This window comes from Dipodomys spectabilis, unplaced genomic scaffold (genome assembly GCF_019054845.1).
Source record: "Dipodomys spectabilis isolate Male_0828 unplaced genomic scaffold, ASM1905484v1 ptg000069l, whole genome shotgun sequence".
NCBI classification, from domain to species: Eukaryota; Metazoa; Chordata; class Mammalia; order Rodentia; family Heteromyidae; genus Dipodomys; species Dipodomys spectabilis.
This window is the reverse complement of record NW_024870746.1, coordinates 8,944,641-9,071,824: the sequence shown is the minus strand read 5'-3', so window position 1 is coordinate 9,071,824 and position 127,184 is coordinate 8,944,641. Positions and strand designations below refer to the sequence as shown.

The 127,184-nt window shown below is 44.1% G+C and overlaps 2 protein-coding genes and 1 non-coding gene across 4 annotated transcripts; 2 read left to right on the top strand and 1 right to left on the bottom strand.

The window, feature by feature from the left end:
- Window positions 1-19,710: 19,710 nt before the first annotated feature.
- Window positions 19,711-94,272, top strand: Snx27 (sorting nexin 27). Of its 2 annotated transcripts, none has more exons than XM_042681530.1 (12): window positions 19,711-20,144; window positions 44,800-45,031; window positions 56,074-56,266; window positions 59,428-59,492; window positions 63,239-63,343; window positions 65,416-65,494; window positions 68,867-69,030; window positions 77,700-77,789; window positions 92,005-92,154; window positions 92,715-92,843; window positions 93,243-93,302; window positions 94,147-94,272. In XM_042681530.1, the coding sequence occupies exons 1-12, from the start codon at window positions 19,825-19,827 to the stop codon at window positions 94,192-94,194; spliced, it is 1,635 nt and encodes a 544-aa protein (XP_042537464.1). In that variant the 5' UTR covers window positions 19,711-19,824; the 3' UTR covers window positions 94,195-94,272. The 2 variants fall into 2 exon arrangements, with proteins under 2 accessions (XP_042537464.1, XP_042537465.1); XM_042681531.1 differs by having other exon boundaries at window positions 93,405-94,272.
- On the top strand, window positions 46,486-46,592 carry LOC122109760. The gene has a single exon (XR_006147736.1). It is a non-coding gene; the product is annotated as a U6 spliceosomal RNA (small nuclear RNA).
- A 13,200-nt stretch (window positions 94,273-107,472) lies between the features above and the next one.
- Celf3 (CUGBP Elav-like family member 3) lies at window positions 107,473-122,070 on the bottom strand. The gene is made up of 13 exons (XM_042681535.1): window positions 121,926-122,070; window positions 120,714-120,796; window positions 115,728-115,776; window positions 115,204-115,332; window positions 114,982-115,061; window positions 112,934-113,077; window positions 112,689-112,830; window positions 112,257-112,406; window positions 111,808-111,873; window positions 111,353-111,517; window positions 110,946-111,089; window positions 109,133-109,269; window positions 107,473-107,536 (listed from the first exon to the last, which is right to left on the bottom strand). Exons 1-12 carry the CDS (start codon window positions 122,068-122,070, stop codon window positions 109,142-109,144), a joined length of 1,425 nt encoding a protein of 474 aa, XP_042537469.1. The 3' UTR covers window positions 107,473-107,536; window positions 109,133-109,141.
- Between the last annotated feature and the right edge of the window lie 5,114 nt (window positions 122,071-127,184).

The following is a 127,184-nucleotide window of genomic DNA, read 5'->3' as shown; positions in this document are numbered from 1 at the left end:
GCACCACATAAGAAAAAAGCCGGAAGTAGCGCTGTGGCTCAAGTGGTAGAGTGCTAGCCTTGAGATGAAGAGCTGAGGGACAGCACCCAGGCCCAGAGTTCAGGCCCCACAACCGGACCCAAAAAAAAAAAAGCGTCTCACAGACTTTCATGCCTGGGCTGGCTTTGAACTATGATCCTCGATCTCAGCCTCCTGAGCAGCTAGTATTACAAGTTGAATCACCAGTGGCTGGCTTTATAATTTTTTTCTTTTGTGCCAGTCCTGGAGCTTGAACTCAGGGCCTGGGCACTGTCCTTGAGCTTCTTTTGCTCAAGGTTAGCACTCCACCACTTGAGCCACAGTGCCACTTCTGGTTTTTTTCTATTTATGTGGTACTGAGGAATTGAACCCAGGGCTTCATGTATGCTAGGCAAGCACTCTACCACTAAGCCATATTACCAGCCTTTGTTTATAATCTTAAAATTTTCACCTTTACTGACCATACTACTTGGAAAAGTCATTTAAAGTCTCTAGGGTTTAATTTCTCTGTCTATACATCAAAGACAGTAATCCCCACTTCATAAGAACATTTACTGGGCTGGGAAGGTGGCTCAGTGGTAGAGCGCTTGCCTTGCATGCTCAAGGCCCTGGGTTCGATTCCTCAGCACCACATAAGCAAAAAGAAAAAAGCTGGAAGTGGCACTGTGGCTCAAGTGGTAGAGCACTAGCCTTGAGCTTAAGAGCTGAGGGACAGCGCCCAGGCCCAGAGTTCAGGCCCCACGACCGGACCCCAAAAAAAAAAAAAAAAGAACATTTACTGAGTGCTTACAGTGAGCCAGGCACTGTCATTTTATTCCTACTTGACAGCCCAGGAATTACAACACAGAACAAATGCCTTGTCCAAGATGCAATTGTAGGCCATATACAACAAACTCTAGGTCACAGGAATCTGATCCCAGAGCTCTTGTGTATACCACTATGTTTTAGCAGCAGTTGCTTTAGCAGTAATCCCTCCAAAAGCCTTATACGGAATCTTATGTAGCATGTGTGGTACACAGCAGACAGACACTAACTATGTTCATTATTATTAATACTTCTGAACATTTAATATGTCAGAAGTATAGGTTAGGCTTTGAGGATGTATTGAGAAAAAGTTGGAGGCCTTAATTTCCGGTCGCTTCCAGTCAAGTGACACCAGATGTTTGTATGCTGAGAGGCAAACACAACCATACACTTTCAATGCTAAAAGAAAATATCCAAGCTGGGCGCTGGTGGCTCATGCCTGTAATCCTAGCTACTCAGGAGGCTGAGATCTGAAGATTGTGGCTCAAAGCCAGCATGGGTAGGAAAGTGCATGAGATTCTTATCTCCTATTAACCATCAGAAAACCAAAAGTGGTGCTGTGGCTCAAGTGGTAGAACACTAGCCTCGAGCCAAAGAGCTGAGGGACACCACCCAGGCCCAGAGTTCAAGCCCCCAACAACTACAAATCCAATAGAATCTTGGGACACTGGGGCTTGAAGGTATGGATGGGTGGATGAAGTTTGGACAAGAGTCTAGAGGCACAATAGAGTGCTGTGTCCTAAGGAAAGTGTTCAAAAATGCCAGAGAAAAACATCTGTATCCCTGTCCCTTACCTTCCTGTAGAGTAGAATATGGTGGGCGGGGGGTATTGAATGATGAGAGAAAGTTGGTATTCAGTCAGATCCTTGGGCTCCACTTAGCTCACAAGACTCTTAGGAATTCACAATTTGTTTTTCATTGTTCTGTTTTGCTTTCTGCAATGCTGCAGTTTGAACCCAGGACCTCACATATGCTAGTCAGTCTACCACAGATCTACATCCCTCCAGCCCCCAAGTCTATAATGATTAGACATCATTGCATCTTTCTAAGTTTCATATCTCCTCCTCTATTTTCTCATGAGGATGGGGGCTCCATTCCTGGCTACTTCTCTGTTATGTGTCCTAAGCTGAAAGACCTAAATCTCTCTGATCCTTAAGCATATTTGTCTTTTTATCTCTAAGGGTATGTGGGCAGAGTTGGACTAAAGTCTCTTTTTTTTTTTTTTTGTGGGTCGTGGGGCTTGAACTCTGGGCCTGGGCACTGTCCCTCAGCTCTTCAGCTCAAGGCGAGCGCTCTACCACTTGAGCTACAGCGCCACTTCCGGTTTTCTGGTGGTTTATTGGAGATAGGAGTCTCACGGTCTTTCCTGCCCGGGCTGGTTTTGAACCGCGATCCTCAGATCTCAGCCTCCTGAGTAGCTAGGATTACAGGCGTGAGCCACCAGCGTCCGGCTGGACTAAAGTCTCTTTAAGTTCTTTTTTTTTTTATTTTTTATTTTTTAATTTTTCCCGGTCGTGGGGCCTGAACTCTGGGCCTGGGCGCTGTCCCTCAGCTCTTCAGCTCAAGGCTAGCGCTCTACCACTTGAGCCACAGTGCCACTTCCGGCTTCTTTTTGCATATGTGGTGCTGAGGAATCGAACCCAGGGCCTCATGCATGCAAGGCAAGCGCTCTACCACTGAGCCACCTTCCCAGCCCCATCTTTAAGTTCTAAAATTTTATTGAGTCTTGTGGGGAAAGGCTGCTTTCTGAGCTCATTTAGTCAACCTATGAGCCTGAAAAAAATATATATATGTACACACACACACACACACACACACACACACACACACACACACACACACACACACACACACACGTGTGGAGGTCCTACTGCACGCCCAGACTGCAACCACTAGAGGGCGGCAGGTCCTTGAGCACCTGGACAGGTGGCTGTTATAGGCCCCATAGGAAAACCAGGCAGCTGTTTATTCAGACCTCGTGTGGGTCTCTGGGGTTTCGATTTTTAGCAAAGGACAGCCAGCCAGATTAGGATGTGATGAGGGAGTCGTTTTGCAAATTAGGTCTGAAACCAGAAAGGTAAAGGCCAGCCCTAAAACGAAATTGGATTCTGGGAAGGTAAATATTTTATGGAAAATTGAAAATGTATCCCCTGCCCTAGTTTTGGTTGCCCACAGCTCCTATTATCTGAGGCAGAGGTCTGGGAGCATTTTATAGGCTGGTAAAAGTTTTAAAAGTCTGAAAGATGATTTTGTAAAAACTCATTTTATAAGGTTGTTGTGTTTGATCAGCTTTTCCTAGAGTTATTTGAGAAGCGTCAGTTCATTTTGCTCATGTTTAATAAGCCCTTACTCAGGAAAGAGTTGGTTTTGAAAGTTTTCAGAGTTTCCAGAATGTTCTGCCAAGGTCATATTTTCTTTTTCTTTCTCTTTCTTTCCTTATTTTCTTCCTTTTTTCTCCTTCCTTCCTTGCTTTCTTCCCTACTTCCTTCCTTCCTTCCTTCCTTTTTCTGGAGAGGATAAAACAAACAGAATTAACATGTGTCCACTGGTTAAAGAACAGCAAACACGAACTTCATAAGAAGTGCAACAAGGGTGGTTGGGAGGGATGGATGCTATCCTATCTTATTCTGCTGTGTGAGTTTGGATGGTCCCTTTACTTCTCTGGGTCCCAGTTCCCTCTTCTTCCAAATACCAGGTTCTTCTGAATTCCAGTCAGCAGTAATCACATTTTAGATGATCCCAGCTGCCTGCAGGTTCAGTTGACCTGTTCTATGGTCTTTTCAAATGTATAAGGATTGGATCCTTTGACAGCTTCCATTAGATTATAACCTTGCAGAATACCAGCAGCGCCCTCAGAAGAGACAGAAGAATGTGATTCCCCCCTCCCTTGCCCCCATAGACAGATAAGGCTGCTTACCCAGCAGCTGTAGAGCTCTGGCTGCCATTCATTGTTAGCACACTTCTCCCAGCGCACAGGGGGAGGATGGTTGGGATTACACTGTCATTTGCTTTACTCAGCCTCCTTTCTGGACCTCTGCTATTTTGCTGGTTGCTTTGGAGCTATACAGTGTCCTTGATCATCTCACTGCCTTTCCATATGTGGTTCCTCCTGCCTAGATTTCTTTATCTTGCCTTGGCCTTTTGTGACAGTTTTAGTTATCCTTCTAAACCTGGTGAAGATGCCACCGGTTTGGTGTCAGCCTCCCCTGTCTCCCTGAGAATCCCAAGGCAGCGTTCATCATCCCTTTCAGGACTCCCACAGCGCCTGGGATGAAACATCACACTGTCTAGTATGTGTTTGTTTTCATGTCTGCCTCTCCCCTCAGACCTGAGAATTCCTAAAGGACAAGCGTTAATTATCTCCATGCCTGGTAGATTGTGGGTACTTTATCAGTGCTGGAAGAACAGAATCGAATTCTCTTTTTCTGTCACCAATTAGATGTTTTGGCAGGTGGCTGACCAGGATATCGGAAGAAAAGATAGTCTTTCCTGGAGAGAGCCTTGGGGCACTTGCCTGGCATTGAGATCTAAATGTAAAGAGCTACATGTACATATTTAATATTTATATGGAGGAGGACAGACATTATTCATAATTAATGGCAGATGTGCTAGGTGTCATGGACTCTTAATCCTAGTTCTCAGGAGGTTGAGGTGGGAGGATCACAAATTTGAGGCTGGCTACCTAGTGAAACCCTGTCTCAAAACCAAAACCCTGTCTCAAAACACAATACTTGATGGAAACTGTTTAGAATGTATTTTAGTTATAGAAGACGACATATAAGGAGAAATATTCTGACAATATGACCAAGTTGTAGGACATGAGTTTTAAGATAGTGGTGCTCTGTGTTGACGGGTTTTATAACTATGATATTTTTCAGAAACGTTATCTGGAGTGAGCCTGTTCAGTATGAATATATGGCCTCTGAGTCTAAGCTTATGGAATAGAAGTGGATAGTCCTCTTGGCCAGCTCTGGGCATTGGGTGTAGGTTGGGGCTTCAGTAGGTTCAGATGGAATGACCTGACCCTGCATGAATGGGTATTGGAGTAGATAGATGCTGCCATGGCTCAGCATGGCTTCTCACAGCTGTGAAGTTCATGCATACCAGTTGTCAGTGAATAGACTACAAGAGAGCTACGAAACCTGAAGACTGTGTACTTCTGTCTTGCTCCTAGTCTTCCTCTGCCTCCACTGTCCCAAAAGGTCTTGGTGTGGATATAAGAACAACTAGCTCCCGGGGGCGGGTGGCTCACGCCTGTAATCCTAGCTACTCAGCTGAGGATCGTGGTTCAAAGCCAGCCCAAGCAAGAAAGTTCCTGAAGCCGGGCGCTGGTGGCTCAAGCCTGTAATCCTAGCTACTCAGGAAGCTGAGATATGAAGATCACAGTTCAAAGCCAGCTGGGGCAAGAAAGTCTGTGAAACTCTTATCTCCAGTAAACTACCAGAAAACCGGAAGTGGCGCTGTGGCTCAAGTGGTAGAGCGCTCGCCTTGAGCTGAAGAGCTGAGGGAAAGCGCTGAGGCCCAGAGTTCAAGCCCCACAACCAAAAAAAAAAAAAAGTTCCTGAGACTCTTATCTCCAGTAAACCACTCAGAAAACCAGAAGTGGCGCTGTGGCTTAAGTGGTAGAGCGCTAGCCTTGACCTGAAGAGCTCAGGGACAGCGCCCAGGCCCAGAGTTCAAGCCCCACAACCACCATCACCACCATCGCCACCACCACCAACAACAAAGAACAACTAGCTATGTTGGAAGAAGACTAGAACACATTGAACACAACGGCATAGAGGCTGGGAAGGTGGCTCAGTGGTAGAGCGCTTGCCTTGCATGCCTGAGGCCCTGGGTTCGATTCCTCAGCACCACATAAACAAAAAGATAAAAGCCGGAAGTGATGCTGTGGCTCAAGTGGTAGAACACTAGCCTTGAGCTGAAGAGCTGAGGGACAGCGCCCAGGCCCAGAGTTCAGGCCCTATGACCCTCCCTCCCAAAAAAAAAGAACGGCATAAACAAACAGGAACAGTACCCAGACCCTGAGTTCAAGCCTCAGTACATACATATACACACATAATAATTATGCAATATTTGTCTTTTTATGGATTCTTTCTTTATTCCTCCTTATTGTAGCATTGCCTTACTGATTTTTTTAAATAAGGTTTTTATTGTGAAAATACTGTACAGAGGGGTTACAGTTACGTGAGCAAGGTAATGAGTACATTGCTTATCCAGTATTGTTGCCTCCTCCTTTGTTTTCCCCCTACTATCTCGCCCCTCCCACCTCCTCAACTACACCCCCCCATGCCCCACCCCTGCCTAAATTTGTAAAGATTGTTTTTTCGACATAGCGTCTTGTACATTTCATTATTGCAATGGGTCAATCTGCATCCCTATTTAAACAATTTGTTTTTTCCCTTCCCCTCCCCAAATTATACCAACATCAAATACAATGAAGACGGTGTTTTTTTTTTTTTTTTTTGGATCCGGTCGTGGGGCCTGAACTCTGGGCCTGGGCGCTGTCCCTCAGCTCTTCAGCTCAAGGCTAGCGCTCTACCACTTGAGCCACAGCATCACTTCCGGCTTTTTTTCCTTTTGCTTATGTGGTGCTGAGGAATCGAACCCAGGGCCTCATGCATGCAAGGCAAGCGCTCTACCACTGAACCACCTTCCCAGCACCTACCCCTTCCTTTACGTTCCCACAGTGTTTCCCTCCCATTCCTGCCCACAAATTACATAGGTCATTTTCCACATAGTGTATAATGAATAGCATGATTGTATTTGTTCTCCCTTCTTCCCTCCTTTTTTGTACATCCCCTTTCCCCCCCCAAAAAAAAATTTAAAAAAAAACATCACTTATGACCACCACCAACAGTAACAACAACAAACCCCACATTTCCATTTTCTGGAGTTTGTTTCCATAAATAGTATTTTAAATGTTCTGAGACCTTACACCTTTTGTTCCTCTCCTAAGGGTATCCTTCTTTGGTCTGTGTGTGAATGCTTACAGTCCTGTGCAGGTCATCATGTCCAGTTATATTTTAGATCTCACTTCCACATATGAGAGAAAACATGCGCCATTTGCCTCTCTGAGCTTGGTTTACCACACTTAACATGATCTGTCCTAGGTCCATCCATTTCCCTGCAAATGACATAATCTTATTCTTTGTAATGGATGAGTAAAATTCCATTGTGTATATACACCATATTTGGTTGATCCACTCATCTGCTGTAGGGCATCCATGAGATTCTTTTTTTTTTTTTTTGGGTCCGGTTGTGGGGCCTGAACTCTGGGCCTGGGCGCTGTCCCTCAGCTCTTCAGCTCAAGGCTAGCGCTCTACCACTTGAGCCACAGCGCCACTCCGGCTTTTTTGTTTTTGCTTATGTGGTGCTGAGGAATCGAACCCAGGGCCTCAGGCATGCAAGGCAAGCGCTCTACCACTGAGCCACCTTCCCAGCCCCTCCGTGAGATTCTTATCTTCAATAAACCACCAGAAAACCAGAAGTGGCTCTGTGGCTTGAGTGGTAGAGTGAAGAGCTGAGGGATAGCACCCAGGCTCAGAGTTCAAGCCTCACAATCGACCAAAAAAAAAAATGTTAACTCTCTCTCTCTTTCTCTCTTTCTCTCTCTTTTTTTCTCTCTTTCTTCCTCCTCTCCTCCTCCTCTCTCTCACACATACACACACATTTTGTTTTTGTTTATGTTTTTTGTCCTGGTCCTGGGCTTGAACTCAGGGCCTGAGCACTGTGCCAGAGCTTTTGTGCTCAAAGTTAAGTTAGTGCTCTACCACTTGAGCCATTTCTGGCTTTTTGTTGGTTAATTGGAGATAAGAGTTTCTTGGACTTTCCTGTCCAGGCTGGCTTTGAACCGTAATCCTCAGATCTCAGCCTCCTGAGTAGTTAGGATTATAGGGCTGAGCCTCTAGAACCTAGCTAAGATCTTAAATTCTTTTCTTTTTTTTCTTCTTTTTTTTTTTTGTCAATGGTGGGGCTTGAACTCTGGGCCTGGGCATTGTCCCTCAGCTCTTCAGCTCAAGGCAAGCACTCTACCCCTTGAGCCACAGCACCACTTCTGGTTTTCTGGTAGCTAATTGGAGATAAGAGTCTCATGGACTTTCCTGCCTCGGCTGGCTTTGAACCACGATCCTCAGATCTCAGCCTCCTGAGTAGCTAGGATTATAGGCATGAGCCACCAGTGCCTGGCAAAATCTTAATTCTTGAAATATCTCCATATATAGATAAGCAGGCATCATCGTGTGTAGTTTAGAGTGGGAGAAATCAGTTGGAGAGAAATGCATTGGGTACAACTGGCTGCTTGTCCAAATCCAGCTTGTCTGTGCCTCTTTGCCTCTTATACTTCTTTGGATAGAGGCCCAGTCTTGTTCTGGCGTTCACTGGCAAGCTGTACACACACAGGTCTACTCCTAACCCCAGGAACAAGTCATGATAAGTCTAAGTTAATCATGATCATTTTTGGTTCTGTTATCAATGGTTTAGTGTATTAACATATGACATATTTTTAGCCCATGAGACATGGGGGAAAGTTAATGCAAGGCTGCTACTGTGTGCATTCTTGTACAACAGACACAAAAGGAAACTTCCTATTTTCTTTTTTTTTTGGTCAGTTATAGGGCTTTAACTCAGGACCTGGGCCTGTTCCTGAGCTTTTCTGCCCAAGACTAGCACTCTACCACTGTGATCTACAGCACCATTTAGTTTTCTGGTGGTTAATTTGAGATAGGAGTCTCATAGCCTTTCCTGCCCAGGCTTGCTTGCAGATCTCAGCCTCCTGAATAGCTAGGATTACAGGCCTGAGCCACCAGAGCCTGGCAAACTTCCTATTTTCTACTTTTCTACTTCCCAGTGGCTATGTGTATTGGAAAATGCTAGGTATAGCAATCATTTTGCCACCATAAGAAGAGTTAATTCAATAATTCAGATGCTATGATGAAGGTGGTAAAGGTGAGAGATGGAAGGAATCTGGATCTTTGTATACATAGCTGCTCAGTCAACTGACTCTGGGGACAACCCCCCCCCCCCCACACACACACATAGTCACCTCTATAGTCTTGCTACTTATGTAAAATAATAAACTTTCTTCTTATTAAAACCACTTTTGAATTTTTATCTTTATGTCCATAAAATCCTAAATGATGTTTTGTTTTTTTGTTTTGTTTTTGCCTCAGGAGTAGCACTTGCGCACGCACACACACACATACACACACACACACACACATCTCATACCATATTCCACTGAATGATGTTAACAAAGTAGACACCTTGTCAATATTCTTGTTATAAAGTCTCCTGACTTATTATATTTTGTTGACTCTTGGAGACAGAAAAGGACCCCTGGAAAGTTGAGTTTGAATTTAAAAAAAAATTTTAAAAAGGGGGGCTGGGAAGGTGGCTCAGTGGTAGAGTGCTTGCCTTGCATGCCTGAGGCCCTGGGTTCGATTCCTCAGCACCACATAAGCAAAAAGAAAAAGAAGCCGGAAAAAAAAAAAAAAAAAGAAAAAGAAGCCGGAAGTGGCGCTATGGCTCAAGTGGTAGAGTGCTAGCCTTGAGCACCCAGGCCCAGAATTCAGGCCCCATAACCAGATCCAAAAAAATAAAAATAAAAAATAAAGGGGGGCTGGCAATGTGGCTCAGTGGTAGAGTGCTTGCCTAGCACGCATGAAGCCCTGGGTTTGTTCCCTCAGTACCACATACACAGAAAAAGCTGAAGTAGTGCTGTGGCCCAAGTGGTAGAGTGCTAGCCTTGAGCAAAAGAAGCTCAGGGATAGTGTCCGGACTCTGAATTTGAGCCCTAGGACTGGCAATAAATAAATAAATAAACAAATAAACAAACTAACTAAAATAAACATTCAAAAAGGGAGGGCTCTTTGCTGCCAGATCACCGCCATCATTGGTGGTGTGCAGGCTCCAGGCTCCAGGGAAGGGCCTGTCCCACCCAGCTGTGCGCTACCTAGCTGAAGTTCTGTAGACATGAAGAAGCAGATTTACAAACTCACCAAGAAGGGCCTGACTCCCCCTCACAAATCAGTGTGATCCTGAGTGACTCACACAGTGTTGCACAGTACATTTGTGACAGGCAAAAAAAGAGAAAAATCTATGTTAATGAGATCCACAGGATGATATTTGGCTGTACAATCTACTTTATTAGTATCCAATTCCTTTTTTTTTTTTTGTTCATTGTGGGGCTTGAACTCTGGGCTTGGGCGCTGTCCTCGCACTCTTCAGCTCAAGGCGATTGCCCTACCGCTTGAGCCACAGCGCCACTTCCGGTTTTCTGGTGGTTAATTGGAGATAAGAGTCTCACAGACTTTCCTGCCCTGGCTGGCTTTGAACTGCGATCCTCAGATCTCAGCCTCCTGAGTAGCTAGGATTACAGGTGTGAGCCACCGGTGCCCGGCTAGTATCTAATTCTTTTAACAAACTAATGTATAGGTTAAAGAGAATTTCTGTAATCTGTAGAATTATGAGAATTTTGAATCCACTTTGTTACTCACAGAAATATTATTTTAGCCTATCTAAAGCCTGAACACTGAAGCAATAGAATCATTTCAATTTTTTAAAAAGTGGGAGAGAAGCCAGGAGCTGGTGGCTTACGCCTGCAATCCTAGCTACTCACAAGGCTGAGATCTCAAGTGGTAGCATTCTAGCCTCCAGCAAATAAAAGCTCAGGAACAGCACCTAGGCCATGAGTTCAAGCCCCAGTATTAGCACAAAACAAGAAGGAGAGGGAAGATAATGGAAAAAAATGGAGGACATAACTAATAATGACAATTGCCTAGGGAGTTAAAGCAAAGAAGATAGTGAAAATGACATTTTAGGGCTGGGAGTAGGAAGGATCATGGCTCTAGGCTGGTCCCAGTAAAAGTGAGACTGTTCCTGAAAAACAACCTAAAGAAAAGGGCCAGGAGCATGACTCAAGTGCTAGAGTGCGTGCACATCAAGCATGAGATATGGTGTGGAAATAAGGCAAGCCAGGGTGGTTATAAAAGCCATAGAACTTTTCTCTCCAACAGGAAACCCAGACAATCTCTTTTTTTTTTTTGGGGGGGGGGTCTGGTCGTGGGGCCTGAACTCTGGGCCTAGGCGCTGTCCCTCAGCTCTTCAGCTCAAGACTAGCGCTCTACCACTTGAGCCACAGCGCCACTTCCGACTTTTTTCTTTTTGTTTATGTGGTACTGAGGAATCGAACCCAGGGCCTCATGCATGCAAGGCAAGTGCTCTACCACTGAGCCACCTTCCCAGCCCAACCCAGACAATCTCAAAGAGGTAGTATGTGGCAAAGTAGAAGACAAATATGTGGTTTGAGGATAACCAGTTAAATGACTTTGAAACACTACAAGAACAGGAAATAGAACAGAATTCAATAGAATAGAATTAAACAGAATATTGACAGAAAACTAACATAGTTGCAAAATAAGCTGATATAAATAAATGCTTCTGTGCTAGGTACCAGTGGTTCATACCTGTAATCCTAACTTCTCAGGAAGCAGAGATCCAGAGGATCATGGTTCAAAGCTAGCCAGGTCAGAAAAGTCTACTCTGTCTCTCAAATAACCAAGAAAAAGCAGGGTTAGAGGCATGGCTCAAGAGGTAGAGCACTAATAGATCAAGCAAGCCCAGTAAATATGAGGCTCTGAGTTCAAACCCAGTCCTTGGGTATGGTTGAAATCCAGTAGGATGATTAAGTTTTGATGCTAACCTGAGTGAAAACTTAGTGAACCTCCATCTCAATATACAAGCCAGGCATGTTGAGTCACAGTTGTAATCTCAGCTACAAGGGAAGCATAGGCCTGCTTGGGGAAATAGACTTTATCTGAAATAATGATCTGAAGCCAGATGCTGGTGGCTCACGTCTGTAATCCTAGCTACACAGTAGACTGAGATCTGAGCATAGCAGTTCAAAGCCAGCCAGAGCAGGAAAGTCTGTGAGACTCCTATCTCCAATTAACCACCAGAAAACTGGAAGTGACACTGTGGCTCAAGTGGTAGAGTATTTGCCTTGAGCTGAATTGCTCAGGGACAGTGCCCAAGCCCAGGGTTCAAGCTCTATAACCCACAAAAAAAATGACTTGAGAAAACCAAAAATGGTCTAAGGTAGAATGCTTCTTTAGCAAGCATGAAACACCGTTCAAACTCCTATACTGAAAACAAAACAAAATACCCCCAACAAAAAAAAACCAAAAACAAAACTCAGCCCCCTCCCCTCAAAAAAAAAAGCTTAAACAAAACACGAAAAACTATGCAATCATGATCTCACAGTTGGTGTCTGGCTCAGGTTTCACAAGGTACAAAGTGTGGGCCTTAATTCTTTGTGAAGCTCAGAATCCTCTTCCAAGCTCACCTGGTTGTTAGCAGAATTTCTTAAGGGTGTATAGAGTTGAGGACACCAACTTCTTGCTGTCCCTGGGAGCCATTCTTAGCTCCCTGAGGTCCCTGTGGTTTTGTTGCCATGTGGCTATCTCCATAGACAGTTCTTAGTATGGCAATTTCCTCAAGGCCAGCATGAGAATCTCACAGCTGAGTCTGTAACATAATGAAGTGATTGACACACCATCTCCTTTGCCACAGTTTATTGCCTACAAACAAGTCACAGGTTTCACTCACCTTTAAGGAGAAGGGATTACACAAGAGCCTGACTCATTGGCAGTCACCTGAATCAGTATTTGCTGGAGTAATTTAGACTAGAGAGATAGCTAGTAACTTGGAATCTTCAGGAGGCCTTATGAAGGGACTGCAGCGAGGGCTTGAAAGCTGGGTAGAATTCAGACAGCAAAGAGGGACAGAGAAGAGGCAGGTCTGGCAGTGGTAGTGCATGCCTGTAATCCTAGCTACTCAAGGGGATGAGATCTGAGAACCTCCATTCAAAGCCAGACTTTTCTTTCAAATGAACTACCAAAAAGCTAGAAATGGGGCTGTGGTTCCAAGTGGTAGAGCTCTATTCTTGAGCACAGAAGCTCAGGGATAGTGCCTAGGCCCTGAGTTCAAGCCCTGGGACTGGAACACACACACACACACACACACACACACACACACACACACACACACACACACACACACACACACACACACACACACACACAGTAGAACATAAAGGACCACAGGATCCAAAGTGCACAGGTGGGATTTCCACTTTTTTGTGTAGGGATTTCCTGTTCGACAAGGTAATGGAACCTGCTGATGTGCAGAACTCAAAAGCCAGGAGGAGCTTCCTTATTTAATCGCAAGGAAGCTAGATACTGGAGAGGGTCCTTGTCTTAGTGTGTGCCAGCACTTGGGCTCAAAGTTCAGTTTTGCTATTAACTAGCTTTGAGATTGAGGCCTGCTGGTTATCTGCGCCTGGTTTCAGCTGGATACTTGTATTTACGTTGTTGGTCAAACAAGCTTTAGGGTGGGGAAGTACTTTGGATGATCCAGATTCTATTTCCAAAGGCAGTTTTGTTGACTTCCAAGATCCCCTACTTTAGCCACCCCCTCCCCCCAGGTCTCTGACTCCTCTGGGAATCTTCTAAATAGGGGTGGTGGGAAATTCCTTGGCACACCCCTCATCTCTATATATTCTACCTCTGTTGCAGCTCTGATCTGCCACCAACCAGAATCAACAGCTCCCACATTTGTGTTCTAGCCCAGGCCCTTTTCCTAAACACCAGATTTATCTGTCCAACCAATTACTGAACCAACCATTCCTCTTGAAACTCCCACAAGCTTATGGAATCAACTAAATGTACTGCTTTCCCTTGCAAACCTCCTTTGACATAACTCATCTTGGGGAATACATGATTCTTACATCATTCCATCTTCTCTGCTTCTTCACCCCTGAGGTCCCAGTGGCCTCAAGTTCTTTCTTTTCCTGTGTGTCCCCTTCCTTGTATTCCCACTGCTATTGCCCTAGTTGGAATCTCATTAATTCTTACCCAATCACTGCAGTCAATTCTCAACCCATCTTTCTATCTCAATTCCTTCTCTATATACATTCTACAGAGTGAATTTTCTAAAGCACACATTTGATAACACTGCTACTCTGCTAAAGAGTGTTCAAAGGACCCCTACCTTATTAGGAAGGAAATGGAAGTGTCTGGGCCTGATGCTCAGTAACTGAAGCCCTCTTAGATCTGGCTGTTCCCTGTGTGTTTCCTGGCCTGTCATACTACACTATGTTCTTTCAGATCTCTGTGTGTTTAGAATATGCTGTTCCCTTCGTTGGAAATGTCCTTCCGTCACCATTCTCCTCTGTCTTGCTAACTCTGCTCATCTATAACCATGTGGTTTAGCTTCCCCATATTCTGAAACATCTTCCTAACGCTTCACCCTTCAGATGCTAGGGGTCTTGTGGTGGTTTCCTAGCAGCTTGTATGGGTCTCTGCCACAGCGCATTATGCAGAACTGTAATCATTGTTTTTGTTCTATTTCCTGCTAAACTGTGAGAGGTTTTTTTCTTTCTTTTTTGTCTGTCGTGGGGCTTGAACTCTGGGCCTAGGTATTGCCCCTGAGGTCTTCAGCTCAAAGCTAGTGCTCTACCACTTTGAGCCACAGCACCACTTCTTTTTTTTTTTTTAAATGCTGGTCCTGGCTTGAATTCAGGGTCTGGGTGCTGTCCCTAAGCTTCTCTTTGCTCAAGGCTAGCTAGTGCTCTATCTCTTGAGCCACAGCTCCACTTTTGACTTTTTTTTTTTTTTTTTTGTAGTTTATTGGAGATAAAAGTTGCACAGATTTTTCCTGCCCAGGCTAGCTTTGAACTGTGATCCTCAATTCTCAACCTCCTAGGATTACAGGTGTGATCTACCAGCAAGCGGCCTATGAGTTCCTTTTTTTATTCTGATGTCTATACTAGCGCTTGAACTCAGGACCTCACTCTCTTGCTTAACTTTTTTATTTTTTGCTGGAGACTGGAGCTCTTTTTGTTGGTTAATTGGAGAATGTCTCAGATTTGCTTGCCTGGACTTGGCTTCAAACCATGATGCACACATCTCAGCCTCCTGAGTAGCTAGGATGACAGGCACGAGCCACTGGTGCCTGGCTAGTCTGAGAGTTCTTTATGACATTTTGAGTCTGATCCTTCCTGAATATTTTAGTTACTTTTTTAATAGGTAATATACTCATCTACCTAAAAATTCAGAAGTTAGAGAATAAAGTCTTGTCTCTGCTCAACCTCCCTGCAGCCAATGGGGGGAAAAAACCTTTTTTCTTTTTCTTTTTTTTTTCTAAGACAAGGTCTTAGGCTGCCCTCCAACTCACTGCATAGCCCAAGTATGCCCTGAATACTCCATCTTCCTGTCTCTGCTTCCTGGTCCTGGGATTGTAGACATGCTTCTTGTAGTATTTCCAACAATACAAATATATACAGTACCTCTTTTGTGTGTGTGTGTGTGTGTGTGTGTGTGTATGTGTGTGTGTGTATGTGTGTGTGTGCTGGTGCTGGGGCTTGAACTCAGGGCCCATGCATTATCCCTTAGCTTTTGTGCTTAAGGCTAGTGCTTTACCACCTTGAGCTGCAGCACCATTTCTGGCTTTTTTTTCTTTTTGGTAGTTAATTGGTGATAAAAGACTAGTCCACTTTCTTGCCAGGGCTAGTTTTGAACTGTGATCTTCAGATCCCAGCTTCCTGAGTAGCTAGAATTTCAGGTGTGAGCCTGTAATGCTGGGCTACAGGTCCTCTTTTATACACAAATGGTATTGTGTTCTGTAATCTGTGTGGAACCCTTTTCTCATTTAACTGTGTATTCTCCATGAGATCATTTCATTGCAGTGTAGAAAGAGTTCTTGTCTAGAGTGATTCCATTATGGATGTGCCCATAACTTAACCAAGGACTATTAGGTTGTTTCCATCTTTTGTGAATAGCAACAATACTATAATGATTGAACTTCACACACAAAAAAGTCATTTCATAAAAAACATCATTGCAAGTTTAGCACTGAACTCCTGGAAGTGAACTCCTGGACCCAGAGCCATGTGCATTTATAACCTTGATCTTGTACTATTGTTCACATTGAATCTGCGGGTATTATCTAAGGTAACACTGCATCTCTAGCCACTATTACAGAGCATAGAACAGAGCAGGCATTCAATTTATTTTTATTAAATAAGCAAATGAAAAAATGATCTCTTATAGCAAATGCTCCCTTTCTCTAACCCCTTGCTTTAGTATAAATGTGTCTTACCCATCTAGGATTCAATTCAAACTAAATGATGGTATTGAAAACAAACACCAATATTATTTTGAAGCAAAATAACTTTTTTGGGTGTGGTATTAGGAATTGTACTCCAGGTCTGTGCATTTGTTAGACAAGCACTCTAACACTTGAGCCATGTCCCCAACATTTAAAATTATTATTTATTTTGTCTGTTGTGAGGTTTGAACTCTGGGCCTGGTTGCTATCCCTGAACTCTTTTTTTTTTTTTTTTTTTTGTCGGTCGTGGGGCTTGAACTCTGGGCCTGGGCGCTGTCCCTCAGCTCTTCAGCTCAAGGCGAGCGCTCTACCACTTGAGCTACAGCGCCACTTCCGGTTTTCTGGTGGTTTATTGGAGATAGGAGTCTCACGGTCTCTCCTGCCCGGGCTGGCTTTGAACCGCGATCCTCAGATCTCAGCCTCCTGAGTAGCTAGGATTACAGGCGTGAGCCACCAGCGCCCGGCTCCCTGAACTCTTTAGCTCAAGGAACACTCTACCACTTGAGACACAGCACCACTTCTGAGGTTCTGGTGGTTAACTGGAGATAAGAGCCTCATGGACTTTCTTGCCCAGGCTGGCTTTGAACTGCTGTCCTCAGATCTCAGGCTCCTGAGTAGCTAGGATTACAGGCGTGAGCCACTGGTGCCCAGCTTTCAAGTAAAATTATTTCTTTGTGTATGTGTGTATGTGAGCATTAGGGATTGAACTCAGGGCTTGGACTCTGTCCCTTTGTTTTTTTCACTCAAAGTTAACACTCTACCACTTGAGCCATATCTCTATTTTCCTCTCTTTGCTGGTTATTGGAAATAAGAATATCATGGACTTTCCTATCCTGGCTGGCTCCTGAGTACTAGGATTATAGGCGTGAGCCACTGGCACCCAACTCCCACTCTATATTTTGTTTTAATGTTATGGTGTAATGACTTTGTATCCTTACCCCACCTTTTGTGACATCTCTTAATCCTTTTGATCTGCACCACCAGCAATTCCCGGAAAATTTTAACATAGCTCCTGAATTCTTTCAGTTCCATTTCTGGATTCATTACTTTTTAGTTGTGTAATTTCTCTGTTCATTTTTATTCATCTGTAAAAGTGGGGACATAATAGTGTTTAATGATTTACTGAGATGGAGGCTTAAGTGTTTAAAGTGTTATTTGGCACATAGTAATGTTGAGAAAGGAAGCCCTTCAAGCTTCTCCTAATTTTCCTGTATATACTAATGGTGTGTATATGTCTGTGTGTATTGTGTAGAGTGGAGCTTGAACTCAGGGCCTTGTACTCTTGCTTAGCTTCTATTTATTTATTTATTTTTGCCCATTGTGAGGCCTGAATTCTGGGCCTGGGCGCTGTCCCTCAGCTCTTCAGCTCAAGGCTAGCGCTCTACCACTTGAGCCACAGTGCCACTTCCGGCTTTTTCTGCTGAGGAATCTCGAACCCAAGGCTTCATGCATGCAAGGCAAGCATTCTACCACTGAGCCACCTTCCCAGCTCCACTGCTTAGCTTTTTGACAAGGCTGGGGCGGTGCCATTTAAGCCACACCTCCACTCTTGGCTTTTTGCTAGCTAATTGGAGAGAAGAGTCTCTCAGATTTATTGTCAAGGACTGGCTTCAAACTGGAATCCACAGATTTCATCCACTCAAGTAGCAAGGATTACATATGTGAGCCACAAATAGATTTTGAGAAGAAAGCTAAATAAGCTCTTGGGATCTTAGCCTTTCAAGACAGTGCTCTGACTTCTCATTTCTTAAGGTTGTGGGGTTGTTTTTGTAACAAGCAACCTTGAGAGATGGAGTAATGTCTTCTCAGGACAAAGAACAGGTTTACTTACCACTTTGAGGTAGCATTTTCTGAATTCATTGCCCTTCTCTGTGATGCAAATCCATGAAACACCCAAGATTTATTTGAGCCTTTGTGTTTTATTCCAGGAGGTACTTGGGGTGGAGGGAGGTAAGAGGAACTGGTACAAACATGCAGAAGTTCCTTGTTTCCTGTGTCCTGAGTAATAGTCCTTTGTCTCAGACCCAAGAATTTTGTGACTAGAGGCCATAACAGACTAACTTTTAGACTTAAAAGTTGGGGAAAATCAAATGTCAGACTGGAGTAGTAAATGCTTAAGTTAGCTCTTCTCTTCCCTCCCTCCCCCCTTCCCTCCTCTTCTCCCCTCTCTCCCTCCCTCTCCCCCTCCCTCCTCCCCCTCTCCCTCCTTCACCCCCTCCCTCCCCCTCCCTTCCCCTCCCCCTCCCCTCTCTCTGTTTCTCTGTCTCTCTCTCTCTCTGTCGGTCTCTCTTTATCTCTTGTCCCTGGGCTTTAACTCTGGGCCTGGGCGTTATCTATGAGCTTTTTAGCTCAAGGCAAGCTCACTAGCTACCATTTGAGCCACAGTGCCACTTCCAGCTTTCTGGTGGTTTATTGGAAACAAGAGTCTCATGGACTTACCTGCCCAGGCTGGCTTTGAACCGTGAGCCTCAGATCTCATCCTCCTGAGTAGCTAGGATTACAGGAGTGAGACACAGGCACCAGACATCTGTTTTCTTTTATTTCTCACTCTTCACAATGTTCATGTCTGTCTTGGTAGGGAGCCAATAACATAAGTTGCTGCCATTTGCAAATAATTCTATTAAGTTATTAGGGGAAAATAAAATGAATTTGAAATAAATGTAACTTCAAAATTACTGCTCAATTGAAATTACTTGATCACTCTAATATCCACTTTTAAATTAGATACTGTAGTTTCCTCTCTACATAAACTTTTTTGTATAGTTTGAGCAATAGTTTTTATGTAGCCTCAATACATGAAAAGAATATTGCGCAAAAAATGGCTAAGCCTTAGTTCCTGTTACTTAATTGCTGTTGACTTTGAGTGCTCTAAGGCTCTGTTTCCTAATATGTGAAATAGGAAACTGATTTTTCGATCCTGTTTTCTTACTAGGTTGTTGGACTATCAGATAAAATGAAATTTACTCAGCCCTTTAAGCAAATTTAATATCGTGTTGAACCACAGATATCAGCTAATCCTAGTATTTTTATTTTGTGTGTGTCTGTGTTTATGTGTGTTGAACTCAGGGCCTGGGCGCTGTCCCTGAGCAATTTTGTGCTTAAGGCTAGTGCTTGACTAAGCCACACCTCTACTTCTGGCTCCTGGGTGTTTTAACTGGAGATGAGTCTCTAGGGCTTTCCTGCCGAGGCTGGCTTTGAACCACGATCCTCAGATCTCAACAGATCTCAACCTCCTCAGTGGCTAAGATTACCGGAGTGAGCCACGGGCGCCCAGCTAATCCTAATATTTTAAATCCTTCCCTCCCTCCCTCTCCCCTCTCCCCCTTTCTTTCCTTCTTTGCTGGGGATTGAATCCAAGGCTTAGCAGGAATGCTTAACAAGCACACCACCGCTGTTACACCCCTAGCTAGCCAACGTAATTGTTTTTAGAGGTTATTAATTGAAAGGAAAAAGGAAGAAACTCATGCTTCAGCTTTAGAACCTATAGTAAGACACAGTGCTGAGTTAGATATCATCCAACTGATGAACCTCCTGAGAGTGATAAACTACAATTTCCAGCAGGCTTTGCGCACGACGCAGGCTTCGGCTCTCTCCGGCCACACAGCTCGGAACTACATTTCCCAGAAGGCCTCGCAAGGGAGGCACAACCGTTCGCTTCCCCCGCCCCCCTCGCTCCTCTTTCGCCGGCCGGCTGCACCGGGGCCGACTTTCCGCGGCCGGCGGGGCGGGCGCGCGCGTCGGGGGGTCGCGCGGTTGCCGTGAAGGGCGAGCGCGCGCCGGGAGGAGTGGAGGCGTGGGGGGGGGGGGCGGGGGTACAGCTTGCTTGCTCGCAAGATGGCGGACGAGGACGGGGAAGGGATTCACCCCTCAGCCCCTCACCGAAACGGCGGCGGCGGCGGCGGCGGCGGCGGCGGCGGGTCTGGGCTCCACTGCGCCGGTAACGGCGGCGGGGGAGGCGGCGGCCCCCGGGTCGTGCGCATCGTCAAGTCCGAATCCGGCTATGGCTTCAACGTGCGGGGCCAAGTGAGCGAGGGCGGGCAACTGCGGAGCATCAACGGGGAGCTGTACGCGCCGCTGCAGCATGTGAGCGCCGTGCTGCCCGGAGGGGCGGCCGACCGGGCCGGGGTGCGCAAAGGGGACCGCATCCTGGAGGTGTGAGTATCGCGGCGGCCGCCGCCCCGCCCTGCCTGTCACCCCAGCCCTCGCGCGGGCCCCGGCAACCCCCGCCCCCTTTAGGCCTGACGGCCCCGCCGCCGCCTCTTGGTCCTGGCGCCCCCCCCCCCCCCAGTTCTGTTGTTGTTTTGTAACCCCTGCTCCCTTGCAGCATTAAGATGATCTCGCGCGCCCCCCCCCCCCCCCCCCCCGCCGCCTTGATTTCTCCTTTTGACACGCGGGTTTCTGCCGCTCACTACCCCCCCCCCCCCCCCGTTTTCCTCCCTAGGAACGGCATCTCCTTTCCGGACCCCAGCCAGCGCTGGGTCCTCCCCAAGTTCGCTTGAGCATCAGTTTCCTGTTCTCCGCCACTCCCCTCAGTCCCGGTGGACTGTCCCTTCTGTCCTCTAGACCAAAGCAGGACCCTGTGGCGTGCTCGCACTTTTCTTCCGGAAACAGCGACCCTATCCGCTCTGCTCCTTCTTCTTTCCCGTACGGGTTAAACGCTCCTTCGCATGTTCAACATCCACTTCTTGTCCTTCCGTTTCTTTTTGTTTTCATACCCTCAAGAGTATGCCATCTTTGCTGACCCTTGCCGACCTCTTGCGGGGCAGGCTTTGATGCTGTAGTTTCCTCTGTAATTTCGATATTAACACCCTGATTTTGAACCTGGTGTCCCAATCAACGTATGTCTCTCAGGGCATCCCTCTTCTGGCCCGTATCGTCACTCCTGAGCCATACTGACACTTTTATTTTGCATCAGGTTTGTGGTAGAGCCCTTCTAGCTCCTACTTATCCCCAAACTACATTCTCCTTTTAGCTCTTGGACATCTGCATTTTTTTTTTTTTTAAAGCAGCATGCCCAACTCCATTATTTCTCCTATTCCATGTTACTTTATCTCCCTCCCCCCCACCTCTAGTTTGCTTTCCCTTCCCTCTTTAAGGCTCCTGCTGCAACCCACCTACCCCCCACTGCTGCAGTGTTGGCCCCTATCATATTACTCAGCTTTACTTCTCCATCACATCCCTTAACACTCCTAAGATGCTGCCTTGTCTTGCAGTTTCTATGCGGACTTCCTCCACTACCCTTAATCTATATTTGTAATTTTGTACTTTGCATTACAATTCCTATAGTGGTTGTAGGTGGTATAGCTCTCATTGTTTCCATTCTCCTGCAGTTTTGTATTTCTCTTATATTACTGCATCTGTATTGTGTATGCTTTCTTTCAACACCTCTTTCTCCATGATGGTATTTGCCCATATGAAGTTTTAATATATATATATATTTTTAAACATGTTATTATAATTGTAGTTTCCACAACTGTCAGTCTATGTCGTGTAAAACACCTGAGTTTGTAAAGAGGACGGTATCTTGAAAATCTGGCCTTATAGAAGAGTCCATCACTTCTTGTTCATCTTGTGCCCTCTGTCCTTCTTCACAGTCTTACTCTGCTATCTAATCGTTGTTTTCTCGTCTCTCACTTCAAGAAACTCAACAAAGCATATGTTTGGAGCTCTTATACTTTGTTTCTGTCCTTTCTGTAAGCAGATTATTCTTTCAATTCTCACTAATGTATTATGTGCTGTTTTCTGGTATTCTTTGGCAGTACATTCTTTTGTCTTTTTTTGTAGGTGGGGTGGGGGATAGAGCTTACAGATACAGAATGCAATAATGACCTTTTGATTTCTTGTACATGGGCATACTGATTACTTTCTTTCTAGATTAATGCAAAATCTGTGTCTGGTGTTTTCTGATAATAGCTTTTTTAGTTGTCATACCAGCGGGTAAGGACCTTGGAAGTTAACTTTGGATACAGATGTTCATTTTTAGCCTTAAAGTGAAAATATAACATTATAAATCTATTATAAAGTTTTAGATCACTCTATTACAAAACTAAAATAATTTTGTAGGAGATTAAAGCTAATGTGATCTACCATTTGTATATGCAAAAATATAGTTGGTGGTTTTGCCTTTATTGTGGTTTCTTTTTTTTTTTTTTTTTGTCGGTCATGGGGCTTAAACTCGGGGTCTGGACGCTGTCCCTCAGCTCTTCAGCTCAAGGTTAGTGCTTTACCACTTGAGCCACAGTGCCCACTTTCGGCTCCTTCTGTCTATGTGGTACTGAGGAATCGAACCCAGGCCTTCATGCATGCAAGACAAGTGCTATACCATTGAGCCACCTTTGCAACCCTCTTTTGTGGTTTCTAAAGCAGAACTTCGCAGTAAACTAGATACTATAAAGGAGACCTCAGTGACTCTGTAAGGACAGCTAGAAGGACTTGTCTCAGACCTAAGATTTATGCTGGGTAGCTAGGAAGATTTTTCTTTCTGGAGAAACAACATTGCTTTTTGGCATATCTTTAATGGTGAGAAGAGAACTTTATTTTAGAGGGTAGGAAAAACAAAAGACTTTGCCTAGATGATCTCCTTGGAAGGTTGTGATGATCAACAATTTTGGTTTTGTAGCCTTTCACCCATGAGCATTTTAATATCAAAAGGCTATGAAACTTCTGTAGTACTGTAATGGCATTAGTGATAGTTGTATCCCAAAGTTGAACTAGTTGGTAAAATTTCAACCTCAGCTATACAGTTCTTTCTCTTTCCTCAAACCTTTCTTAGGGTTTCAAGTACCAGGAGGAAATCATCTACCAGATAGACATGATTCTTTTTGTGCCAGCAATTTGATTTGATTGATGCTGATTTTCTGAGAGCATTTTTAGACATTTAAAAAAATCTCTTTAATTTTTTTTTTTGGGCCGGTCGTGGGGCCTGAACTTTGGGCCTGGGCACTGTCCCTCAGCTCTTCAGCTCAAGGCTAGTGCTCTACCACTTGAGCCACAGTGCCACTTCCGGCTTTTTTCTTTTTGCTTATGTGGTGCTGAGGAATCGAACCCAGGGCCTCAGGCATGCAAGGCAGGCGCTCTACCACTGAGCCACCTTCCCAGCCCAAAATCTCTTTAATTTTTGAAAGCTTTTATCATTCACTCAAGTTCTTTTTTTTTTTTTTTTTTTTTTTGTGTTTGCCGGTCCTGGGGCCTGAACTCTGGGCCTGGGCACTGTCCCTCAGCTCTTCAGTTCAAGGGGAGCACTTTACCACTTGAGCCACAGTACCATTTCCGGCTTTTTCTGCTTATGTGGTGCTCAGGAATCGAACTCAGGGCCTCATGCATGCAAGGCAAGCACTCTACCACCAAGCCACCTTCCCAGCCCTCACTCAAGTTCTTTAAATTAGTTTGTTGTCCCAGGAAAACGTTCTATGTCTACGAAGTGCCCAGTAGGTTCCAAGTTAGGGCTAGGTAGTTTATTTTTTGCTTGGGCTGGGCACTGTTCCTGAAGCTCCTTGTGCTCAAGGCTTGTGTTCTACCACTTGCGCCACAGCACCACCTCTGGCTTTCCCCGCCTATTTTAAACTTTATCTATGTGGACAAATTGTTTTATTCCAGTTTTCTTTTATTGTCATGATTTGGACAGCTGATAGAAACATGAAAGAACAGAGTAATTTTGAGACTTAAGAGGATCAGACAAGTTTAGACAGAAGTAAAGCCTTGAATTTCTTTGTATTTCTTTCAGAGTTTGCTTACCCAAGGCTCTAGTCCTTATTGACTCTTACGATTTTTAAATTACACCCTACCTAGTATGGCTCAGTTTGTCCTTTCCCCTTTCAAAACGGACTACATTGTAACGAGTTTAGGAGAGTCCTGTTGCAAAATTTGGTATTCCACTATGAAGAAGCCCTTTGGGCTCTGAACATTGAGCAGATAGAAATTTTTGTTGACTAACATTATCATAGTCTCCACCTTATTTTTCCCAGTGTAACATACACTGTCTTCCCTTAGATGTCTAAGTACCTGTAGGCTATTGTGTGAAGGAAACTTTCAACAAATAGAATTAAAATAAATGTCTTTGCCCTAATTATATATTATGTGAAAGAACTGACTTCAGGTTAGTTTTTTTTTTTTTTAAAGTTGTTCCAAGAGCTTTTGTTCCACAAGCTATTGATGAATTTTTTTTTTTTTTTGTCGGACATGGGGCTTGAACTCTGGGCTTGGGCACTGTGCTTGTGCTCTTCTGCTCAAGGCGAGCGCTCTACCACTTGAGCTACAGCGCCACTTCCAGTCTTCTGGTGGTTTATTGGAGATAAGAGTCTCATGGACTTTGCTGCTTGGGCTGGCTTTGAACCGTGATCCTCAGATCTCAGACTCCTGAGTAGCTAGAATTACAGGCGTGAGCCACTGGTGCCTGGTTTATTGATGAATTTTTTTCTCTTTTCAACTCTTTTCCCTCTCTTCCCTCCTTCCCCTCCCTCTCTCTTTTCTTTCTTTCTCTCTTTCTCTTTTCCCTCTCTTCCCTCTTCCCCTCTCTCTCTCTTTTCTTTCTTCTTTCTCTCTTCCCCTCCCTCCCTCCTTTTCCTTCATTTCAATTCCCTTCCCTTCCCTTCCCTTCAATTCCCTTCCTTCCCTCCCTCCTTTCCTCCCTTCCTTCCTTCCTTTCTTCTTTCCTTCCTTCCCTCCCTCCCTCCCCCTTTTGCTTTTCTGCTGGTCCTGGGACTTGAACTCAGGGACTGTGTTCTGCCTGTCCCTTAGTTTTTGTTTTTTTTGTTTTTGTTTTCTCTCAAAGCTAGAGCTCTACCACTTGAACCACAACTCTAATTCCAGCTTTTTGGTAGTTAATTGAAGATAAGAATCACATGAGCTTTCCTACATTGGCTGACTTTGAACCGAAGTCCTTACAGCTCAGCCTCCCAGGTACCTAGAATTCCAGTCACTGGTACTTGCTATTGAATTCTTTTTTTTTTCTTTTTTTCTTTTTTTGCCAGTTGTGGGGCCTAAACTCTGGGCCTGAGAGCTGTCCCTCAGCTCTTCAGCTCAAGGCTAGTGCTCTACCACTTGAGCCACAGCACCACTTCTGGCTTTTTCTGCTTATGTGGTGCTGAGGAATTGAACCCAATGCCTCATGCATGCAAGGCAAGCAAAGAGATCCCTTTAAGAGGATTTTAGTATGGAGTTATGGATAAAGGGGGTGTCTATATGCCTATATTTTTGAGGCATTCTGTTTTTTCCTCTTTCTTTTTCCTTTTTTTCATTTCTTTGGTATTTAGGTAATGTCTAAGCCTACACCCCTTCAAGCTGCTTTGCATTTAAAATCATGATGTGGTTCTGTTAGTGAGAAAGGCTTTCTTCCTTGATAGCTGTCAGATAATACACCTATTAACTTTCCCTTGTTAAAGTTAAGCTATAAATAAGTTAGGCTACATACATCAATTTGTTTATTGAAAGTCAATTTTTTACTTCATTTTGTGTGAAAGTTTGAAAATTATTGAATAAGAAGAGGTTGGTGTTATAAAAAGTATTTTTACAAATTGTGTGTAGTTCCCTTCTTAACTTCTTTCTTTATTGTAACTGAATTCTGTTTGGCTCAGGTAAATTTTGGTAATAGTGTTTGGAATGGTTTCTGATCAAAGGGAATTTTATGGCAGTGGTTCTCAAACTTTAGTGTGTGTGTGAGAATCACTTGGATATACTTGCCAAAAGTATAGATTCTCAGGCCCACCTTTTTAAGGTTTGTGATTCAGTAGGACTTGGATGAGACATAGAAATGTTCAGTTTTTTTTTTTAACCTCTTTGCCGGATGTAGGGAATGCAACCACACATCAAACCACATGATCTGAACAACAGAAAAGAGCCTGTATTCTTAGTTTATCATTGTACTTATAGTGAGAGTCTTTAGGAATATAGTAACAAATAGTGATTTGTGAAACTCCTAAATTCCAGATTAGGTGGAAAGTCAGTGTTCTGTTTGATTATGTATACTTTATTGGATCTGGCTAAGCTCTTGCAATAAAGGTGTATAGTTAAGAGGTAGGACAAGTAATGATCATTATAGCACTTTAAATGTGTATGATGTGTTATAATTTGCAGTGTGTATACATTTGTACTTAACCCTATCAGATAGAGAGATTATAAACTCTGTAGGGCAGGGAATATATCTAATACAATATGCTGTGGTGTCCCTAACTAAATGTCTGCTGGCATATAGAAGGAAATTTTTAGTGCATTCTTGCTGAATGAATAAAAATACCCCAATTTTATAAGAGAAGAAACTGAGTGTTACATTAGTGAATGACAACCAGGATTATATCCAGGTCTTCAGTTACTAAATCTTGTATTTTTCTTTTTTTTTTTGGGGGGGGGGGGGTCCGGTCATGGGGCCTGAACTCTGGGCCTGGGCGCTGTCCCACAGCTCTTCAGCTCAAGGCTAGCGCTCTACCACTTGAGCTACAGCGCCACTTCTGGCTTTTTTCTTTGTGCTTATGTGGTGCTGAGGAATCGAACCCAGGGCCTCAGGCACGCAAGGCAAACACTCTACCACTGAGCCACCTTCCCAGCCTAAATCTTGTATTTTTCATCTTTGATTTTCCAAATATTTCTTACTATTAATAGTCAATTATTTCTGACTGTGACTAGTTACATAAAGTTACTAAAATTTTGCTGGGTACCAGTGTCTCATGCCTGTAATCCTAGCTACTTAGGAAGTTGAAATCTGAATATCCTGGTTTGAAGATAGCCCAGGCAGAAAAGTCAGTGAGACTCTAATTAATCACCTAACCGCTGGAAGTAGAGCAGTGTGTCTAGAGCACTGTGTAGAGCACTAGTGTTGAGTGAAAAAGTTAAGGGACAGTTCCCAGGCCTTGTTCAAGCCTTAGTACAGGCACAAAGTCAGATAAAATGAAATAGTTAAAAAATTTCAATTGGGGCTGTAGCTTAGTGGTACTTACATAGTGTATGCAAGGTCTTGGATTTAATACTCAGCCCTGAAAAAATAAAGCTAAAAATTCAGTTATAGATGTAGATAGCAGTTGAACTTGGGTTCTGCCATTGTGAAATGAAACTATTCTATATTTTTATTTACCCCTTCCTTATCTCCTGTTGTTAAACTGGATGAGAGACTGGGTCTAAGCAAACCTTCTTTACCCTTACTATAAAAGTCCTTCTCCTTCCCCTCCTCTTCCACCCTCCCACCTCACCCCCAGTCATGAGGCTTAAACTCAGGGACTTGGCACTGTCTCTGAGCTTTTTCTGCTCCAGGCTAGCGCTCTATCACTTTGAGCCACAGCGCTACTTCCAGTTTTCTGGTGGCTAATTGGTCTCATGGACTTTCTTGCTGGGCTGCCTTTGAACTGCAATCCTCAAATCTCAGCCTCCTGAGTAGCTAGAATTACAGGCATAAGTCACAGTTGCCCAGGTATTGTATATCTTTACTCAGCTGGTTATCCATGAAGGGAGTGTGACAATCATAACTTCAAAAAACATTTACTTTCATAAGTAGTTTTGGTTGTAAATAGATAACATTAAATTTACAAATAATAGGGGCTAGGAAGGTGGCTCAGTGGTAGAGTGCTTGCCTTGCATGAATGAGGCCCTGGGTTTGATTCCTCAGTACCACATAAGCAGAAAAAGCCAGAAGTGGCACTGTGGCTCAAGTGGTAGAGTGCTAGCTTTGAGCTGAAGAGCTGAGGAACAGTACCTAGGCCCAGAGTTCAAGCCCCATGACCGGCCCCCCCCCAAAAAAAAAATTGCAAATAATATTACCTTTCCCTTAAAAATCACTTTTACAGACCAGGGAATGATTTTTTGTTAGTCGTGTAAAGATTTAGCTGCTGCTTGTAAGTTATTATTATTTTTCTTTTTTGGGTCTGGTCGTGGGGCCTGAACTCTGGGCCTGGGTACTGTCCCTCAGCTCTTCAGCTCAAGGCTAGCGCTCTACCACTTGAGCCACAGTGCCACTTCTAGCTTTTTTCTTTTTGCTTATGTGGTGCTGAGGAATCGAACTCAGGGCCTCAGGCATGCAAGGCAAGCGCTCTACCACTGAGCCACCTTCCCAACCCCTGCTTGTAAGTTTTTTTTTTTTTTTGGTCGGTCGTGGGGCTTGAACTCTGGGCCTGGGTGCTGTCCCTCAGCTCTTCAGCTCTTCAGCTAGCACTCTATCACTTGAGCTACAGCGCCACTTCCGGTTTTCTGGTGGTTTATTGGAGATAGGAGTCTCACTGTCTTTCCTGCCGGGGCTGGCTTTGAACCATGATCTCAGATCTCAGCCTCCTGAGTAGCTAGGATTACAGGCGTGAGCCACCAGCGCCCGGCTCCTGCTTGTAAGTTATGAAGAACCGTTGTCTCTCTAGCCCCCGCTGACCAGTTTGTTTCTATGACAGTTACTATGCTGTCAAGGACAGTTATTGTTATTTATTTTTTATTTTATTTTATTTTTTTGTCAGTCGTGGGGCTTGAAATCTGGGCCTGAACGCTATCCCTCAGCTCTTCAGCTCAAGGTTAGCATTCTACCACTTGAGCTACAGCTCCACTTCTGGTTTTCTGGTGGTTTATTGGACATAACAGTTTCATGGACTTTCCTGCCTGGGCTGGCTTTGATCCACGATCCTCAGATCTCGGCCTCCTGAGTAGCTAGGATTACAGGCATGAGCCACCAGTGCCCAGCTAAGGACAGTTATTTTTAAAGATAAGTCTCAATGGGACTTTTCTCAATGGTAGATAAGCAGAGAGACTTAATTGACAAGCAAACACTGTAATTTATGATCACAGCAAAGTGCTTTGGGAGCAGGATCTGTGGTAAGTTATTCATTAGAGACAGGATACTGTGGTGACTTAGGTTAGAGCCAGTTAGGTTCATTCTGTTCAGCTGTCAACTCTGTAAGATGTCTTCCATGCTTCACTCAGGCAGTCCTGTAGGAACCTGTATGTGTGGTACAATCCAACCCATAATTAGAATCTTTAGACAGTTAAATATTTATTAAAAAGTTGCAGCCACGTATAGTACCAGAGGCCTGTGATCCTAGCATTTGTGAGGCTGTAGAAAGAGGATCTTATGTTAGGCAATGTGGACCCTGTCTCAAAAAAAGGAACTCACACTGTATATGTTATTACCAAATATATATATACACACAAAACAAATCAACAAAAACATCTGAGACAAGTTTTGTCAAAACTTTATTGGTGGGGCTGGGAAGGTGGCTCAGTGGTAGAGTCCTTGCCTTGCATGCAAGAGGCTATGGATTCCATTCCTCAGCACCACATATGCAGAAAAAGGCGGAAGTGTTGCTGTGGCTCAAGTGGTAGAGTGCCAGTCTTGAGCTGAAGAGCTGAGGGACAGCGCCCAGGCCCAGAGTTCAGGCCCCACGACCGACAAAAAAAACCAAAAAACTTGTAGCACAATGCAGTGGTATTTTTTAAATTATCTTTTTTAGTATTTAGAGTTCTGTTTTTTTAGTGCTAATGGCATCCCCAACCTATTGGGTTGTTTCCCATTGTCTTAACATTGATTTAAACATCACTTTTCCTTATGTTGACTCAGTATTATCTTGTGTTTAGTCTGGTTCCATATTTAAGTACTCCCTACCCTTAAGCTTATGTGGCAGTGGAGAAAGTGTAAGTAACAACTGATCCAAATGAAGTAATGAGGATGAAAAATACAATGTGTGGTGTGTTGTGGTCCTTGCCTGTCTAAGAAAGCAGGGGTTTGAGTCCCGTTTGGCAAAGTTAGCCAGACCCAGTCTCAAAAACAAAAATATGGCTGGGAATGTGGCTTAGTGGTAGAGCGCTTGCCTAGCATGCATGAAACCCTGGGTTCGATTCCTGAATACCATACAAACAGAAAAAACTGGAAGTGGCACTGTGGTTCAAGTGGTAGAGTGCTAGCCTTGAGCAAAAGAAGCTCAGGGACAGTGCTCAGGCTCCAAGATAGCAAAATAAAAAAAAAAAAAAAAAGCTGAAGGGGGCTGGAGGATGTGGCACAAGTGACAGAACACTTGCTTAGCTTTTATGAAGCTCTGGGTTCAATCTTCAACTGCCAACATAAAACAAAGCAGAAAAACACAATGAGATTTAGAGGAAAGAAGGAGGATGCTTAAGATTTCTATTTGTGAAGGTGATAGCTCATGGAAGGCTTTTACACTGTGATTGAAAGACAAGTATAATTTCAGTAACGGAGGAGGAAGAGTGTCACAGATTGAAGAAACTATGAGCAGAGGGAAGAAAAATGTGAAAAATTCTTAGGATAGTAAAGGGCCTAAAGTTGCTGTTTGCAGACAATTGTGATAGAAGCTGGAAAGGAAGGAAAGTTGAGATGAGATTAAAAAAAAAAACTTCCAGTACAATGCTAAACTGTTAGGCTTTTATTGTTTATGAGCTCAGAATATAGTCTGTGTGTTAATAATACCCACGACTTCATGTGAATTTAGTGTTATTGTTGTTTACCAACAAAGGCTCAACAACTTTTCCCAGGCCAAAGAGGAGAATTGCTGTTAGAATAAAAAGCACTTATTCTCTTGAACTGTCTTGTACTATATAAAGAAAGTAACTGAGAACAACTAAGCTTTAATACTCAAAGCTTAGAACAGCTGATGAGATGCTGGCTGCCTTTAATTTGTGTCTGCATTTTATTTCACAATCTAATGGGGCTTCTGAAATACCCAATTCTTGTTTTCTTACAGATTAAAGGATTCTACTTACTGTGTTTACAGTTGATATGATTTTCATCCTTTTATGCTTCAGGCCCACTTGTGCTCTGCCCTGTGATAACTTGTTTTGGCTATCCTTTTCTTGAAGACAGTAACTTCAGGTCCTCCGATTTAAGATGTTACCTTTAATTTAAATTTTTTTGTTTTGTCACATGTCAAGAGTTGAGGGGACTGAAGATAGAATTTGGGTTGTACTAAAATTTATACCTGACAGGCCAGGTGTTGGTGGTTCATGCCTGGTAATCCTAGCTGATACTTAGGAGGCTAAGATTTGAGGGTCTCAGTTTAAAGCCATCCTGGGCAGAAAAGTCTGTGAGACTCATCTCCAATTAACCATTAAAAAGCCAGATGTGGAAGTATGGCTTAGGTGGTAGAGTGCCAGCCTAATAGAAAAAGCCAAGTGGGTTCCTGAGTTAAAGTTCAGGACCAGCACAAATAAAATAAATTTACCTGACTTTTTTTTTGTGTGTGTGGTTTCGGTAATGTACTTCAACTTTAAATTTTGTGATATGACATTACCTAAAAATTAATTAACTTGTCCTCTGCCAAGTAAATAAGCTTCTCATTATAGTGGAGACAATATAATCATCTGTTGGTATTTGAGTTGCTAAGTGAGGAGTTGATTTGAGTCCCCTTGAATATACTTCCATCAATGAACTTTCCATGTTATAAAAGCCAATTTTTGGGGGGGCATAGGGGTGGGAGTTTTAACCTAGTCTGGCCGTAAACTCTAATCCTCCTACCTCTGCCTCCCAAGAGCTGAGATTATAAGCTTGTATACCACCATGCCTGATGGAGAAAGCATCTTTTTAAAACCTTTTTATAGGGGGTAGTGGTTGTGCTGAGTATTGAGCCCAAGTCCTTGTACAGGCTAAGCACTCTATCACTGAATCATACCCCAGCCCTGTCTTAAAACTTAAAATTTTTTTTTTTTCTTTTTTGCCAGTTGTGGAGCCTGAACTCTGGGCCTGGGCACTGTCCCTCAGCTCTTCAGCTCAAGGCTAGCGCTCTACCACTTGAGCCACAGCACCACTTCTGGCTTTTTCTTCTTATGTGGTGCTGAGGAATTGAACCCAGGCCTTATGCATGCAAGGCAAGCACTCTACCACTGAGCCACCTTCCCAGCTCCCTTTTTAATTTTTTTTTTTTTTTTTTTTTGTGCTGATTCTGGCACACAAAAGAAGTTTGAGATAGAACTGAAACTCAAGGGCTTGTGCTCTTCCTTGGCTTTTTCTGCTGAAGGCTGTTTTTTTTTTTGGTTGGTCGTGGGGCTCGAACTCTGGACCTGGGCACTGTCCCTCAGTTATTCAGCTCAAGGTGAGTGAGTGCTCGCTCTACCACTTGAGCCACAATGTCACTTCCAGTTTTCTGGTGGTTAATTGGAGATAAAGAGTCTCACGGACTTTCCTGCCTGGCTTTGAACCGCAATCCTCACATCTCAGCCTACAATGCGTAAGCCACTGGCACCTGTCTTTGAAGGGTGGAATTCCATCATTTGATCCGCACCTTTACTTCTGGCTTTTTGGCCTGTTTACTAGAAATAAGAGTGTCTCAGATTTGCCTGCTTGGGCTGGCTTTGAACAGTTGTCCTCAGATTTTACGTAGCCTTCTCAGTAGCGAGGATTATAGGCATAAGACAGTGGTGTCTGGCCAAACTAGGTTCTTGTGTAAAGATCTCAGAGCAAGATTAGAATGACAAATCTATATATTCTATGGACTTGATACGTAATAATTAGCTTACTTCCTTTGGAAAAGTACAGAGCCATCTGTAGACAGCTGCTTATGTACATACTTTCCCAGCTGCTTTCAAGAAGCTGGTTATTCTTACAGACTATTCAATGAAATTAGAAAGTTGTCCCTTCCCCTAAAAACTGCAGTATTTTTATATCTGTTTAGTATGCTTAAAAATAAAGAGATGTATTAAGTAAATATTTAGAGATACTGGAAAATATGATTTCTAAAAGTTTTAGAAACATCTACTTTTATTGATCAATTTAATTTTCATTTGTGAAATTTGCTGCTGTGAGGGTACATAGTTTTTACCCAGTGTTATAATCACCTTGATCTGGCAGGTTTAAAAATGTTTGGATGTTTTCCTAAGATAGGTAACCTGCATCTATCTTGAAAACAGCCCAGAATTTTGTTTTTTACTTAGTGTTTTAAATCCAAGGGAATGTGACACTGAATTTTCCTTTTTGAGTTATGTGCTTTTTAAATTTCAGATCTCCCTTTCTAGTTACCTTTTTGTTGTTGTTGGTCATGGGGCTTGACTTCTGGGCCTGGGTGCTGTCCCTCAGCTCGAGGCTAGCTCTACCACTTGAGAGCACCACTTTCTTCTTCTCCTTCTCCTTCTCCTTCTTCTCCTTCTTCTCCTTCTCCTTCCACTTCCCCTCCTCCTCTTCCTCCTCCCCCTCCTCCTCTTCCCCCTCCTCCCCCTCCCCCTCCCCCTCCCCCTTCCCCTTTTCCTCCTCCTCCGGGCCTGGGCACTGTCTGTGAACTTCTTTTGCTGAAGACTAGAGCTCTGCTAACTTAAGCCACAGTGCCACTTCTGGCCTTTTCTGTGTATGTGGTACTGAGGAATAGAATCCAGCACTTCATGCATGCTAGGCAAGTATTCTACCACTAAACCACATTCCCAGACCTAGATAGTTTTTAATTTTGACTGTGATTTTAGAAGTAATGATAGATTTACACATCCAGGTAAGGTACTCCTTGGGCATAAACTGAGCACTTAGGAAGTGGTTGGGATTCAGAGTGCAATCTAGGTTTCAGGAGAAAAAAAAACAAATCTATGAGGAATCATGCTTTTAATTATATAATCACATTCAGAAATTGAAATAGAACCTTAAAAAGTTCCTTTGGTAGTTTCTTAGACTTGCATACAAGGTTGTTGATAAAGCAGATAGTATTTATTTATTTATTGGTTGGTTGGTTTTGGGCTTGAACTCTGGGCCTGGGTGCTGTCCCTGAGCTCTTCAGCTCAAGGTGGGTGCTGCTCCTGAGCTCTACAGCTCAAGGTGAGGGCTCTACCACTTGAGCCACAGCACCACTTCCGGATTTCTGGTGGTTAATTGGAGATCAGTGTCTCATGGACTTTTCTGCCCGGCCTGGCTTTGAATCACGATCCTCGGATCTCAGCCTCTTTAGTATTTAAGATTACCAGCATGGTTGGGAAGGTGGCTCAGTGGTAGAGTGCTTGCCTTATATGCTTGAGGTCCTGGATTCCTTTCCTCAGTACTACACAAGCAGAAAAAGTCAGAAGTGGTGCTATGGCTCAAGTGGTAGAGTGCTAGCTTTGAGCTGAAGAGCTGAGGGACAGCACCCAGGCCAGGCCCCACAACTGCCAAAAAAAAAACCCCCAAAACTACACGCACACACAAAATTACAGGCATGAGCCACCAGCGCTGGCTTTTTGTTTTTATTAGTATACTTAGTTGTACAAGGTGGGCGATCCATTGTAACATTTCCATGAATATCTGCACTATATCAGCCACTCCTCTTCTGCTTTCCCTATCACACTCATTACTTCAGTTTTTATTCTTTTTTATTTTATTTATTTATTTTTTTTGCTGGTCCTGGGGCTTGAACTCAGAGCCTAGGCTCTGTCTCTGAGCTCCTGTTTTTTGCTCAAGGCTAGAATTCTACCACTTGAGCCACAGCTTCATTTCTTTCTTTTCTGTCTTTTTTTTTTTTTTAGTGATTAATTGAAGATTAGGGTCTCACTGACTTTCCTTCCTGGAATGGTTTTGAACCATGATTCTAGAGCTCAGCCTCCCAAGTAGCTAGGATTATAGGTGTGAACCACAAGATCTCTCTTTAGTTTTTATTCTTTTAACTTTCACTGTGATTGCTTTACCAAATTAAAAATATTAGGGGTTGTTACTTAAATTGGCCCTGTGTACATAATGATTTAAGTGTAAGAGATGTCAGATTCTGAGTTGTTATTGGGAAATGATTTAGGACTAGTTGTATTAAGAGACTAGCTGAGGGGCTGGGAATGTGGCTTAGGGGTAGAGTGCTTGCCTAGCATGCATGAAACCCTAGGTTCTATTCCTCAGTACCACATAAACAGAAAAAGCCAGAAGTGGTGCTGTGGCTCAGGTGGTAGAGTGCTAGCCTTGAGCACAGAGAGGTTCAAGGACAGTGCCCAGGACCTAAGTTCAAGCTCCAGGACCAGCAAAAAAGAGACTAGCTGAGTGCTTGGTCTTTAGAAATGATGTACATGTCATTGTCACTTTTTAAAATTTGTTCTCTTTTTAAATTTTTTTTCTTTTAAAAATAATTTATTTTGCTGAGTGCCACTGGCTTACGCCTATAATCCTAGCTACTCAGGAGGCTGAGATCTGAGGATCGTGGTTCAAAATCAGCCCATGCAGGAAAGTCCCTGAGACTCTTAACTCCAATAAATCCCTCAGAAAACCGGAAGTGGCACTGTGACTCAAGTGGTAGAGCACACCTTGCGCTGAAGAGCTGAGGGATAGTGCCCAGGCCCAGAGTTTAAGCTCCACAACTCACTATATATACATATATACATACACACATATATATATATATATATATGTATTTCACTTGTACATTTTATATTTAAATTACATTAGCATGCATTAGTAATATGGTGGGTTTTCTTCTATACTTTCATTTATGCAGTTTACTTTGAACATGTTCATCCATCCATAATACTTTTGAATAGAACCATAGTATTGCTATATGCTGATCAGATTTGTAAATACAAAAATTAAAAAAAATCTTAACTGAGGGCTGAGAAGGTGGCTTAGTGGTAGAGTGCTTGCCTAGCATGCATGAAGCCCTGGCTTCAATTCCTCAGTACCACATAACAGAAAAAGCCAGAAGTAGTGCTGTGGCTCAAGTGGTAGAGTGCTAGCCTTGAGCAAAAGAGCTCAGGTACAGTGCCCAGGCCCCCAGTTCAAGCCCCAGGACTGGCAAAAAAAAAATCCTATTGAAAAAAAAAATATCAGTGTTACTTCTAACTTTTAGAGTTTTTGTGTTGGAACTTTGTTTAAGCCTTTTGGGTAGTTCAATAGCCTCTTCCAATTAAAAAAAGGGAGAGAGAATGTGTGTGTGTGTGTGTGTGTGTGTGTGTGTGTGTGTGTGTGTGTGTGTGTGTGTGTGTGTGTGTGTGTATGTGTATACATGCATGCATATGCTTGCATGCTGAGGCTTGAACTCAGGGCTTGGGTACTGTCCCTGAGCTCTTTTTGTTCAAGGTTAGCGCTCTACCACTTTGAGCCTCAGTGCTACTTCTGGTTTTCTGATGGTTAATTGGTGATAGAAGTCTCACAAAGAGGGCTGGGAAGGTGGCTCAGTGGTAGAGCGCTTGCCCTGTATGCCTGAGGCCCTGGGTTCGATTCCCCAGCACCACATAAGCAAAAAAAAAAAAAGCCAGAAGTGGTGCTGTGGCTCAAGTGGTAAAGTGCTAGCCTTGAACTGAAGAGCTGAGGGACAGCACCCAGGCCCAGAGTTCAGGCCCTCGACCGGACCCCCCCCCCAAAAAAAAAAAAAAAGTCTCACAAAGAGTACTGGGAATGTGGTTTAGGGGTAGAATGCTTGCCTAACATGCTTGAAGCCCTGGGTTCGATTCCTCAGAACCACATAAACAGAAAAAACCAGAAGTGACACTGTGGCTCAAGTTGGCAGAGCTCTAGCCTTGAGTCAAAGAAGTTCAGGGACAGTGCCCAGGCCCTGAGTTCAAGCTCCAGGACTGGTCAAAAAAAAAAAAAAAAAGTCTCACAGACTTTGCTTATCAGGCTGACTTCAAACCTTGATCCTCAGATCTTAGCCTCCTGAATAGCTAGGATTACAGGCAAGAGCCACTCACACCCGGCAGAGATTATTATTTTTTTGGGTCCGGTCGTGGGACCTGAACTCTGGACCTGGGCGCTGTCCTTCAGCTCTTAAGCTCAAGGCTAGCGCTCTACCACTTGCGCCACAGCGCCACTTCCGGCTTTTTTCTTTTTGCTTATGTGGTGCTAAGGAATCGAACCCAGGGCCTCATGCATGCAAGTCAAGCACTCTACCACTGAGTCACCTTCCCAGCCCCAGAGATTATATTTTTTTAAACCTGGGATTAAATTTAAAGCCTCATGCTCACCAGGTTAGCACTCTTGTCATTTGAGCCATACCTCCAGGCCTTTTTTTTGTTGTTGTTGTTGGTCATGGGGCTTGAACTCTGGGTCTGGGCTGTCCCTGCACTCTTCAGCTCAAGGTGAGTGCTCTACCTCTTGAGCCACTTCCGGTTTTCTAGTGGTTTATTGGAGAGCAGAGTCTCACGGATTTTTCTGCCCGGGCTGGCTTTGAACCATATCCTCGATCTCAGCTTCCTGAGCAGCTAGGATTACAGGCATGAGCCACCAGTGCCCATCTAGCTCCAGCCCTTTTTTGCATTGGTTAGAGGTAGAATCTCACTTTATGTCCTAGCCTTCCTGGGCTGACTCTCCTCCTTCTTTGTGTTGCTAGGGATGACAAGTGTGCACAATTGCAGATCACCCACATTGCTTACTCTGTCACTGGGTTGACAACCAGCCACTAGTTGAGATGGAGTCTCTTTAATGTCTTTTTTTTTTTTTTTTTTTTTTTTGGTCGGTCGTGGGGCTTGAACTCTGGGCTTGGGTACTGCCCCTCAGCTCTTCAGCTCAAGGCGAGCACTCTACCACTTGAGGTACAGCGCCACTTCCGGTTTTCTGGTGGTTTTTTGGAGATAGGAGTTTCACAGTCTCTCCTGCCAGGGCTGGCTTTGAACCGCGATCCTCAGATCGCAGCCTCCTGAGTAGCTAGGGTTACAGGTGTGAGCCACCAGCGCCCGGCTCTTTAATGTCTTCTTGCATAGTCTGGTTTTGAATCACTCCTTGTCCCAAGTAGACAACAGTCTTAAGTCACTACACCCAGCAATTTAGTACTGAGATTTTATTTACACGCAGTCACATAGATTAAGTGTAGTTTGTTCCTCTCTCCCTTCCTCTATTTTTTACTCTCTTTCTCTCTCTTTTTTTTTTTTGGGTCGGTTGTAGGGCTTAAACTCTAGGCCTGGGCGCTGTCCTTCAGCTCTTCAGCTGAAGGACACTTGAGCCACAGCACCACTTCTGGCCTTTTCTGCTTATGTGGTGCTGAGGAATTGAACCCAGGGATGCATGCATACAAAGCAAGCACTGTACCATGGAGCTGCCATTCCAGCCCCTCTCTCTTCCTTGTTTTTGCAGTGCCAGGGAACTATGGCCTTGACCATGTTAAGCAAAGTACTTTATTATTGAGCTACATTGTTGGCCCTAGAGCTTGAGTTTTGATCAAAAGAATTCACCCATTTAACCACCCCAAGTAAGATGTAGCATACTTTCCTCACTTAAGAAGCTTAGCCTGGTGCTGGTGGCTCGTGCCTGTAATCCTAGCTACTCAGGAGGCTGAGATCTGAGGATCATGTTTCACAGCCATCCCGGGCAGGAAAGTCTGTGATACTCTTATCTCCAATAAATCACTAGGAATCTGGAAGTGGAGCTGTGGCTCAAGTGGTAGAGTGCTCACCTTGAGCTGAGAGCTGAGGGACAGCATCTAAGCCCAGAGTTCAAGCTCCACGACCGACACACACACACACACACACACACACACGCACACACGCACGCACGCACGCACGCGCGCGCGCGCGTGCGCTTCGCCAGGCACTGGTGGCTCATGCCTGTATTCCTCGCTACTTAAGAGGCTGAGATCAGAGGACCAGCCTGGGCAACAAAATCCGTGAGATTCTTACTTCCAGTAAACTACTAGAAAACTGGAAGTGGTTCAAGTGGTTGAGCACTTGCCTTGAGCTGAATAGCCTCAGGGACAGCATCAAGGCCCGGGTTCAACCCTAACGACCAACCAACAACAACAACAAAAAAAGCTTCCTTCTGTTCTTTTGCATTTAATACCCATTCCCTCCCCTTCAGACAACCACAATATCTACTGTAGTTTTCTCTATTTTGAACTTCAAATACGTGGGATCAAATCATTGTGACTCCTTTTTTCCCCCCTGTGTCTTAGAGATTTATTTGTGTTGTGTATAAAGTAGTTGGTTCCTTTTAAGTACTATAATCTCTTCCATTTCTCATGAATAAACCACAATTTGTCTTTCCTTTTTTTTTTTTTTTTTTGATAGAAATGGCTCTGTTTTAGTTTTGGAGTATTATAAATAAAGCTATAGTGAACAATTCAACTCTAGTTGTTTATGTGGAAAGATTTTCATTTCTCTTGGGCAAATACCCAGGAGTAGGATTGCTGGATCATAGTGTATGTGCCATAATGAATTGATATTTTTGAGATGTTCTCATCAGCAGTATATGAGAATACCACATCTTTGGCAAAATTGGTATTGTAAAGGTTTTAAATTTTAGCATTCTTTTTGTTGTTGTTGTTGTTGGTAGTGGGGCCTGAACTCTGGGCCTCGGTGCTATCCCTCAGCTCTTCAGCTCAAGGCTAGTGCACTACCACTTGAGCCAGAGCGCCACTTCCGGCTTTTTCTGCTTATGTGGTGCTGAGGAATCGAACCCAGTGCCTCATGCATGTAAGGCAAGCGCTCTACCACTGAGCCACCTTCCCAGCCCCAAATTTTAGCCATTCTTACAGGCACAAAGCCAAGTGTTTTTAATTTATAAAATTGAAAAGTATGCTTATCACTTGCAGTTATGGAATTTTTTATCTGTTTTTAATAGGCTGCTTTTGAAGGACTAATTACCATTTAATTACTTTCTTACATGTCACATGGGGTCAAAATAGTATTCTGCTTACTATGTAGAAGGACACCTTTTTCTGGTATAGTTAGTGATTGGCTTTTGCCTTATGCTATCCATACCTTATTTTCCTTATATTCAGCTTTCTTCACAGGCAGTATACAAATTATATTTAGAGCTTATTCTCCTGCTTCTGGGAGTGTTTGTATTAGCTTTATAATTTTCTCAACTGCTTAATTCTCATTGAAGAGGAGTGTTATTTGAAGCCACTCCCATTAGCTATCTAAAAAATCCTCTCATTTGAGCCAAATGTTGGTTTTATATAAAAATGAACATTATATTAAAATTATCAAGTGTATCTTTACAGTGATGAAAACAAAATAATTTGAGTACATATAGATAGCAAGGAATCAAATTCTGATTTTATTTTGGGTTTGTTAGGGTTTGGGACAGTCTTCCTGCTCTACCAACAATTTGTTGTGAAAACATTTCAGACATAGGAAAGCTGGAAAAATTATACAGTGAGTTCCTATACGCTTATCACCTTGATTCTAAAACTGACAGGACTGAGAATGTGGCTTAGTGGTAGAGTGCTTGCTTAACATGCTTGAAGCCCTAGCTTCTTGATTCCTCAGTACCATATAAACAAAAAAACCAGAAGTGGCGCTGTGGCTCAAGTGATAGAATGCTAGCCTTGAACAAAAGAAGCTCAGGGGCAGTGCTCAGGCCCTGAGTCCAAGCCCTAGGACTGGCAAAAAGTAAAAATAAGGTAAAATTAGCATTTAGTTGTATTTGCTTAATATATGCTGTTAAATTGTTTTTGATAGTGTGTTTAAGCTATTACCTTTTCTTAGTAGAAGAGACATAAACAGGTAGATCCTGTTGGATAGTATGTAGGACTTAATGGTCATCCTATTGTTCTCATTACCTTTAGTTGAGAGCTCAACCCTTCATTTTCAAATGAACTCCAAGTAGATTATGTTGCAAAGACAGAAAAAGAAGATAAAGGAAAGAGATGTTTGTTTTACTTTTTTTTAAACTTTCATCATCATGAAGTCCAAAATTCTCCCAAGCCTTTTTGCCCAATTGAAGCAAATACTATAGCACAAACAACTTCATTGGCTGGCTACCATGTTTTAGAACTTTATCTTAGTCTCACAAGAATTTTTTTTTTTTTTTTGGTTGGTCGTTGGGCTTGAACTCTGGCCTGGGTGCTGTCCCTCAGCTCTTCAGCTAAGGCTAGTGCTCTGCCACTTGAGCCACAGTGCCACTTCCGGTTTTCTGATGGTTTATTGGAGATAAGAGTGTCAGGGACTTTACTGCCCGGGCTGACTTTGAACCACAATGCTCAGATCTCAGCCTCCTGAGTAGCTAGGATTACAGGCGTGAACCACCGGCTCACAATAACTCTTGTTAGCTATAAGCATTATTATCTACATTTTATGTGAATTAAGAATTTAAGGTAGTAATTTCCCTGCTGTTATGTTAAATGGAACAATTGATATTCATATTCAAAGATATCTTTGAATTACATACTTTGAATTACAAGACTGGTGAAAGTTCTCCCTTTCTATTTTACATTTTCTAAGGTCTTCAGAATTACACAAGTTTTGGAACCACACCTAGTTGGAGCTGGTTTAGTAGCATTTGTGTGGAAAAAAGTGTATCATAGAAACATTTTGTGACTAACACATTTATGACTGATAACCTCTTAATTCTTGAGGAGGGAAGGCCTTTTTCAACTCAGACGTTCTGAGGTTTTTACTGACCTCTTTTCATTCTCTGAAAAATGAAAGAATGACTGTCTTTGTATTAAGTTGTGGAATGTATAGCATGCTTTCTGTAGTTAAGTCACATAGTATTTAGGATACAGCACTGGAGGTTCTTTCCTGTCTTTTTTTTTTCTTTTTCTTTTTCTGGTATTGCAGTTTGTAGTCAAACGCCTTGTGCTTTCTTGCTAGGCTGGTGTTCTGCCACAGAGCCAGGCCTGCAGCCTGGCTTTTTGCTGATTATTTTGGAGACAGACTTGCAGATTCTTCTGCCAGAGCTGGTTTTGAACCATTATACTCTAGACCTCTGTCTCTTGAGTAACTAGGATTATCAGAGTGAGCTATGAGCACTTGGCTTTTTATTTTTCTTTTTTTGTTGGTACCAGGAATTGAACTTAGTAGGGCCTTACACTTGCTTGGCTAGCATTCTACCACTTGATCCCTATGTCTAGCTTAGCTTTTTGCTGATGTTTTGGAAATGGAATCATGTGGACTTTTCTACTCAGCTTGACTTTGAGTTATGATCTTCAAGATCTGAGCCCCATGATTACAGGCATGAGCTACTGGCAACCACCCAAAATCCTCTATTTTGTTAAAAAAATTAATATGGATATTTATGAGTAAGATAGATTTCTATTCTCTGGTTGTATTAACCTTAACCTTTTCAATTTATTTCTTTGCAAACCAATTATTTTTTTGCCTTTAAGGCCAAAGAATTAGATGATAACATCTGCCAGCCCATAATTTCAGGTTTCTGTTTTTTTTAAAACCAAACTTGTTTTTAAAATTTTTTTTTGTCAGTTGTGGGGCTTGAACTCTGGCCTGGGCTCTGTCTCTGAGCCTGTTTGTGCTCAAGGCTAGCACTCTTGTCATTTGAGCCACCGCACCACTTCCAGTTTTTTGAGTGGTTTATTAGAGATGAGTCTCATGGGGGCTTTTTTTTTTTTTTTTGGTCAGTTGTGGGGCTTGAACTCTGGACCTGGGCACTGTCACTGAGCTCTTCAGCTCAAGGCTACTGTTCTACCACTTGAGCCACAGCACCACTTCCAGTTTTCTGGTAGTTTATTGGAGAGAAGAGTCTCAGGGACTTTCCTTCCCAGGCTGGCTTTGAATGGTGATCCTCAGCTCAGCCTCCTGAATAGTTAGGATTACAGGTCTGAGCCACTGGCATGCCCAGCATATACCAAATTTCTTTATACATAGTGTTTCTTTGTTTTTTTTTTTTTTTTCCTCCTGTGGCTTTGCATATTTTAGGTAAGTACTACCATGAGCAACATCTCCAGTCCCCGCAGTATATAATTCTTTTTTATATCTATGGATTTGTGGGTTCAGACATTGTTCACCACAGGTAATGTGTTTTATTACATTAATTGTCATAACAACTGTTAGGGAGAGTTATTGTTCCTATTTTGCAGATGTGGAAAGCAAGACTTAGAAAGATTGAAAAACTCAAGATGACTCACAGGCAGAGTCAGGATTTGAACTCATGAAGATTTTCTTCCCATTGTGTCATCTTACTAGCTAATCAGAATTTATCATTTTCTTTTGGTCCTTTAATATGACCTGTTCAAATTTTCATCAGTAAAGGAGTTCATTTTCTTCTATGTTACTGGATTTTTTTTTTTGTAAAACTGCTTTTTAGGTTATAAATTTGACTTTTAAGTTATAAAATGTCAAGAGTACTGAATTTACTGACTAGATTGCTAAACCGGTAATAAGGAGGGAGGCTAGTGAGTGAATGCCTGCCTGCTCAATTTGTGTAAGTGGATGCTTCAGATACCACACTTTGACAGAGATAATTCTAGCGACTAAAAAGTATGTGGAAGTCTTACGACTAAACTTAGCATTCATTTTCAAGGAGGAAAAAATCCTTAATGGTTTGGAACAGAACTGAAAAGACCTCTAAAGGGTAGATAAGCTTTAAATATTAAATAAATTAGAGGCCAGGTGTGTATTTCCTATCTTTCTTGGGATAACCATGGTAGGGAACCTCCAGTTGCCAGTGGTTTATGCTGAGACAGCAGACTGGCTCAGCATTCTGAGGGGGTAGTTCAGTTTGCTGAGTGAGGTTTATAAGACTCAGCATCTTTGTCTGCAAAATTATTGTTCTACCAAACCTTGTACTTTTCCTTATTTTAGCCTTTATACACAGGAACAGGAATGAGTAGGTTGGCTTACTGTGTAACCTTAGATGTATGTTTTTTAGTTTGAACAGATTACACTGGGCTTTAAGTGAGATAACACAGAATAGGTTAAAAAAAAAAAAAAGCAGAATCCTGAGAGATTAATTGATTTGGGAAAACAAAGGAAGTTGGGTCAGATAATGGAACTTTAGAAAGAAGATTTTTTTTTTTTTTTTTTTTGTCCATCGTGGAGCTTGAACTCTGGGCCTGGGTGCTGTCCCTCAGCTCTTCAGTTCAAGGCAAACACTCAACTGCTTGAGCCACAGTGCCACTTCTGGTTTTCTAGTTGTTTATTGGAGATAATAGTCTCACAGACTTTCCTGCCCGGGCTGGCTTTGAACCGAGATCCTCAGATCTCAGCCTCCTGAGTAGCTAGGATTACAGGCGAAAGAAGATATTCCTTTTTTTTTTTTTGGGGTCCGGTCGTGGGGCCTGAACTCTGGGCCTGGGCGCTGTCCCTCAGCTCTTCAGCTCAAGGCTAGCACTCTACCTCTTGAGCCACAGCGCCACTTCCGGCTTTTTTCTTTTTGCTTATGTGGTGCTGAGGAATCGAACCCAGGGCCTGATGCATGCAAGGCAAGCGCTCTACCACTGAGCCACCTTCCCAGCCCAAGAAGATATTCTTAAAGGCCAAGTGATATAAGAAACTAATATGTATGAAGATGAATAATATTTAACCCCAATGCAATAAAACTTGATATAAAAGAAAATTAATTGCCAGGCGCCAGTGGCTCATGCCTGTAATCCTGGCTACTCAGGAGGCTGAGATCTGAAGATTGCAGTTCAAAGCCAGCCCAGGAGGGAAAGTCCCTGAGACTCTTCTCTCCAATAAACCACCAGAAAACCAGAAGTGGTGCTGTGGTTCAGGTAGTAGAGCACTTGCCTTGAGCTGAAGAGCTAAGGGACAGTGCCCATGCCTAGAGTTCAAGCTCTACAACTGACACCTCCCCCCCCTCCAAAAAAAAAAAGTCTCATAGTGTTTCCTGCCCTGACTGGTTTTTAACCACGATCCTCAGATCTGAGCCTCCTGAATAGTAGGATCATAGATGTGAGCTGCTGGCACAAATTTTTTAGTTTAGTTTAGTTTAAATGGACAGACTACAGTTTAAAAGTCACTCTGATTATATTGTACATATGCTTAGCTTAAGAGGCTTTGTTTCCTCCCTAGTATCCACCCTCTTTCCCTTGTATTTTTCTGAAGCTGTGTGTGTGTGAGCTATTAGAATAGAGGAAGGGTAGGTCTTCTTACTTGTTTCCTTCTCTCTCCTTGCCATTAGTTCACAATTTGCACCTTAGAATTTTGTAAAGGTAGAAAAGAATTTTTGGAAGCAAGTGAACTTTTTGATCTTAAGATTCCTCACACTATCTGGCACTGGAGTGGGAACAGGAGAAGAGGGTAGAAATACAAAGTGTTTGGACCCTTCTGGTTTATGGGATTGTCTTTTTCCCTTTTTCCCCTTAGGAACGGCGTGAATGTTGAGGGGGCGACACACAAGCAGGTGGTGGACCTGATCCGTGCAGGCGAGAAGGAATTGATCTTGACAGTGTTGTCTGTACCTCCTCATGAGGCGGATAACCTAGATCCCAGTGACGACTCCTTGGGACAATCATTTTATGATTACACAGAAAAGCAAGCAGTGCCCATTTCGGTCCCCACATACAAACATGTGGAGCAGAATGGTGAGAAGTTTGTGGTGAGTGTCAGCCCCACTTGATCCTCAAACATCTAGCTTTCATTTCCCTGTCTTATATTAGAAGAATATAGAGTTAAAAGACTGCAATCCAGGTCAGTTTTTTCACCAGGAAAATGGGTTCATGCATAGATTAGAGACATCCTGATTCATTTCAGGGGATAAACTACAGTATTAAAGAGTTATATTTCTGCTTAAGTACAATTTTATTTTAATTCCTGACAGTTTCAAGTTTGCATTTTGGTCTATTATAAACGCATGGGAGTTTCTTTAATGCTTGCTTGCTTATTCTTTTATTGGTTGTCATATCTCTTTGCTAACAGTAATCTCTTGTTTGTTGACTTTGTGGAGCAATAGAGCAAGATTAATTTAAAAAGTTGGTGTTCACCCTCTGTTGGATAATGCAGAGGTTTGTTTTTTTGAGCCTATGCCTTCTTATACTCCTCATTACATCTTTTTCATTTCTTTGGAGATGCATGTGTGCATGATTAGTTCAGATTTTCCTCAAGATTCCAATGATACTAAGTCCAATTCCCATTAGATATTTTACACATTTTTATTTTGTTGCTACTGTAGACATGTAGGAAAGCCCATCATGAATTTTGTATGTGTGCCAGCCCCGTTCCTGAATGCTGCTGTTTGTTCCTCAAAACATCATTGCCACTGATAACCTCAATCTACTTATTTTCCTGTTGGTTGCTATATGCTTTTTTGTCTTTGATCACTTTGGGTATGATATAATGAAAAATATTCATTATTCCTTGTAGAAAATGAAAAGTGAGTTCTGTTAAGATACTGGGTAACAGGTAGCAGGTGTTTAAAATGGATCTGCAGGACTGGGAATATAGATAGCTCATTGGTGACTTTTCCTAACATGTGCAAGACCATGAGTTCAGTCCTTAGCATCACTTAACGGAAACAAAAACTAATCTGGTGATTAAAGTTGCAGCCTCTGATACTGGGATTTGTCCCCTAGGACTAAGCCACAAAACATTTATGGAATTGTTTTCTGAGGAGATAAGAAAAGCAAGGAAGCTAGGAGAGTTGCAGAGGGCTCAAATAGTTGTCATTGTAAGGTAACTGGAGATGATGGCACATAGGTTTTATATTAGTATGGTCCTTGTGTTCATAGAGCTATATAGGAAATTTAGAGCTTTGTGCTTCTCAAGTACTAACTTTGAAACAAAAGGCAGGTAAAAAGTTGAAATTAAGGTCATATCCTAAAAGTAGAGCAGATTGGGTGTTGGGACCTTTGGGGACCTTGAGAATTTCTGTAGACTTGAGAAAAGAAATGAAACTACTAATTGTTCTTTTTTTAAAACAGCCTTATTAAGTATAACTTATCTATGTTAATATTCACTTAAATGGCTGGTTTTATTTTGGTAAATGTTCATAGTGTTTCATCTACAATAAACTATCTGCTTGATTCATCTACCCATTAAAAAAAAATGAGGGGCGTGCTCGCTTTGGCAGCACATATACTAAAATTGGAACGATACAGAGAAGATTAGCATGGCCCCTGTGCAAGGAAGACACGCAGATTCGTGAAGCGTTCCATATTTTTTTAGAGTTGATCATTGTTTGTGATTGCATGTTTCCTTCAATTGTGTTCTCCCTGGCATTCAGAGAGTAAGGGAGAGGAGAAAGAGTGGGGAGGGACACTCCCACCAGTAGCCTCAACCTGTGCTTTTGTGCATTATTCTGAGAATAAATTTGTTTCAAACATTAAAAAAAAAAATGAGGGGCTGGGAATGTGGCTTAGTGGTAGAGTGCTTGCCTTGCACGCACGAAGCCCCGGGTTTGATTCCCTAGTACCACATAAACAGAAAAATCCAGAAGTGGTGCTCTGGCTCCAGTAGTAGAGTGCTAGCCTTGAGTAAAAGAAGCGCAGGGACAGTACCTAGGCCCTGAGTTCAAGCCCCATGACTGGCCCCCCAAAAAAAGAATTGTCAGGCCAGTAGAGTGGCTCAAGTGGAACAAAGTCTGCCTAGCAAGCATGAGGCCCTGAGCTCAAACCCAAACTGTAAAACAGAGAAAAGAAAAGGAAACATTGTTAATAGTTGTAAGGGTTTGTTATATATTTTGGGTAGATATATTATCAAATAGATGTTTTATAAATAAAGAGCTGTCCCTCAGCTCTTCAGCTCAAGGCTAGTTAGTGCTCTACCACTTGAGGTATAGTGCCACTTCCAGCCTTTTCTGCTTATATGGTGCTGAGGAATCGAACCCAGGGCCTCATGCATGCAAGGCAAGCACTCTACCACTGAGCCAACCACCCAGCCCCGAAATTAGACATTTTGATTAAGTCAACTTTATCAACTTTTTTCTTTTTCTTTTCTTTTCTTTTCTTTCTTTCTTTCTTTTTTTTTTTTTTTTTTTGGTGCTCATACTGAAGCTTAAATTCAGAGCCTTATGGTCTTGCTTTGTTTTTATTTTTGTTTTCTTTGGCCAGTTCTGGGGCTTGAACTCAGGGCCTGGGCACTATTCTTGAGCTCCGTTTGCTTAAGCCTAGCACTCTACCACTTGACTTGAGCCTTAGCACCACTTTCGTCTTTTTCTGTTTATGTGGTACTGAGGAATAGAGAACCCAGGATTTCATGCATGCTAGGCAAGCACTCTACCACTAACCTACATTCCCAGCTGCTTTTTTTTTTCCTTCCTTCTTCTTTATTTTTGTGCTGGTCCTGAGGCTTGAACTCAGGACCTGGTTACTGTTCCTAAGCTTCTTTTGCTCTACCTCTTGAGCCACAGCTCCACTTCTAGCTGTTTGGTGTTTATTTGGAGATAAGATTCTCATAGACTTTCTTGTTTGGGTTGGCTTTAAAGCTCGATCCTTAGATCACAGCCTCCTGAGTAGCTAAGATTGCAAGTCTGAGCCAGGAGAAACCCGCTGCTTTGCTTTTTTGTTCAAGGCTGACACTCTAACATTTGAGCCATGCCTCCACTTTTTTTTTTATTGTGAAAATACCATACAGGTGGGTTACAATTACATGGGCAAGGTAAATGCCTCCACTTTTATTTTTGTTTTTTTGCTGGTTAATCGACAATAGTCTCAGTGATATTTCCACCCAGGCTGCTTTGAACCAGGATCTTCAGATCTCAGCCTCTTAAATAGCTTGGATTACAGATGTGAGCCACGGGCTTCCAGCTTCTTTGTGATTTTTTGATACTTTTGACTATAATCTGCCTTGAAGAAGAAAACTGTTTTGGTTAAAACAACTAGACTTGATACCTGTGTCTTTCCCAGTATTGGAAAATTTTCAACTGTCTTTCATTAACTTAGTTTACTATGAATTTTTACTTCTTTTCTTGAATACCCATAAATGTGAATGTTGACTTGCTTAAAGTTTCCCATAATTCTTGCAGGCTTTTGTTTGTTATATTTGCTTATTGGAAAGATTTGATTATTAGAGAAGAACAGTCTTCAAGTTCAGGAATTGTTTCTTCTGCTTGCTCTAGTCTGCTGTTGAAGTTATTTTGAAGTTATTAATTGTATTTATTTCTTGAAATTCTGTTTTTTAGCAGGACTGAGGGTGTGTGTGTGTGTGTGTGTGTGTGTGTGTGTGTGTGTGTGTGTGTGTGTGTGTGTGTGTGTCTATGAGGGGTTCTTGGGGCTTGAACTCAGGACTTGAGTGCTGTCCCTGAGCTTGAGCCATAGGTCCACTTCAGGCTTTTTGCTAGTTAATTGGAGATAAGAGCCTCATGGACTTTCCTGTCTGGTCTGGCTTTGAATTCAGATCCTTAAGATATCAGCCTCTTGAATTGCTAGGATTATAGATGTGATTTACTGGTGCCTGACTGAGATGGACTCTTAATACAGTTTTGTTTTTGTTTTTTTTTGGTCCATCATGGGGCCTGAACTCTGGGCCTGGGCGCTGTCCCTCAGCTCCTCAGCTCAAGGCTAGCGCTCTACTACTTGTGCCATAGCACCACTTCTGACTTTTTCTGCTTATGTTGTGCTGAGAAATTGAACTCAGGGCCTCATGAATGCAAGGCAAGCCTCTACCATTGAGCCACCTTCCCAGCCCCTTAATACAGTTTTGACTTACATATTTTTAAAAAGTTTATTATTAGGTCACGTTATGAGTACAGTGCATTTGTGTTTGTGTGTGTGTGTGTGTGTGTGTGTGTGTGAGTATGTGAGTGTGAGTGTTTGTGTTTGTATGTCTGTTTAAGCTTAAACTCAGGGCCCAGGCACTGTCCCTGAGCTCTTTTTGCTCAAGGCTAGTGCTCTACCATTTTGAGCCACAGCACCACTTCCATTTTTCTGGTGGTTAGTTGGAGATAAGAGCCACATGGACTTTCCTGTCTGGGCTAGCTTTGACCTTGGTCCTCAGAGCTCAGTTTCCTTAGTGGCTAAAATTATAGGAAGGAGCCACCAGCACCCAGCTTATAATGCATTTTGAGCAGTGTTACCCCTTCTATTGTTTTCTCCCTTCCATTACTATACTCAAGTTATGAAGGTCAATTTTACATAATGTATCTTGAGTATAATGGCCTAATTTGCTTACCCTTCCTCCGTTTGTATGTCCCCCATCACTTCACCCCCAAACATGCTTCTACTTCCTGGTATTCATGATTTGCATCTTCTTAATTCAATTTATTTGTCTATTAATTTGACTATTTGTTCTTCTCTGTACAACTTTTTTGAGATTATTATATATTCTGGATTTTTATTTATTTTTTATTTATTTATTTTTGGTCAAGGGGCTTGAACTCTGGGCCTGAGTGCTGTCCCTCAGCTCTTCAGTTCAGGGCTCTATCACTTTACCAACTTGAGCCAGAATTACAGCTAGAATTACAGGCATGAACCACTGGCACCCAGCAAGGATATTAATCTTTTATCTGTTGAATAGCTAGTGAAAATTTTCTCCCATTCTGTGGATTGTCTGATTGATTGATTTATGCATGCCAGTCTTGGGGCTTAAACTCAGGGCCTGAGCACTGTTTCTGAGCTTTTTTATTTTTTGTTCAAGGCTAGCATTCTACCATTTGAGCCACATTGCTACTTCCAGCTTTTTCTGTTTATGTAGTACTGAGGAATCAAACCTAGGGCTTCATGCATGCTAGATAAGCACTCTTCCACTAAGTCACATTCCCAGCTCTAGTATGGCAAATCTTGTTAGAGATCACATAAACAAAGCTTCTTTGAGGTCCTCTATTGATTTACGCACATTAAATCAGCCTTTCATCTCTGGGATAAAACTGACTTGATTGTAGTGTATTTTTTTAAATTAGTTGTTAAATTCTGTTACCCAGTATTTTATTAAGTAGCTTTGCCTCTGTGTTCACCAAAGAGATTGGTCTATAGTTCTTGTTTATTGTTGGGTCCCTACTTTTTTTGAGATGTGTATAATATTGGCTTCACAGATATGTTTGGTAGTAATCTTTCCATATCTTTTTTCTTTTTTTTGTTTTTGTTTTGGTTGTGAGGAGTTTGAATTTAGGGCCTGGGAGTTGTCCCTGAGATTTTTTTGCTCAAAGCTAGTGCTCTACCACTTTGAATCATAGCTCCATCCTGGTTTTCTTGTGGTTAATCGGAGGAGATTATAATCTCACAGACTTTGCTGCCCAGGCTGCCCGATGAGCCTGGATCCTTCCATCTAAAGCTTCCTGAGAAGCTAGGATTACAGATGTGAGCCACCAGTGCCCAGCCTTACGTTTCTATTTCATGGAAAAGTTTGAGGAGTACTGGTGTTAGTTCGTCTTTAAAGGTCTTATAGAATTCAACTGTGAATTCACCCACACATGGACTTTTCCTTATTGGGAGACTTAATTTCTTCCTTAATCTCATTGCTTCTTATGAGTCTGTTTAAGTGGTTTATATCTTCTTGATTCAGTTTAGACAGTTCATATATCTATGTGAATTTATCAATGTCTACTAGACTTTCCATCTTATTTGAGTATAGGTTTTGAAAGTAGTCCATAATCTTTTCGATTTCTTTTTTTTTTTTTTTTTTCTTGTCGGTCGTGAGCCTTGAACTCGGCCTGAGCGCTGTCCCTCAGCTCTTTAGCTCACGGCTAGTGCTCTACCACTTGAGCTACAGCGCCACTTCCAGTTTTCTGGTGGTTTATTGGAGATAAGAGTTTCAAGGAGTTTCCTGCCTCAGATGGCTTTGAACAGCGATCCTCAGATCTCAGCCTCCTGAGTAGCTAGGATTTATAGATGTGAGCCACTAGCTCCTGGCTTTCTTTTGGATTTCTTGAATGTTTGTTGCGCTATTTCCATTTTCATCTTTTATTTGATCAATTCGAGTCTCTTTTTTTTTTTTGTCAAGTTAGTTAGGGTTTTGCCAATTTTATTAATTTTTTCGAAGAATCAGCTATTTGTTTTGTTGATTCTATTTATAGGTTTTTAGGTCTCTTAATTCATTGATTTCTGCCCTAATGTTTACTATCTCTGATCTATCATTTCTTTCATTATATTATTTACATTCCTCTTGCTATTGTTAACCTGTTATTTAGAGTGGTGGCTGGGGCTCTGGAAAGGGGTCTGAGGGTTCTCAATGTTCCTGACTTCTCTCCATAGCAAGTTTTCAGATACTTTAGTATGTTTACACAATAGAAAAGTTCTCTCTGCATACTCTTACTTTTGCCATTTGAAAGTTCCCTGGAGTTTTACTTAGACAAGATTCATTGTAAGCCGGGCGCTAGTGGCTCACGCTTGTAATCCTAGCTACTCAGGAGGCTGAGACCTGAGGATCGCGGTTCAAAGCCAGCCTGGGCAGGAGAGACCGTGAGACTCCTATCTCCAATAAACCACCAGAAAACTGGAAGTGGTGCTGTAGCTCAAGTGGTAGAGTGCTCGCCTTGAGCTGAAGAGCTGAGGGACAGTGCTCAGGCCCAGAGTTCAAGCCCCACGGCCGACAAAAAAAAAAAAAAAAGATTCATTGTAGAGGTAGACATCTGCTCTCTTTTTTTAAAATATAATTTTGTTTTTATTATTAAGGTGTTTACAGCGGGGTTACTATTTCATAAGTCAGGTAAAAAATACAATTCTTTTTTGACAATATCACCTGTTCTTCCACTTTGCCTCAGTTTACTCCCCTTGCTTTAGTGTTATGTGGAGATTTTATCTTTCTTAGTTCTGTCATTTCTTCTTACATAGTTACATTGTCTGCCTTATATTTATTAACTTTTTCAACCAGCTAAGGACTTATTCTTTTTAAGTCAGCCACATAAGGATTTATTCGCTTGCCTTGTACCTATTGTTAATTTTTTTTTTCCTAGTCCTGGGGCTTACACTCTGGGCCTGGGCACTGTCACTGAGCTTTTTGCTCAAGGCTAGTGCTCTACCACTTGAGCCACAGCGGCACTTCCAGCTTTCTCTGTGTATGTGGTACTGAGGAATCAAACCCAGGGCTTCATGAATGCATGGCAGGCACTCTACCACTGAGCCACATTCCAGCCCCTATTGCTAATCTTGTAAAAGACTTTCCGTTGCCTTCCCAGATATCTTGTAATCATTGTAGGATCTTAGGCCTAATATGGCTCCTTTCACTTCCCAAGAGTAGAGTAGGTAATGCTTGTAGGTATGCCTTTTGGATGAGAGAATTTGCTGCCCATCTCTCAACAGACTGTCATTTCCTTATAGTAAAAGGGAATAGACGGGGGACTGGATGAACACTGTGTCTGTCCCATGGCCATTACTAATCACTTCTTTATGCCTGGGCTATCAGATGAACTTCGCATCCTGAGCATGTGAGGTGTTTCCTCAAAGGAGGTCTTCAAATATTGAGGGATACCAAGAGGTTACTGTAGTTGTTTCCTTTTTTTATGTCTAATTTTCTATTATTTATAATAGGTTAATTATAGACTACTAGGAAATTTCCAAATTGACTTATCCTGTAAAATCAGAATGATGTTATTTAGGGATAATTCAATTAAAACTTGATTTTAAATATCATTAACTTTAAAAGAAATACCAGTGCAACCCAATGTTATAGAAGAATAATTCAAGGTGTATTAAAGACTTAAATGACAAACTGAAAGATTAAAAACTCTTGGTAGAAACTATTGGTGAATATTTTTTAAAATTATGTATAGAAAAAAAGATTCTTTTTTTTAATAAGTTTTTTTATTGTGATAATACCGTACAGAGGGGTTACAATTACATGAGCAAGGTAATGAGTACATTTCTTATCAAGCATTGTTGCCTTCTCCTTTGTTTCCCCTGAAAAAAAGATTCTTTAGACACAAAAAAATGTTATTCATAAAAAAATGGTAAATTAGACATGTGCCTTTTAGCTACTTGGGAGGTTGAGGCAAGTGGATAACTTGAACTCAGGAGTTCAGGACCAGTCTGGATAATGTAGCAAGACTCCATCTAAAAAGGTCAAACTAAGCCAGACACCAGTAGCTCAAATCTATGACTCCTCAGAAAGCTGTTATATGTTCAGAGTCAGTCTTGGCAGACAAATCCATGAGACTCTTATCTCCAGTAAGCCAGCAAAAAAACAAAAATGAACTGGTACCAGTAGCTCATACCTGTAATCCTAGCTACCCAGGAGGCTAAGATCTAAGGACCATGGTTTGAAGGCAGCCAGGCAGGAAAATCCATGAGACTCTTATCTACAATAAATCACTAAAAACCTGGAAGTAGTGCTGTTGCCCAGGTGGTAGAGTGCTAGCCTTGAGCAAAAAAGCTCAAGAACAGTACCCAAGCCCTGAGTTCAAGCCCTAGAACTAGCATTTGTACACATACACAAAAATCCAAAAATGGAGGTCAGACTCAGGTACTACAGTGACAACCATGAGGCAAAGAAGCTGAATGAGAGCTTTAGGCAGAGTATAAGCCCCAGTGCGGGCACATACATAAAAAAAAAGTCAAAATAACAATTAAAAAAACTATTTACAAAGACCTCTACAAATCCATAGGTAAAAGCACAAAAATTCAACATAACAGTAAGTAAAACACATGAATTTGTATTTTATTTATTTATTTATTTGGGTCCGGTCGTGGGGCCTGAATTATGGGCCTGGGAGCTGTCCCTCAGCTCTTCAGCTCAAGGCTAGCGCTCTACTACTTGAACCACAGCGCCACTTCCAGCTTTTTTCTTTTTGCTTATGTGGTGCTGAGGAATCGAACCCAGAGCCTCATGCATGCAAGGCAAGCACTCTACCACTGAGCCACCTTCCCAGCCCCATGAATTTGTATTTTACAAAATGGCACATAATGATCAGTAAATATAAAAGGAAAATCTGGATCTTATTTTATTTTATTTTTTTTGGATCCGGTCGTGGGGCCTGAACTCTGGGCCTAGGCACTGTCCTTCAGCTCTTCAGCTCAAGGCTAGCGCTCTACCACTTGAGTCACAGCGCCACTTCCGGGTTTTTTTTCTTTTTGCTTATGTGGTGCTGAGGAATCGAACTCAGGACCTCAGGCATGCAAGGCAAGCGCTCTATCACTGAGCCAACTTCCCAGCCCGAAAATCTGGATCTTAAGTGAATTGGGAAATCTAAGTTACGACCACTTACAAATCTTTTCATACTCAATCCCTTGGCAGAAATTAAAAGGATCTTCTTATATGTCACTGAAATGAATATAAATTCATGCAACTACTCCTGCTTATAATTTGCCATTATTTCCTGAGGTTGAACTATTATTTATTTATTTATTTATTGTCAGTCGTGGGGCTTAAATTTGGGGCCTGGGCATTGTTCCTGAGCTCTTCAGCTCAAGGCTAGCGCTCTACCACTTGAGCCACAGTGCCATTTCCATGGACATTCTTGCCTGGGCTGGCTTTGACCACCATCCTCAGATCTCAGTCTCCTAACAGGCATGAGCCACCAGTGCCCAGGTTCCTGACGTTAAATTTGCACACATCTTTTACTCCTGCAGTCCCATTTATGACAGTATTTTTCCCCTGTATAACAGGAAGCATGTACACAAATGTTTATAGCAGCATTGCTCACATTACTAGCTAAAACATAGAAACAACCTAAATGCCATCAGAGAGAGAGCAAATTAAAAACAAACACTATGATACACACATACCCCAAAATGCTACATACAACAATTAATGTAATATTGTGGAGGAGATTGAGTAATATAGTATTACATGAAAAATGTAATTCCCAAGAAGTCTCATTCAGCATGGTGTGTACACTATTTTTATAGAATCAAAGTACCCATTAAAATTAAAGTAAGAGGATTACATATATATGTAGAAAACCAAAAACCATAAAAAGAAAACCAACGGGGCCAGGTATGGTGACACATACCTGCAATTCCAGTACTTGAGAGACTGATATAGAAGGAAGGAAAATTCCAGGCAAGCCTGGGCAACATAAGAAACCACCTGTCCTCCCACACCCCAAAACAAACAAACAAAAAAACAGCTAAATGCTTTGGGCATGCCTGTAGTCTTAGCTTCTCAGAGACTGAGGCAGGAAGATTATTTGAGCCTAGGAATTCAAAGGTACATATGGGCAACATAGTTAAGACCCTGTCTCAAAGGAAAAAAAGAAAAGAGAATGATGAACGTGATTGGTATGATAACTTTTGAGGGTCAGGGAAACAGGACGGTTGGCTGGAAGAAGTAGAGACAACATGGTTTACCTTAAATTATTATCAAGGCCTTAGCTTTTATTTTGGATAGTGTTTACTTGCTAACAAAAATACTACTGTTCTTAGTTATTTTTAGGCCTTTTCTGTGAAATTAACTATAGAGCTAGTGTGATCTATCACACATATCAGTCATGTTATCTTTTTTCTTGCTTGTTCATTTACTTATATGTTGCCACACCAGCTTTGAAAGACTTTGAGTTTTCTGAAAATAAAATTTAGCTGAAAAACTGATAATTTCCTCTGAAGCAAGAGGTATTAGAAATAATTTTGTTAGCATTATGTGATAATACTTCCCTTGAAGGGAGTAGTCCTCTTATACAACTTTGGCATGTTTATTTTAAAGTGACCTTTTGAGCATAGTCTGTTTATTGCATGGGAATAATACTTAACCAGTATCCTTCTGAGCATGTCTTTAGGTGATTCTGTGATTTATTTTGTAGCAAGTAAACTTTTCTTTGTTTATCTCTTTTACCAGGTATACAATGTTTACATGGCAGGAAGGCAGTTGTGTTCTAAGCGGTACCGGGAATTTGCCATCCTACACCAGAACCTAAAGAGAGAGTTTGCCAACTTTACATTTCCTCGACTTCCGGGAAAGTGGCCATTCTCATTATCAGAACAGCAACTGGATGCCCGGCGTCGGGGGTTGGAAGAATATCTAGAAAAAGGCAAATCATTCTATTAAACTCTACTATCCTCAGTAGACATATATTCTATGTATATATTGCGAACTGTGTAGCTATGTCTCTTGAAACTCAGTAGTGAGAGTAACATAAAATTTCTGACTATAAGAGTGATCTGAGCCGAGCACTAGTGGCTCACACCTGTAATCCTAGCTACTCAGGAGGCTGAGATTTGAGGATCCTGGTTCAAAGCCATTCCAGGCAGGAAAGTCTGTAAGACTCTTATTTCCAATTAACCACCAAAAAGCCAAGTAGTAGAGCTGTTGCCCAAGTGTTAGAGTGCTAGCCTTGAGCAAAAAAGCTCAGGGACAGCATCTAGGCCCTGAGCTCAAGCACCAGGACCAGCACAAAAAGTGATTTGAGCTTTGAGGCAAGACTGAAATGTCTGCTACACTGATTAACAGCCTGCTTTATTGGCTCCCAAAAAACTTAGCAACAGAAAAATAAAATAGTTTTTGATGCATTTGACCTTTATTTATAGAATTATATTACATATGCAAATGAAATGGAATTCCGTGCTCATTTGGGAACTAAATGAGCAGTATTTAAGGCATTTTTATCAAAATGATGTTGGTTCACTCAACATCCTACATGAAAACTCTTTATATATTTTGTTTTGTTTTGTTTTGTTTTTGCCAGTCCTAGGCCTTGAGCTCAGGGCTTGGACTGTCCCTGAGCCTCTCTGTGGTCAAGGCTAGTACTCTACAACATCAGCCACAATGCCATTCTGGCTTTTTTTCTGCTTATGTGGTACTCAGGAATCGAATCCAGGGCTTCATGCATGCTAGGCAAGCACTCTGCCTCTAAGCCCACATTCCCAGCCCTCTTTATAGATACTCAAGGTAGATTTGCTAAACTCTCGATAGTCTAAACTCCCCTTCTTCTAAGCAGGCTATAGTTAGAAGGCTGCTGAAGCATTTGTTTTTCTAGAATGGCAGAGAAATGACACAAATGTCCTGAGTAAGATATTTTGTTGCTTAGAGAAGAGACCTTTCCTTGCTTTTTTTTTTTTTTTGCTGGTCCTGGGGCTTGAACTCAGGGCCTGGGCACTGTCCCTGAACTTTTTTTTTTCCTTTTTTTTTTTTTGTTGGTTGTGGGGCCTAAATGCTGGGCCTGGGCGCTGGCCTTCAGCTCTTCAGCTGTAGACTAGCACTCTACCACTTGAACCTCAGCCCCACTTTCGGCTTTTTCTGCTTATGTGATGTTGAGGGATCGAACTGCGGACCTCATGCATACAAGGCTCTACCACTGAGCCACCTTCCCAGCCCCTTTTTTTTTCTTTTGCTCAAGGCTAGCACTCTACCAGTTGAGCCACAGCACCACTTCTGGCTTTTTTCTGTTTATATGGTACCAAGGAATTCAATCCAGGGCTTCATGCATGCTAGGCAAGCACTCTACCACTAGCCACATTCCCAGCCTACTCCTTGCTATATTTTAAAATACAGGAATTATCATTGTATGTGATATTTAATAATCTATGTCTTTATGTGCTTATGTAAAAACGAACTGACCTAGTTTAATTAAAATTAATTGGTAGGAAGTCTTACCCCCCTGAAGAAAAATCATTTCCCCCATAGAAGGTAGTAGAACTTCCTTGTCTTCTTTCAGTTTTTCCTGACATGAATTGGTCTTCAAACACAGCCCTCAAAAAGTGAGAAAGAGTACAGTTTAAAAAAAAAAAATCAAAAGTAAGCCAGGAGCTGGTGGCTAATGACTATAATCCTAGCTACTCACGAGGCTGAGATCTGAGAATTGTAATTTGAAATCATCCTGGGCAGGAAAGTCTTATTGCCAATTAACTACTACAAAACTGGAAGTAGAGCTGTGACTCAAAGTGATAGAGTGCTAGCTTTGAGCAAAAAAGCTCAGGGTCAGCACCCAGGCCCTGAGTTCAAACTCCATGATTGACCAAAAAAAAATCGATATAGTATAATTATCATCATGATTTACTATCCTCAAGTGTTCAGAAATTTAACTCTTAGACTTTAGACAGTCAGCTACTTACCTCCCTGCTTTTTAGCCTTTCTATCCCTCCTTCCTTTCTTCCTTCTTTTCTTCCCTCCTTTCCTCCCTCCTTTTCCCCTAACTCTGTTTCTTCTTTTTTCTTTCAATACTAGGATTTAGCCTCACGCTTCCTAGGCACATTCTCCATTACTTGAGCTACATTCCCAGCCCGGTAGTTACTTTTAGAATAGGATGTCATGTTTGTTCTCAGGCTGGCCTGACCATGATCCTCCTATTACATTTCTTGTGTATCCAGGATGACAGGTGCATGCCACCACACTGGCATTAGCTTGGTTTATTCCTAACTGATCTTTTCCTTCCATTACCTTTTTTACCACAATCACTTTTGTTGTTGTTGTTTTGTTTTGTTTTTAGCATATCCATAGATCACATCAGACTGTAAGGTTAGGTTTACATTAGCCAATTTTATTATTTTTAGCAAACTGTATCTTTGTGTTTTCTTGTTTTTCTGTGTTCTAGACCACATTTAGATAAATGTTCATCATGCCTTTAAAAATCCCATATGTTGCCAGGTACTGGTGGCTCACATCTGTAATCCTAGCTACTCAAGAGGTGAAGATCTAAGGATCCTGGTTTGAAACCAGCCCGGGCAGGAAAGCCTGCATTATCTCCAATTAACTACCAAAAAGCCAGAAGTGGAGTGGTGAATCAAGTGGTTGAACACTAGTTCTGAGCAAAAAAACTCAGGGACAGCATCTAGGCCCTGAGTACTTGCCCCAGGACGAGCATCCCCCCACCCCCCCTACCCTCCCCTACCCCCCAAAAAAAGAAAAATCTTTTTTTGGGGCCCGGTTGTGGGGCTTGAACTCTGGGCCTGGGCGCTGTCCCTCAGCTCTTCAGCTCAAGGCTAGCGCTCTACCACTTGAGCTACAGCGCCACTTCTGGTTTTTTCTTTTTGTTTATGTGGTGCTGAGGAATCAAACCCAGGGCCTCATGCATGCAAGGCAAGCGCTCTATCACTGAGCCACCTTCCTAGCCCCAAAAAGAAAAATCTTACGTGCCAAGAATGCATGCTACTTTTATCTTTGCCTGCTATTGATGATTTGAATTTAAACCTTTACATGTTCTTGACTTTATATTCTTGGTTTTAAGACTTTAGATCTTTTATTTGTTTTCCACAGTGTGTTCAATACGAGTCATTGGTGAGAGTGATATCATGCAGGAATTCCTGTCAGAATCAGATGAGGTAGGTGAAAACTCTTCAACTACTATTTTTATCATAGTTCCATATGGGAAAAAAATAAATCAAAGGTATTGATTATGAGTTGAATTGCAGTAAACTCCAAAGGACTCTAATTTTTCTGCTCCTAGTGCCAGGTCTACCTTTTCTTTGAATCCTTCTCTGATGACTCAGATCATTGATTTCTCATTCTACCAAGAACTTTTGTTTTTAGTATCAGCATATTACTGTCTCATTCTCTACCTGTCATCAGTTTGTCACTTTATATTTAGCTTACAAGACTATGAGTTACCTATAATAAGAACTAAGCCTTGATCATTTTTGTATTCCCAGTGCCTTACCTCAGTGTCAATCATATAAATAATAAATAGTAATTGAATAGATTGCCTGGGTAATGCCAACATTTTATTTGTTAATTATTTCATATGCATATGTATTATTTTCCTGGCTAGAGTTTAAGTGTCTTGCAGACAGGGGTTATGGTAAAGTACAGTAGCTTGCTTCCCTACTCCTCCTACCCCCTTATCCATAGTTATAGTTTTCACAGTCTTGGTTAACTGCACTTAACTATGGTCTTAAAATATTAAATATAAAATTAAAGAAAACAAACAATTCATGAGTTTCAAATTATATGGCATTCTGAGTAGCTGTCCCACTCAGAACCTGAATCATCTTTTGTCTAACATATCTACTCTGTATAACTGTACTGCCTGTTAGTCACTTAGTAGCCAGACCAGTTACTGGATTGACTATGCTGGTATCACAGTGCTCATATTCAAAGAACTACCTGTTTACTTAAATTCATTTTTGCTTGTACTGAGGTTTGAATTCAATGTCTTGCACTCACCTGCTTTGCTTGGCTGCCACTTTCCCATTTGAGCTATACCACAAGCCCTGCATTTTGCTGGTCATTTTGGAGATGGAGCCTTGTAGACATCTACTCAAGCTGGCTTCTAATCAGTCTTTTGGATATCAGCCACCTGAGTAGCAGGGATTACAGATATGAGCCACTGGCACCTAGCTTCAATCACTATTCTTTTTATTTTACTTTTTTTTTTAAGTTTTGGAGGATTTATTTATTTATTTATGTATTTTGTTGGTCGTGGGGCCTGAACTCTGGGCCTGGGTGCTGTCCTTCAGCTCTTCAGCTCACAGTGAACGTTCTACCACTTGAGCCACAGCTCTACTTCCAGCTTTTTCTGCTTATGTGTTGCCGAGGAATCAACCTAGGGCCTCATGCATACTAGGCAAGCACTCTATCACTGAGCCACCTTCCCAGCCATAGTTTTGGAGTTTTAAAAACTACTATGATTGTTGTTACATACTAGTTATAAAGAAAACAGTTTCATTAGCCAGACGCCGGTGACTCATGCCTGTAATTTTAGCTACTCAGGAGGCTGAGATCTGAGGATCGCGGTTCAAAGCCAGCCTGGGCAGGAAAGTCCATGAGACTCTTATCTCCAATAAACCACTAGTAAATTGGAAGTGGCACTGTGGCTCAAGTGGTAGAGTGCTCGCCTTGAGCTGAAGAGTGCAGAGACAGTGTCTAGGCCCAGAGTTCAAGCTCCACCGACAAAGAAAAAAAAAGAAAACAGTTTCATTGTTACATCTCTACTCTTGTTTATATTGTATTTCAATCAATTTCACTTCCTTTGTCACTCATTCTTCCTCTTCCTCCCCCATAATGGCACCCTCACCTAGGTGGTGGTGGCTCACACCTGTAGTCCTAGCTACTCAGGAGGCTGAGAACTGAGGATGGCGATTCGAAGCCAGCCCGGGCAGGAAAGTCTGTGACACTCTTACCTCCAATTAATCAGAGAAAAAGCTGCAAGTGGAGCTGTGGCTCAAATGGTAGAGTACTAGCCTTGAGCATAAAGAGGCTCAGGGATAGCACTAAGTTCAAACCCTAGGACCAGCAAAAAAAATAATAGATAAATAAAAAATAGCACCCTCAACAAGTTTCTTTGTTTTGTTTTCATAGTTGCAAAAGAATCTATTTTAGCAATATTTAACAATATTTGGCCTCCTTTATCTTCCCCACCAGCCAACCCCCTCCTCCAAGTAACTCTTAATAATAACTCTAGATAATAGGAATAGCTATGCTAGCAACTCATATACCAATAGCTATGCTAGCAACTCATATACCAAAGAGGAGCCATAGAGTGTTTCCTTTAAGTTTAAAAGGTAAAAAAGTCAGGGGGAGGGGGTGGTGGAGAAAAAAAAAAAATTAAAAAATTTTTTTAAAAAAGGTAAAAGTCTTTACCAATAAGAAAAATCATATGCTGAGGTTGCTAAGACTTATGGTAAGATTTAATCTTGAATCTGAAAATTGTGAATAATAATAATAAAAGAATAATAATGCTAGTTTTACTATAGCACCTTAAAGTATAAAATTATAGCGTTTGCTACAAACGGCTCACACCTATAATCCTAGCTAAGATCTATCTCAAAAATAAATATGACCCTATCTCAAAAATAACCAGTGCAGGGGCTGGGAAGTTGGCTCAGTGGTAGAGCACTTGCCTTGCATGCTTGAGGCCCTGGGTTCGATTCCTCAGCACCACATAAGAAAAAAGCCGGAAGTGGCGCTGTGGCTCAAGTGGTAGAGTGCTAGCCTTGAGCTGAAGAGCTGAGGGACAGCGCCCAGGCCCAGAGTTCAGGCCCCACGACCGGACCCCAAAAAAAAAAAAATAACCAGTGCAGAAAAGGGCTGGAGGTGTGACTTAGTGGTAGACTGACTGCCTAGCAAGTATGAAGCCCTGGTTTTAAACCCCAGTACTGCCAAAAGAGGCAGGTCAGTGTTACAGCTATAGTGAATGTTAAGTACTTGGGGAAGGTGGGAGCCACATGCAATTACAGGGTTTAGTACTAGCCACACCTTCAGGCATCCACTGATTACCTTAGTAGGTAAATAGGAACTACTGTATTGCTTAGGATGCTTAGACAATGAATAGTAATTTTTCAGGTAGTAAATGAAAATGAAAATGGACTTATTCCTAGATAGTTGGTTCTTTCAGATAAAAATTAAAAGGTGAAAAAAATCCATTACAAAAATATGATAAGTTCCTTTTTGTTTTCTTTCTTTGTGGGGTTGTCATCGTCATCGTCGTCATTTCCCCCCGCCCCCCCATTCTGGACGTCAAATCTCATGGTAGACAGTCATTTTACCATTGAGCCATACTCCCAGCCCTAGTACTTAATTTGAATCAAAGAGATTAAGAGTTGTTTATTCTTTGCTGGAAGAAAATTGGCATTAGACTAGCTGACACCCCCTGAGTCTCATCCATTTTTCCTTTTAGAGATTTTTTTTCTGATTATTTCAGGAATAAGAAAGTAAGGATACCATTTGAAGCAATTTATATATCTAACCATTAAACCAGAGACCATTTGTAGGCATTGCTGCTTTCAGCTGTTTTCATTCTAATTTGTCAGTTCTGAATGGAGTGACAGAAGTGAACCAAAAATCTTATCTGGGTTTGACTTAGACCGTTCCATAGTTTTCTGTTTTGAAATGGGAGCATGTTGACTTCAATATGTTTCTTTTTTCCCCTGTTCATTTTAAAGGTTAACTTCTGCTGCAGCCTAAAGTCAACTTTATGTCTTATAAATATATTGACTTTTAAGATTTCATTTCCCCTGTATTCATTGGAACTCATTTCTTCTCTATCACATAGTAGATGTTGTTCAGCTAGCATGTTATCTGGAGAGTGAAGATTTACTGGATCACAAATTCTTTGTGTTTTTCCCCTTAGAACTACAATGGTGTGTCTGATGTAGAGCTGAGGGTAGCATTACCAGATGGAACAACAGTTACAGTCCGAGTTAAAAAGAACAGTACTACAGACCAGGTGTATCAGGTAAATTAAACTTGAATAATTTGGCTTGATATTATACGATGTGAAGCTAAGAAAGATACATTAAATGAGTTAGCACATATAATGTCCTTTTGTAGTACCTAGCATACAAGAAGTTTCTTAAATTGCTATTAATATGAAAGTACTTTACCCTCCTCAAACAATGAGTAATACATATTCCAAGGTGTAGTGGTTATAATTAACTTTTCCTTTTTTATTATAAACTTTATGATACACATAAAAACAGAATAATAGTATAATGATTTCCACATTTTGTGTGTGTGTGTGTGTGTGTGTGTGTGTGTGTGTGTGTGTATTAAACCAAGGCCTCACATATGCTAGTCAGGCCATTTACTACTGAGCCATATCCTTAGCTCTAATATTTAATAATTATAGCTGGGTGCCAGTGGTTCATGCCTATAATCCGAGCTACTCAGGAGGCTGAGATCTTAAGATTGCAGTTCAAAGCCAGTCTGTGCAGGAATCTGTGAGAATCTTTTTTTTTTTTTTTTTTGGTCAGTCATGGAGCCTGAACTCTGGGCCTGGGCACTGTCTGTCCCTCAGCTCTTCGGTTCAAGGCTAGCGATTTACCACCTGAACCACAATGCCACTTCTGGCTTTTTCAGCTTATGTGGTGCTGAGGAATCGAACCTAGGGCCTCATGCATGTAAGGCAAGCACTCTACCACTGAGCCATCTTCCCAGCCCTCTGTGAGACTCTGATCTCCAACTTACCACAAAAAGCCAGAAGTGGCTCTGTGGCTCAAGTGGTAGAGTGCTACCTTGAGGAAAAGCTTAGGGACAACACCCCAGTGCTGAGTTCAAGCCCCAGTACCAGGACAACAAATAAATGAATTAAATATATAAATAAATAAAACCAGGCCTGAAATAATCTCAGCTTCTTGGGAATTGAAAGCAGGAGAACAGTGAATTTGAGGCCAGCCTGGGCAAAGGTAGCAGAGAGATCCTCTCTCAAAAAGGGGACTTGGGTTGAAGAAATGGCTCAAGTGGTAGAGGGCCTAACTAGCAAATGTGAAGACCCAAGTTCAAATTCCAGTTCTGCCAAAAAAGAAAAAAATCCTGAGGGCATACCGCAGGGTTAGAACACCTACTTAGTGTAATTTCCTAGTATACTCAGGGCCCTGGGTTCAATCCCCAGTACCCAAAGAATAAGTAAATAAATCACAATAAGTGAGTAAGTAACTAACTACTTAAATAAAAACAAAGAATCCAAGTATAATCCTTAGGTCTTAATGACCTATGTTAAATATAGGCAGAATATGTGAAACGATATTTAACAATTTTTTGTTGTTGTTGTTTTTGCCAGTCCTGGGGCTTGAACTCTGGGCCTGGTCTCTGTTCCTGAGCTTCTTTTGCTCAAGGCTAGCACACTACCACTTGAGCCATAGGGCCACTTCCAGCTTTTTCTGAATAGTTTTTTTTTTTTTTTTGGTCGGTCATGGGGCTTGAACTCTGGGCTTGGGCACTGTCCCTCAGCTCTTCAGCTCAAGGCGAGCGCTCTACCACTTGAGCTACAGCGCCACTTCCGGTTTTCTGGTGGTTTATTGGAGATAGGAGTCTCACGGTCTCTCCTGCCCGGGCTGGCTTTGAACCGCGATCCTCAGATCTCAGCCTCCTGAGTAGCTAGGATTACAGGCGTGAGCCACCAGCGCCCGGCATGAATAGTTTATTGTAGATAAAAGTCTCACAGACTTTCCTGCCTAGACTGGCTTTGAACCCTGATCTTCAGAACTCAGCCTCCTGAGTAGCTAGGATTACAGGTGTGAGCCACCAGCACCTGGCTGTTTTCTTCTTAACATCTGTGCTAGCAAGCACTTTTCTTGCAAGTGGTGTCAAAGACCTTTATATAAAAAACTTTATGTAAAACATAGCTTTTTGGGTCATGTACAGAGGGTTTCCCCCCTACTTAAGTATGCATGTGTGCACGTACACTTATGAAGCCAAAATGTCAAACTGTCTGTCTTTACCCTCACCTCTACATGCATATACTTGCCTTTTCCCACAGTGATGTCTGATTTACTTGTCCTGAATCATTCTATGCTGTTTAAACTTTAGGCTATTGCAGCAAAGGTTGGCATGGACAGCACAACAGTGAATTACTTTGCCTTATTTGAAGTGATCAATCATTCCTTTGGTAAGTTCTAGTAGCTATTAAGTTTTGTTTTGAGGCCCTTTTATTCTAATACTGTTGGGTAGAAACTATTTTTTCCAAAGAAGTGCTTGAAGACAAGGTAAGATCCCACTCTTTGGGACTGTCTCTAACAAGCAGAGCAGGCAGATCCTGGGAAACCTGGTCATAAGGATGCCTGATCACTCTAGGTTCTTTTTCTTTTGTCAGTCTATATAGGTTATACCCAGTTCAGGATCACATAGTTTCTTGGTTTTTGTTTTTTTGGGGGGTCCAGTCGTGGGGCCTGAACTCTGGGCCTGGGCACTGTCCTTCAGTTCTTGCTCAAGGCTAGGACTCTACCACTTGAGCCACAGCGCCACTTCTGGCTTTTTCTTTTTGCTATGTGGTGATGAGGAATCGAACCTGGGGCCTCATGCATGTAAGGCAAGCACTCTACCACTGAGCCACCTTCCCAGCCCCAGGATCACATAATTTCTTGAGATTTTTTTTTTTGTTTTTTGGCCAGTCCTGGGCCTGAACTCTAGGCCTGAATGTTGTCCCTTAGCTCTTCAGCTCAAGGCTAGTGCTTTACCACTTAAGCCACATCACCACTTCTGGCTTTTTCTGCTAATGTGTTGCAGAGGAATCGAACCCATGGCCTCATGCATGCAAGGCAAGCACTCTACAACTGAACCATTTTCCCAGCCCCTTGAGTTGGTTTTTTCTTGGGTCCGGTTGTGGGGCCTGAACTCTGGGCCTGGGCACTGTCCCTCAGCTCTTCAGCTCAAGGCTAGTACGCTACCACTTGAGCCACAGCACCACTTGCGGCTTTTTTTTTTCTGCTTATGTGGTGCTGAGGAATCGAACCCAGGGCCTCTGGCATGCAAGGCAAGCACTCTACCACTGAGCCACCTTCCCAGCCCTTGAGTTGGTTTTTTAAATAAGAGATTCAAAATTCATATATTACAATGAAACAGCTTTAAAGGGAATGTTCTATTTAGCCACATGCAGTCAAGGTAGGGTACTTAATGCTTTTTGTAAAGCTTTTTTAGAATACCTTTTTTTGTTTTCAGAAGTTAGAAATATATTTAAAAGCTTTTCTTTTAATGTTCATATTTAAGTTGCTGTGTAAATAGGTTTCTTTTTTTTTTTTCTTTCTTTCTTTTTTTTTTTTTGCCAGTCCTGGGGCTTGAACTCAGGGCCTGGGCACTGTCCCTGAGCTTTTTTAGCTCCAGGCTAGCACTCTACCACTTAAGCCACAGTGCCACTTCTGGCTTTTTTCTGTTTATGTGGTACTGAGGAATTGAACCCAGGGCTTCATGCATGCTAGGCAAGTACTCTACCACTAAGCCACATTCCCAGCTCCTGTGAATAGATTTCTTCTCCCTGAAACACTTTATTACAAGGTAACAGGAAGTTTCTTTTTTATTTTATAGAAGCTGGGAGTGATATCATAGTCACATTGGTTGTATTGAAACCACACAAGGGAGGTTTCAGTGCAACCAAGGGCTTGCTCTGAATGATAGAGATTTCCAGTAGTTTATGGGTCTCTTCCATATCATATATGCACAGGGCCAGCACAAGACATAGCAGATAATATTGGCTGGTGGTTAGATTTTCCTCATCTCAGAATGAGGAAAGCTTGGGAGGTTTCAGTAGCTTTGCCTTTTCGAGGACAAGGTAGAATAACTTTCAATTCCCCTGAAGCAACTAACTATTATTTTTCTTCCTAACGCAACAGCCTAATAGGCAGGTATAAATTGTTCTGCAAAAGATTAGTAAGGTACTAGGATACTCAGATTCTAATCTTATCCATTTCTAACCATTAATTTCATTTTCTATAAAATGAGAAATATTAAATCTGTCTCTTTCAGTGTTACAAAACCATGTAAAAAGCATTAGGAGGAAAACTCAGTAAAGGTAATATTGAAATTAAAAGTGGTTAGTGAAGTGTGATGATGGCTGCCTATAATCACTAGAATTTAACTTGGGAGAACATGAATTCAAAACCAACTTGAACTACATAGTAAGACCCTGTCTCAAAAAGAAAAAAATGTAATTCCAGTTACTTGGGAGGCCAAGATAGGAAGATTGTTATTCCAGGCCAGCTAGCTGAGGCAAAGAGTTAGTGATACCCCGTCTCACAGAATAATTTGGAATCAAGTGCCAGTGGCTCATATCTATAATATTAGGTCCTTGGGGGTCTGAGGTCTGGAGAGTCATAGTCAAAGCTAGCCTAAATAAAAACATTCACAAGGGCTGGGAAGGTGGCTGAGTGGTAGAGCGCTTGCCTTGCATGCCTGAGGCCCTGGGTTTGATTCCTCAGTACCACATAAGCAAAAAGAAAAAAGCCGGAAGTGGTGCTGTGGCTCAAGTGGTAGAGTGCTAGCCTTGAGCTGAAGAGCTGAGGGACAGTGCCCAGGCCCAGAGTTCAGGCCCCACAAGCGGACCCCAAAAAAAAAAAAACAACAAAAAACAAAAAACCATTCACAAGATCCTTTCTCAGCCAGTAGCTGAGTGTAGTAACCCATGCCTTTCATCCTAGCTACCCGAGAGACTGAGATTTGAAGGATAGTGGTTCTAGGCCAACTTGAGCATCAAAGTCCTCCACACTGCCTCTCAGTGGAAGAAGCTGGGTACTGTGACATGTGCCTGTCATCCCAATTATAGCAGGATCACAGGTCCAAGTATGTGTCCAGACTGGAAGTGAGATCCTATCTCAAAAGTAACCAGTGCAAAAAAAAATGAGACTGGATGCTTGGCTCAGAGGTAGAGCACCTGCCTAGCAACTGTGAGGCCATGAATTCAGACCCAACTACTGCCAAAAGAAAAAGAAGAAATTAAACATGAGGTTGTTTTATTTTTCTGTATGATGTTAGGAAGAAGTAACCTAAGAATATATGTTAACTGTGATGCCTTATGTTTTCTGGAGTAGGTAGAAAAAGCCTTTGAGCTCTTCATAATAAAAACTGTTTATTGAAAAGAGCCTCAAGAAAGACTCTAAATGCCCAATAGGTAGATAAGGGGAGATTTGCTTTGAAGTTATTTAGTGTCTATTAGCTATAATTAACTGGATCATGGGTCAAGATTATTCTCTTTTTTTTTTGCATTTGTGGTCTTTACAACCTTTATGTTAACTTAAGGACCTACCACTCAATTGATAGATTTTACTTTCTACTCACTTTGAGGCTTGACTGACCATAGTCATAGTTAGAAGGGATAAATTTGGCTATACACATGGTTATTTTGTGCTCCTATATAACCACTCCCTGAAGAATTTGAGCTGATGCTCTAGATATGCTAACCTACTGTTCTTGATCTGCCTTGCATAGCTTATATAAGAGAAACTTCTTATATGCCTTTTCACTCCAGTGTTCTCTATTCTGTCTTCTTTAGTACGTAAGCTGGCACCTAATGAATTTCCTCATAAACTCTACGTCCAGAATTATACATCTGCTGTGCCAGGCACCTGCCTGACAATTCGAAAGTGGCTTTTTACAACAGAAGAAGAAATCCTCTTAAATGACAATGACCTTGCTGTTACCTATTTCTTTCATCAGGTGAGTAAATTGCTAAACCTAAAAGACCTGGTTTCTTTTTCTGTTTGTATACCGTTGGTAATTTACCAATTTTGTGTGGATCCTTTAGTCTGAGTTACATTTGTAAAGTGTTGTATCCCATTTTACATAAGATATATAAATGGTAGCGATATCCTGGAGTTTCAAACACTATTTTAATTTTTAAAATATTTTTATTATTATAAAGGTGATGTACAGAGGTATACTTTAATTTTTAACAAAAAAGCATTATATTTTATGAATATTACAGATGTTGTGTGTCCGCTAAAAACAAGGTGTCTGGGTTTTGTTCTTGTTGGGGGGGGGGGGTGTTTTTAGGCTCTTTAAAAAATTGTTATAAAGGTGATGTAAAGAGTGGTTACAGTTACATAAGTCAGGTAATGAGTACATTTCTTTGGACAATGGTTACCCTCTTCCTCACTCTCCCAGTTTTTCTCTCCCATGCCACTCACAAATTGTTCATTTTCAACATATTGTCTAGTGAGTACCACTGCAGTGTGTTTTTCCTCTGTTCTCAAGCCATAATCAAGACTTCTGTGACCTCATAAGGTATGGGATTTCTCCCCACCAGCAAGCAAGCAATTTTAAGTGGATACAAGCTGGTCATTGTCTTAATTTAGTTCTGACACTATTTTCTTTTTTTTTTTTTTGGTCCAGTCCTGGGCCTGAACTCTGGTCCTGGGCGCTGTCCCTCTGCTCTTCAGCTCAAGGCTAGCCCTCTGCCACTTGAGCCACAGTGCTATTTCTGGCTTTTTTTTTTCTGCTTATGTGGTGCTGAGGAATCGAACCCAGAGCCTCATGCATGCAAGGCAAGTGCTCTCCACTGAGCCACCTTCCCAGCCCCAGTTTTGACACTATTTGAAACTTGTGACCTGGCTACAAGTTGAAGTTGCCATTTTTCCTTCTGGTTTGAATAATTTTCTAGAGCAGCTCAGAGAACTCAAAGGACTACTTTACTTAACACTTACTACTTTACTATTAAGGATATTTTAGAGGATACAAATCATCAAGAAGTAGCAGAGATACTGGAAAGACTTGAGGCACAGGACCTTCCATCCCCTTGGAGCTGACTGTACCACATTCTTACAGATGAGTTTCTATTTGCCTTCTTGCAAACTTTCATTCACATATTTAGCAGTCTTTAGTCCAGGAACTTCCAGAACCTTATCCTTTTGTATTTTGTATTTATTTTATAGACTTTATTGCATGAGTATGACTGAAGTATAAACAACCATGTTGAAGTATGATTGGGTGTGGAAGAAATAACTGTATTGCAAAGCTCATAGAACTCATAAATGTTTTTTGTTTTTTTGGGGGGGTCCGGTCGTGGGGCCTGAACTCTGGTCCTGGGCACTGTCCCTCAGCTCTTCAGCTCAAGGCGAGCACTCTACCACTTGAGCCACAATGCCACTTCCGGCTTTTTTCTTTTTGCTTATGTGGTGCTGAGGAATTGAACCCAGGGCCTCATTGCATGCAAGGCTTGCTCTACCATTGAGTCAACTTCCCAGCCCCAGAACTCATAAATGTTATAGACTGTGATAGACAATTTGCTCCAGGAAAGTTAGAATGTGTTTGTGACTTTAACTGAGCATCACTATCCCACAAAACTGTGAAATTTGGGAAATGATGTAACCACTTAATCACAATAAAAAATGTGAAAAAAATGAAAAAAAATAAAAACATTACTAGGTTAAAAAAAAAAAGAAATATGGGCTGGGAAGGTAGCTCAGTTGTAGAGTGCTTGCCTTGCATGCATGAGGCCCTGGGTTCAATTCCTCAGTACCATATAAGAAAAAAGAAGAAAGCCGGAAGTGGCGCTGTGGTTCAAGTGGTAGAGCACTAGCCTTGAGCTGAAGAGCTGAGGGACAGTGCCCAGGCCCAGAGTTCAGGCCCTACAACCGGACCCAAAAAAAAAAAAAAGAAATATGATTGGGCAAAAAAAGGTATGATGTGATGGTAGCCAGCAAGGACTGTTCAGTTTCTTCTTGGCCTCTCTCTGCAGTACTTGTTCCTGGTAGGCATAAGGCAGTATTCTTTTTAAAATGGGAGCTTTATTATCAGAATTTTATCGTGGCCAGTTCCAGGACAATAAGGCAGGAGATTAGAGTATATTTTTAGTTTCTGTAACATACTTTGTATTTACTTCCCATGTCTCTCTTATATTTGGTTATAGTGTTCCTATTTAATTGTTCAGATTTCCACAATATCTTTTTAATTTCCCAGTATCAAAGGTAGGACACTAGTTCTCCTCTTCCCCCATTCCTACCACATACCCATATTCTTTTCATTTCTCCTCCCTTTGATAGAGTCAGATTATATTTGTTCAGTCATTCAGTGCTTACATGACTATGACACTAAATAAATTTACAGCTGAGATAATAAATACTGTCTTTTTCATTCTTTTATATCATTTTGATTTTCCTCTAATAGGTTTACCCCTTTTTCATTTAGCTTAGTCTGTTTAGTATTTACAGTTTTTCGGCTCTATACTCTTTCTAGTTGTTTCAGTCTACTCTAAGTACGTTCAAATCCATCTGATATTTCAGCAGATTCCATTTTCAGAAGAAATCTCTTTGGAGCCTTTTGTCCAATCTCAGTCTAAACTGGTGGCCTGCACTTAGGTATACAGCTTTGTCCTTGGGTTGCTTTGCACCATCACCAACAGGGATATCCTGTTTCTAGTGTTCGGATATGTGTCCTTTTTCTTTTTTTCCTTTACTCCCTTAGTTTGGGAGAATATATCCTCAGAGTCTTTCAAGAAAAGAAGGTATATAGAAGATTACCGTAAATGTCTGAAGATGTCTTCACACTTGATGTTAGGGTTAGGTACAGAATTCTAGCTTAAACTTATTTTCCTTCTTTCTTTCTCTTTTTTCTGTGTCAGTCCTGCAGCTTGAATTCAGAGCTTGGGCATTGTCTGCACTTTACCACTTGAGCAATAGCTCCACTTCTGGCTTTTTTTGTTGGTTAATTGGAGGTGAGAGGATTACAGGTGTGAACCACCAGTGCCTGGCTCTTCCTTCTAAAATTTTAAAGTATTATTTTCTGGTTTTCAGTATTGCTGTTAGGAAGTCTGAAGCCATTCTTATTTTTGTCATTTATGTGATCTCTTTTCTTTCCTTAAGTTTATAAGATTGATAGTCTTTATTGATCTCAAATTTTACAGTCATGTGCCTTGCTAAGGATTTATTTTTACTTACTATGTTGGCCCTTCTGTGGAAAATTTGTGCCTTTTCTGATACGTCAGATTTTGTTGTTGGTGGTGGTGGTCATGGGACTTGAACTCAGGTTCTGAGTGCTGTCCTTGAACTTTTTCACTCAAGCCTAGTGGGCCACAGTGCCACCTCTGGTTTTCTGGTAGTTAATTGGAGATTATAGACTTTCCTGCCCAGGCTGGCTCCAAACCATGATCCTCAAATCTCAGCCTCCTGCGTAGCTAGAGTTACAGGTATGAGCCACTAGATCCCAGCCTGTCTGAATTTTAAAGTTATTAAATTGATAACTTCTAATCTTTTATTTTCTTTTCTCTTTTCGAACTATTTTGATATCAGATTTCTTTGTATATGCTGTCATTTTCTCATCTTCTCCCATTTTAATTTTCTTTGCCTTCTTGCTCTACTTTCTAGAAGACTAGATTTCTAGATTTAGCTTCTGGCCCTTAATTATTGAGTTTTTTATGTAAACTTTTTAGTTTCTAAAGGCTTTCTTTTGTTGTCAGAATATCCTTTTTATATGCAATATTTGATTCTTGTTTTGTGGCTATAATATTTTTAACTTCTGGAGAATATTAAAAAATAGCATTTTTTAAAAATTAGGGGTGGTGGTACATGCCTGTAAATTTGAACACTCCGAAGGCAGCAGCTGGATGAGTTTGATGTCAGAGCAAGACATTTCTCAAAAAACAGCAACAAATCTTAACATTTTGTCTTAGCATACATTAGTTATACAAGAGAGAATAGTTGGAGGATGTTCGTTATGTTTCTATAGCATGGGTACAATGGACCCCATCAACCTTGACCCTTTATCACTCTCCATTATTCCTTCTTTACCATTTTTTAGAATATTTTCAAAACAGTCCATTGAGCGGGGGGAGAGAGGAGTTGGGGAAGTGGGGAGGGAAGGGATGATGGTAGGGGAAAAACAAAGGAGGGGGCAACAATGCTGGAAAGGAAATGTACTCATTACCTTACTCATGTAACTGTAACCTCTCTGTACAGTATCTTTACAATAAAAAAAAAATAGTTCATTGTACTGGTTTGTGTGTGTGTGTGTGTGTGTGTGTGTGTGTGTGTGTGTGTGTGTGTGTGTGTGTGTGTGTTTGTGTGTGTGTGGTAATAGTTTTTTTTTTTTTCTTCCCAGTCCTGGGTCTTGAACTCAGGTCTTAAGCACTGTCCATGAGCTTCTTTTGCTCAAGGCTAACACTCTACCACTTGAACTATAGTACCACATCCAGCTTTTTTTGTGTATGTGATACTGAGGAATTGAACCCAGGGCTTCATGCATGCTAGGCAAGCACTCTACCACTAAGCCACATTCCCAGCCCTCAGACTCAGTTTTGAACAAGCCAGGTAAGGAAGCTGTATGCTGATGGCTCAGGCCTGTAATCCTAGCTACTCAGGAGGCTGAGATCTGAGGATCATGGTTCAAAGCCAGCCTGGGCAGGAAAATCCATGAAACTCATCTCCAGTAAACCATCAGAAAACCAGAAGTGGTGCTGTAACTCAAGTGGTAGAGCGCTCACCTTGAGCTGAAGAGCTGAGGGACAGCGCTTAGGCCCAGAGTTCAAGCCCCATGACTGACAAAAAAAAAAACAAAAAAACAAAAAGCAAAAAAACAAAGAAAGAATTTGAAATAGGGAACAAAATGTTATGTATAAAGAAGTTCACTGCAGCAATGCTGCACTGTGGCTCAAGTGGTAGAGCATTCACCTTGAGCAAAAGAAGCTCAGGGACAACATTCAGGCCCAGTTCAAGGCCCATGACTGGCAAAAGAGAGGGGGGAGGGTTGGGAGGGGGTTATAGAAGGATAATAAATAATTGCTTAAAGTTTTTTTTTGTTTTTTGTTTTTTGTTGGTTGTGGGGCCTGAACTCTGGCCTGGACACTGTCCCTCAGCTCTTCAGCTGTAGACTAGCACTCTACCACTTGAGCCTCAGCCCCACTTCTGGCTTTTTTTGCTTATGTGGTGCTGAGGACTCGAACCGAAGGCTTCATGCGTGCAAGGCAAGCACTCTACCTACCACTGAGCCACCTTCCCAGCCCCTTGCTTAAAGTTTTTAAAAATAGCTACTTCAGTATGAAGTTTTGGGGTAAGGAGACTGCTATTTTTATTAAGGAGTTTTGGGCAATAGTTTTATTTTCAGCAATGTGCATCTTTTATTTCTTTTTTGCTGCCAGTCCTAGGGCTGAACTCTGGGCTTTGGCACTGTACTTGAGCTTTTTTTCACTCAAGGCTGGCATTCTACCACTTGAGCCACAGCTCTACTTTTGGCTTTTTGGTGATTAATTGAAGATAAGAGTCCCAGGGACTTTTCTGCCTGGGCTGGCTTCAAACCATGATCCTCAGCTCTTAGCCTCCTGAGTAGCTAGGATTACAGGTATGAGCCACCAGTGCCCAGTCATGCATCTTTAATTGAATAAATTTTAGATGTTTATTTTTCTGTTTAGTGATAGTTAAGCAATATAATCGTGATTTGAAATGAAAGAGACAAGCATTTTTCTGCCTGCTGTACAAGAACTCTTAGGGTTTCCCAAGCAGGTAATCAACTCTTGACTAACCACTACCTTGGGGAAATGTTCATGAAATGTTTAAGTGGTATGAGACAGACACTATTTTAGGTTCTAAGGATTTAAACAAAAAGAAATATAGTATTTTTACTTACATATATTTTTATTTGATGTAGTTCAAATGGTAGAGTGCCACCTTTGGTCAAAAAACCAAGTTAGTTAAATATCACTTTAAGTGATATTATCTTCAAGGGATCAGTTTCAGGACACGCCCCCTTAACTCCCTTCCTCATAGATAAATCAAATCTGAGATACTGTATTCAAATCCTTTTATAACTAGGTCATATTATTTTCATATAAACTATTCATTTCTTCCTTTAAGTCATCTGTAAATGACTCATTTGTCACAATGTAAGTATTATATAGTTATATTTATATATTATACATATAAGGTATAACACATGTTATATGTTATATTATATGTATAATATATAAATATATATTATATTGTATTTAGAGAATAATGATCAAAAAAGTCTAATTATGTTCAGTATAGATAAGCCACTGGTGCCCAGCATATGCCAGCTTTTTGTTGTTATTGTTGGTTGTGGGGCTTGAACTCAGGGCCTGGGCACTGCCCCTGAGCTCTTTTGCTCAAGGCTAGCACTCTACCGACCCTGAGCTCAAGGCTAGTACTCTACCAATTTGAGCCACAGCTCCAGTTCTAGTTTTTTTTGTTGTTGTTTGTTTTGTTTTGCTTTGACTAGCACCAAACCCATAATCCTCAGATGTCAGCCTCCTGAGCAGCTACCATTACAGGTGTGAGCCACTAGTGCCCAGCTCCAGCTTTTTAATAATTGGTTTAAATGTGCTCTAGAGCAGCACAGACTTTTGGTAATAGGTAGCTAAGTGTTCAAGTACATCAGGACATTGCATAACAGTTCTTACTGAGCATACTTTCTGCACATATAATCCTTCGTGCCTAAGCGAACCCATTGGTATGGCCAGGTACAGAGCAAGGTATCATCTTTCCATTTGACAGTCTCTAACAAGACAATAATTTCTCTGTGGTTCTTAGAAGAATTGAACAGCTAAATTATATCAATAACCATGATACTAGTAATAGCAAACAATTTAAAAGACACTAACATCTAAGATAAGTATTGTTCCTGTTTCATAGTAATGTTTAAGTGACTGATTTCTCTAAGTCCACATTGGTAAGGGATAGAGCTAGAAATTGAACTAATGTCTTAACTTCAATCTTGAATTGTTGGGCATCCAACTATATTTCTCTTTTAAAAAAAGCCAAGCACCAATGGCTCACACCTGTAATCCTAGCTATATAGGAAACTATGACCTGGAGTATTAAGATTTGAAGCCAGCCTGGGCAAAAAGTCTGTGAGATCTATCTCCAAAATAACAAGGCTAGCTGGGCACCAGTGGTGCACACCTATAATCCTAGCTACTCAGGAGGTTGAGATCTGAGGATTGCAGTTCAAAGCCAGCCCAGGCAAGAAAGTCTGTGAGACTCTTGCCTCCCCAATAAAAGCCACCAGAAGACTGGAAGTGGCTCTGTAGCTCAAGTGGTAGAGCGCTCGCCTTGATCTGAAGAGCTCAGGAACAGATTCCAGGCCCAGAGTTCAAGTCCCATGACTGACAAAAACAACAAGAACAACAAAATAAGGCTGGAGACGTAGTTTAAGTGGTACGATACCAGCTAAGCAGGTGTAAAGCCAAGTTCAAACCCTAGTAATAATCCCCCAACCGGAACAAAAGAAAGACTCCAAGCATTCTCAAGGCTAAAGTAGAAGGATCATGAGTTCATGTCCAGTGTGGGCTATTTAGGAATTTCAAGCCAGCCTGAATGAGATACTGTCTTTCCAAAATTATTAGTATTAGTGTGTGTGTGTGTGTGTGTGTGTGTGTGAGAGAGAGAGAGAGAGAGAGAGAGTGTGCATGCGTGTGCATGCACCTGTGCTTACTGGTCCTGGGAATTGAACTCAGGGCCTAGGCACTGTCTCTGAGCTTCTGTGCTCAAGGCTAGCATTCTACCTCTTGAGCTACAACTTTACTTCCACCTTTTTGGTGGTTAATTGGAGATAAGAGTCTATGAACTTTCCTGACAGGGCTGCCTTCAAACCATGATCTTCAGATCTCAGCCTCTTGAGTAACTAGGATTACAGGTGTGAGATGTTGGTGCCTGGCAATACTGCCTTTAAAAAAAAAAAAAGACTGGGAAATGATTTTTACATCCTTGATCTCCTCGTCTTAATTTATTTAGCATCATTTTTTTATTACTTCTCTTAGGTCCCTGCTTAAGTCAAAATTCCTGTGCCTGTTTTTAGAATCCTTTAATATAATCTGTTATTAGCCTGTGTATCCAGCATTATCTTCCGTTCCTCTCACATTAATCCTTTATTTGCATGACTTGTCCTGTTTCCTGATTGTATTTAAGTTTAAATCCATTCTTGTTTCTTGACTTCAGTGTGTAGTTTTTCTCATTTAACCTATCTTTTGGAGGCATGCCCAAGGCTTCCATTATAACTATAGTTAGCAATAAGTACTCATGTTCTGATTTCATATGTCACATATTAACGGTACATATTTGCTACTTATTGCCTTTAATACACTATTATATACTGTCTTCAGTGCTTACTAATTGTTTTCACATGTTTACATTTATCAGAATTCAAGTCTCTTGACAAGAGAAACCAGATGCACGCATACTTAAAATAATCCGTAAATACATAGCAGATACTAGTGAATCTAATAAATATGCTTGTGTGGCAGAGTTCATTGTGATGATACTGGTAGTCCCTTGGATACAAGTTCTTCTGAAAATGTGTTCATTTTTCATTTTTCTCAAGATAAATACATGATAATAATGTTTACATTCCCTTCTTCCCTGCCTTTGTTTTGGTAATAGGCAGTTGATGATGTAAAGAAAGGTTACATCAAAGCAGAAGAAAAGTCTTACCAATTGCAGAAGCTATATGAACAAAGAAAAATGGTCATGGTAAGTTTATATCCTTAATACTTTCTTTTAATATCCTTTTTTGCCTTAAACTTGTTCTAATCATTTTTTTTCCTGATTATTTCTGAAAAGTATTACTGCCAGGTCAGTGGCTTAAATGTGTGTGTGTGTGTATATGTGTGCGTGCGTGTGTGCGTGTGTGTGCATGCGCATGTACACGCCAGCACTGCGTGGGGTCAGAACTCCAGGACTCATGCTTTTGTTCAGCTTTTTCACTTATGGTTGTCACTCTACCTCTTGAGCTACAGCTCTACTTCTGGATTTTGCTAGTTAAATTAGAAGTCAGAATCTCTTAAGATTTATTCTGCATGGGCAGACTACAAACTTCAATTCTCAGGACTCAACCTCCTGAGTAGGTAGGATTATAGGCATGAGCCACAGTCATCCAGCTTTTAAGTAACTTTTAAAAAAGAGACATAGACTTCCGGACCAAGATGGCGACGGGGCAGTAGGGAAAAGCAGAAACGCCACAGCTCTCTCCAACCAAAAAGAGAGTTCGAGTTCCAACGCTTAATCTCCCCAAGAGACCGACAACAACAAAAAGACGAACACTCAGAGAAAAATCAGAGGTGGAAAATAACAAAAAAAGAAAGAGAGGAAAAGAAGAAATTCAGAACAGAGAAGAGCGAAGACCCCTCCCCCAACCTTTACTGGCCGCGCGGCAGTGCGCCAAGCCGCCGGCCAGCCGGCCCGGCGGGGGCTGCCGGAGCCACAGAGACACAGGGGGCTGCATGCAGATCACTAGGTACCGGATTGCAGAACAGCGGATCGCCAGGAACAGAGAAACCTACCAGCCGGGAGTCTCCACGAGGATCCCACCCCCACCCCTCACTCTCCACCGGAGCGGAGAGGCTCCATACCGCCAAAGCCGCCCGGCACCAGCAGCGCGACGAAGGGACCTGCCCGCAGACCACCCGCCCAATCGCGATCGCAACGACCAGGCAGGGGCCACCCAACCCAGCCCGCAACCACCCCAACTGAACTCGGATTGCAACAACAACTGACGACCTACTGGGTGAGTACCCCACAGGGGACAGTGAATCCATCAAGGGAGACCAGAGCTGGAGGGAATCCCCAGACCCTGACCTAGACTCCCTACCCCAACACCTGGACCACAGGACCCACTAAAACTGGGAACTGTTCGAGAGCTCCACCAGCCAGTGGAGCACACTCTGCTGGCCAGGCCAGAGCAAGAGCGCCCCTGGAAGGGAGCTTAAATGCCCAAGCCAGGAACAGCGCCCCTGGGTCAAGACTACCAACAGTAGAAGAAATTTGAACTGTGTCCTCCAGGCTGCATAACCTAGGTGGTATACACATTAGCACAGGCCTAACGAGCGCGCTCCAGGCTGGGGCCGGAACCAGGCCCGGGGACCGGCGCCTGAACAAAGCAAAAAGGGTCAGAAGTGGGGCTGTGGCTCAAATGGTAGGGTGCCAGCCTTGAGCTGAAGAGCTGAGGGACAGCACCCAAACCTAGAGTTCAAGCCCACAACCAGCCCAAAACAAACAAACAAAAACAAATCAGGAGCCCATAGCAGACTCCAGTATTTGGGAGAGTGCATCCAGAGCATCTGATCTTCCCAAGAGCACCCGCAGGAGCAAACACAAGCAGTCTAGGCTGCTCAACCCTTCCAAAGGCGGGAATTGCCAGCAATCTACAGCAGAGAGCTGAGAATCCTAAGTAAGTCAGAATAGCAGCTGGAAATAGGCTCCCAACAAAATCCAGATCAGGCACAGACTCTCTCTACCAATACAGAATCAGCAACCAAACAAAGACAGACACACCAAAACAAGATTGAAGAGCAGTCTCCTGAACCCCCATGCGAAAATCACAGAGAAAAATCACAAGGTTTACCACTACCCAGGACAGCAAGCTCACCTCAAAAGCCAGCAGCCACGCAGGGGAGAGCCCCAGTGGGAGCAAAGCAGGAATGGAAGACAAAAGCTACATCCAAGGGTTGCTGGAGGCAATGACTCAAGAAATAAAGCGAGAAATGGATCAGAAATTGAAAGAGCACAAGGATGAACTATCAAAAGATATACAGGATGTCAAACAAAAGTTGGATGCAAAAATAGAAGCTGAACAAACCTCAGTAAGAAGTGAGATAAACGCCAAATTAGAGGTAATGCATAATGATCTCACCTCATTGAGAGGTGAGATCAGTACTCTGAGAACCAACATTGAATCCATAAAGGGATCCATTTCCACCATGCAAACCACAATAGAAGCCACGGTCAACAGAGTGAATGAAATGGAAGGTAGAGTGTCAGATACAGAAGACAGAATACACCAACTGGACCAAAAAGTGACAGATATGGAAAAATCACTCAAATTAAACCAAAGGGAAATTCAAGAGCAAGCAGATAATGCTAAAAAATTTAACCTTCGCATAATCGGAGTGGACGAAGGTGAGGAATTCCAGAGCAAGGGAATGCAACACCTATTTAACAAGATAGTCAATGAAAATTTTCCCCACCTCAAAAACGACCATCTTAACTACATCACAAAAGCTTATCGAACACCCAACAAGCAAGATCCCAGGAGAAACACTTCTAGACACATTATAGTAAAAATGATGGATCTGAATAATAAGGAAACAATCCTGCATGCAGCAAAAATGAAGAAGGAGCTATACTACAACGGGAAAAAAATTAGAATCACTGCAGATCTCTCCACACAAACAATGAATGCAAGAAAAGCCTGGGAAAGCACCATACGAGCCCTGAGAGCCAATAACTGCCAACCCAGACTGATATACCCGGCAAAGCTAGCATTCACATTCGATGGAGAACTGAAAACTTTTAATAGCAAAGAAAAACTAAATGAATACATAAACATTAAGCCGGCATTACAAAGAATTCTAAGAGGGGGGACACAACCTGAAGAAAGCAACCAGGAACTGGGACCTGCCCCAAACAGGCATTACTCAAAGTCTAACTGAGCAAGCACAGGAGGAAAGGAAAGAAGAAAAACTTAGGAAAACGGAATGGCAGGGACAACAGTGCATCTCTCTATACTTTCTCTTAATATAAATGGGCTGAATTCGCCAATTAAAAGAAAACGAACTGAGGACTGGATCAGAAAACAAGACCCATCCATCTGTTGCCTTCAGGAGACCCACCTCTCAGCCAAACATACAAACAAACTCAGAGTGAAGGGGTGGAAAAGGATCTACCAATCAAATTCCCCCAATAAGAAAGCAGGTGTAGCTATCCTGATATCTGACAAAATAAACTTTTCATTAAAATCAGTACAGAAAGACAAGGACGGACACTACATATTAATAAAGGGAACAATCCAAGAGGAGGATATAACCATCATCAACTTATATGCCCCAAATATCGGTGCACCCAGATCAAACCTAACAAACCAATTACTAAATGGGCAAGGGAACTAAAGAGGGACTTCTCAAATGAAGAAATAAAAATGGCAAAGAAACACATGAGGAAATGTTCATCATCCCTGGTGGTGAAGGAAATGCAAATAAAGACAACCCTGAGATACCACCTTACCCCAGTCAGAATGTCCCACATCCACAAATCAGCCAACGACAAATGCTGGAGGGGATGTGGAGAAAGAGGAACCCTATTACACTGCTGGTGGGAATGTACACTTATACAACCACTTTGGAAAGCAGTCTGGAGGGTCCTTAGAAAGCTAAAGATTGACCTCCCTTACGACCCAGTCATACCACTTCTAGGCATCTACCCTGAACAACAGGAACCAATATAGAAGGACACGTGTACCTCCATGTTTATTGCAGCACTGTTCGCAATAGCTAGGATATGGAAACAACCTAGATGCCCCACCACAGATGAATGGATCCAAAAATTGTGGTATCTATACACAATGGAATATTATGCAGCCATTAGAAATGACAAAATAATGGCATTTGCAGGGAAATGGATGGAGCTAGAAGGAATCATGTTGAGCGAGGTAAGCCAAGAACGAAGAGACAAACGGTACATGGTCTCCCTGATAAGTGGATGCTAAATCCAAAAGGTTAGGTGATACGACAAAACTAACAGGACTTAAGAAACAAAGAACTCCCGCTCATCTGGTTGAACCACTACTAAATATCCCCATGCTGCTGATCACAAACATGGTATATAACATGTGAACACTGTTATATATTACAGACTGTGGTAGACAATTTGCTCCAGGGAAGTTAGAATGAACTTGTGACTTTGAAATTATGTAATCATTTAATCACAATCAAAAAAAAAAGAACCTCGGGGAAGGGAGGGAGGGAGGGGATGGTAGGGGGAAAACAATGGAGGGGGTAACAATGTTCAAGAGGAAGTGTACTCATTACCTCACTCATGTAACTGTAACCCTCTGTATAGTAGCTTTACAATAAAAAAAAAAAAAAATACTAGAGAAAAAAAAAAAAAAAAACTCATGGAACCCAAAGAGTCTAAAGTTCCATTAATAATAATGGTCTCTTAGTTTTGGCAGATGTGCCACAGTAATTTAACATATTAGCATTAGAGGTAATTGAAGCTGAGTGAGAAATATATGAACACTGTTTTATTTTTGTAACTTTTCTGTCATTCTAAACTTATTCCAAATTAAAATATTTATTAAGAAAAAAAAAAAAAAAAGACATAGATTTTGATCCACTTCACTGTGTTCCTTCATTTGTTACACAAAAAACTTGGATTGGGGCTGGGAAGGTGGCTCAGTGGTAGAGCGCTTGCCTTGCATGCATGAGGCCCTGGGTTCGATTCCTCAGCACCACATAAGCAAAAAGAAAAAAGCCGGAAGTGACGTTGTGGCTCAAGTGGTAGAGCGCTAGCCTTGAGCTGAAGAGCTGAGGGACAGCGCCCAGGCCCAGAGTTCAGGTCCCATGACCGGACCCAAAAACAAAACAAAACAAAAAAACTTGGATTATAACACAGGTGTAATTTTTTTTTTTTTTTTTGGGTCCAGCAGTGGAGCCTGAACTCTGGGCCTGGGCTCTGTCCCTCAGCTCTTCAGCTCAAAACTAGCGCTCTACCACTTGAGCCACAACGTCACTTCCGGCTTTTTTCTTTTTTGCTTATGTGATGCTGAGGAATCGAACCCAGGGCCTCAGGCATGCAAGGCAAGCACTCTACCACTGAGCCATCTTCCCAGCCCCAACACAGGTGTAATTTTATTATTAATAATAATTAAATAATATTTTTCACAAAAACTTAAATATATACAAAACATTAACAGTATAGCAAAGATAAGATTATATAAGAACTTGTAAATTTTTTTTTGTTGTTTTTGGTCGTGGGGCTTGAACTCTGGGCCTGGGTACTGTCCCTGAGCCCTTCAGCTCAAGACTAGCGCTCTACCACTTGAGCCACAACGCCATTTCCAGTTTTCTGGTGGTTAATTGGCAATAAGAGTCTCGTGGACTTTGCTGCCTGGGCTGGCTTTGAACTGCAATCCTCAGATCTCAGACTCCTGAGTAGCTAGGGTTACATGTATGAGCCACCGGTGTCCAGCAATAAATTTGTTTGGAGCGAGACCTATATACCTGTCAGCTCTGGAACTTGTTATGTAGCCCAGGTTGACCTCAAATTCACATTCCTCTTGCTTTATTTTTCCCAAGTGCTGGGATTACAGGCATGAACTACTAAGCCCAGCTTTAGTTTGTTTTTGTTTTTGTCTGTTGAGGGGCTTGAACTCCGGGTCTGGGCTCTGTCTCTGAGCTTTTCTTGCTCAAGGCTAGCACTCTACCACTTTGAGCCACAGTGCTACTTCCAGTTTTCTGGTGGTTAATTGGAGAACACAGTCTCATAGGAACTTTCCTATCCTGACTGTCTTCAAACAGCAATCCTCAGATCTCAGCCTCCTGAGTGGCTAGGATTACAGGCATTAGCCACTGGTGCCCAGTTCAGCTATAGGTTTTTAACATTACAAATCACTTAGCTATAGGTTTTTTACATTACAAATCACTTTAGTTGTAATTTAGCAATGACAAAATTATTTGTTTTACAGTTTCCATTTCTACATTTGCTTAGACTTGTGTGCTCAGTAGTGCTTTTGTTTCCTATGATGTCCTTGAGCCATGGTATTCAATGTAGTCACTAGCCTCTTATGGCTATTCAAATCTAAATTTAGTCACTTAAATAAATTTTAAATTTAATCTCTTTAGTTACAGTGGCCACATTTCAAGTGCTAAGTAGCTATATGTGGCTAGTAGCTGCCATATTGCACTGTGAAGGCAGAGAACATTTCAACATCACAGAAATTTCTGTTGGGTAGGGCTATGTAGGGTATTCCTTAAATCCTTTAAAATTAGCTTTTAGAGCCAGGCAGCTTGATACATGTAACCCTAGCTACTCTTATCTCTCCAGTGGAACTGTAGTTCAAGTGGTAAAGTGCTGGCTTTGGGCAAAAAAGCTTAGGGACAGTGTCTAGACCTGAATTCAAGCCCTGGGACTTGCACAAACAAATAAATATAAATAAATAAAATTAGCTTTTATTTGTATCTGCCATAAAAATAGGATAGAAATTGTTAAAAATAAAATTAGGAAAGAACACAACAAAAATTTTCACTCATAGCATTTAAAAATTTCTTACTTGGAGCCGGGCACGAGTAACTCATGCCTGTAATCCTAGCTACTAAGGAGGCTGAGATCTGAGGATCATGGTTCAAAGCCAGCCCAGGCAGGAAATTTCGTGAGACTCTTATCTCCAATAAACCACCAGAAAACTGGAAGTGGTGCTGTGGCTCAAGTGGTAGAGTACTTACCTTGAGCTGAAGAGCTGAGGGACCGCGCCCAGGCCTAGAGTCTCAGGCCTAGAGGCTGAGATCCTCAGATCTCAGCCTCCTTTGTAGCCAGGATTACTGGTGTGAGCCACTAGCACCTGGCTTTACTATAGTTTATAATACCTACTGTCATCAAAAACATTTTTTAGAGGCTGGGAAGGTGGCTCAGTGGTAGAGCGCTTGCCTTGCATGCCTGAGGCCCTGGATTCGATTCCTCAGCACCACATAAGCAAAAAGAAAAAAGCCAGAAGTGACACTGTGGCTCAAGTGATAGAGCGCTAGCCTTGAGCTGAAGAGCTGAGGGACAGCGCCCAGGCCCAGAGTTCAGGCCCCACAACCAGACCCCCCCCCCCAAAAAAAAAAAAAAAACAAAAAAAAACATTTTTTACACTTATTCACAAAGTCAAATTTAATCTCAAATTTGGATATAATATATAAGTGTTTTTCTTTCCTGCCTTTCTCCTCTCTTCTCTCTTTTCCTGTCTCTACTCCTATACAAGCAGTAGACATATTTTTTTTTTTTGTCAGTCGTGGGGCTTGAACTCTGGGCCTGGGTGCTGTCCCTCAGCTCTTCAGCTCAAGGCGAGCGCTCTACCACTTGAGCTACAGCGCCACTTCCGGTTTTCTGGTGGTTTATTGGAGATAGGAGTCTCACGATCTCTCCTTCCCGGGCTGGCTTTGAACCATGATCCTCAGATCTCAGCCTCCTGAATAGCTAGGATTACAGGCGTGAGCCACCAGCGCCCGGCAAGCAGTAGACATATTTAAGTTGTACTTTGCTTATGTTGACATGGCCTGCCTGATTCTGCTATTGCTAAACTGATGTTTTCTATATTAGTATTTGTAATTTGTAATGATTTTACACAAAGCAGTAGATAATGTAAATTAGTGTTTCCCAAAGTGTGATTCCCCAGTCTACTTCATGGAATTCATTTATGAAGCCCCTTAAAATTCAGATTTCTGAATCTCATTTCACATTTACTAAGCCAGAGTAAATGGGCTAGGACCTAGAGAGCATTGTTTTTAAAGCATGTACTGGTAATTCCGAAATTTTATTTGCTTCTGAATCAGTACTAGGGCTTGGGGAGAGTTCAGTTAAGCCCTTGCTTCAGTTTTAGACCTGATTTGACCCTTGCCAGGTTGGTTGTAAGAACACACTGTTCTTCAGAATGGATCTTGACCCATTCACCTGAAGTGTTCTGCTCTGTTAGATACTGAGTCTGTTAATAGCTGCCTTGCTTCCATATTTACCTGTCTTGCTGAATATTGAAAATTTGTAAAATGTCCCCTATAATATACCTTCCCTTTTCTGTAGCCTAAAAGGGCCCAAATGTAAGTGGCATATGTGAATCAAGGACAGTATTTTTTTTTTGTTTGTTTTTTTGCCAGTCCTGGGCTTGAACTCAGGGCCTGGGCACTGTCCCTAACCTTCTTTTTGCTCAAGGCTAGCACTCTACCACTTGAGTCACAATGCCACTTCTGGCTATTTCTGTTTATGTGGTACTGAGAAATCAAAGAGCCCAGGGCTCCATGCATGCTAGGCAAGTACTCTACCACTAAGCCACCTTCCCAGCCCTGATTTTGTGTTTTAAATAAACATATAAAATAAATATTTTTGAAAGCAAAAAATCACCTTTTCCTAATGTTGGGTTTCGTAATATTTCAAATGCTTCTCTTTAGGCTTGATACAAACCCAGGATTGCATTGTGGGGATTATCCATTTAAAACAGAAACATTACCCAACCTGAGATCTCTAAAAACCTTAAATCTCCCAGTAAGATTTTACTTCTGGCATCTTACCAAGGTTACAAGTGACCTTAGTTTTCACTCAGGTTATTTTTAGAACTTATGCCAATAAAAACTCCTCTTCAGGTCTTTTTTCTTTCAAGGACAACATTGTTGAATTCAAAGGGCAGGTCGACGAGCATGTGTTCTGTTCTGGAACTGTTCTAGGCCCTTTATAGACATTCTCCTTACCTCCAGATATTACCTCCACTTTACAGAGAACTGAAGTCTGAGAGATAGATAAGATTCTTACCTGGGGTTGTGTAGCTGGTCTGAAGTAGAAGTAAGATTTGAAACAGGATTTGAACCCCTATCTGTGATGTCCTATAATGAGTGAGAGAGGGCTGAAGTGGTTTCCAGATGGTCCAGGGGAAGCCCTCAGGTTAAGCAACTTTCTTAAAGTCATACATCTTAAGATACGCACAGTTACACATCTCTTTCAATTTCTAATTCTTGCCTTTGTCTGTGTGGTTCTCTCTAAAAAAGAATAAAAAAGAAAAAAAAAATAGAGCCAGCACAGGTGGCTCATGCCTATAATCCTAGCTACTCAGGAGGATTGAGGTTCAAAGCCAGCCTAGGCAGGAAAGTCTATGAGATTCTGATCTCCAGTTAACTACCAAAAAAGCCAGAAGTGGAGCTGTGCTTAAAATAATAAAGCACTAGCCTTGAGCAAAAGAAGCTCAGGAACTGAGTGCAAGGCTCAGGGACAACAGCAAACAAAAAAATATCTTGTTCCAGTGGCTCATGACTGCAATCCTAGCTACTCTATTCAGAAGGCTGAGATCTGAGGATCATGGTTCAAAGCCAGCCCAGGCAGGAAAGTCCATGACACTCTTATCTCCAATTAACTTTCAAAAAGCCAGAAGTGGAGCTGTGGCTCAAGTGGTAGAATACTAGTCTTGAGGATCAGCACACACACACAAAAAGAATATGGCTGAAAATTTTGTTGATACAGTATTTGTGCTTCTCAAAGAGAACAACTCTTACTAAAATGTGAGAGTTCATAGTTGTTTTTTTTTAATGAAAGTTTTTTTTTTTTGGTCACAGAACATAAGCAGAATTAATCTTAAGTGTCTATGACACCCATTGGTATTAGTAGAGGTTTTAAGTATTTAAGTATTGAGCAGAATTGCTTTTTATAGAGCATAACAACATTTCTGAGGTCTGTATTATTAGGTCTATATTAGAAGGATGCCATGGATTGGATGCTAGAGGCCTGGTTGTACAGTCACTCTTTTTTGTTTGTTTGTTTTGTTCGGTCCTGGGGCTTGAACTCAGGGACAAGGTGCTATCCCTGAGCTCTTTTGCTCAAGGCTAGTGCTCTACCATTTTGAGCCACAGTGCCACTTCCAGTTTTCTGGTGGTTAATTGGAGAGATGAGTCTCCTGGACTTTCCTACCCAGGCTGGCTTTGAACTGTAATCCTCTGATCTCAGCCTCTTGAGTAGCTAGGATTACAGGTGTGAGCTACCAGCTCCAGATTTCCAGTTACTCTTTTCAAAAATATATTTTACTATAAAATCAAACACATAAATTGAAATCATATCACAGAAAACGCTCATGCACTCATTGCCCAGCTTTGGTGGTCTTTACCTTTCTGCCTATCACTCAGTATGTTTTTCCCCCTGGGTATTTCTTTCTGTTTGTTTGGTTAAAATGCTAGGGATTAATTTCAAGCCTTCATACTTAATTCGAAAATGATCTAGCACTGAACTACTCTCCTTTGGAATTTTGAGGGATTTTTGGCTTTTCTGAAAATTGAACTCAGGGCTTTGCACTTGTTTGGCTTGCTTGCTCAGATGGCACTCTACCACTTGAGCCACATCTCTATTCTGGCTTTTGCTGCTTATTTTAGAGATGGAGTCTTAGAGAATTTTCTACCTGTCTTGGCTTTGAGCCATGATCCCTCAGCTTCCTGAGTAGCTAAGAGTACAGGAATTAGCCTCCAGTGCCCAGCTATTCCCCTGAAGATTTTAATAACAATTTAGAGATATGTTATTTCATAGAGGTTTTTATGGGGTGTGGGAAGACACTACTGAGGATGAAAGTCAGGACCCTAGGGTTTACTAGGTAAGCACCTGCCACTTGAGGCACACTCCCAGTCTTGACAAGGCATTTTTGTTGTTGTTGTTGTTCCCTAGACATTAAGAATTTATTATAGTAGGCACTGGTGGCTTATGCCTATAATCCTAACTAGTCAAAGAGGCTGAGGTCTGAGGATTGCGATTCAAAGTCAGCCCAGGCAGGAAGTACATGAGACTCTTATCTCCAGTAAACCACCAGAAAACTGGAATGGTGCTGTAGTTCAAGTGGTAGAGCACTTGCCTGGAGCTGAGGGACAGCTCCCAGGCCCAGCATTTAAGCCCAACAATTGACAAAAAAAAAATTAAAAAGTAGATTTATTTAACCTATTTGTAAATAAATCCACGTATTTAATATTATATAGTACTATTATTAAGTAAACCCATTTATTCTATTACTTAATAATTATAGATCATAAGTACAATTTACTTAATGGATTTTATTGTGTGTGTATGCTGGACCTGGGCTTGAACTCTGGGCCTGGGTGCTGTCCTGAGCTTTTTTGTCAAGGCTAGAACTTTACCACTTAAGCCATAGCTCCACTTCTGGTTCTTTTGGGTACTTAATTGGAAATAAGAGTCTTACAGGAGCTGGGAAGGTGGTTTAGTGGTAGAGCACTTGCCTTGCATGCCTGACGCCCTGGGTTCAATTCCTCAGCACCACATAAGCAAAAAGAAAAAAGCCGGAAGTGGCGCTGTGGTAGAGTGCTAGCCTTGAGCTGAACGGCTGAGGGACAGCGCCCAGGCCCAGAGTTTAGGCCCCATGACCAGACTCCCCCCCCCCCCCCCCCCCCCCAAAAAAAAAAGAGTCTTACAGATTTTCCTGCACTGGCTGGCTTTGAACCATTGTTCTCAAATATCAAATTCGATGCTAAATACTAATATTACATGCTCACAAATAACATTATGGCTGTTATTATTTCCTACATTATAGAAGAGGAAACCAAGGTTCCTGGGAGTGAGTTAAAGTCATTTACCCAAGGTTGCACAGTTAGGAAGCAATGGAGCCATGAATGAAGGGTAGGATAGCCTGGACGCATCCACTGTTCTCTTGACTAAACATTGCTGCTTATTATAACTCTAGAAGAGATCTTGCCTATTCCATAACATATAACTCCTGTCATATTTACCAAAGTGTAGCAGTCAAGGATTTGAGTTGTTTTGTATGTTCTGATGCTGGGGCTTGATCTCAGGGCCTGCGCACTATCCTTGAACTTTTTTGCTCAAGGATAGCACTATATCATTTCAGCTACTGGTGGTTAATTGTAGATAGGAGTCTCATGGACTTTCCTACATTGGACTTGCTTGGAACTGTGATCTTCAGATTTCAGCCTTCTGAGTAGCTAGGATTTCAGGTATAAGCCACCAGTACCTGCCTCAAGGATTTGTTTTGTTCATATTGCTATAGCAGGCTTCAGTAGGGCCAATGTTTGTCACTGATATAGAAAGGACAGTAAAAAGCAGTTGGAGGAGGTTAGATAGGTGTGATGGTGCTTGCATATAGTTTCAGCACTTGAAAGGCTGAGGCAGAAGGATCCAAGTTTGAGAGCAGCCTGGGTTGCATAGTGAGTTTGAGGCTAGCCTAGTAAGACCTTGTCTCAAAAATAAGCAAAACAGAATTAAAAGTATGTAAGTAGGATGATAGAAGGAAAAATTAGAGAAAAAATTTTAAGTTGTTGACCCTGGCCCTATATTCTCTCTATCCTTTCATAATGTTTCTTCTTCAAAGTTGTTATTGTTTTACCAAAGTAGAAAGTAGGAAAGGGGGAGGGAGGCTGGGAAGGTGGCTCAGTGGTAGAGCGCTTGCCTTGCATGCATGAGGCCCTGGGTTCGATTCCTCAGCACCACATAAGCAAAAAGAAAAAAGCCGGAAGTGGCGCTGTGGCTCAAGTGGTAGAGCGCTAGCCTTGAGCTGAAGAGCTGAAGGACAGTGCCCAGGCCCAGAGTTCAGGCCCCACAAACGGACCCAAAAAAAAGAAAGAAAGAAAGTAGGAAAGGGATTTTTCCCTGGATCCTGAAGTCCCTAGTGGTCTTAAGTGCCATTTATGAAGAGCCATAAATTACCCCGTGTCCTTTTTGTGTCTGTGTCCTGATTCTTCTGGTAAGGCAGTCCCTGAAAGGAAGCCTGACTGACCCTGAATCTTCGTTTCCCCTTTATCTTACTTTCCTGCTTCTCTCTATCCTCCTTCCACTTACCTTCTTTTATTCTCTCCCTCTCAACTCAAAATAGTGAGTTGAGCTGGAATCGGTGGTTCATGCCTGTAATCGTAGCTATTCAGGAGGCTGAGATCTGGCAACTTGAGATGTGTCTCCAACCTGGGCAGAAAAGTTGGCAGACTCCATCTCTAAAATAACTAGCAAAAAGCAAGATTGGAAGTAGCTCAAATAGAGTGTCAGCCCAGCAAGCAAGCTGGGCAAGCATGAGGCCCAGAGTTCAAACCCTAGTGCTTGAAAAAAAGGATTGAGGACAAGACTAATTAGCATTATGAGGTCTCCTTTCTAGCCCTGCTAGTCTGATCTTGATTACAGTATCTACTTTTTTTCTTTTGGCCAGTCGTGGGGCCTGAACTCTGGGCCTGGGCACTGTCCCTCAGCTCTTCAGCTCAAGGCTAGCACTCTACCACTTGAGCCACAACGCCACTTCCCGCTTTTTCTGCTTACGTGGTGCTGAGGAATCGAACCCAGGGCCTCATGCATGTGAGTCTACCACTGAGCCACTTTCCCAGCCCTTCTTTTTCTTTTAATTTTTTTTTTTTTGGTCATGGGGCTTGAACTCTGGACCTGGGCGCTGTCCCTGGGCTCTTCAGCTCAAAGTGAGTACTCTACCTCTTGAGCCACAGTGCCACTTCCGGTTTTCTAGTGGTTTATTGGAGATCAGAGTCTCACAAACTTTTCTATCCAGGCTGGCTTTGAACCATGATCCTCAGATCTCAGCCTCCTGAGTAGCTTGGATTACAGGCGTCAGCCACTGGCGCCCAGCTCTTTCTATATTTTTGATAGTACTGGAGTGTGAACTCAGAGCCTCACACTTGGTAAACATATGTACTACCACTCAAGTTACCCTTTTCATTGGTTGTTTTCAAGAGCTCACTTTATGCCCTGACCATCTTGGACTTTGGTCCTCCTGTATTTGTGTTTCTTCAGACTATTGGGATGTTAGGCACACACTACTGTGTCTGCCCATTATGCTTCCCTTGTGGCTTGAGATATGCACAACTAACCCAGTCATTGGTCAAGAAGGAGACTTGTGAAGTTCTTTGGCCTAGGCTGGCCTCAAACTGCAATCCTATGATCATCTGCCAAGTAGCTAGGGTTATAAGCCTGAGCCACCATGCTTGTCTCTCCTTTTCATTCCTATATCCCCTTTAAGTTGAGAAAGGAAGGAGATAAGTATGGGGCAGAAGCTGGAAGTGAAATAAAGGATTTTCATAGAATCCTTACCCAATTTAGGGACAACTGTGAGATCAGAAACCATGTCTTCAGGCTGTTGCTTTAAACACTCTGTTCTTTCTCTTATGCTGTACCAGTAGCTCTTTACTGTGTTTCAACTTTATGGTAACACTGTTTTCCCTTCCTTTTTGTCTAGTACCTCAACATGCTAAGGACTTGTGAGGGCTACAATGAAATTATTTTCCCCCACTGTGCCTGTGATTCCAGGAGGAAGGGGCATGTTATCACAGCCATCAGCATCACGCACTTTAAACTGCATGCCTGCACTGAAGAAGGACAGCTAGAGGTGAGCATCAGCGTGGTCCTGAGCGAGGAGCATTACAGATGAACACTTTGATACTCGATACTTACTGTATTTTAGTTTCTATTTTTGGGCAAACGATATCACAGTTGTGTTCTGATTAAGGTAAATAAATAGGCACTGAACCTATACTAAACCAAATTCACTGCTACTTTTGCTGGCTTTCATTCTTTTGCCAGTCTTTGAAGTGCTGTAGACATCTCCAGTCATTTTTTTTTTTTTAATCCCTGGATCTGAATCCCCTTTCCTCAGCTTCTCAGACTCAACTGTAGAACTTACTGTGTTGGGGTCTGGGAAGGTGGCTCGGTGGTAGAGCGCTTGCCTTGCATGCCTGAGGCCCTGGGTTCGATTCCTCAGCACCACATAAGCAAAAAAGAAAAAAGTCGAAAGTGGCACTGTGGCTCAAGTGATAGAGCGCTAGCCTTGAGCTGAAGAGCTGAAGGACAGCGCCCAGGCCCAGAGTTCAGGCCCCACGACTGGACTACCCCCCCACCCCCAAAAAAAAAAAAAAAAAAGAACTTACTGTGTTGTTCTTGATTGTCTAGAACCAGGTAATAGCATTTGAATGGGATGAGATGCAGCGATGGGACACAGATGAAGAAGGAATGGCCTTCTGTTTTGAATATGCACGGGGAGAGAAGAAACCTCGATGGGTTAAAATCTTCACACCGTATGTGAGTGGGACATGGCAAAGCACAGGGGAGAACTCTGGGCTTCAGATTCCTTTGAGTAAATGCATCAGTTGGGTGGGGAGAGAGAGGAGAGGGAGAGAAAGAGAGGAGAGAGAAGGGGAAAATGGTTCTCAAGATCAGAACCTCTTTGAATCTTATAGCCCCAAGGTATTTTTCCTTGAGGCCGCTCTAGGATTGGCAGTTTCACAGCCCACTTGACTCATTACTGCCACTAGAAGGAGCTAAAGAGCAGTAAATGGCCAGACCTGGGATTTGTCAGGGTTTTCTCTAGATTGGATGTATTTGGAAAACAGGGTAGCAGAGCAGTAGTACAAGGTATGTCCCTAGGGTGCTCTGTCTTGTGAAGTCTTGTGACTGTTGTTACTCTTTTATTTTCCCCAGTTCAATTATATGCATGAATGCTTTGAGAGAGTGTTCTGCGAGCTCAAATGGAGAAAAGAGGTAAAAGAATTCTTTAATTAACTTTTATCTGTTTGTTTGTTTAAAATTTGTAGGCCCATGGCCAAATACCTGGGACCCTTACCTCCATTTCTGTCTTTCTAGGAATATTAGTTAGAGACTGATTATCCAATGTGGGCCAGAACATTCTTCCAGCGAGGCTGGCCTCTGGATGGTGAATGGGCTATGCAAAAAAGCCCTGCTTCTTCTCTTGTCTAGAGGGTGGACATTGGCATCAGGCTCTCCCATCTCTCATGACTTCATGGACCCTCTTCTGCCTGTCTTTTGGTTTTATTTTGTTTTGTTTAGTGAAATCACCTTCCATGTTGTTCCTGACCCAGAAAGGCAGCTGTTTTCAGTGTTAGCCATCTGACTGGATGAGTCATGATAGAGTCTTTATAGCCTAACAAAAGAACATATATGTGGGGAAAAGTTTTTGTAACTGCTGTCAGTGCTGGAGCAGAATTTAGAAGATTCTAAATACTTAACTATTTGTTCTCAAAGAAAATCAGAGGATCAAGAGGTAAAGTCAGGAACATGATATAGTACAATATTGGGCTTTGGGAATCGCATCTAGCTTTTTTCCTAGCTTTCTTTTCTCTGTAATTTTGGGTAACTCAGCTTTCTTAAATCTGAGCTTTCCCTTCCATAGAAAAGGAAGACTGAGCCTGGTAATTAACATTCAAGGTTCTTCTAATTCTAGAGAGAAAGTTAGTTGTATCAAGGAAACAAACCAATGAGATTGAGTCATACAGTTATATACTGTTTTAGTTTCTGTTTGAGGGTTGTCTCCAGATTGGAGGAGATGATGGCTTCCCAATAACTCTTCTCCTTTTTTTCCTTTCAGAACATTTTCCAGATGTCGAGGTCACAGCAGAGGGATGTGGCCACCTAGCCTTCCCTTTTCCCCTTCCCTTGCCTTCATCCTCTTATCCCTTTTGTCTCCCATGTCAGAGTAACCATTAACACAAAAGATGAGAAAAAGAAAAAAGTCATTATATACAAAAAGCCCTAAACTAAATATTAATAACTCCCTCTGAATTTCATGTCTTGAATTGAGCTGGCAGAGAACACAGATTGGTCAGTACCAGAAGTCCACTGAGATAAGATAGAAATAAGCCCAACCAACTCGCCAAAGGTATCTTTGTTCTTTCACCTGGGCCTCATACCAACAGACGCTCCTTGTACTATATTTTTAAAACTGGAACTATGAACTTCATCCATTTGCACTGTTCAGACATATATATGTATGTATGTAAAGAAATTATAATATACACAAAATTAGCTGCACGTATATACATATATATATTTCTTTTTAAATTTCATATTGATGGCAGTACCTTTTTTAGCTTGTGTTTTTACACACCTTTCACTAGAATTCATGACCTCTCGCTCTCTTTGTTTCAAAACAAACTTTAAAAAGGAAAAAAAAAAATACAGAGAAAATACCTCTCCTCGTGAAGGACTCGAAAAGTTTACAACCTTGCTTGGGTTCTTTCCCCTCCTTTTTTGTATTGAGTATAGTTTCTGGCTCATGGGTTGCCATAGAGTCTGAGGAGCAGGGTGTGTAGTTGCTTTATCTTCTAAGAGGGTGCTGGGGAGGAGAAAGGGGTGTGTTTCTCACAGGCAGGAAGGCTGCAGATCTGCTGGGAGAATCTAAAGGCTTGATGTGATCTCTTGCTTTCAAAGCAGTTTTCCTGGTCTATCTCTCTCCAACTCATGGTTTTCCAGTCCATCTCCCATCTCCTTCCTCCTTCTCTAGGGCCTTTTGTGTGTTTTTTTTCCAACTGTCCCCAGAGCAGAGTTGAGGATGGGCTCAGGAGGCTGATGCTGCAGGAACATAAAATTACTACTTTATGGTAATTTCCCTTCTCCCCACTTCTGTAGCAGGCATGGTACTACAGACCAAGGGTAAATATATCTCAGGCACAAAGGTTGGATGAATGGAAGGAAAAGAAGGAAAGATACCTGCAAATATAGGGTTTTTACCTACTCCACTCCTGACCAATTGCATTCTCTTGTGATTTCTTTAAATAGCTGTGGTGGGGAGGGAACTGACAGTATCTTCAAGGCCTCAGGGCGAACTTGGAATGTGTCTGTAGTCTGTGCCAGCTAAACGATAACCCTATTCAAGCCAGCCAGCAGAAAGTCTGGGAAGAAGTGGGATATGGTTGATTTTATTTGGCTCTCTTTTTACTTAAAAACAATCTGAAGGAAATCCTTTTAGTCCCTAAGAGCTATATCCTAGGTTCAGAGGCCAGGGCTGATACATAGGACAATAGTCTCAGACCCTGAGGTTTGTAGGTCTTGCCTAAGGAGCACTAAGTCAGGCTCAGATGCAGTTGAAACAGGTCTTTGAACACTGCCCAAACACCTGAGTAAGTCACCTCCGTGAGGTGGCGTTGTCTGCTTTAGCTAGCCGAAGTCAGCTCCTCTAAGCAGTGTTGAGGTAGCTTAAAGTTTCTCTTTTGTAACTTGGTTTTGCAGATCATAATAAGACCACTTTTCTGTCTCTCTTATTCCTTATGCTGGATTCCACTTGCCCTAGGGAGGCATGGAATCATATAGATACCCTGTCCTCTCTTCAGATCCAGGTGACAGACCCATAGAGTGCAGAACATAAGAATGCTGTTTGTTTAAAGTTGCAGGGGGTAGTCTCTGATTTGAAGGCTTTAATATAGGATTGACTCTTCCTTTTGGCTTGAAGTGAATTTAATAATGAGCCAAATAACCCTAAAAAGAAATTTATTTCCTGCTCCAAGATGCTAAAGAGGCTTTTGGCACCAGCTTTGTTCAAACTATAAAAATAGCAATGTGCCCCTACTCCCTCATAATGAGAAAGGAAAGAGCAAATTGAAGAGTGAAAACCCAAAGTCTCTAGTAACCCAAGTGCTGACCTCCAGAGATGAAACATGGATTTGGAGGCCCCTGAGAATGGGTAGATGGTGCTCTGCTCCCTTTTTGATTTAGCACTCACTTGGTGCTTTGGAGATTGGATAAGGGACCCCTTAAGTAGGTAACTGGCCTGTTGACAAAATATGTTTAGGATCAGCCTCTACTTGAAGCCGTCCTACTAACAAGAGTACCCAGCAGTAGCAAGGTGGTGGAAAGGAGGGAGACCCCGAAAGATAGCACGTTCTCTTTTGCTCACATCAGCCCTTCAGTAGTGGAGCAGAGGTCACTGTGGCTGTGAGGTCCATAGGGCCAAGCCCTTCTTTGCATGAAGCAGTGTTAGGTGACTTCTTAACCCCCTTCCTCTGCACTTCCTTTTTCTAATTCCTACTATGTTTCCTAGTCCTGGCTTCTGCCCAGGGAGGCATCTACCCAGTCTTTTTTACAATTTGTCTCCGAGAAAGGAGGGGCTTCCCTTCCCCTAGCTTCACCCCAGCAGGATCTTCCTGGCCTCCCATTATTGTTCTCTTTACACTGGGTTTCTGTTCTGTAGAGCAAAAGCTCAAAAAAGCTCAGCTTTTTTATGGAACAGGAAAAAATGTATGCCCTGAGAAACATGCCTCTGTAGAAAGGTTCCCTTGGGCCATGCTTTGAGCTCCTGCTCATTATATTTTATTCTAGTCTCCATTTTTTTCTACCCTCCCCTTGCCCTAGGCTTAAGCTCAGCACAGGTACCCACATGTGCGTGCTCAGGGTAGTTCCTAGGCCTGGATAGAGCTCTCAGGGAGGAATTAGATAAATATTCCAACATCCTCATGCCTGGACTGTTTTGTTTCATCTTTTAGTTACCCAGGCCAGTAGCTTAGATTATCCCCTCCTGTAACTCCAAACACCATGCTTGGAGCGGCCAAATAGGGCACTGACAGGAGGTAATGCCTTTCTCACTTATCTCAGAATTTGCCAACTTACGGGCCTAGTTTCTAAGAGACAGTTTCTTTTGAAGGACCGGTATGCTAGTTGACCCGATCTCCAGAGCTGGCGGACCACTGGACCCTCCCCTTCTCTTCATCATGCTATCTGGCAGGACTCAGTTAGCAGTAGACCTCAGTACACTGCTGTTCCTTCACCAGCTTCATTAGTCACATTAGCTTCCTTCTGGAGGAGGGAGGAAGAAAGGGAAAATACAGGTAGTGGGAGTGCTTCTTTAGCCGCCCCCCCATCTTCCTGTTCCATCTAAGCTAAACTTCTGAGCACATCAGACCAGGCTCTTTCATAGCAGGATAGCAGCTCCCTTCTTACCCATAACTGAGGGTAGATGGGAAGTGGAGGGCTCTGGGGAGGTCAGAATTGAAGAGGGGAGTAACATGGGGTAGGGCCCTTGGCCAACTGCAAAACTTGGATAACAATTTTATTTCATGCCCTCTTTTAAGCCAGTGAGCTGGGCCATGCACACTTTTAATTTATTTGAGAGAAACTCTAATTGTATTTTCACTGCAGTATCTTGTATTTTTTATTTGTGATTTAAGAAATGTGAAGAGAAAATACACAGACACATAATGGCTAACAGTGTTCCTTTCATTCCTTGTTCTAGAGCTAACCACTCTAAAATTGTTTGGTAATGTCACTTAGTGTAATTAATTGTAACATATTCTTTTAAATAAATTGATTTATTGATGAAACAATTCTTTGGTTTCCTAGACTACAAATCCTTTGGGTTGTGTGGGAAGAAGTGGAGAGACCTTTGAGATTTCAGCTAGTGTGGTTAATCTGAAAATGAGAAGGAACATGTAGCCAGTTTCCCCAAGTAAAACGTGAGCAGTCTTTAGAGAGCAGGAGATTGAGAGGGATGGGAGAACAAGAAGCCATGGAGGTCGTCCCTGGTTTGCAGTGCTGTGTTTAGTGGCTCCTTTGAAAGTTCCTTCTCCTTCAGCTCTTAGAGTTGATTAAGCTTGCCCCTCCTGTCAGCCAGCATGCACAAAATCCTGTTAGGATTCACAGCATGAATTCTGGACTCCTTTCCCAGCCAAGTACAGAAAGCCTGGCAGAGCCCTTGGGTCACATGTTAGCACTATCCTGCTACCTCACTGGCATGTACATGTTAGTTTCTGAAGTAACTTAGGCAACCTTATCTCTTGGGAATCTGATCTGAAAAGTCCAAGTTACCCTAGTGAATTCCTGGACAAGACCGGGCAGATTCTGGTTTTAACCCCTCTCTGCCCATATCCCTGGAAGTAAGGGTAAGCCTGCTGCCTTTGCCTTTACAGAAGAAATCCAGGTGCTAGACCTACTTACCTACACGTGTAAGAGTACCTGCTCCTTTGTGCATGAGGCTGAAGGCTAAACCTGCTTAGAAAACCTCAGCATTTATAGTGGCTTGGACATATTTACTGTTTTTATAATTCTTTGTACTTTATTATTTCTTTTTTTTTGGTGGGGGGGTCCAGTCGTGGGGCCTGAACCCTGGGCTTGGGTACTGTCTCTCAGCTCTTCAGCTCAAGGCTAGCGCTCTACCACTTGAGCCACAGCGCCATTTCTGGCTTTTTTTTTTTCTTTTTGCTTATGTGGTGCTGAGGAATCGAACCCAGGGCCTCAGGCATGCAAGGCAAGCGCTCTACCACTGAGCCACCTTCCCAGCCCCTACTTTATTATTTCTATAGCCCCTGACCAAAAGCCTTAGCTGATGACCATATAGCAAGGACCAGGGGAGAAATAGGAAGGATCTCATTCACCTAGCATCAGCATTGAACATTTGGAATCTGATATTACTGTGCCAACGAGATTTTTTTTCCTTAACCAAGGAAGGAAAAAAATCTACAAAAAAGTAAACAATGGATTTATAGAATTAAAATTACCAGAGGTTGTAGCCAGCAACCTATGTACTGGAAGATGAGCAGTGTGATAGGTACTGTTACAGATGCCAAAGCAAAGGAAAACATTCTGCCCACGGCCTCACAGGACAGTGAGATATTTACAAGTGATTATGATCCAGAGCAGTAGAAGGTGTGTTTTTTTTTAATAAGTTTTTTTATCGTGAAAATACTGTACAGAGAGGTTAACAATTACATGAGCAAGGTAATGAGTACATTTCTTATCAAGCATTGTTGCCTCCTCCTTTGGTTTTCCCCTACCATCCCTTCCCTCCCACCTAGGTTTTGGTTTTTATTTCTTTTTCTTTTTTTTCCTTTTTTCCTTTTTTTGTTGGTCTTGAGGCTTTAACTCTTGGCTTGGGTGCTGTCCCTCAGCTCTTCAGCTCAAGGCGAGCACTCTGCCACTTGAGCCACAGTACCACTTCCGGTTTTCTGGTGGTTTATTGGAGATAAGAGTCTCATGGACTTTCCTCTCCGGGCTGTCTTTGAACTGCGATCCTCAGATCTCAGCCTCTTAAGTAGCTACAATGTGTGAGCCACTGGTGTCCAGCTCAGTGGAAGGTTTTGACACCATATTTATTAGGGGGTGTTGGGGGAAGGAAAAGAGACCCTTAGATAAGGGCATGAGGAAAATTGGAGGCCAGTGCCTCATACCTATATACCTGGACACTCTCAGGAGGCTGAAATCTGAAGGTCATGGTTTGAAATCAACCCAATCAGAAAAAGTCTGAATGTCTCTCTCTTTTTTTTTTTTTTTTTGGTCGGTCATAGGACTTGAACTGTGGGCCTGAACTCTACCCCTCAGCTCTTCAGCTCAAGGCTAGTGCTCTACCACTTGAGCCACTGTGCCACTTACAGTTTTCTGAGTGATTTATTGGAGATAAGAGTCTCACGGAGTGTCCTGCCTGGGCTGGCTTTGAACCATGATCCTCAGACCTCAGCCTCCTGAGGTCCTAACCCTAGTTAGGATTACAGGTGTGAGACATTGGCACCCAGCTAAGTGTGAATCTCTTCAATTAATCAGCAAAATGCCTGACTGTAGCATGGCTCAAGTAGTAGAGTTCCAGCCATGAGCAAAACAGCCAAGCAACAGTGCAAGGCCCGGGGCTGGGAAGGTAGCTCAGTGGTAGAGCACTTGCCTTGCATGCATGAGGCCCTGGGTTTGATTCCTCAGCACCACATAAGCAAAAAGAAAAAAGCTGAAGTGGCGCTGTGGCTCAAGTGGTAGAGCGCTAGCCCTGAGCTGAAGAGCTGAGGGACAGTGCCCAGGCCCAGAGTTCAGGCCCCACGACTGGACCCAAAAAACAACAACAAAAAAAAGTGCAAGGCCCTAAGTTTAAACCCTAGTACACATACACATACACAATCTCACACACAGTTATTGTGCCATTCTGTGCCAGTCACTATAGTACAAGAGAGTGAAATGTGTATAGAAAGGTCCAATGTTATCCAAATAACAGTAATCCTATTCAAATGGAACCCAGGGCAGTTAGGAAAGAAAGTGGGAAGTAAGGCTTTGAAGAGCTTTGATGCCAATAGGTGCCCTACATTAGAAGGTTGGGTTTTTTTGTTTTAAGAAAATTGGTGTTTCAGGAGTCAATTAGGAGACCAGTTATGATTATTCAGTCAGTAAATGGAAACAGCAAACACTGAAAAGAGAAATATATGTGAGAAAATTTATGGGAAAAAGTTGTTTTTTGTTTTTTGTTTTTTGGTCCGATCGTGGGGCCTGAACCCTGGGCCTTGGTGCTGTCCCTCAGCTCTTCAGCTCAAGGCTAGTGCTCTACCACTTGAGCCACAGCACCACTTCCGGCTTTTTTTTTTTTTTTCTGCTTATGTGGTGCTGAGGAATTGAACCCAGGGCCTCATGCATGCAAGGCAAGCACTCTACCATTGAGCCACCTTCCCAGCCCGGGAAAAAGTTTTTGTGATTTTTTTTTTTAACATGTAGCGCAGGCAGGCCCTTAAACATATGTAATCTCAGCTACCCCTGCTTCCCAAGTGCTAGGATGCTATGCATGTGGCTCCATGCAGAGCTGTTTCATGATTTAGTGAATTTGTGTGAGATGGTTAAAGTCTTCTAAGGTTTGATGTCTTGAGTGGAGAATAGAAATGTTTAAAAGCTGCGACTTCAGAAGGGTAGCAGTTAGCTTTGGATTAGTATAATTTAGGCAGGGATGGGAAGTCCATTATTGATTATTGGTTTTAATTATTTCCTAAGCAGCTGTGAATATTCTGGTAATGGTTGAGGATGATGCAGATACAGAAATGAACAAAGCAGATGAACATCACTGAGTATCAGTGAGTTAGCTCTCAAATAGAACTGCAGTTTCCTTGGAGACTAGGTTGCGAGAGAGCAAGAGAAATGTGAACACAGATGAGGATACTACAGGTTTCTTGGGGCAGTGGGGAGAGGAGATGTCATTATTTACTTTAGAGGTGGACCTAGTTGGTGATTTGCAGTTGGATTGACTTAGAGATGTTGGAAAAGCCAGGTCTCATGGCACATACCTTTAATCCACCCCTAGAGAGGCTGAGGCAGAGGACTTTCAGTTGTCTAAATTCCCCCACCCCAACAAAAATTAAACCTATGTGGCAGAAAGGATATAGTCTAAATTTATGATGAAAATTTAAGAGTCAGAAGAAAACCTAAGTTAGGAACACATAACTAGGAATTTTTTTTGGGGGGGGGGTCAGTCATGGGACTTGAACTCTGGGCCTGAGTGCTGTCCCTCAACTCTTCAGCTCAGGGCTAGTACTCTACCACTTGAGCCACAGTGCCACTTCCGGTTTTCTGATGGTTTATTGGAGATAAGAGTTTCATGGCTTGCAGGATGCCGGTGGTTTATGCCTGTAATCCTAGCTACTCAAGAGGCTAAAATCTGAGGATCATGATTCAAAGCCAGCCTGGGCAGGAAAGTCCTTGAGACTCTTATCTCCAATAAACCACTAGAAAACCCAAGTGGCTCAAGTGGTAGAGTGCTAGCCTTGAGCTGAAGAGCTGAGGGACAGAGCTCAGACCCAGAGTTCAAGCCCCACAACCAACAACAACAACAAAAAATAAAGTTTCACGGCTTTTCCTGCCCGGGCTGGCTTTGAACTAGGATCCTCAGATCTCAACCTCCTGAGTAGCTAGGATTACAGGCAAGAGCCACCAGCACCTGGCTGTTTTTGTTTTTGTTTTTGTTTGGGTCTTAAGCTCATGAGCTAAGCACTGTCCCTTTCTTTTTTTTCTTTTTTTTTTGTCGATCGTGGGGCTTGAACTCTGGGCCTGGGTGCTATCCCTGGGCTCTTCAGCTCAAGGCAAGCATTACCACTTGAGCCACAGCGCCACTTTCGGTTTTCAAGTGGTTTATTGGAGATAAGTGTTTCACGGACTTTCCTGCCTGGGCTGACTTTGAACCATGATCCTCAGTTCTCAGTTCCTGAGTAGCTAGGATTACAGGCATGAGCTACTGGCACCCGGCTTAGCACTGCCCCTTTGGAGAGAGCACTGAGTCACAGATATACTTCTGGCTTTTGGATGGTTAATTGGAGATAAAGAGTCTCACAGACTTTCCTGCCTGGGCTGGCTTGGAACAGGATCCTTAACTCTTAACCTGCTGAGTAGCAAGGATTACAAGTGTAAACCACTAGTGTCCGGCTGACATTCATTTTTTCATCGCCAGTGAGAGGATGTAGCCCATTGGAGGGAAACCCTGCATCTGGGGAGCAAGCAGCAGCTGGCTCTTCCGTAAAGCAGACCTGAGGAGAAGCCTGGGACTAGGATTGTGTAAGAACCTGGAGGCTAATTTAGGCCTGGACCAGCCAGCCTAGCTTCCAGGACTCCATGCCACGTGTGTCTCTGTGATTGTGTGCTGTGTCCTGTCTCTTGGCTCATCTCCAGTCATCATGGAGTCCCAATTCAGCTCTCCATTGGAGCTGAATTGGCTTGTTGGTATTGTTCTTGTTATTTCTTTCCTCTTTAGCATGTTTCCTAGCAGGGTTATGTGTATTTGCGTGCTACAGGCCTTTGTAACAACTGGCGGCCTGCAGCCTGTTAACTGTATATTAAAGACTCCAATATTCTATATTTAAAAAAAAAAAAAAAAGAACCTGGAGGCTAGAGCTGGGCTAAAGTTCTCAGATAGGGAGAAGAAAATGAGGTGTGGCCACAAGCAGCCAGCATTCCAGGTATCTGGTTTTGGTTCTACAGTTGAAAGTTGCTCCCAGTTTCTGCTGTTAATGTGCCAGCTCCATTTTTTTCTGCCTCAAGAAGCTATTTTCCTTCCGTTTATGCTGCCATTAACATTTGAACATAGGTTATTATAGAAAGACAGTAAAGGTAGTCATTGATGTTTGTGGGAAGGGCGGCCATACTTTGGTGTTGTCTGAGATCCAGAAAGATACCAGAAAGGAAGAATAGTATCAGTCCTGATACTCCTTACTTCCACATCCTGAGAGAGAACAGCAACGCTGCACAGTGAGTCCCTCTGGGAGATGCTCTTGGTGTAAACCTCTCCTTTTATCTTTCTTTTCTCACCCACAAGTGTTACGAAGCTGAGATGGAGCAAGGGAAAATTCACAGATACTAAATTCCAACTCCTGTTGGTCTTATACTTCTTCCCATCTCTGCGCGCACGCACACACACACACACGTATGTGCGCATGTGCAGATTTCAGATGCTGTGTACTTGCTAAGAATCCTGACTGGATTTGCATATATCCAAATAAGTTCCCTACCCAAGAATATTTTTTCCCTGAAACCATACCCATAGATACATCTCCATAGTACTTCATATTTTACATAATTTTCATTTTTTAAATCTTTTTGTTGTTGTTGTGGGGCTTGAACTCTGGACCTGGGCACTGTCCCTCAACTTTTCAGCTCAAGGCGAGCACTCTGTCATTTGAGGCACAGTGCCACTTCCATTTTTCATTTTTTAAGACAGTACTGGGGCTTGAGTTTAGGGCTTCAAATTTTCTGGGTAGGTGTTCTACCACTTGAGCCATGTCCCCAGCCTTGTTCATTTTTGCTTATGTTTATTTTTCTTTTTTTTGTTGGTCATGGGGCTTGAACTCTGGGCTTGGGCGCTGTCTTTGTGCTCTTCAGCTCAAGGCAAGCGCTCTACCACTTGAGCCACAGCACCACTTCCGTTTTCTAGTGGTTTATTGGAGATAAGAGTCTCACGAACTTTCTTGCCTGGGCTGGTTTTGAACTGCGATCCTCAGAGCTCAGCCTCCTGAGTAGCTAGGATTACAGGGGTGAGCCACCAGCACCTAGCTTTATGTTTATTTTTCAGGTAACACCTCATGTTTTTTTTTGGGGGGGGTCCGGTCGTGGGGCCTGAACTCTGGGCCTGGGCGCTGTCCCTCAGCTCTTCAGCTCAAGGCTAGCGCTCTACCACTTGAGCCACAGCACCACTTCTGGCTTTTTTTTCTTCTTTCTTATGTGGTACTGAGGAATTGAACCCAGGGCCTCAGGCATGAAAGGCAAGCGCTCTACCACTGAGCCACCTTCCCATGTTTTTGCCCTGGGCTAGCTCAGACAATGATTCTCTTCAAAGATAGTTAAGATTACAGGCATGTGCTATAATGACCAGCCCTTATTATTTTCATTCTATTACTATTCCGTGTTTTGACACAGGGTCTTACTATGTAGCCCAAATTAGCCTCAAACTTGGGGTCCTTTGCCTCCTGAGTACATAGTGTTATAGGTATGTACTACTAAACTCAATTTCCCTTTTTTATTTTGTTGGTCATGGGGCTTGAACTCAGGGCCTGGGTACTGTCTCAGCTCTTTTGCTCAAGGCTAGAGCTCTACTACTTTGAGCCATAGCTCTAGTTTTTGAGTGGTTAATTGGAGATAAGAGTCTCACGGTGAGAGGGTGGGGGGGGGGGGGGGGGGAGGGACTTTTCTGCCTGAGCTGGCTTCAAACTACAATCCTCAGATCTCAGCCTGTTGAGTAGGATTTACAGAGGTGAGAACTACTACTTTGAGATAGACATTAAGGGGCTGGGAAGGTGGCTCAGTGGTAGAGTGCTTGCCTTACATCCCTGAGGTCCTGGGTTCGATTCCTCAGCACCACATAAGCAGAAAAAGCCGGAAATGGCACTGTGGCTCAAGTGGTAGAGCACTAGCCTTGAGCTGAAGAGCTGAGGGACAGCACCCAGGCCCAGAGTTCAGGCCTCACAACCAGACTCCCCCCAAAAAAATAACCACTAGAAAACCTCAAGTGGCATTGTAGCTCAAGCAGTAGAGCGCTCACCTTGAGCTGAAGAGCTGAGGGACAGCGCCCAGGCCCAGAGTTCAGGCCCCATGGCCAGCAAAAAAAAAAAAAAGAGAGAGAGAGACATTGAGACAGAAGAAGGGGGCAGATAGGGAGTAGGGATTTTACTCATTGTAGTGCTTGCTTTTTGTTGTTGTTGTTCATTGTGGGCCTGAACTCTGGGCCTGGGTGCTGCCCCTGAGCTCTTCAGCTCAGGGATAGTGCTCTACCATTTGAGCCACAGCACCACTTCTGGCTTTTTCTGATGATGTGGTGCTGAGGAATCAAACCTAGGGCCTCATGCATGCAAGACAAGCGCTCTACCATTGGGCCACCTTCCCAACTCCTGTGCTTGCTTTTTTTTTTTTTTTTCTTTTTTTAAACGGGATGGAACTCAGAACCTTGCATGTACTTGGCAAGTGCTCTACCACTGAGCTGCATCCCTAGCCTGTGGTGGTACTTTCAATGAACAAGTGTAGCCAGAGGCAGATCACAGCTGGAAGGGGGCAAGTTTGTAAGAAGGGCTAAGGTAGCACATAGCTGACCACAAGCAAGTGACCCAGGTGCTATGGGCCTGTTGATCCTCCTAGGCTCAGGCCATGTACCATTCACAAAGTATCCCCTAGGAACTGGAGAAACCTTAGGGCTTATATAGTTAACCCTATAGCAGACTGGGCTGCTGCTGTAGCCTACTTGATACTACTGAAGATCTTTGCCTCAGGTCAGAAAACGGGTGAGGAGATTACCATTCTGGATTTTAGAGTAGGACCAATTGGGTTCCATCTCCATATTCTTCCCTTTCCTGCTTAGGGAATCTGTATTAACTTTCAAAGCTTCCTCTTCCCCGTCTAAATGAAGAACTGCATATGGAACTCCTGACCCACATACAGAACAGTGGTCAGTGAACATACATGACATTTGCAGTTCTCCCCACTGGTCTCGGTGCAAGGGCCCAGCCTTCTGAGGCCTGCTCACCCATTCCCGTGCCCTTCCAGAATTCAGCCCCAAAGACAATTGGAAAAAAGGATCATGAAGCCCTGAGTGAGACTGAGACACTGCTCAAAAGTAAGGGCTGGGCTTTCCCTGGGCCTTTCTCTCCCAAACCTCAACCTCTTCCCTCCCTTCCTCCCTCCCCATAACCAGTGTGAACAATCCCCTTACCCTCAGCCTTCCAAGACTCTTATTGAATGCTTTTAAATGTTTTTCTTTATTTAGACAGAAAAGACCAACTCTTTAAAAGTAAAATGCAATAAATAAATAAGTGAAGCATAGAGAACTGTCCGAAATTGACTCCCCAGTTTCCCCTTACCACTCCCCCCCTCCCCCCATCTTCTTTTCCCTAAAACCTCTTCCTAAAGAAAATGATCAGGTAATAAACCCCCTTGAGCCCTCCCCACACCCCTCCTCCCGAATACCCAGTTACCCACCAAAAGCAAAGGGGAAATAAAGAGAGTGAGAAAAACTCCAAGGGCAACATTGTCTAAACTCCCAGAAAGGGAGACGGCAGCGTCTGGCCCAGCGGGGCAGGGCAGACGGGCTAGATAACGCACGGGTGGTAGTGGTATTTACACGGAGGGGGCCAGCAGAGACTGTAAACATTTTTAGGGGTTCAGGGGGAGGTCTTTTCCTCATGAGAGGAGGAGGGTCTCTGTGGCTGACTGGCAGAGAGGCAGCCCTCAGGGCTCCCCCCACACCCTCCTTGGAGGGGCCCTTGGGGGAGGCAGTGAGTTTTAGGGCTTAGAGCCCGGGATTCAAGGGTATCCTACCTCTAACGGAGGGTGGAGGGGCGTGTGAGAGCTGGCTTCTGAGAAGCCCCTACTGTGGGGAAGGGGGGGGGCAGGGGAGGGGGGAGGCCCCGCTACCTTCCTGGGCCTGCCCGGCTGGAACAGGCCCACTCGTGGGGAGGCAAGTACGAACGAAATGGGTACAGAAGACCCATCACAGGAGCCCTAGCAGAAGGCAGATACCCTGGAACCCTCGAGCCTATTCCTTGCTCCCTCAACAAGGCCAGAAGGGCACCTGAAGGAAAAAGGCCCTTGGAGCCAGGGAAGCAAAGCCGCGGCCCTTCCGAGAGGCAGGGTGGTGGGAGGGGCTGAGTTCTGTGCCCCCAGGGCCAAGAAGCAGCTTTTGTCGTAGAGCCCAATCAAGGCCCAGGGCAGATGTGCAGAGGGGCTGGAGCCAGTGGGGGGGAAGAGGGTGTGAGGTGCCCCTTCCTCGGGTGTCTCCAGACCTGCGAAGGAAGGAAACACTGGTGAAGCATGGAGAAGGCTGCTGGTGCTGGTGACAGGCGCTAAGCAGGAAAGGGAAGGGGGTGGCTGAGGTAGGAGATGGCATCTAAAATGGGGCTGCCTTAAGAAGGCAGATCCTCAGAGAGGCCTCAGTCCAAGCAGAACAATCTGCCCCCACCCGCAACCCCCAGCCATGAGTGCAAAAGGAGGGGTACAGGAGAGGGGGAGGGAGGGGATTCACGATACAGAAACCAAAGGCTAGTAGGAAGGAAATAGTCAAAAAGCCCACGAGAAAAATAGACTGGAAGATAGAGAGAGGGAGACCTAGAGGGTAAGAGAGGCAAAGAAATGAGACCACAAACAGGCAGGCAGAGGTAACTAGGAGAAGAAAGGAGAAGGGGGTGCACGAAGGAGACAGACACCTGGACAGAGAGTGGGAGCATCCGCAGAGAAGGCCAGGGTGACCCAGGATGGGCTTAGGGATGGAGTCTCATGGGGTGAGACCGCCCCCAGCCCCTAGGTAGTGCTCTCATTCCTTTTTGGAAAGGAACAAAGAAAGCAAAAGAGAAATGCACAGTACACAGACCACAGTCACCAACCACTGTTGACCCAAGCACATCCCGCGAGCTGCCCCCGGCCCTGACCCTGGGCTGGGGGGCGCTTCCCTCCGCGGCCCCTCCCCAAATAACAAACAATTGGCTCCAAAGACAACACGCTCGTTCCATGCAACTTACAAGGGCCCGGAGCAGGGGTCCGGGGATGGGGGCTTCAGCCGACAATGGACACGGGCCCTGGGCTGGGGGGGGCCCCCAGGGTCGGGGGGGAGTTAAGCAGCCAGGATTGGGGGGGAAAGGGGAGAAACAGAAAATATGGGTATTGTTCATGGGTTGTGTTTTTTTTTCAGGGGTTTGGTCCAAAGGAGATTAAACCACATAAAAGTAGCCAAGGCTCACACATCTGTGGCTCTGGCACTGGGGTGAAGAGGCCAGTGATAATGAAATTCACAGGCAGTACACTGTTCCAACCTCCACTTAAGCCAAAATAGCTCCCAAGAGGCCTGCAGATTGCCTCCCTATCTGTCCTGTGCTCACTCCTTTTCAAGGGGAAGGAGGCTCTGCTGTGTAAGAAAATCATCTAGAGTCTACGTCAACCAGGATCTGGTATCAGTACTTCTCTGGAGAGCAGAGATTCTAGGAGCCAGTGATTTTAAGACCCTCCTTTACTGCACTCTGAACCAGCCCTCTTCCCCAAATCCTACTCTTCATTCCATCCAACCCAAAGGAAAACCAGAAAGAAGATACACACAGACACACGGACACTGACCAGACAAACGAGACCAGATACTGTGGAAAATCTGCGAGTGGACACAGATAGATAGAGACTTGGCTCTTTCTGGGGTCACAGGGCTGTGTGTGTGTGTGTGTGTGTGTGTGTGTGTGTGTGTGTGTGTGTGTGTGTGAACAATAGCTGAGGAACCCTCCCAGGATCCCTGCCTTAGGCCCAGAGCCAGGAGTGGGGGTGTAGGGATGAGCAGCCCCGAAGGTGGCACAGTATGCAGGGGCTGAAGAGGAAGGACACAAGACAGGAACAGCACCCACCTGGGGCCCTTAGTAGGGCCGGTTGGCATCCTTAGGCCGCTTTAGCTGGACTTTGAGGCGCTTCATGCCAATCTGGAACCCATTCATGGCCTGGATGGCAGCCTGGGCACTGGCAGGATTGTCGAAACTCACAAAGCCTGTGATGAGAGGGTCATAAGGCCTGGCCCTTTGCTCTCCTGGCTTAGGGCCAGGGCCTGTTGGGTTTCCCAATACCACCCTACTTCATCCAGGTATCTCTAAATGCCTAGAAAATTGCCTGCTAGGGCTGGGAGGTTGGCTCAGTGGTAGAGTGCTTGCCTTGCATGCATGAGGCCCTGGGTTCGATTCCTCAGCACCACATAAACAGAAAAGGCTGGAAGTGGCTCAAGAGGTAGAACACTAGCCTTGAGCTGAAGAAGCTGAGGGACAGTGCCCAGGCCCAGAGTTCAGGCCCCACAACCGACAAAAAAAAAAAAAGAAAAAAAAGAAAATTGTCTGCTATGGCTGGGAAGGTGGCTCAGTGGTAGAGCGCTTGCCTTGCATGCATGAGGCCCTGGGTTCGATTCCTCAGCACCACATAAGCAGGGAAAAAAAAGCCGGAAGTGGCACTTGTGGCTCAAGTGGTAGAGTGCTAGCCTTGAGCTGAATTGCTGAGGGACAGCGCCCAGGCCCGGAGTTCAGGTCCCACGACCAGACCCCCCCCCCCCCCAAAAAAAAACCCAAAAAACAAAAAAAAATGGCCTGCTATATGGTAGGCATTCAGAAATTCTTCACTAGTGGGTTTAATGAGTGAATCCAGTCTAGCCATTTGTACAAACTGGGGCATTCGTTCCAGCCTTCTTTGCAGGGTGACCCCTTGCTCAGCCTGGATAGTTTTCTGAACCCATGCTTTGCAAATTGCTACTTTCTGCCTCTGAATGGCTTTGAAGCAGGGCACTGAGGGATTTTAAAGATGTGATACCAACTAAAGCTTCCCTTTTGAAAATCACACATTCCCAGACTACTTCATGAAAAACACAAATTGGGCTAGGGTTTTTGTCTTTTCTGGTTTGGCTGTTTGGGGTTTTTTGGTGCTGGAGGTAGAACCCAAGGGCATTACGTATGCTCCATTCCTCCAGTTCCAAGGCTGTATTGGATTTGTTTGTTTGATTTTTGCCAGTACTGGGTCTTGAGCTGAGGGCCTTAGGCTGTTGCTTGGCTCTTTTTGGCTTACAGCTGGCACTCTACCACTTGAGCTATTTTCCCAAGTCTGTCTTACTGGTTAATTGAAGATAAGAGTCTTGTGGACTTTTCTGCCCAGGTTGACTTGGAATCATGATACTCAGTTTCCAGCCTCCTAAGTAGCTAGGATTACAAGTGTGAACCACCCATGCCTGGCTCCAAAACAAGCTCTTCAGGAGAAAGATGAAGCTGTAGAGCTGCATGTTGTGGCTCACACCTATAATCCTAGCTACTCTGGAGACAGGAAGGATTGGGATTTGAAGCTGTAGGGAAAGAAAAGTATATGATACTCCATTTCCAATTAATTAGCAAAAAAAGCTGGGCAGGAACATGGTTCAAGTGTTAGAATACCAGCCATGAGTGAGCAAGCCAAGTGATTCAAACCCTTAACTGGCAAAAATAAAAAAAGTGAAGCTGCAGGAAGAGAGAGCTATAACTGTGGTATGCCTAAATGTCAAAGATCTTTCATAGCCTTGGGTACTCAGGACTTCAGATACTAGGTCTACGGTAACCCTAAATGCCTTCGCATGTATCAGACCTTGCCCTAATGTGTACACACAGATGTACACACAAAAATGTCCATACTTTGTCTTTTAGATCATCATGTTCTTACCAAAACATTTGCTTTGATTGGTGGCTCGGTCAACAAAGACTTTGGCTGAGATGACATGGCCAAAGGGGACAAACATCTGGAGGATCTCTGAGTCTGTGAACTCCTGGGGTAGGTGGTATATAAAGATGTTGCAGCCATCAGGGCCTGGGTGCCAGTAGAGACAGAAGGAAGAGCTCAGTGACCAGGAAATGCAGGATTCATGCAGCAAGTCCTGGGAAAAAACAGAGCTGGGGAGGACCCTCCAATCTTAGCCCAAAAATGTTGGCTAAAGCTCCCTGGTGCTTTTATCCCCACAAATGAGGCAAGAGCTGGACTTAGCACAGGACAGTGGAGAGTTCCTGGGCTTACGACAAGGGCATTTATCTCTGAAGCTTCACAGCTATGAGGGCCTTGCCCCAGGCTGGCACCTTCTCGCTGCTGCTGCTGCTGCTGCTGCTGCTGCTGCTGTTGCTGCTGCTGTTGCTGCTGCTGCTGCTGCTGCTGCTGAGGTGGGGGTGGAGGCTGCTGGGCAACCAAGGCTGGAGGCTGCGGGAACGCAGGCGCAACCAGGCTGTAGGCCGCAGGGTAGGCTGCTAGGGTGGGAGAAGAAAAGAGTTCATGGCGTCCTCTGACTCCTTGCAGACGACGACCTGCTCTCCCTTCTCCTAGCCCAGGCCAGCGGAATGCACAGGGCTGAGAAGTCATGGGGGGGGGGGGGGGGAAAGGATCCCCTGCTTCAGGTGTGCTGCCCCAAAGTGCCACCCTCACAGGTATAGATGGTCTGGAAAGCCTGAAGTGGGGGAGGGGGGCCCAAGGCAGTTGGCAGTGAGCTGAGAAGCCCACATGCAGTTTTTGAGCTGAGGCCTGGGCTACGACACCTTACCTGTGTAGTGCTGCATCCCCGCGTAGGCCTGTTGTAGGGGGTCCACGGGGGCTGCGGGACTCTGGGCTGGGGAAAGCATCATGGACCATGAGTGCGCTTGAGACAGCAGGAGCCCCGCCAGCACCTCTGTGAGCAGAGGCCAAGTGGTGGGGAAAGGGGCCTGGTCTGGACATGGGGTGTGAGATGAGGAGGGGAAATGCACATGGCAAGGTGGGGGGGGGGGGGCTAGCACAAGTCAGTCTATGACTGACTCCACCACCCCAGACATGTTGCTTCACCTCCCTAAGCCTCAGCCTCCCTGGTAGGGTCATCTCTACCGGAACAGACAGAGCAGAAGAAAGCATTGTGAACCCCGAGGCTGGAGATGGATATGGGTATCAAGGCTGCCAACCACAGGAGTAATGGCTTGGATGGTTGCTAGGAGAGTGTGGACAGGCAGAGAGCCGCACCTGGGTAGGGGTGAACCCCATTGGGATACAGAGCATCAGGGGCAGGCTGCCCGGCGGGCTGGGTGGGCACCGGGCTGTAGCCGTTGACACCCAGTGCAGCAGGGATGGCAGATACGGGTGTGGCAGCAATGGCAGGAGGGGTGCTGGTTCCTAGGGAGGAGAAAGCGACAGAGACAGAGCAAAGAAGCACGCGTTTGCATGCACGTGTGTGCGTGTGCATGTGCATACACACACACACACACACACACACACACACACACACACACACGGATGCAGAAAACCAGTCAGCAAGTCGGAGGGCAGAGAGGAGCAAGCAGACCATTCTCTAATCCCTGAACCCTAATGTCTTCTCTCCGCCCCCCCTGCCCCACCACACTGTAGTCTCCTTGTTCTGTATCTACCTAGCCCAGCCTGCTTTGCACAGAGCCTTACCTGAGGATGGGGTGATGGGAGTGGCAATGAGGCCATTGGCATTGATGGCAGCCATGTGCTGCATCTGCACGGCAGCCATGGTGGCCATGGGGCTGAGGTAGGCACTGTGAGCCGCTACCAGGGCTGCCTGCTGTTGCATCAGCTGCAGGTGGAGGAGGGAAGAGAAGAGTGAGGCCTAGTCTTCCTCTCAACGCTGGAAGCAGGACATGGGGGTGGGCCATGTCCAGCACCGGGGGCATGCTTACGGCCTGCGTGTAGGCGCTGTAGGCTCCAAACTGAAGGGCGATGGGGCTGAACATGCCCAGCTGGGTGGCCACCTGCTGCATTCGGCGGAGACCTCGCTCCTTCTCTGTGTCAGCAAACTTTACCACCAGGCTGGATGAGGCACCCTGGGTAATAGACCCCATGTGTGGGCAGAGGAACAGTGCACATCTCTCCTTCCCCGGAGCCTTCTTAGCACCAGGCCTAGGTACTGTTCTCATGGCCTGGCCTCTTTGGGAGGCCCATGTCAAATGGGGAGATTCTAATCTCACCATTTCCTTGTGCTAGGATGTACAAAAGGCTAAGGAAGAGTGAAGTCATGTGCTCTAAAAATGGAGGGCCTGTGGGCACGGGAAGGGCCTCTCTCTGTATGAATTCCAGTGGCTCAGCCATAGCCAATCTTGCCTGGTAGCTGCCCCACTGCCCTGACCCCTGACATACTCCCCCCACCCCCACCCCCGTGCTCAAGCTCAGTGGATACAGCCTCAATAACAATCTGGGCATTGGTGACTCACACCTGTGATCCTAGTTACTCAGGGAGAGTGTGGTCTGAAGATCAAGGTTCTAAGCCAGCCAAGCAGAAAAGTCTGTGAGATGTTTATCTCCAATTAACCACCAAAAAAACTGGAAGTGGAGGAATGATTCTAATGCTAGTTAAGCATGGAAATTGCTAAGGGATTGTGCCTGAGTTCATGCTCCAGTACACACACGCACGCACGCACGCACGCACGCATGCACGCATTAATACAAGCCTGAACCAAATAAAAAAGAAAAGGAACATTGATGAAACTCCTAGACTCAGAACTGGAAGGGGCCTAGGGCCACCTAATACAGTTCTCTATTTGGTGCTGTATTCTCGCTACCAAGTCCAAGTACCTCTAAGCTTGCTCAGCCTCTGCTAGAGATTTCTTTGTGTGTCAGTTGTGGGACTTGAATTTAGGGTCTGGGTGCTGTCCCTGACTTTTTTTTGCTCAAGGCTGGTGCTCTACCACTTTGAGCCACAGCACCACTTATGGTTTCCTGGTGATTAATTGGAGATATGAGTCTCACAGACTTTTCTTGCCTGAGCTGGCTTCAAACTACAATCCTCAGATTTCAGCCTCCTGAATAGCTAGGATTACAGGCATGAGCCACTGGTGCCCAGGTTAGAGATTCTTGAGGGGTTGGAAGATCACTTCCTCTGTATCCAGCTAATTCTATTTTAGAAGAGTTCCCCGAGTGCATTCGGCAGAATCACCATGTAAAGGTACGTGGGGCAGCCGGGGCACCAGTGGCTCACACCTATAATCCTAGCTACTCAGGAGGCTCACGGTTCAAAGCCAGCTGGGGCAAGAAATCCATGAGAGTCTTAACCACCAGAAAACCAGAAGTGGCATTGTGGCTCAAGTGGTGGAGTGCTCACCTTGAGCTGAAGAGCTCAGGGACAGCACCAAGACCCAGAGTTCAAGCCCCATAACCGACCAAAAAAAAAAAATGCATGGGGCCTCTAAGCAAGGGTCCTGATACCCAGCAAATAAGTGGGGAGGAGGATATGGGAAGGCAGAGAGGAGATGGGCGACAGAGGAAGGGGTTGAGGAATGGAGGAAGCAGGAGAGGAGGGTGATGGAATTTAGACTGAAGATGAGGAGTAGGGAGGCATTAGTGGCTCACACCTGTAATCCTAGATCAAGGTTTGAAGCCAGCCAAGGCAGTCAGTGAGACTCTTATCTCCAATTACCCAACCAGCTCTCAAGTGGTAGAATGCAAGCCTTGAGTGACAAAGCTAAGGGACAATGCCCAGACACACACACACACACACACACACACACACACACACACACACACACACACACACACACACACACACAGGGTGGTATATAGAAAGAAGCAAGGACATGGTATTTGCCATGTGCAGAAGTCCCTAAGCAGTTTGATTCTTGGGCAGAACATTTCCTTTTGAATGAACTGAAAATCTTGTCCTGGGTAGGCTGTCCCTATGTGCCAGGGCCTGATGAGAAGGGGGGAGGGGGAACATCAGGGGATCAGGGCTCACCGGCAGCGTCCGGCTGCTGTGAAGTGTGTTGATCGCTGCCTGGGCCTCAGCATGGGTCTGGAACTTCACAAAAGCACAGCCTAGAAAGGTGGAGGTGGAGGAGAAAAAAAGGTGAGGATTCTCATCACGAAGGCAAGGCGGGTGCCCGCTGCCCAGGAGGCCAGTGGGGAAGGTCAGGAAAGCTAAAGAAGCCCATGAGAAGGAGGGGAGTGGGTGGGCTACCTTTGCTGGTGCCATCTGGCCCCCGGAGCACAGTGCACTCATCTATGGTCCCGAATGGCTCGAACATCTTCCGGACATCTTCATCTGTCTGCTGCTTCCCTAGCATCCCCACAAAGAGCTTCCGGTCTTCTGGGGAGGTAGGGCACAGGAGAACAGGTTTGGTCAGGCCCTCCTGGCCTCTCTTCTCAGCCCCGTCACTTTCCATGCCCACCCCCCTCCGTTCCCCGGAGATTTTGACACGACTTTCCCCACTCTGGACACCAGTGGCTGCAGGGTGTGAAAAGGGGGACTGGGTTCACTGACCTAACCTCCTAACTCTGAAGGATTTGAACTCCTCTCTGGGTATCAGTGTTGCCAGATCTCATCCCCTCCAGCCTCACTGACTCATCCTATCTGCACTTAGGCTGGGAACTCTTCAGAACTGTCAGACTTGCTTTGTCAACAAAGGCTGCCTGGAAGTTCCTCCAAGCCTAGGGTTTGGAGGTGGGAAGAGAAGAGGATGAGTTCAAAAGGGAAGAACCTACCTCCTCGGCTCTCGCTGTCGGCTGGCTTGACCTGGATTGGCCTGTTCATCTAAAAGAGAGAGGAGAGGGCAGCTGCAGGGACTCCTGTGCACACCCGAGACCCACACCCACACCCCAGACCAGGACCTCCAGCGAGGCTCAAAGGAGCAAGCTCCAGACATGGGCATTCTCCCTTGTCCCCTAAATTTGATGGGAAGGAAGGGGCTGGGCCTAATCTTGTCTGGAAGGACCTGAGGGGATTAGAGGCAGTGGAGAGAGGATGTGGAGGAAGATGCTCATCGGGCATAGTGCCAGGCTCAGGTTGACCAGTGATGCCTGAAACAGGTTTTCCTTAGGCCAGAACTAGTCCTTTCCCTAGGCCCCAGGTTCTGAGACACAATCTAACCAAGGGGCTGTGTCCAGAGCTTCCTCCACCACAAAACAGGAGCCACAGGGGCCACCCCCTGGAAAAGCAGCCCCAAGAAGGGCTCTACATTGAAGGAGACCCCACAGAGGCCCAGACTTCCTTCTGACCCCTGAAGGTGTGTCTGCCTCTTTTTCTGCCCCCCTACACCCCTTGACCCTAGGGGGAAGGAACTCGGGCAGCACAAAGGGAGCAGATGCCCAGTCTCCGTGGCAACAGGAGAATGCGCACCATGGCAACCGCCCACTCAGCCTGATTTATCCGTCCCCGTCGCCCTGGCGACCGTGGTGACGTCATCACTTCTGCCGCTCCACACACCCAGAGAAGGAGTGAGGAGGGGGTGGGAACGGAGTATGCTGGGGGTGGAGGATTTGGTAAGGGCTGGGAAGTGGGGGAGGGGCCCAGGAAAGCTCCCTGGTCCTGGAGGGAGGTGTGCAGAGCAAGCGTGAAGGGACCCAACTGTCCCTTCTCCTGCAGTGCAAATCCTGGAGGTCTGAAGTGCTGGGACAGTGCTGAAGCGCCAGATGCTGTCCCGCACCCCTGGCCATTCTCCCCAGGACCAGGCAGGAAGTCTTCCAGAGCACACCTTCTCTCTGACCCTGCACTAGCCTGCTTTGTTCAGCCAGCAGTGGGGATGATGCTAATTCTAGTTCCCCTCTTCCATGCCTTGTCTGGTGAGAGGACTAAGGAATGACTCCCACAGGTTGATTTCCTTCACTGGAGTAGGGATCTGGAAAGGGAGGAAAAGGACTCACAGCTCCAGGGCCTGGAAATATTTTGTTATTGAGGATTTTGATCACTAGGGCTATACCAAGTCCCCACATTCATATGTGGGACTGTCTTCATTCTAGTGACAACAACAACAAAAAATGCAAGCCATTCTGAGGATGAGGTTAAGTGTGCCCTAAGGAAAGGCACTGGACCAGGAGTCAGGAAAAAGAGAGTTCAAGGACAGGCCCTGCCACTCACTAGCTGTGAGACTTTAGATAAGTACCTTCTTTCCTCTGGGCCTCAACTTCCTCCTTTGCCAAACAAAAGGGCTCTCCAGACAGCTTCCTAACATTGAGAGACCTTGGGTGGCCTCACCCTGCCTAGGGTGAGCAGCACAGCAATGGTAGGCCCTCTGGGCCCTCTGCCAGTCAAGTATTCAGAGCCTTGGATCAACTCTTAAGTCCTACCTCAAGAGATATTCCTGCCCCACGGCCCCACCCCCAGTTCTCTGGGTTTGTGAGCAGCTGGGGAGGGAGGGAGGGTCTGCAGTCTCACAAATCCTCCAGCCAACCTGCCCCTGGCTTTATCTCCCACCAATCTGGGATTATCCCATCCAAGGTTCAATCTCCTTAGGGGGGGAAGAGGGGGAGGAAGGGGGGGGGGAGGGAGAGAGAGAGAGAGAGAGAGAGAGAAAACATAAGGCAGGCAGGACCTGGGGGTCAGCAGCCCAGAGATTGATGGTCATTGACCTTCCTGTCTTTTGCACTGTAGCCCAAACCATCAAAGAAATTCCCCCACAGGCGCTTCATCAGCTCAGCACAGCCGCCCAACCACCCCTCCAGAGGTAAAGTCAGAACCAGGGTCACAGCGCAGGGTGGGGGGAGTGGTGCAGTGGGCACTACCCCTTCCCAACAGGCCTCTTGTGGATTTGCTGTTCTGGTTAGAGATGGGGAACCTGGGACCCAGAGAGAAAGGATGTGGTTCCCTCCAGGCACAAAAATAGCAGGTCAATAAATACCCACAGCTGATGTAGATTCACACAAAGACACCCGAGTGCACAGACCACAGCATGGGTCTCCCCACACACCCTCAAGGACAGGCTTCCTGGTACCCCCCAGCACTCTGCTCGTTTCCAGCTGCCTTCTTCTTGGCTTGGTGCTTCCTGTGGGAAGCTCAGCTTTGTTAGCTTGCTCAGACACACCTGCCCCCTCCCCTGAGTCCAGCTGTGCTATGTTTACCTGGCAACCAGGCAGGCACCTCTTCCTAGTTACCACCCGCCAGGCAATAAGCCCTCTCTAGGGCCTCCAAAAGAAGAAGGGGCTATTTATACCCCAACGGGTGCCAAGCTGCCCCTCCTTCGCATCCATAGTGAAGACCTACCTCCAAAAAGAGGCCTTTATCCCTACCCCCCCACCCTAAATCTACTTGTCTTGAGAGAACAAGCCTGGAGCCCTGCTACTAATTCCTGGCTCTACACTTGTTCCTAGTGTCTTAGTGTTCCTGATCCTACACAAGTGGAGCAGAGTCCACCTTCCCGGCCACAAGCTGACCAGGAGGACCCAGGGAGTAGGATTTTGGCTCAGAGTAAAAGGAAAGGATTAAGGCAGACAGATGTGTCCCTCACAGCTCCCAGCTCGGGAGCCACACCCTGTGCTCAGAACAGATCCAGGGACCTGTGACAGTCACCCCTGGGAACTCTCAGTGGAGAGAAGAGGAAATGGGGCTTGACAACCATAGACCAAGCCCCCCTTCTTTCTCTGCAGCCTAATATGGTAGCATTTTCTAGATTCTGGGGGTGACAAAGGTGCTCTGGTGAAACATGAACCTGTAGTAAGAGGGCTTAGAGATTCGACTGTAAGAAAAACTTCCCCCCACAGAATCAGCTTAAGCAGCAGTGGACATCGTAACACACACACACACACACACACACACACACACACACACACACACACACACACACACACACACACACACACTGTCTGAGGGGAAAGACAAATGGCAGAAGATGGGGCTGAGGAAGGAGGAAGGAACACGGAGAGTCAGACAGAGCTGGGCCGCAGACATCTGCTCCTGGACTGCCCTGAGTCTGCCCCTCAAGTGTTTTGTACAGGGTCTCCTGGGAAGATGGAACCCCTCATTTCCTACTGGAGACTGCTAGGTCCCTCTGGACCCTGCCAACTAGGGCAGGAATGGGAACTCTGTCACCTGGGAGCTCTGGGGCAGGCTAGACTGAGTCATTACCTGGTGCCATTCTCCCCCCTCCCCCTCAGACAGCTCTGCTGAGCTGCATGGGCGGCTGAGAGGACGCACACAGGGCGTCTAGCTGGCACACACCACACCTGAGGTTCCTACCCACTCCCAGGCCATCTCTCACCTAAGGCCCACTCTGGTCTCCCTTTCCATATTCTCTTTTCCCCCCTGTCCCCACTGGTTCTACCAGGGCTTTGAAATGGGGGAACGACAGGAAAAGACCAACACCAACAGGACATGAAAGCTGTGGGCTTGATCAGGGCTTCCAGAGAGAAAAAGGAAAGGAAGGGAAGTTCAGACTCAGGAGCTACCAGCCTGCATGTGCCCAGACCCCCACATCTGGCCAGTTGGGTGCTTACATGCATTTGTGCAGAACACAGGCTCACCCTGCATCTCTGAGCCTGCTCACACACATACACCAATCCCCCACTTTGCAGCCCTAGCTATTCTTGTGATGGGTTAAGATGGTGGGGGAGGGGCAGTGGGTTTGATCTCCCAGCTACACTCCAGGGCTGAAGACCAGGGAGGACCTAACTTTGATGTTGGGTGTGGTAGAAACAGGTTTGATGTTCTCTGCCTCCATCTATTTTGTCTGTTTCCTCCTAGAAAAGATGGACGGTCTACACTGTTCTCCATATCCCAGGTGGGGAAGGGGCAGAGGCTGGGACAGCTGTGTCTCCAGTACTTAGATGGTTCTGAGCAAATGTTTGCTGAAGGCAGGGTGGAGCCAGACCTCAGGAAGTACTTCCTGGGATCCACAATCAGAGAGAAACTAAGAAGCAGGTAGCAAAATGGAGTAGACTTCCCTCTTCTATCCCTCTCCCCCAACCAGTTCTGCAAGGGGGTAGCAGTCTGAGATTATTTAATCTTAACTTCAGTTGCCAACCCAGGCCTGGGACAATCTGTAGTCTGGCTAAGAAGAAGAAGGGGGGAAAGAAAAACACCTCAAACCCAAAGAGATGTGACCTTGCAGTGAGGAAGCCTACTCCAGAGCCACTTCTGCACATTTGGCCAGCTCAGATCTGATCCTATCTGATGGTGTCTGCATTGCTATACCTAGGCTAACATCCTGCCCAGGCCCCACTTGATGCCGGTGGCATCAGAGGTTCCTGGGGCTCTTTCTAGAAAACAAGAGGGGAGTCTGTCTGAGCTCAGAAACCAACACAGAGCAGACAAATCCAACAGGCCCATCTGCCTGTTCTCAGGGTGGCAGCACCCCTCCCCCATCCCACAGCCACCTAGGCTGCCTCTCTAGAACTACAAGTAGAGTGTCTTGGGTATCTCCCATTCACACTGACACAGGTGTCCAGTTGTCTCCCTACACTCCCAACCAGCTAAAGTCCTCCTTCTACCCTGGCTAGTGGACAGGTTGGTAAGTGGGAAGGAGCTGTATCAACTCCTTATGAGGATCACATTTAGTCCTTTAATTGTTCTTTTCCTTCTCCCCAGGTAAGAGACATGCATGCATCTATAGCAAGAAAGGTGGGTGCTAGAAAAAGAGACGAGGGCCTTCCTGGGGATGAGAAATAGAAAATAAGCTCTGTATCTTGGGAGGGTTGTGGGCCCCCTGCCACTTCTAAGGTCATTTTCAGCCCCTTGGCCCTGAAAAGGATGGGACTCACCCCTGGAAGCGTCTTCTGTTCGTGCAGGGCGCTCTGGGCCTTCAGGGCTGAATCGCGGGCACAGTATGTCAGGAAGGCACATCCTGAGGAGGGGCATGGGCAGAGAGACAGGGTGGGGGATGAGTCTCTGGCCTCCCCTCCATAAGGGGCTCCCCTATGGCTGAGGACTGGAGAGCTTTTCCCTTCTAGTCATCTTCTGCCATATGGGCTGGGAAAGATCTGAGAGGAGTAGAATGGTGCTCTGGAAGTGGGGGACAGAAACCTGGCAGGCCAAATGCTGGTGGTTAATGAAGAAGGAAGGGCAAGTGGGCTGTTGAGAGGTGGAGGTGGGATGGCTCTCATCTCAGTGTGCAGAGTGTGGCTCTGTCTTCCTCTGTTTCTATTCTTTCCCCTTTCTCCTTTGCCCTCTCCTCCCTCCATCTTGGCCATCAACACCCTTTTCCACTCCCATTTTCCCTGTTTCTCCCCAACTCTGTGGGAGGCAGGTACAAGTTGGATAGTAAACAGAAAAGGAAAGGGAAGGACAGTTAGTGGAAGTGCCTTTTCCCTGTGCCCCGTGCTGGGAGGGAGGCAATATGGGCCTTGGATCCTGGTGCCTGGAGCTTTCCAAATTCTGACCCTGGGACTGGCTCTGCTTTTTAGCAGTACTGCCCTCAGAGAAGCCTTGGCTCTTAACTTTCTAAATCTCCTACACTTTCCCATACTCCATGTCCTGCTTCTCCAATCCCTTTTTTTTTTAGCCCTGGGGATGCCCAGGCTGGCCATCTCTACTTTCTAGGTTGAGCACCTGATCCCTATCCCAGCATTATCTGAGCTTACTCAGATTGTCAGTCTTGCTACACACACACACACACACACACATACACACACACACACCACTGGCTTTTTACCTCCAAAACCAACTCTCTCATCTCTCCAACCTCTTGAGTTTATCCCATGCCATCCACACACCCCTCCATCCCTAAGGTCCATACCTCTGCATCCCTGTTGACAATTCTTTACCCCAAATAGCCCTTTTCACTCCTCCATCCTGGAGTGCCCTGGTCACTCTAGCTAAATTCTCTTGCAATGTCTCCATCACAGTCCCCTGAGCTCTTCTTCCATAGCAGCCCATTGCCAGCCGCTCTGTCCCTCCAGTTTGGCCTCCTCCCTCCTCCCAGGCCCCCCCAGCCCCAGTCACTGCCACCTCTCCAGTCTGGCCTGACCCCTCACCCTTGTGCAGCCCGGTGTACTTGTCCTTGATGACAGTCAGCTCGAAGATCCGACCAAACTGCTCGAAGATGGGCTTCAGGTCCTTTTCCTCCAGATGCCTCGGGATCTGCCCCACAAACAGCTTGATGGCATCCGGCTCCTTCATTGGGGCGGCCCAGGAGGAGGGGCCGAGGGGAGCAGGGAGAGGCCCAAAGGCCAGGGGAGCTGCCCAACAAGGAGGCAAGTGGTGGGAGCCAGGAGCCCAGGCGGGCCGGCCTTCCCTTTGGCCCCCAACCACACTGCTGAGCGGAGGAGAGCAGCTCTTCACACAAAGGAGGCCCAGGGAGTTGAAGTCTGGGGGTCAGGGGTCTAGGCAGACACGATCATGCCACCAGGGGGCATAGCCCAAACAAACAATCTCCCTCCCTGAGATCTGGCAGATAGCCCAGGATGGGGGTCAGTGTGGCCAGCACCTGGAGGGTTAGGGCGGTGGGCAGCAGGCACTGGAGCTGGGAGGGCTGGGAGCTGGGAGGGGAGAGGGGAGCAGAGGTGAGGGGAACGGCCGGGGAGGCGGTGGGCTGGGGGGGGAGGGAAGGGCGAGGGGCCTGATCTGGTTGCCAGCAGCGTCAGTGAGGGGCCCCACTCCTGGTGCGGGGCAGGTGGCTCTCTCGTTGCTTTCCCCGGGAGGACACCTCCCCTGTGGCTGATGCTTCTGCTGGGTCCGAAGATCCCTGATGCCAGATGCTTGATCTCTGATGGCGGCGGGGCTCCGGGGGTCCCTTCTGCCCTGCCTCCCCCCCTTCAGGTCCTCCCCTCGGCCCCCCTCCCGCCCCCACCCCGGTCCCCGGGCTTAGGCTGCCGTGGGCTGCTCCCGCCGCTGGGGCTGGGGCTGCCTGCTTTCCCGGTCACCTGGGTCCCGGAGCTCTGCTCTCCGGCCGCGCTCTCCTCAACAAAAACCTCCCCCCTCCACACCCCCCTCCCCACTCCCACCTCCTCTCCCCTGACATCAGTGATGTCAGTCTCAGGGGTGGAATACAAATTCTCTACCGTAGCGAGGGACGCACAATCCAGGCAGGAGCCACGCCCTCTCCCTATCTCCGTCCTCCCTGACTCCCTTTCCCGCCCCCGCCCCCCAGAAGAGCAGCTGGGCCTGTTGATAACAGCCCTTCCCCCATCTTACTCCCCAATCAGGAGTTGGGCAAGGCGCTGAGATGGAGAATTTATCGAGGAGCCCTAAGGTGGGGTCCATTGTTCCGGGGGCTGGAGCTGTCCCCGGTGCTGGAAGAGAAGACCCGGGCGATGGGAGCTGGGGGTGGGGAGGCCAGAGGAGTCCAGGAGCAGAGAACCGAAGAGGATGTTTGGGCAGGTTGAGGGGAAGGAAGGAAGGTGTAGACAGAGTCGGGGCGGGGGGGGGGGGGGACAGGAGGAACCCAGAGAGGAAAAAAGGAAAGAGAGATGAAGGGAAAAACAGGTTGAATTTTGTGTCTGTGCTGGAAGAGGATCTAAGGAGAGCCATAGCTTTCTGGCATTTGCGGGGGGGCCCCCTTCCCTCCCTCTGGGAGGTGTGTGTGTACATGCTAGGCAGGGCAGCGCTGCAGGAAACTCCTGGAAGACACGGGTGAAGTCTGCAGGGTTTCGCACTGGGTCTTGCTCTCGCATCCATAGCAGGTGCTTCACACACACTCATGTGAAGAACCTGTGACCAGTGTAGACTCCGATTCCTTCCGTGGGAAGAGGAAACACAGCTGTCAAGCTCCCCTTTGAGGCAGAGAAACTCAATTACTCCTTCCTTTGCTCTCCCTGCAATTGGGTTCCTAGGGTGGAACTTGGTCCTGATCGAATCAGGTAGCAAAGAGGAGTAGAAAAGTGCATCTGGGGACCATTACTCCCTGAGACAATTCTACTTGGATGTGTGATCTGTAGGCTCCGTGATCTAGAGGGAGCCTGACTCCTCCTCAATGCTCTGGGTCCACTCGCAGCCCCCATCAGTGCAGGGAGTGCCTGCTGACATCAGACCTCAGCGCTGACAGCCCAGGTTTTCCATTGGGCACTTCACTCCCAGTTTTGGTAGAATACCCTGCCTCCCTGTGGTTCTCTTCATCCTAGGGTGGGGCTGGAGTCTCCACAGTGGTGCCAGAATCTCTGAACTACATCGCAGCCAAATCCCATCAGTCTCCATTCCTGAGCTATCCCAGCAGGCAGGCTCCTCTCCTGGAAGTAAAATAAATAAGAGCAACAGGGTTTTTATGGCACTTATAGTGTCCTAGGCATTGTTCCAAGTGGGTTATACTTTCTAACTGGTTAAACCCTGCCCACTGCCTCGGATGTGAATTCTGCCATCATCTTCAAGTAGAGATGAAGAAACCAAGACACAGAGTGATTAAATAACTTGCCTAAGGCCACATAGCTAGAAAAAAAAGATGTAGCTATGATTGGAGCCCAGGACATCTGGCTTTTAAGTCCACCCTTTTAACTCCCACATCCAACATTCATCTTGAGACCAGGGGGTAGTGATTACCTGACCGTTCTTCTCCTCTGCCTTTAGGGGACTCTGGTGAGATTACCCTTCCTACTGCTTGATTCCCTGTTGGCCACCTGCCATCCTTTCTTAGCCTGGAACTGTATTGTGGCAGGTGTGTGTATTGGAGTGGATGTGGCTGTGGGGAGACTTCATACATTTTATCAGGTCCTCCAAGCTATAGTTCCCTAAAATGGGGATCTTGGTGCTGGTATGGGGAGTGTTAGAGGACTCCCTGGTAGGTGGCCAGAGGATGAGATGATGGTACCCAGGGAAGAGGAAGTACAAACATTATCTCTCTCCAAAGTAACTTTCCACTCACTGCCCCACCCCCACCGAGCCTTTCTTGCATTCTAATTTGATTTCCTTGGTATTTATGGTGATGCTAAACAGATCACAACCTTTGAGGATGGAGAAGAGAAGACCCCCAAGGCTGGGCTGTGTTGATCTCATTACACTACGTCTTCTCAGCAGATCTGCCGCCCTGCTGTTCATTCAGGCTTGGGCCTAATCATATTAATTGAAATATTAAATATTTACAGAAATGAATTTCAATGAAGTCCTCTCATTCCTCCTCCCAGTCAGTAATTGTGGAGATAACTGCAAGCAAGGAAATAGTTCCAGTCTTTCCGTTTTCAGTCCCAGATCGAGGTGGCAAAGTGAGAGGAGCATCAGGGATTTAGCGGGGAGAAAGGGCACTCCCTTCAGACCTTCCTGCTTGAGTAACAGATGTTCTTTCAGGGCCAGGGAATAGGAAGTAAAGAGTGGGGCGGGGAGGGGGGGGAACCTCCTGACTCAGACATCCTTTGTGGTCAGTTTCTCTCCGGAGGAAATAAAGCTTCAAATCCTAATTCCTCCAAGATACTTAAACTCTGCCCTCCACCCCCAAGCTCACCTTTTACTTCTTCAGTCAAAGCATAAAAAAAAGACTGTTGGGCTGGGAAGGTGGCTCAGTGGTAGAGTGCTTGCCTTGCATGCATGAGGCCCTGGGTTCGATTCCTCAGCATCACATAAGCAAAAAGCAAAAAGCTGGAAGTGGCGCTGTGGCTCAAGTGCTAGCCTTGAGCTGAAGAACTGAGGGACAGCGCCCAGGCCCAGAGTTCAGGCCCCACGACTGGACCCAAATAAATAAATAAATAAAAAAGACTGTTGACTTTATAAAGGAGATCTTTGTTCCTGGTTTTAGAATCATAGGCAGTGAAAAATGTCAGATAACGGGTTTTTTTTGAAAAAGGGGGAAATGTGTTGGTATGTGTGGACAGTGTGGCTTGTGAGATTGAACAGAGAATGAGGAGATCAGTAGCAGAATGGATAAGAGCGTACAAAGAATTGATTATATAACCTCCCTGACCTCAAGTGGGGAGGTGGGAGAGGAGAACCCAATAGATAATCATGAGCCCTGAGATGCTGTTAAGCAAACACTGGTAGTTCATGTCTGTAATCCTAGCTACTTAGGAGGCTGAGAGCTAGAGGATGGCTATTTCAAACCAGACCAGGCAGAAAACCTCACTAGACTCCATCTGCAAAATAACCAGCAAAAAACAGGGCTAGAGGTGTGGCTCAAGTGTCAGAGTACCAACTAAGTAAGCACAAGACCCTGAGCTAAAAGGTCAGTAACACACACACACACACACACACACACACACACACGCAGAGCCTTGGGCACACAATGCGATCAGTCAGGAAAGCCTTGGTGGATTCTCAATGCACAAGAAGATTACCAACTAGCAGGAGGATTTAACAATGTTTTTATGCATGGGGAAGATAGAGATTTATCTGTGTGTATGTTGTGTGAGTTTGTATATGTAGGTCTGCTTGTCTAGACTACAGTGCTGTCTAAATGCCGAGCACATATATAATTTAATATTTTTCTAGTGGGGCTGGGAAGGTGGCTCAGTGGTAGAGCATTTGCCTTGCATGCTTGAGGCCCTGGGTTCGATTCCTCAGCACCACATAAGCAAAAAGAAAAAAGCCAGAGGTGGCACTGTGGCTCAAGTGGTAGAGCACTCACCTTGAGCTGAAGAGCTGAGGGACAGCGCCCAGGCCCAGAGTTCAGGCCCCACGCCGGATCCACCCCCAAAATTTTTTTTCTAGTAGCCACATTAAAGAAGTAAAAAGAAACAAGTGAAATTACTTTTAAAAATGTATTATAGTTGGGTGCTGGTGGTGTGCACCCATAATCCTAGCTATTCAGGAGGCTGAGATCTGAGGATTGCGGTTCAAAGCCAGCCCAGGCAGGAAAGTCTGTGAGACTCATATCCAATAAACCACTCAGAAAACTGGAAGTGGTGCTGTGGCTCAAGTGGTAGAGCACTAGCCTTGACCTGAAGAGCAGAGGGACGGTACCCAGGCCCAGAGTTCAAGCTTCATGACAAAAAAAAAAAAAAAAGTATTTTAGAGAGAAGGGAGGGATGACATTGTCCCAAAAGAAATGTTCTCATTACCTGACTTATAAAATGGCCCCCCTCTATATCATCTTTATAATAACAAAAATATTTAACAAAATTTTTTTTATTTAGTCTGTTCTAACTCAAATACGATTTCTACATATAACCAACTTAAAAGTATTCAGCTATTTTACATTATTTTTTATGCCAACTCTTCAAGATTCAGGATTTATTTTACATGTCTAATCTATGTAACACTCAACAGGGATGTTTCAAGCATTAAAAGCGATGGGCTTGGAGCCAGAGGCCCACACCTAGATAATCTTTGCTACATTAGGAGGCTGAGATCTGGAGGAGGGTTATTCGAAGCCAGAC

Bases quoted from the DNA above. Each gene is read 5' to 3' on its own strand.
- Snx27 (XM_042681530.1), top strand. From the start codon at position 19,825: ATGGCGGACGAGGACGGGGAAGGGATTCACCCCTCAGCCCCTCACCGA. The intron at 63,344-65,415 runs GTAAATTAAACT...TTTAAACTTTAG, and splicing joins CTACAGACCAGGTGTATCAG to GCTATTGCAGCAAAGGTTGG. The intron at 93,303-94,146 runs GTAAAAGAATTC...TTTTCCTTTCAG, and splicing joins AGCTCAAATGGAGAAAAGAG to AACATTTTCCAGATGTCGAG.
- Celf3 (XM_042681535.1), bottom strand. From the start codon at position 122,070: ATGAAGGAGCCGGATGCCATCAAGCTGTTTGTGGGGCAGATCCCGAGG. The intron at 120,797-121,925 runs GTGAGGGGTCAG...GCCCCTCCTCAG, and splicing joins GTACACCGGGCTGCACAAGG to GATGTGCCTTCCTGACATAC. The intron at 111,090-111,352 runs GTGCCAGCCTGG...ACTGGCACCCAG, and splicing joins GCAGCAGCAGCAGCGAGAAG to GCCCTGATGGCTGCAACATC.